Source organism: Platalea leucorodia, assembly GCF_965183815.1.
Source record: "Platalea leucorodia genome assembly, chromosome: 5".
NCBI classification, from domain to species: Eukaryota; Metazoa; Chordata; class Aves; order Pelecaniformes; family Threskiornithidae; genus Platalea; species Platalea leucorodia.
The window spans coordinates 77,916,765-78,037,714 of record NC_138827.1 but is presented as its reverse complement, the minus strand read 5'-3'; the positions used below and the strand labels follow the sequence as shown (position 1 = coordinate 78,037,714).

The following is a 120,950-nucleotide window of genomic DNA, read 5'->3' as shown; positions in this document are numbered from 1 at the left end:
CAACAACATGTACTAATTAATACATTAATTATAGCAGCAAGTCACTTTTAGTGCTACAGAAGATTTAAAAAAAAAAAAAACAAACAAAAAAACATAGAAGAAAAGGATGATACTTTAGATTCTCTCAAAACTTCCCCCTGCTCTGCCTCTCCAGCAGCCCCCAGCAGCCTCCCAGGCCACAGCAGTGCTCCCCACATGCTTACCAGCACGGACCCCTGGCTTCACCCTTTCCTTCCTGGGATCCTTCATTCCCCACTTCCAGGGGAGCTGTAGGAGAGAGCTGCCCCCGCCCCTCCTCTCCTGGCTGGGCACATAGAGGAAGGAGTGGGACGCAGGGAGGCACCTTATTGCTGACAGGGAGGGAGCACAGCTGGTTGCAATTGCTCAGGGATTATTCCTCCTCCTCCTCCGGATGGTGTTGGCTGCCTGAGAGGGGGGAAAGGGTGAAGCCTCCAAGCTGCCCAAGCAGCCTCACCTGGCTGCTCTCCTTTGGGGCTGGCATTAGGGAAGGTGCCCAACCAAAGCATCTCATTAAGTCTTTCTTCCCTGCAGGTCCCACACTCACTCACTCCTTTCTCCTTTTTCCCTTCTTTTATTGCCAGCCCTTCAAACTGGGTGTTTTGCCAGGCCTTGCCTCCCCAAGAGCAGCTACGGCACTTTTCTGGGACCTGCTGTTTCATTCTCACACCTCTTTTCTATCCTTGTTTACCCTAGTTCCTCCACTTTGTCTTGTGCCACGGGGTTCTGCTTTCCTTGATAATTAGACATTTCCACTGTTTGTCAAAATAATTAGGCTCCAAAGCATTCCTTGGAAGTTTTGAATTGAGTCAACGTGCCATTTGCCATTGATCTTCTCTGATGTTAGTATTTTCCCATGCACAGGGCAATGAAGAACGAGAGCCAGGTGGGTGACATGGAGACACCGTTCGGTCACAAGCAATGCCGCTGCCTCGGCTGCTGCTCCCGGCTGCGGCAGTGCCGCCAGAAACCCTAACAGGAGAGGCAGTGTTGAGAGTTCAGAGGATCACAGCACAGAGAATTCTCATAATGCCAAACCAAACTCGCTGGGAATACCAATTTTTTTTTTTGGTCAGAAATTGTAGAAATGGAGAAAATAACACTTGTAAGGACTGCAAACCATCCCAGTGTGAAACTCGATGTGCACCTGCCCAGGGGTAGCTACGCCACTGGGGCGGAGGTTTCTGCCACGCCAGGAACCATCAATGGATGGAGTGTCTCCATCAGAGGGGCCGTGGCAAGGCCGATGACAAGCGATTTTTTACGTGTTGCTTTATCAGAGCTAACAGAGAAATTGTTTGTAAGTTTTGGTCGTTTGCCTTTCACACGGCGTCATGGTCGAACCCCAGTAGGCAGCTGAGATGTTTGCAGGGCAGGCCAAAGCGCTTGCACCAGCGCTCAACACTTCAAGCGCAAAGCGAGTGTTCTGTCATGTGTTTGCATTTGGAATTCAGGGGTGTAGCCACCTCCTCTGGGCAGCTGCAACTGTGTTATGGTAAACTGCAATTCCAGTTCGTATATAGGTAATTATAACTATATATATATATAAAAAATCCGAAGTAGCAGATGGCTTGACAATACTTTTTTGGTTTGTTTAAGAGTTCTGAAGCATTCTTGAGAGGCATCTTGGACAATGAAGAAAGAACTTTTCAAACTAAAGAGGAATTTGTGGGAACCTTAGCAAAGTGTCAGGCTCCAAAGTATTTAGATCAGAATGGTCTTGTCAAAACCCGTAAAGCTCTAACTCACTTCTTTTAAGTCAGAGGTTGTTCAGGGTTAAAGTGCCAATGTAAAACATGAAAAAAACAGTATTTTTGAAACATGTTTGTTAAGTAAAAATAAATACCTTAATGTTAGAGTTCTAAAAGCAAAATTTAATAAATTAATATATGCATGCCAGATAAAAATACAAAATTACAATTGAAATAGCAATAATAATAAAGGAACACTGCTCAGCATTGCAGATTTCACTGCAACCACCATAAACATCATGGAGAATTACTTAAAGTAACATTTAAAGTACACATTTTGTTTCTGTTAAAAACAAATTACTATATGATGAAAAAACTGAAAGAAACCCAAGAAAAAATCAGCCCCAAAAGTGGCAGAGAATGATATGAAATGTCAATAAACTGCCAGAGGCTCCATTTCACATCAGTTGGCCGCCTTTTTAGTATCAGAAACCAATTACATAGAACATAAAAGCAAATTCACAACAGGTTTACACGGAGAAACATGCTGAATTACAATCACAAACTATCCAGAACAGAGATGCTGCACCAGTTCAGTTGTTTTCTTCATGGAATGAGTCTCACCAGAACAGGGAGAATAGGGAGCAAATCATGCAATAGCTTTAGGCTTTTTGTTTTTTATTTTAACATGATAAACACCCAGGATTACTAGTACTGGAAAGTATGTGTTAACCTTTTTTCAACATCAGCTGAATGGCACTACAGAAACGACAAAGAGTTCCTTCATTTTTATCCTGAATACATCAAAAGCTCTAGCAAATATGGAATTCAGCGACAAGAGCCATTAAATTACTTTAAAATATTCCTTCATCCATAGAACACTGTTGCTTCCTTTTTTATTACAAAACCCCCAAAATATTCAAAATAAAATGTCTTCATTTTTTATAAGCATCTCCACCACAAGTCTCTGATAACGGATGTCATTCAATGCAGCCATCGCATCCAGTTCTGGCGCTCTCATAAGAGTTGGTCCAAAAACTATGCCCAGATTCTCTGCACTCATCAGATTTTCCTTTTCATGGAGCGTTACTCTGTAAAAAAAAGGACAGTGTTTTTCACATTCCTGCGGTGCCAAACGATGCCTGCATACGCTTGAAAACCCAGGAAACTGGACAGAAGTGTGTGCCTCTCCCCAAAACCTAGGAGATGCCGCCGTTTCCAGCAGGATATATTTGGAGGCGTCGGGTGAAACACTCAGAAGTTAGCGAGTGCAAACGCTGTGCGGGTTTACAGTGAGTGAGATGTCTCTGTCCTCCTACCGCGCACACAGACCATGCTCACTTGCAGGAGGGGTTGGTACCCCGTGGCGCGGGAGGGGGCTGAGGGGTGAATTCAGACAAATCGGAACAATTTTGCTTTCGCTCTTTACAACGGCACCATTCGGAGGCCGTTCCTATGGGGAGCAGACCGTGTTTGCTATTACGATAGCAGTTTTATGCTCACTAGAGACGTGCTACTGTGCCCGCCCAGGTGGGATGCTGCCCAGGTTGCCCCGGTGGCATGGCTCCACATGGTCACACTGCTCCTCTCTTGTGCATACGATGGCAACGGGGGTGAAGCACATCACACGTGAATTCCCTGCCTTTAGGCACTACAGGCTAACCGTGCTAAGCTGGACGCCTGCTTCCTCTTCAAGACAAATTATGTCCTGTGGCGTGTACTAAAAAAAAAGTGAATCATCACTTTGGGATGGCTTCGAAACCGCCAGGGTCTCGCTGTAACCTCATTTGCACGGCAAACTGAGCAGGTCATTAAACCTGTGCTCCCACAGGCCCACCTCCACCCTTCCCTCTTCTGGGGTCCTTAGCAGCTGTCAAACAGCCAAGCCCCCAGCTCAGGGAAGCCTCCCGCCGCCTGGTTCCCATCTGCAGAGGAGGAGGCGGCGGGAAGGCCACGTTTTGCTGTTCTACAGGAATCTGACCTGTTCAAAGCTGTGGGCTGAGGCCCTGCTGCGGGGCAGGCTTGCAGGCCACCTCCAGAAATGTAATTTGCCCAAGAATTACACCTACAGGAGAGGCATCCTCTGCCGGGGCTATTGCAGAAACATGTCTGCTCAGCAAACGCCAGAAGGGTCCCTGCCGCCCAGCCACGATGGTCTCTGGGGTCATGGGATGGTATTTCTTAATGCGGGCTCAGAGGCAGCTTGTGCTCTCCCAGGCGGCGGGGGCGGGAGGAGGACAGCCCGCCCGGGGTATCCTGACACCGACTGCGCCCATCGCTGCTGCCCGCTGCAGCGCATGCAGTACACACAAACGTGCCTCGAAGCCTAAGCTTCTACCTTGGCTTATCCTGGTGAATTGCCTCGCTCATGGAAACACATTTAGATTATGCAAATGTTTTAATTCACGCTACGGTTTAAAGAATCCATAAGGATTCTCAGAAACAACTAAGAATCCAGGGACAGTAACTGAAAGAGTCCGGCTAAATTATTTCTCTTTTCGCCACTGTGGTATCTTGCATTGCACGAAGAAATCATTTGGTATATAAAATAAATTCAAGATTTTTCTTCCTTTTTTTCCCCTTCTGCCTTAATTTTTATTTTGAAACAAGTCAGACTGATGTTTCCAAGCTGCTATGTCTTCAATTTGTAATTATTCCAGACAAAGGAGCTGTGTCTGATTACCTGAATTCAGCAGCAAGACAACAGCCTGTCAAGCACCACAGATCTTTTTAGCAAATGTATTGAAGGGAAGTTTAAAAATGAGTGAATTTTGTCACCCTTCTACCTTATCATTCACCTATACCAGAAATACAACGTGCAAAAGTGCTAACTAGAGCAGCAACAGCTACTCTTGAACAGGGTAAGGAAAAATTAACTTCATGCTTCACAAGCAGTAAGGTGGGTTTTTTTGTTCACAAGTCTCTCATCCCTGTATCTGTTCTAAAACATCCACTAGAAATGCCACTGAAATAAATGGACAAATCAGGCAGAAACCCTGTAGCTGAATTTTGCCTGAGGCACTTAGCAGAGTCGACATATTCCTACTTGTAGAACTATAAAAGGAAAATAAAAATAAAAGAGCTTAAAATAAAGTCTTTTTCTAAGGAAAGGGAATGATTCTTATATATTGACAGTAAGTTCATGTTACTTGAGAAACTAAAATGGATACCCTAACATGCCACATTGATTTTTTCCCTACTTTCCTGAAAGAAATAGAACCTGTGCTGTTGTACTGGATATTCGTCCATCAGTGTCTCTCTAACAATTTTTCAGCCTACTGACCAACTTCAGTCATATCTGGGGGAGAAGGAAAAACCTCAGACAGAATTTGTGCTCCTACGTTTTTGAGAAGGTGGCGGGTGGAACAAGGGGCTGCATGCTAATGAGGAATGACTGGCAGCCCTCACCAGACGTGTGGCTGGAGGGCTAATTAACACCACGCCTAATTGGCCTCAGCTCAAGCCTAGTGTGTGTCCTCTTTTTTAGGGTGTCAGGGATAACCAGGTTAGACAAGACTTGGCAGGAAAAGACACCAATCTGTAGCCATTAAGCCGTATTAGTTCCTTGACCAGGGAGTGACTTATTACTCCTAGGGGTACTAAAGGCTTTTTCTGCCATAAATATTCACTGTAACTTAAATGTAGTGCAAATTTATTAAGCAGGTGACTTCTGTGCTTCAAAACTGTGTTTTTTTGACTTATGTCCTTCAAGTACTTTGTGGGTGCTTTAAGCGGGATAAAAAACAGTGTTTGGGTATTCGCTGTTGTGCAGAGTGTCATTCCCGGCTGCAGCCCGTCCCCAGAATTTGGTGGGCCAGATTTTTCTGCAGGCCCTAACATGGTCTTTGCTAAAAATGAGTTTGGCTTCGAGTTCTCTCCAGCTAGTCCACCTACCTCTTCAGATGTGCCATGAGATACCGTAATGTTTCACAGTGTGCAGGCGGCAGCAGTTTCAGCGCCTCATGGAGAATTTCCAGCTGTTCATCTGGATCGGTGGTTTCTGAAACACAGAAGTTCAACTGTCACCGCATGTACAGCCAGAATTCATGCACAGAAGGACAAGAACGGTGGCCTACAGGGGAGAGAGGGTCTCACAGCTCTGCTAGATTACTGATTTACTGATTTCCAGAACCTATCCAAGCCTCATAGTGGAAAGTTTGCCTGTCCAAAGAGGTGCTCAGAGCACAGTCAGGTTGTGATTAGTTTTGGACAAAGAAACCCCCCAAAGCAAACTGCAAACCACCGAAAGATTCCCTGCAGCCTACTAAACAAAATTCCCCTGGCAATCCTTGCTGACTGGACTAGTTTTGCACAAATGATCTACAGGTGCAACTCTGGGACAGCAAAAGGTACTGGGAACTTTGCCATCAGCGTCTTTGGCTGTGTCCATACTACTTGGAAAGAGCCTTCTCCAGAGGAGCGGTAAGCCCAGCATCCAGCCCTTGTTGTCTACCCACAGCTACCTCACACCTTTCCAGGTGCGGCTGGTGTGACTGCTACATTGCAGAGATGCTTCAGGCAGCCAGGGTGCTTGGGAGAGATGTTCCAGCTGGGCTTAGTGCTGCGCTTGCAGACTCACTGTCTGCAAGGCCAGCCTTGAAGGTGGCCTTAGGATGAGCGCTTATCAGCTTGTAAAAACACTCAAAATGGACACCTCTAGAAACAAATGACTTCTTATCTTATTTCTAAACATTTTCATAAATCACCATCTTTCCAGCAACACAAACCCAACAGACTTTAAATGTCACTGTCAAGTACTAGGGGTTCATGCAAGACGCAAAAAGAGATGTAATCCATAATGTGTGATGAAAAGGAAGCATTCCTGGCGACAAAGGCAAAGAAAAATGTAACCATGATCACATAGCACCACGTGGTCATGTCGTAATGTGCAGTGCATGTTTACTCCTGCAATCCTTACTAAATAGGGCATGCAGGGTAAGAGCTGATGGGACAGCTATTAAATCAATAGGCAAGTACTGCACAAAAAGGAGAAGAAAAGGATGACAATGAAAACTAGGGGGAAAATGCGTTATACTTACTTGCAGACTCTATAAACTTTGGGTAGGCATCATACGTGATGAGTGGAATTGGCAAATCCCTGAAGTACAGTTTAAGTGCACCAGTGATAATATTGATATCTTCATACATATTCACAGAAATATCAGCTTTTTCCCCATCTGTGTGGAGAAGGCACTGACATTAAAGCCTTGGAAATGTAAACAGATGTAAAACAGCATTCAAAAGAAAAATAATAACTTGCTTAAGCAACATATTATCAAAAGGGACACAACTACAGATTTTGGGTTTTATAAGCAAAACGGAGTTACGGGGCTGTGAAGTTCATCATTCCAGGGTGAAAACCTCAAGCACTTTACAAAGAAACCTATCCTTTCTTCATTTCAAATGATTACAAAAAATGCAAGTTTTCTGGGGGGAAAAAACCTGCCTGCCTGATCTAGCAGTATCCATCTTGTAGAAATGTGTGGAAGTTTAGCTATTTCTGAACACATTGCGTTGCCAAACAACACATTTGTCAGCACTGAATGAGAAATCAGGGGAGTCTGAGAAAAAAAGTAAAAGAACGAAAACCAACTTAGTCCACAGCCTCCTCATTTTATAGGAAAAACATGTGTTCACCATTTAGCTACAGCATACTACCTACTCCTGACCGCAGTGGACACAGATCCAGAACTTGGCTTCTCCAGTGTATCCCCACCCTGTTAACACTGCAGAGGAAGCAGATGTTGTCTGAATAGGTCCAGTCCTCCAGAAAAACAGGAGTTTCCAGCATGGATTTTGGCCTTCATTTCTACTGGGATACGGAGACTGCAGCTGGAAAGCCTTTAATTTTCCCACTGCCTTTTCTCAGGGAGAAGAGTCTGTTCTCACTGACCTTCTTTTAGACTGTAATAATTCAAACTTTGTTTGCACTATTGTATTCATCTTATTATTTTGGAGCTTTCATCCAGAAAGATGGATTTAAGTTGCACAGTCCTCTTAAGGCACTTCACCACTTGCCCTCTATCCCTCCCCCACCCCCCTGAGCGTAGTTTTACTTGCAAACTAGGGCAGTAGTTCAGAAAGCTTTGTCCTTTCCTATGCACATCATTACTGAAGCACAGATACTGATGGAAGGAGAAAAGTAGATTTTGATAATAAAGGCCAAAGTGAAGACGATAACGCTTTTCTGATGGGGAGACCCCCCTTCTACTAGCACAGCTGCCGGACTCCTGCAGCCCACTGATGCACTCGAGCATGAGACAGACAGGGGCTGCGCAGAAAAACTGTGTATATTTAATATATCAGCACAAAGTTCCAGCATGCAGGAAAGACTGTACCTCTGTCAAATGCCATTTTGACATCTTCGATAAGATCACTGAATCCTGAGACTCTGTACAGTCCTTCGGAATTAAGACCTGCAATGAACATTTTAACAAGGTCAAAATTAGTCTTAATTTTACAGTTTCCTTCCACCCAGTTCTTCCCTTGCCAGGTTCTTCATTTAAGACAGAAAAAGCAGGCACGTTTTAAAAGCCTTATCAGGCTTTTCTTTCAGAATGAAATCTTATCCTGGCCTTTTAACCCTGACCCTCGCATTAGCTGCCTTCTTATATCAGCACTAAATTATGTTTATACAAACGATTTCAGAGCTGAAGAAACGTATTAAACCAATTACAACCGATTTAAAAGTAACCGAGATTAGCATACTTGATGTTCAGTCATTATTTCAGAATAAAAACAAACGCTCTAATTCTAGAAAAAGATACTCAGTGTGGGCTAGGGGCACTAGCAAGAGGAAACTCATCGATACTAACTGCCTTATTTTAGCACATTCACTTAATTTTTTTAATAAAAATATTACTGGAAAGATAGGTGCCAATATATGACTATAAAGCAGTAATTGTCCATTAAGCAATTTCTAGCAGAATCTATAAAAATTATAAATGGGTATGAACCATGAAATAATGCAAAGTATAATATTAGCTGTGCAGGGTAATTGGCAGTCATAAAACGTCTTGTGCAAATCTGTTTTGAGCAATCATACATTCAGCAGAAACCCAGATGACCCAGATCAATCTAAACGGATTATCAGTAAAGCAACAGAAGTCCATTAACTATGCCTTACCTCTCGATTCAATTTCCCTAATGCACATGTCTACTACCATTGGTCTCTTAGTGAAGTGTGCTTTTACTAGCGTTGTAAGGTCACAGCTGTACACTTTTTTGACATGCTTCAGGTCTGGCTTGCAGTCATTTGGGACCATCTTGGAACATTGCTTGTGCACATTTAAACCACAATCTGAGAGAAAAATGAAAAGACGATTAGGCTGGTGTTTGGTGAAAATGTGTATCCCGAGGTCAGTACTGCAGAGTATGTATGGCTCCTGCAAGATCTGACCTGATCTCGCAACTACTACTTCTGTCGAGACCTCTTAACCACCAAGTGCACAAGGTAGGGACAGACCTGAAGTAAGACAGATTTTCTACTCAAGACATTTCTTCTATCCCTAGGAGATTTAACACAAAGTGGCAAATTTTCCATATGTTTTTTCCAATCAGGATCTAAGGGTCAATTACGTTCCCCACCACTATTACATATGTTGCTATCACGACCTAAACTTTCTTCCCAAGTTGCTGAGGATTTCCTAAGACATACAGTTTTAATGTAGTGCTGGACTGTGGCACTTAGACATCTCCTGGGGGAGATGAAGGTAGGGACTGGCTCTCAGAAGGCTACAAGCCCTCTGCAGCGTGTGTCGGCAAGGCAGCCCCACGATCTGAACCACTTCGGGGACCTCTACGCTCTTGCCAGGCATGGCAGCCCATGCCTAGCGTTGCCGGTGCCAGGGCCCATTCCCCAGCTCGCAGGGGAGCTGAAAAGCAGACGCAGGGGTCACCGAGCCGGTTGGTGGCTTCTTGCTACCGAGCAGTTTACAAAGGACTTTGCGAAGTCACAGCGGCTGCAATTCTGATGCCATTTCACAGCGCGTTTCTGAAACAAAGTGTTGGCAGGCACCAAAACAATTCTGTTTACTTTAAAAATGACTTAGGGAAAATTTGTTGTGTTTGTTTTAAAAACATAAGCAAGCAGCTCCACAGCTTTATTGTAAACATATTGAGAACGAGATTTAGTTTAAGTGAAACTTAACTGAAATCAGGTTACAGGAAAATGTATGTTCTGCCCAAAACCATTCAAAAATATAATACTCAGGGTTTGGGAAAAAAAATCTTGGAAAACACCACCAATTATACAGTGAAAATGTGAAGAGCGATACAGTCCCCTTTAAGCTAAGCACACACTGCAGTCGACACTATCAGGCAGCCTCCCCCACTGCCCTGGGCCCAGGGCAGCCCCCAGAGACACGGTTTCCATGGCTGTTCCTCCTGTTTTGCAATGGAGGCTCACAGGGGCTTGCGAAGAAATAGCAACTGGCAAGAAAGGTGGCACTTTGCCGTCAGGGCGTTTGCCATGCTCTGACGTGCACTCGGTATACACCGAGACTCCAGTTCTGCAAGCATTTCTCTACATCACTGCATTGCCATACCGAGTCCCCTGGATTTCTGCAGAATTAAGGGATGTAGGAGCTTGAAGGATCAATGTCTTGATGAAAATTTGTACTTTCCTCCCCCGCTGCAGTACTGAGTATCTGTCTATATAGATTCCCTTCACATTTCATTCCTGCTGATTTTACCAATACTTGTATTTTCATTAATGCTCCAAAGATTATTTGACTTTGTTCTTTCCAAAACAGTAAACCCCAGAATTCATTGCTAAGTTTAATTTCCACTAAGTCAGCTGCAGCCTGCTGCTAAAAGCACTTTGTTTACTTAACAGGACTGTAAAGCAACCAGCTTTGTCACTTAGGATCCTCTGTAAAACATCCAATCTCTGGTTGCAATTAAAGTTCAGCATGTCACCTTCAATCAGTCAAAACTCGCACAGATCCTCATCCAGATGAAATGGCTGATTACAATTCTCTTTAGCTATTTCTGTGCAGGAGCGACTCCCTTCCTTGCGAGGAGTGGTTAATGCGCAAGACAGGGAGCTGCGAATGCTGAACTTCCCACCTGGTTGTGATTTTGTGTTGTGAACCCCACTTTGGGCAAAGCCACGCAATGCGACACCCAGCCCCCTGCAAACAAGCAGTACTGCGGGGGTACCACAGGGCCCACCCTGGTCAGCCTCGGTGGCTTGCTTTGACCCATGGCCCTCTCCTGGGCTCGCCCCAGAAGCTGCTCGTCACAGCTGGCTGTCCCGGAGCCCCAGGCGGTGGCAGGCTCAACTGCTGTCCCTCCAGGCGTGGAGAAGTTCAGTTTGGTCACTCGGGTTCCTTCAGTGTCTGCTCAGTTGCCTCATTCATGGCAGAGAGGAAACAGTAACAGCCAAAGCACTTGCCTTCCCCTCACCATTTATTTAAATCCCGCATTTAATCAAGTGCTTCAAGACCCACAGTTGGAAGGTGCATGACCACACAACCTCTTCATGCACAGCACCTACCCTATCTGCGGCTCCGGGGTGTGGAACCAAGAAACTCTGAGCGTGCCAGTCAGTGCAGGCAAGGGGAGCTCCACCTACGCTTTAAATATCTGTCACCAGTGCTACATTTTGTCTGAACTTTGAGAAATCAGGTGCCTCTGTGCTTTAAATAGGGAACCCAAATTCATTGGAAACATGTGACCTGAATCCCTCCGTGTCTCAGTGTAACATGGGAAGGAGAAGCTGTTCTTGCCTCCTCTGGGTCTTGTAGAAACAAATTCATTAAAAGTTTGTGGAAACACAGAGGAGAAATCACTCATCTTTGGTGTAAGGTTTGTAACCGTGCCATTAATAAGAGCAATGGCTACACTTTTAACAACAAGACGACAAAATACTGAATAGGTGCTCTTAAGCAAGTACCATCCATTCTGCTTTCAGAATAAGGATGAAGTTGTGGAGAAAAATAATAAGTAGTCAAATAATTAGAGGCAACATCTTAACACCCACACAGAAGGGAAGCAAATTAAGACTACATAGGAAATCTTAATTCTTGATTTCCTTTATTTTGAAACCCTAACTTTGCAATAGTAGTATTTAGAAATGCAGCTATAATTATTATACATAGAATTCCTACAATTGCTGCAAGAAGCACCTATTCCAACATGTGTGAAACGGTCTAGTATGTCTGTCAAAAATTATGTCTACAAGGCTGGAATGGCAGCGTCTCGCTCATGAGGACTCACTAGTGATTTTGTGAGTGCAAATTAGCTGCTTCACACAGACAGCAATATAGCTTAGACTTATGTTTCTGGGAGTCTAAGAATAATTAAGACTAAAATATATAAAAAAAGGAAAAACATGCTTCCAAGTATCTTATACTTTGATTTAAAACAATTATAGCATTCACTGAGATCATTCTAATTATATTTATATGCAAGAAGCTTTCATTTCATTAAAATATCTAACTTACAGACATGTTTTCAAGGTGCAAACATTGCTCCTGAAAATAATCGTGTTATTGCTAATCCCATAGATTCAAATGGGCTTTGGATCTGACCTCATTAATACCAGAATAATAATTACAAATGCAAAAGTCAATTTTCTTCCTCTCTCGTTTGTTCTTCCTTTGCATTTGATTAGACTTTATGCACCAGCCCACTGCTTAAGGGCTTACAAACACTCCTGAGAAACATTTAAAACCTAGAAATATTTCAGATATTTAAGGCTTAGAAAATGCATGAGCACTAGGTTCAATATTATTGGGTTGTGTGGTAACCACCTAACAATCAAGGCTCCTTATCTCTTAAGTAAGCATAGGAGAGCACCTCATTTAGCAATTCTGCATCACTATATACTTCTAGAAGATTTCAGTGAATTTGCACCAGAAAAATCGTATTTTTTCCAATAAAGAAGCTGAAACTCACCAGCGCCATGCTTCCTACTAGGTGGGCCCCTCTCCTGAGCTAACGATACTTCGTGAAGGGCAGCACAGCCATGTCTCAGTCACTAGTCTCTGGTTCCGCTGACAGCCAGAGCCACGCATGGATGAAGGATGACCATCTGTCTTGCTGACTCCAACAAGGTAAAAGGCACTCGGGCAGGAGGTCAGCCCTCCTCTCCACTGAGCACTGGGAACGTGCCAACCTTCTACTCTATACTCAGCTTACTTGTTAGTACTAAAAGACAGGAATTATGCTGCAAATTGCATATTATTAAATAAAAATGCCCTCTGTTCTCATTGCAGATGCTTCATGAAAGCTTCGAAACCCATTATTTTAGAATCAGCTAGGAAGGAACAAGAAAGCCGAGTCCTGAATCTCTCTGCGTGCTGCCACGTGGTGAAGCTTTACTCCTAAAGCTTGTCTTGTTCACACATGAGCTTCATGATTTGGCTGGGTTCATTAAGACCAAGAGGATGCATTTGATTTCAAATTTAGGGTCTATTTACTTTTAGTTATATCAAAATAAATCCAGAATAGCTAAGTTGGCATTAGCAGCTTTACTCCAGATCTAAAGTAACCAGGAGCCTTATCCATCTCTTACAGAAGTTCATCAGAGCTTATCTGCTGGCTGGCTATACAAATTGCAGAAGAGCTAAAGAAAAATCCCCCTAAAGCATCGTATCTGCTGATAAATCCTCTAATAATACAGGACAGATTTAGAAGACGCAGTCATGAACCCTTGCAGGTCAATAGGAAAACTTCTGCTGACTTCAGTTAATCAGAATTTCACCTTATACAGAGATGATTTGTCAAGACTAGAATTGTAAGTCACGCATACTATTCTTTTTTACAGTGCTATCAAACTGTGGCCACCTTTCAAATATACCAAATGTGATCAAAAAAATGCAGTCATAAATTCAAGAGTTTATAGGAAGTTTGGAAATTTAGGAAAAAAAATAGGACTAATTTTAGACGACATGTTTAAAAATCTGTGATAAGCTGCCCTGACTTTAATAGCATATTGATCTAGGAGTTCAGGTGGGCTGTGACATTACTTCTATGAGAGGTATTAAATTTAAGACCAGCTTGACAATACTTTCCTATGATACCTAGAAAAAGGTTCGGTAATGTTTTAGAAACAGCTAATACTGATGTTAGTCCACTGGGCTGAAAGAACAAATAATGTGTTCCTATTAATGCATGAGCAGAGCCAAAAGATGTATGTACGTTAATACCACCCCATGAGCACACATTATAAATATTTGCAGAGACTAAAGTATACTTAGCTGCCGCTTTTTGTTATACTGCTGATTTGATTTTAGTCAGTTTTAGATTTCCTTTGGTTTATGATTTACTGGCTAACATGGCTGCTGATCACGCTCCATCGGAATGATACCATATGCTACATACATCACTCTAATTATATTTTTGAATTATCCCAAAGAAAATTTATGCATTTTGTCACTCTGAAAAGCAGCTTTAAGAGCTAGAAGGTAGATTTACATTATCTGCAAAAAGTTCTGAAAGACTCTTCAGAGGTTTATGGTAAGCGTGGGAGGGTGGGAAGCACGGAGCTGGGGCGCTGGCACCGTGCATTGCCTTGGGCAGGTCCACTGCGGTACCTGCCAGATGGGATAACACCGCTGCCTTTGGTAAGCTGACATACGAAGATGACGGGTTCTACACAAGCACAAAGTATTGGCATCGTTACTTTTGCAAGGGTGAAAAGGTTAGAAAGGAATTTGCTCTCATAAATCAATTATGATCTAGCAGCTTTCCTTTAATAATTTAATGCTCTTTTCTGTAGCAGAGGAAGCAATGTTTTCTATTCCCTCAGATGCGGCGTGTGCAAGCAAGCACATGAACGTAGCAACCCCATTGGCTCCACGTGCTGCACTTTGTGCTTCCAAGCACAAGGCGGGGGGGGCCACGAAGGTCTGCCCTCTTCCTCCTCCTCAGCAGAGCTGTTCCAGCCTGGGTGGCAACGCTGGAGCTGCTACACTGCCTTACGTACACGCCATTTGTTAATGGGCAATGCACATCTGGAAGCAACCTTGGTCCCACCAGAGTCTTAAGCCACTTCATTAAGCAGCGCCATGGCAAAAATTGCTTCCAAACATATATGCATGCTTCCCCCAAACCTGCTATCATCCATACTACTGTATCATGCACTATAGGGTACATTATTCTTTAGAAAGGAATTTCTAGAAGGCAGCTAGTTACTTGGCAACAAAATTACCTAATAATACAGAAAAATCAGGACTTATGAAATAAAAAGAAAAAAAGCCCATCCAACAAGCCAGTCCCCCCTTATCCCAAATCAAAAGAATACATAGGTCTGTACCTCCAAAAGCTGGTTGGAAAACACAGGTGAAATGTTCTTTCAGCAGAACACGCCTGGTGGCGATAGTTTGATTTTATGGAAGTTTTGAAAGATCACAGTTTGTTCAAAAACTTCCCTGGCTTCCTGCCACGACACCTGCCTACCTCCTCCACAGCTCCCCTCATGGGCTGCTGGCTTGCTCAAGGCTTCCAGGTCTGTGTGGGCTTGGAGATAAAGCTGCTTTTAGGACTTACAGTTTCAAGAATATATAGCTCCAGAATAGCTTCCCCATGGGAACAGCTCTGAAGCAAGGCTCCGCTGCCTGATTAGCATTTCAAAATTTTGGAGCTCATTCCCCGCAGGAACACCACCAGATCCTGAGCTGGTGGAACAGCCTGTCAGGCAGCGTGCATCTCCTCCAACAGCTTCACCACCTGCCTGCGGTGGGCAGGGACTGTTCTCCAAACAGTGCCCTTCCCACAGCCCTGCCCTCTGTGGCTTTGCTTTGCTCTTGTTCCCTTTTGGGGCTGACTGTCCATGCCCTACATGGTCAGGGAAACCAGCAGAATCTGGGTACACATCTCAGAAGAAACTTGGATGTGTTTTTAAGGCAGGGGTGTGGGCAGAATGGGAGATTAGCATGATCAAGGCATGCAAAATACCTTGAGAGTGGGCACCATGATGAGCACACCTTGCCTTCCTCTTGCTGAGTTACTGTCACAAGAGCATCAATTGTTCTTCCAGGCACTAAAAGCACGAGCATTGTGCCTGCACAACTAATGCCTGAGGATGGGCAGGCTCCTTTGTGGTCTCCTCCATCCTTACACACCAGTGGAGCAACATAGGGCTGTCCAACACACGGGATTTAATAGCAAGGCAAAATAAAACAGCAAAGAAAGTGGGGCAGTTGTACGTTTTCCAATTGCTGTGGAAGGAAATGGATGAAATGGGGAAATTTAACACTTAGGCAGTAATTCACAAAATAATCCTGCTTTGAGACTGTACTTTAATTTTTCTGAAAATGAACTCCTGGGGCTTACTGCGGTCACGGCTGGCAGCAACATTGCTTGGGCTTAGCCAGTGGCAGCTGGTTGCCCCCACAACTGATAGTTCAGCAGCAAGTTTATTTCTATCAGTTCTTCAGACAGAAGTTACCTGCTCCAAGGGAAACAAAAGACAGGCAACTGCTACATGAGTGGCAGGCTGAGATAGTTCAGAGCAAATCTATCAAGGCAGCAGAAATGGTGCTTCATGTACGCCCTCAGAGGGTGGTGCTGCCTGGTGTTAAAAGGAGCAGCCCAAAACACTATCAAAAGCATATAGTGAAATAGAGTCAAAAAATTATCTTTCCTTTAAGATAAACCCCGAAAAGATCTTCTGATTATATCACTTATTCATGAAGAACAACAAGCAAAAGGGTAGAGAGGAAGAAGCAGATTATACAGGAACCTAAACAGTTCTGATGGGCTGGGGAAGGGGACAGGACACACGCAGCAGCTTGACAAGTCTACTAGTCTGCTTGTCTACAAGTCTACTCAGATAGCGCACTAACAGCATCATTAATGCCATGCTCTAGTCTCTAGTAACACACACTATTCTCCATTAATGCTACCGGGTGGTACGTGTTTGTATCATTCATAAAATGAACTCCCTGGTGCTTATCTGCAAATTTTCTTTGGATATTGTTATAGTTTCTCTCCTGAACACATTCTGGGCAATGGGATGAGCCCCGTGAGCACAGAGGAGCCTTACATAGGAGGAATGTAATTACAAATACATTTTTTTAAGTTCATGCATTGGATTTTGAGCTGGGGTAAACTCTTATGTCTTCATTAGCTTCTGCTGAGCTTCAATGTTTACACAAGCTGGTGGCATTATAATTTCAAACACTTCTTCAGTCATTTCTACTTATGGCAAAAGCCTGCAGGAAAGCACACTGGAGATGGAGCGTGCCATCAGAAAAAGCAAATTCCTTGTATATAGATGAGTCTTCACCTCACAAAAATTTTAAGGGCCTGTGGCAAGGATGCAAAAATTGGAAGAACGACCCTCCGAGGCAGTAGGGCAGATGTCTATTATAAGGATTCACTCTAAGGAAGCAAATCTGTCTTTAAAGAAGTTGATGAAATAAAGATCAAATTTCAGAGAATAAAATCTAAGGAAAAATAAATCATTCCTGTTTTGCTCTGGACATACCACCAGCAGAAGTCAGACTAAGTCCACCAATTAATTTCTTACAGGATCCAAATCCTGGACATCACCCTAGGTCTTAATTTTGAAAGACAATAAAGTCTTTTCATGTTTGGTGGCTTGCATTAACCCCAAAACCTTTGTAGTCAAGATGACAGCCAACATCTATCTTCAACCAATAACCACCCTTCAGGTGGCAAATATGGTGCCTACATTTACCTCTTGTCTTTATGGAAGGGAAAAGACATACTCCTCCTTCTTTGTCTGCCATAAAACCTGAACAAGGATAAGCTAGGGAGAACCCATCTTCCAGGAGTTAGTCATACATGAGTGTACCTGACAAGATACTCAAGGCTGTATTTTGGTGGAGAGGGACACATTCAGTCATGCCGGACTGCACCAAAGCATGAGTCAAGGCAGTTCAAGCTGCTAAGGCACCCTCGCTGGTTGTTCTGGCACGTGCACTGAATGTTTGGTTCTGGTTTATTATTTTTTCAAAGCATTGGCTTGTTTGTGTAACAAAAACTAATCTATCAGCCATTAGAAATAAGCTCCACTTTTTCCTCCTGCTCCTCCTCCTCTTTTCTGAAATGGATTACATTTATCTTTGTTGTCCAGTCTTGGACTGTCCCACACTTCTCTTCTTGCCTGTTTTTGTGCTTCTGCACAGTAGAGGATTTAAAATGGTTGAGAGCAGCCCATGCAGTAATCCATTTGTATTTGTTAAACTTATCACTTCTGTACAGGAAATAGAGTCCTCTTGAGATGTGCAACTGTTTGCTATAAAAAGCAAATGCTTTAAAAAGTATAAAATTACATATGAACAGTGCAGTTTTGCTCATAGGTATTTTCAATAAAATGATTATACAGACCACAAAACAGATTTTGTGGATTTCCCTGGAGTGGCACTGAACCCCATTTGAATGCAAGTGGGCTGCCTCCTGCTAAAAGCTGCAATTTTTTTGAAGTACGAACCTACTCTGAAAAGCAATGGCCTCATGTGGCTCCTTGTTTACTGTGCCTCATTGTTTCCATATTAAAATGGCTCAGCTCAGAAGCAAAATGATCGCTTTAAAAAAAAACAAAACACAACCAAAAAACAGCAAGACCCCCCCCACTGTATCTGATAGAGATATGCCTAGATCTGTACAGCTTCTGGCTCTGATGGCTTGTACAGCCTCAGCTGACAGAAGCAGGTAGACACTGCTGCAGATGAGGCACAGAAAGAAACCAAGAAGCTCAACTGTTTGGATGAAACTACACAGGACTAAAACAAATTAAAAAATCCAGCCAAATGAACCCTCACCAAACAAACAACATTCAGACCCCACAATGCAGGCTAAGGCAGGCCGATGAGCCAGCCCTCCTCTGCTGATTTGCAAAACGACAAAACAAAACCCAAAGCAAAAAATTCTACTGTGAATAGCTGTTCCTTACCTAGTTCCCATTTTTATTCTTGCTGATGTCCTATACATCCTTCCACCACAGCAGCTCCAGCTCCCCCGCTGCCTGAGGACATGAACCTTAGTTTAAGCCAGCACAAGGCAGACTGGGGAACTGCTGAGCCTGTCCTGCCACGTCCACCTCCGTGGGGCTCTGCCTGGAGTCCCTCTCCTCTACCCAGCCACTGATTTCTATGAAATTTATGAGAATAAAATCATCTGTGAAGCCCCTAGTTCTCTGTCAGCTATTGCTGGGGTTGGCTGGTGGCTAAATGCTAGCCTTGCAGTGAGGGGAGAACGAGCGAGGTGGGTTGGCTTTAACCCGTGCCCTTGGGAATGCCCATCTCTCCTGCTCCTCAACCCCAAGCAAGCCATGCAGGACACACTGCGGCGACCAGACCTGCCAGGCTGAGGAAGCGCTGCTCGGCAGCCTCGCCACCACATGGCTCCTCACCTGCTCCTCCGTGCACCCCAGCTGACGATGCTGCACGTCAGCATCTCTCCTGGTCATGCCCAACAACCCTGAGCACGGCCCGAGAAACCTCAGCCTTCCCCTGCCCCAACCCCTCGCTGATGCTTCAGCAAGCAAGTGTGGTCGTACAACATGGCATTTTAAAATATAAATGAGATCATCGAAATTACTGGAAGCTATCGACACTGATATGAAACCTTACACAAGACAGAAAGCCCTAATTATAGTTTCTGAACCTATGAAGTCATCTAATACACATATGTTCCTCTATACTGCAAGGAAGAAAAAAAGAAGATGTGCAGTACTTATTACCATCCCCATAAGGAGGAAAGAAAACCAGACTTTGGAAGTTTTGGGAAACTCATAATTTAGAAAAATCTGCATAAAACCAGAAAATCAGCTCTAAGTTAGTTACCAAAAAAAAAAAAAAAAAAAAAAGCTGTACAAAATCATAAGCACTTTTTAGGTTTAATTTGAAAAGCAATATTATCTGTTCATTCCACCATGCCATGTAGCATTGCGAGCCTTCATACTGTTCGTTTTTATTGGTTTTCTGGATCAAACCTACTTAACAGAAATCTGAAAATATTTGGCATTTCTCCTAAATGCCAAAACTGAGGAATCAACTTCAGCAAGGAAGGAAGATGGCACACTTACTGGCTCACATGCCATCAAAAAATGAATGCTGTAATCAGAAAACAATTCAAGAACAAAATCAGGCTTCCTCTTTCTTTTCTAGCACTCTACACCCTGTGCAAAATCAACAGCAGTAAAAAGTACTAACAGTCTTCATTCATGAGCGAAGGACATGGCTGCAACCCTAAATACGTGGTAGGGGGAAAATACTGAGAAAGAAAACGCCATTTTACATAATCATTACTTAAAACAGAGCTGCACTCTGTAATACATCCTGGACAGTACAGAGTCTATTGATAACGACAGAATATTGCATTCAAATAATTATGGGGGAGGGATTTTAAAATATTTCAATCACATTTGGCTATAAATTAAGTTTTACATCATTTTGCAGTTCTGTGATAAAAAGCCCTCTTATTTGCTTGAGACTAGATTTCAGAAAGCTTTAGACGGAGCAGATTTTCTTAAATTAGCTTGAAAATTCAGTTTCCAGGGCAACATACGCAGGTCTTCATACATCAACATTTCTTTGCACCATTTTTATAAATGTGGTTGCCTGCTAGAATGTCATAAAATACTTTTTAAATACAGTAAACTATTTTGATCACTTTGATCCTCTTTGCCTTTGAAAAAAGCTGACTGTCCTTTCTTTTCAGAAGAATCATATAAATAAAACTGTCAAATTGTTTTACTTCAGAGAGGCTTTATCCCAGAAACGCCTGCAGTGACACTCATGTGTGTAATACATTTCTACCAGCACCTGAATGTTTATGTAACATTTCAGTATGCATCCCTTATTCATCATCCCTTCTCTTACTTTCTTTTAAGTTTGCAAGTAGGATACATGACTTAGGGTCTATGGCACACTGGGAGTCTGCTGGCTTATGCGTAAAATTAACCTGAATGCCTGTTTCACAGCAGCACTGTGAAATTTGCTGATTGCCCACCTTGAACATCAAGACCCTCAGTGAGCTTCTCACACCTCTCACATACATACAAGTGTTATAAGAGAAACAAAGCTAACAACACATCTATCTATTTTCTCCTCCATTCTGAAAGGGGGAAAAAAAATAAAAAAATCCCTTAGTTATTATTTCCCCTCAGTGAGCGCTTTAGAGGTGCTCACTGCAGGGATGTTAGTGAAACAGGTACCTGAAACCATCAGCAGCGGAGTAGATACGTTTCCTTCTTCGATTTTAACAGGGGTCCGATCAGACCTTTGCCACGCGGCGTGACGGTGGAGCAGGCAGCACATTAAACAGTTACAACATTAGGACTGTCTTAGGAAAAGAAGGCTGAATGACTGTTACCTGCACATTTTACTCCCTGAGCAATGAGGCCCCACATAAAGTTGGCACAGTATTCACACCAGTGCGGGCCCCTGAACGTGTGCACCTGGAAGACAGTAGCAGAAAGGAAAATTACAGAAAATGACCCAACTATTTCACAGACATCAATATCAATGTGTCTAAACAAGGCAGAATTCCTCTTCTTCGAAGGCACCACATGCAGTTGCTGGAAGCTTCCCTTTATCACCGCGGGAAAGGAAGAAAGAAACATAAGAAAGATTTAACTGCCAAGACTCTTGCAGACCTATGGGAAACAGGAGCTCTCCATCCCGAGCCGTCCGGAGCAGCAGAACCGGGTCTGGGGGGCTCTGCTCCCAAACCCTCTGGGGCAGAGGAGGAATGGCAGGTCACAGCCCTTCTCCTGCCTCTCGGCATCGCTCCATCTGGGCAGGATTTTAGCCGCAAGGCAAGGCTTTTGCAGTGACCATGCAAGAATTCACCTCTCAGTTCAAAATGTCTTCTGCTTTGCCCTCCCCTCCATAAGGTACTGCGTGAAACGCGTAGGGGGCTGCAAGATTTCGCCTCAGGCAGAGGGAGTCCTGCCAGGCAAAAATACCAGTGCCACACAGAAATACTGCAAACGCACTTAGGGGTTTTCCAGTTTAGAACTCTAAAAGGAAATTATTCTCCTCAGACTAATGCTACATATTGAAAATCCAAATGAATCTAGTAAATGGAAACAAGAATCCACTGAACCAGGAAAAAAATTCAAAGCTAAGGAAGAAAAAAAACCAATGCTGCTTTCAATCCTGGCTCACATGCTTGTTACAAATCCTGCAGCCACCATTAGCTGCTTCTGATTTTATTCTGATAAAGTTCCTGCTGTAGGAAACCACAGGATTCTTTGCAGAGAAAGTCATTACTTCCTTAGCCAGTGTAAAAGGCTTCGAGTCTCTACACAGAATAGACAGGCTGACAAAAAAAATCAGTAACTGGTGATCATAAAGAAATGAAATTTGTAGTGAAATGTAATAGAAATGCTTTAGGCTTAAGTCACTCGGTTCTCCAGAGTTACTCAGCGGGTATCAGAGCAGGCAGTAACCTCGTGCATGTGCACTGCCCGGTCGGATCAGCGCGGAGCAGAAGAGAGGAGCTGGCTGAAACGCGCGCCTGACATCCACACAGGGCTCTGGTTATAAATACCAAAACGTGGAGTGGCCTGAGCGAGGTGGTGAGCATCCCCTGCGTTGCTGATTTAACTAGCAGCTGGATCCCAGGCGACACTTACCTCAACCAAGTGACAACCCAGAGCAGCACCCAGCAATTCAGACCATGTTTCAGTTTTGGCTATGGGAAGGTCTGCAGCCTCCTGGGCTCTTGCTGCCCACGAAGCAGCAGTAAGGTAGATTGCTGTATTAGGCTGGAAAGTTACTCTTGAATTCACCAAGTAATTCACATGCACGTCAGTGCTAAGCTAGGCTTATAATCGCCTCTAGCCCTACGCTGCTGAGCCTCTCTGGAGGAAGCGTAATGGTGCGAAGCGTCATGTTCTCCCAGCGCTGGCACAGCCACGCTAGGTGCCGTCCGCACCCACTCCCACACACCTTTTGAAGGTGCGATATGCTTCACGAGCCCACTTCTCCCTACAGCTCCAGCTGACTTCTACAAAGCCAATGATGACAAGACTGTCGGCAGCTGTAACCTCCATTTTCTTTTTTCCTCTCACCACAAAGAGATTTTTCACACCTTCCTCTCCATTACCCACCTGCACTACCCATATCCTCTTGGCTTCCCTCCTCAGCCTTGTGTTTTTTCCCAGGTCTCTGGCAGCTTTCCCTTCCCAGAGTAAGCACATTCTAATATCCTCAAGCAAAACGCTGTGCTTTAATGCCTGCAGGACTAACAGAACTTTCTCGGGGTGGGGAGGAAGCTTCCTTTCAGTCACCATCTTTTTTTTTTTTTTGGTCAAAGGCACATTCCCCCCAAAACACTTATTTAAAATATTTTTCAAAATTTCTGTTGGGGGGGTAGGGGGGGAAAAAGACAGTTCAAAAGTTTGAGCAAAACATAATCTTTTTTCAGAATCCTTTTCAGTTTTATAAGAGAATTTTTTTTCTTTTTAGTATTTCTGATTGCAAAGGAATGGGAATTTTGTCTTGTTCCTTGAAATGCTGACATTTTGACTTCTTTCTTTAGGCAGAACAAGAACAAACTCCGACACATTAATATTTCTTGCTAAATAAAAAGAATGATACTATCCTGTGCTTCTCCACTTGCTGATTTCAATTCATCATATTCGCTGAACGTGCCATTTGCTGAAGCATTTCTACTGCTTTCCCCAGATTGTGAGGACCCATCATGGCCTCTCCAGAGCCGTCTCCAGTGCTGATACTCACCAAACCTCAGGTGCCCAATCTCTAACTGGCTGTTGTTTTAGCGGTGAACATCCCTCCTTCTTGGCACCTTGCTCCCCACCGTGGTCTGCACGTTTCCACCTCCTCCTGACTCTCCCCAGGAACTCTTCTGCAGTCTACCACATCCCCAATCTGCCACTCCGACCTTTTTTGTCTCCCTTCATTTTAATTTTTATTTTATTATTATGATGATTTTTTTATAAGCTCCATTTCTTTTATGTTTCTAATACCAATTATCCACCAAGATACAAAAAAATTACCTTTCCACTACAGCCAGTTCCTCTGACAGTATCCTGGCTCTCAGCTCACCCCTCAGAGAAGTTAACATGACTCATCAACTTAAAAATGACAAGGACAAAACAGACTTTCCTCTTCCCTACCAACACTGCATGTATCGGTCACCCTTCAGAAGATCAAGATTGATTTTGCCCTTCGGGATCATTGGCTCAGCATCATTAGCACTGTTCTCTCATCCCATGCATGCAGGCTTCATCCAAATACTGAAATGCCTTTCCATATCATCAGTTAAGAAATTAACTTCTCTGTTAGAAGATTTATCCAGAGCCTGCTCAGCTTTACACTGCCCCAGCCAAATTACTCTTTCTTATCCATTATTCTGATTGCAAACTCAAAACAAATTAAAAGCTGCAGGTAGGTTTTTCTATGTTCCACAACGCTCTACCTTGCTTCATCCTTTATCTGACATGCAACAGGGAGGCTCTCTGGCAATATTAATTAGGAGGCCCAAAGGCCATCGTGTCCTTCCGTCCCCGGTGCACACAACCTCGCAGAATCAGCTCTGAAGCCTCTTTTGGGGTTTCTAAGCGGTGCTGTCCTTTCTCAGAGCTTAGCGGTGCCGGAGTGTTAATCTTCCCACTACCATGGAGCGGAACTGGACGTCTAACCCTGCACTGGTCTGAATACACACCACCTCTGGAAATGAAATCAAACACAGTAAGTAATGCCAGAAAACAGCGAAAAATTGGTCTTCTGAGGTCAGAACAGCCTCTAATCCTGTTTCATCCTGCAGAGTGGGACCTGGCAGCATCCTAAAAAGAAACATGTTTGCATCCCTTTGCGAGTTCAAGAGCCAGCACCTGCAAACAATACTGTATTTATTAGATGACACTGTTTAATATAACATTCTGATTTTTATATTTAATTCCCCATTCTAAAAATCTGCCAAACGACTTGCTTGTTTTCAAAACTAAAACATGCTTTCCAGAAAAATTTCTGAAAACACACCCAGCAGAATCCCAGAGATCATGACTTAAATTACAAGGGGTTTCTTTCCCCTTATAAAAAGAGCATCTGCCATATGCAGATTTTACTGTCTTATAAAATGTGAGAGAGCAGGATTGCCAACTGTGGCTTTATATCTCCCAACCCTTCCATTCTCACTCCCGCCCCAAAAATCTTTTTCTCTCTCTTTCCATAAGGCTTCAACTGTGAGTGATTTTTTTAAGAATACGGAAAATGGGTGAGCAGGAGAGCAAGATAAACTGGTTTTAATCTTAATTTGTAAAATTCCAGGGGAACTATTCAATTTAAAAGAAAACTCTAGACAATTTTAAAGGAAAATACCTGCTTCAAGAACTAGATAAAATCCTAATACTAAGCTGTCCTGCAAGTCTGAGTTAGAGGAGAGCCTCACCTAGGCATTTCTATTTTGAACTCTCCCGCAACATCAGCAAGGTATAATAAACATTTAACTACTGTGATCTTACGTAGGAGGACAGTTTTTTGCTTAGGCTTGAAACACATTTTCTTATACACAGGGAAAAACAGCTTAACTCCTGTGATTAATAATTATAAGCCTTACAGAATTTAATTTATTTTTGTTTTGCGTTTAATTAAAATATTTCTTAGAAAAACAGACAAAGTTTGAAGAGAACCAAATAAAAAAATGATCCGGTGGCTCTGACAACAGATTATACCACACGCTGTGAACTCCTCAAGCAGATCTCCCACCATTATTTCTCAGGCTCTATAAAGGTCGCTGTTGAAGTTAGTTACCCATGTATCTCGTACCTCCACTTATTTTTTACGCTTTTGGTTTTTACTAGGCAGTTGTTCAGCTAGCCTTGATTGCTATCTGAAAAGCAAGAATGAGCCAGCACATAATTAGCATTCGTAACTGGGAGACTTACATTATATCACTTGTCAAGGCAGAGAGGAAGAGAATGAGGAAATATCAGCAAAGTGCTGTGCAAACATGATGTGAAAGAACACGGTGGATCAGCAGAGCTTTAGCAAAGCCACTCCTGGGAAGAAAGCAAGGCTGGATCTGACAAACTGTGGATATGCAAAATCAACACCAAACACAGAAAACAAAAGTGTTTGTGACAGTGTACAAAAAAGCCTTCCCCGTTGAGAGGCTGCTGCCATGGTGTCCCTGAACGCCTGCTCCATCAGGACCCCTGCTCCATACAGAGCAGTGTAGCTTCTTCCATGGCCCTCCATGATGAACTCCTGGTGAGAATAACGGGGTTTGGAAAATCCAGGCACTACCGTCTGTGTTGGGATGAAATACACCAACTTGAGAAAGGATGAAAAACACATTGCTGACCTACCCTCTTGGACTATCAGAGTCCTATGCTCTGGGTAGAAGCCTTGTTGGAGCTCGGGAAGGAGACCAAGCCGACCAGGGACTGAAAAAATGGCACACAACCAGCACTTGTGCCGCATGGTGCTCCAAAGGTACAGTTCTGCTGGCTATACTGTCTTTCAAACACATTCCCAAGGATGACGGGATACTGCTGATGAAGGCTGTCAGCTCAGTGGTCCTAGCTGATTTGTAATTTCATCAACTGAATTCTGCCTGTTGGGACTCTACCAAGCTTTTAATTGGATATGGAAGACATCGTAAGTCTCAATTAAAACGATGAACTCAGCCTGTATTATTAATGTCTGTCTGCCCTGTCACAATTGATTTTGTCAGGCACTGAGCGTACCCATGCTGGCACCCAACAGGCATGCCCTCTTCATCCATCCCTGGTCCAGGCAGAGATTGCCTGGATGTGAAGGGTACAGAAAAGATATCAGTCAATCGACTCAACTATCAGTTTAGGCAATGCTTCAATTTAATCATTACATATATTACAATGATTAGATAGTGCCTCTAAAACAAGGGTCTCAAGCACTCCCAATATTCCAGTACATGATATTTCTCCAGTGAGGCAAATATTGCTGCTGCTGAGTAATATGAGAAGCTAAAAAACTGCCATAACAACCCACACGGCAGAGCCGTATCTGCAAGATAATTGCTTTCATGCAAAGGTGTAACAGAAATGACAGTAACTGAGACCATTGGAACATACCTTCTCCAAAACGAGAGCCGACTTTGCCTAGACTAGCTGGGGTGTTAATGTGGGGAGTCAGTCTGGGACCACTCCGACGACTTTGTCCAGCAGCTCTCGAGAGGAGAGATGCTGGCTGAACACTGCGTGGTTCAGATCACGGAGTATAAATAGCATCGTTATCGCCAGTGGGTACACTGACACGAATGCTGAGCAGGCAAACCTTCCTCCAGGTCCTCACCCACTTGGAGCCAGAAGCGCTGTCATGTCTTGTTTACTTTCTGGTTTGCGCTGGTCATGTCAGCAGAGATGGGAACAACTGGAAATTGCAGTTAGGTCGTGCTCTATGAGAGCCAAAGCAAAAAAATGGAAAGTAGCAGGTTGTTGGCTTTTTTTGCTGGTAAATTCAATGAAAATGGCCACCTTTATTTCAGGATGGAATAGCAGACTTTCTTTAAATTGATATCCAGAAACTGGAACATTGTCCAGTTTATTCCAGGCCCAAGTTACTTGATACCTGTGTCCATGCAAAAAATTCTGAAACTAGAGGTGATAACTGAATAAAATCCTTAAAATTAAATTTTTGTGTATATATATATACACACACACACACACACACATACTATATACACTATATGTAATGATGTAAATAGACTATAAAACCCTAAGAGATTCCTAAAGAAACGCTTTTGCAATGATGCTTAGGCTAATTTGGAGGAAAAGCTGTTGATGATGAGAGAGCACGACACGCGCTACGTGCTCCTTGAGGCAAACTCCCAGTCCTCCCCAGCAGAGCATTTCTAAGCCTCACCACAGATGTGAGCTGGTCTGTCCTTGCGGCTGCCCACACGGAAGACTCACTAATAAAACTACTGGTGAGGCGGGAAGGAATTCCAGCTTCAATAAATTAAGGATTTAGAAAAAAGGCCTTTTTTTTTTTTTTAAATAAACAGAGGCAAAGCTTGAATTCAGGGACTAGCACTAAGAAACCAGAAAGGGTTAAATAATACTGTGCTATTTGGAATCTGCTTTGGAAAAACTCTGGCTTTTCCAAAAAAGTAAAAAAGTAAAAGTAACATTAAATAAATAGGAGACTAAAATCCATCAATGCCTAAAAGCTTTTCTGGCTTGAACTGTCTTATAATACACTGTGAGTTTCAGAAGCAACAACATAGAGCTGATGAGATCTTCTCAGGAGTTTTGTGGAAGTTTTTCTCCAGATATTTTCCCTGCCTTTGAACATTTTTTTCCCCTCAAGTACTAGGAGTCTAAAAGAAACATCAAATTTCCTGAGGTTTCCTTATCTGTGAGAACGTACAGAGACTCTCCCTGGGGACTGTGCGAGAGGCACCCAGTTCTTTCTGAATATTCATTTGAGTGCAGTGACTCACTTAAAGATGTTTTGAAAATACGTTCAGTGCCAGGTTCGTACCTAATAAAAAATCAGCATCCTCTTTTCAGTGGAGCTAGACCAATTTACCCCAAATCGGCATCTGCCCCAGTTTTCAGAAGATCAGAAATAGAAATGAGTTCATGTTAGAAGTCACAGAAAAATGGCTCTGCTTAACATAGTAAGAGTTTGTTATAGTTTCTGGTCTTTTCGCAGCATTTGTTCTGCACTTTCCATCTCCCCATTTCCCAGTGTTTAGGCACGGCTTTGCTGAGCAGCTCTTGTTAGAAAAATAAGATTTGGCACGGAAGCGGTTTGCTATGACTTTTTACACTAGCAAAGCACCTAGCACAGATGCAATTACACCGGTAAAATCTGGGCCAGGCCCAGGTTAGCTTATTTGTTTCAAAGAAGCAGTACAAATGTAACTGGCAGAGTAACTCTTGTTAAAATCATCAGTCTCTCTATTAAAGTGATGCTTGAGTGTCTCAGGCAAAGCCTTTCTAGTAGAGACTGGTCCTCACCGGACCCTTCACTTTTTGTGCACGTTTAAGGCTATATTCTACCCCCAGTTATTTCTGGAAAAGCACGTTGTCTCTGTTCTGGAGCATCCCGTTCGGCCTTTCAAATGGGTCACCCTCAAAGAGAAAGCCAGGATGTTGCTTCAGTCGAGGAGGGAGATGAGGAATCTCAACAAACAAGACTCATCAGCAGCTCTGCTGACTTGGCTTAAGCAACCGCAGAAAAACATCTCTCCTCTCTGGAAGAAGTGTTGGCTTGAAAGGGAATTATGTCTTGAATGTTCACCAGTCTACCAAGCAGCTTTGCAACTGTTATTTATTACAATTAATTGACTGTGCCATCTCAGGCATTAGTAAGATAATGACTAAGAAACAGCATGACAGTACCAAATACTGCACAGAAAGATAGCAAAAAAAAATAGTCTTCTGGAGACGTATCTATTTTGTGATGAGCAAGAGAGAAATGAGACAATATACCATGGAAAGCGATGCATGAAACACAGATTTCAGTCCAGCTCTGACAGGCATGGACACCTTCTTGCTTCAGTGAAACACCCCAGCACTAATCCAGGCAGAAGAGTGGTTTTATGCCTTGGACTATTGGTAGTTACGAAACACCTGCAGAGTGCTCTGCTGGCTCAAGTCATCAGGAGCCAGAGGTGTCTGAAAGAATACCCATAACCAGCCAAGGGACCTAAAAATTCCCCAGGGCCCATGAGTCACACAAGCTGGAGGGGAGTAAAGACCTTTAAGGTGTTTTGTCCAGGCTCATTTTAAATTTGCCAAGTGAAGGGGAGGTTATTGCACTGACTAACAAGTTTTACTACCCAGGAGATTTCTTGCTGTTAATTTCATATTTTCCCTTTCCTCTTCCGTTTAAGCTATCATCCCATAACTCCCAGCTAATGTTCCTCTTCCATGACTGCCCAGCTTGCCATTAACACTTTTCAAACATAGTTTTACTGTTTTCTCCAACCCCAAACAGCAGGCAAAGGAGCAAGGCCAGTGCCCAAGCCCAAAGCATGGCATCAGCTGGGGAGGAGGTGCAGAACACGTTCCACGTCAGGTAGGGATGGACTCCGGGCAGAAGGTACCTCATTAGGTGTATCTTTTTTTTTTTTAAACAGCAAAAAACTATGGGATGTAGGGGGGAGAGGGAGTGATGAGGAGACGCAAAGAGGGAAAGTCCGAAGGACTGAGCAAGGAGAATCCTGTGTGTTTAGCACCCTAACAAAAACTGCCTCACCGGAGAGAGAAAAGATGCGGTAACCTTAAACCCAACTCAGATTCCCCTGCTGTGTATGTCCTTTGGCCTAGAGCCCACCTCACACATCCCAACCCAGAGCTCCCCCCGGTCCTCCTCTCAATAACCACCCCGGAACGTTTCAATCCACATGGCACCTTGCCACAGGCCCCTTTTCTCCTCAAATTTGAGGTTCCTGCTGTTGCCTGAAGCTCCTCCTTCACCTGCCTGCCCAGGAGGTGCCCAGCTGCTTCCTCCCCTTAAAATTATTGAATTGATCAGATATCAGCTAGGTAAGAAATTGCTTTTTAATTTACAAGCTGTCAGAGTTGCTGCATTTTGGGGACAAGATAAGCAAATATGAGATTTATAAGGGGCAGAAAAAAGCATTCCTATTGGTAGAGTCCAGCTGTAGAATAAATTTATGGGAACAATTAGGTATAAATCTACTCTCTCCGCTTCTGTGAAACGTTACAGAACTTTCCCCTATGATAAAGATCCTTTTTGTAAGAAAATAGCACCACTGGCTTCAGCTATGCTCCTTGTCAGCACTTCAAAGAGCACCCCATAAATCTCTCAGAGCTTCCAAGTAGAAGATGCTATTGCACATCTACACTGGGTAGAAGAACGAACTTGTTATCCACCACACCCACACATGTCCATATAGATACGTGTGTGCCAGAGGGTGTGGGGAGATTTCTTCCCCGTAGTGGGTAAGAAACTGAAAGAGAGGAAAAGCCTTTCTGTGAAAGAAGGTAAGGCTGAAATTTTGGAGGATGGTGAAGTGACTGTCCTGATTTGGTGTGATGATTCATTTTACAAGGGATCTCATTCAGAGTGCTGGATTTCAGAAAAGCAGACTACAGGGAGGGAAAGCAAAAGAAATCAAATATGCAAATAGACAGACCCAATCAAGTCACACTCACAGTCCTAGCTCACCTTCAAATCCCATTATTCAATTAAATAAAATGCTGTGTCAAAGAATGTAAATCTCTCTTTGCTGATATATTTGAACTAATAGAAAATGAATCTTTTATATTAGATTTATAGAGAACAACACAGAAATATGAATTGAAAATTTTTTATAAATTAGAAAAAGCCTAAATACGCTTAAAAAAATAAAATATTTTTAATACCTAGCTCTCATCCTGAGGAATAAGCATTAAAAACTCAGTCAGATCTGACATTTATAAATCATCATCCCTTTCTTTACTTATGGAGATTAATTTAAGAGAATTCAGCCAGTCTGTATTTGCATTTGCGATGTGATCATGAGAGACCAGACCTCCCCAGTCAGGAGAATATTATGGAGCTGGAGGAGATCATTACCGGCCAGCTCGGCCCACAGAGCTTCCCGTCACCCCAGCTAGCCACCCTGCTCACTTCGGGCAGGAGACAACTCACATTCCAGCAGATTTAAATAAGATTAAAACCTTCCAAAAACCTAGCCGTGTCAGCACTCTGAGCAGAACTGTCTTGACATTCTTCTTTCAAACAACGCTCGGAGCAAAACATAGATTAACAGATTTATTCGGGAGACCTCTTGACAATTTAAGGGTTAAAAGCAGCTTTTGTGTTCACCCCTTCCCTAGGCATCTGCACTCCTGTCAGGACCATCACTACACTGCTTCTCTGCCGCTGTGTTCCTCTACCTGAGCTTTGCTGGGGGCAAGAGAGTCTGAGGGTCCAAGCTCCACCTGTGTTCCCACCCACCCACCCCACAGGGACAGGAGGTGCAGGGGAGGAGGGAGAATCGAGGTCTCCTAACCTGTGGCCAAGCCTCTCAGGCATTTGCTAACCCCAGCCCGCCTCCGGAGCGGCTGCTGCTGTCTTCTTCCCTTCTCCAAGACAACAGCACTAATTGTTGTGCAGTAATGATTCTCCACTTCTCCTCCCTCTGCTGGGATGTTACAGCATTTCCAGTATAAAAGGATTTCTGAGACCCCTTCATTTCTGTGACTAGCGATGTGACTGATCAAAGTAGCTGCCGGGAAAGGGTTGGGGGTCCCTACCTGTTGCCTCGCGCCTATATAACGAAGAGATTAGCTGCAGAAGTACAAAGCAGCGTGCGTCCTCCTTTTTGCTAGTGGAGCCTCTGGGGACAGCAGTCACTGTTGGTTAGCTGAACTATATATATTTATTTCATTTCTGGGTTGTTTTTTCTTGTTTTTTTTTCAAAAGTCTAGGTTCAAGACTCTGGGACTGACATCTCCTTCCTTCCCACGTGGGTGGCACATCTGCTGCTTGGCAGGCAACCTAGGAGACTTCTGCAGACATTTTAAATGATGATGTCTACACATGCGAGGAGAAAAATTTGACAGATGCAAGGAATGATAAAAGAGAGGAGCACATGAGCTAATGATGGCCGTTCATTTCAGACCCATAACGCAATAATTATGAAGGGTTTATGGTTATTTTTTTTAAAAATGGGACAGTGGCCACATTTAGAGCTCGTGAACTACCAGCGGGTAGGTTGGTTGCTGCTCACCCTTTAAGGGGTAAGGGGCTTGTTCCCTTCTATTTTTTTGTAGCAAAAGTTATCTGTGTAAGGTGACTGCATTCCACTAACTTGAGAAAAGAGTTACTTCTTGAGGTATATTCTTCTGGCAACTGTACATACAAAAGAACTACAGTACAACCATGATAAAGAAAATCTGTGTGGAAAGTTTGTGCTGTAGCTATGACCTTGGATCAGACACAGTTTGTTTTTGAAAAAAGACTGGAAAACTCACAGCTTCCAAACTTTCCAGAAACAGTTTCTGGAAGAAAAACAAATAAACAAACCCAAACGAATGAAAATCAGGTTATCTATTTTCAAAACAGATGTGTTTCAGGCTGTTAAAGGTAAGCAACTACGGAACACAGATGTGCACAAAATTAAATACGTATTATCCTACATACACTGTAGCACATGAAAAATCCCTGTCTGCTGCAATCTGCAAGAATCATCTTCAAACTCTAAGGAACAAATATAAGTTGCAAGACATTTCAGATCTCCAGGACACCTCAGGAGCCTGTGAAAAAATGCTCTGCATTTAACTGACAGCCAGCGGGATTATTTTATGCCAAGCGTTCATATTAAATACTTCTTTATACAACATTTTGTACACGGTTTTCAAATTCGTGCTTTATTGAAGAACTCAAGTCAAACAAAACATCCTGATCATACAAAGTTTCCAATTTTAGTCATTACCTGAACTCAAAAGCCAGAAGGTGGTTTAAATAAAATCAGATGGACGATAGGTAAATAGACATGTGCCCGCATGTGTACATTCACACATGCATATGCGTGTGATGGAAATCAAAACTGGAAATAAGAGACAATTAACAGATGCTTATATCATCAGATGCCTGTACTACATTAATGACTTCCCTTTCTCCTAAAATAAATAAAAGCAAAAGCTACACAGGGGAAAAAAACACACATTAAAGATAAAATCTGGGCTTCAGGTACTATATATGAAGTTTGTACAGTCGTCTACTGGAATTCAGTGTAACATCAGTTGACTTAGTCTTACAAATAAAGACTCTCTATTATGCAATGCATTTGACCACCAAAAGGTTAAATTACTAAATCCTTGCTGGACACTTATTACAGATACAGACACAAAACGCGCATATGTTGTATTGACATGTGTCTCTCTTACCAAAGAGCATCGTTTATTTAGAATAATTAAAGCAATAATTAGAAGCTACATAGAAGACTAAGTAAATTTTATTGAAACACAAGGTAGTTGCTAATGCCAGCAGCTCCAATAGCCCCACGGTATAAGCCATGCTGCTTTCAACACACTTAATTCATTAACGCAGGAGAAAAGCCAGAAACTACGGGAAATGCAGACCATCTGCTCAATCCAGATGCAGCAGAACATGCTTCTTACCTCCAAAGCTATTTACCAGCGACAAACTGAGGTAAGATCAGTTTAATCCTCTAATCACAGATCTAAAAGATTTTTCGGCATCATATCATCATAAGTAAAACTGAACAATATTCATTTGAATTGAAAGGAAACTTTGCCACTTTTTCTCACCTTTAGCATCTCTCTCGGTAGAGAGATAACCTAGATACGGCAAATATTATTGAAACAAGTACATGCATGCAAGCAGTCAACAAGAAAATCCTCGTTCTTCTGCTGGTATGTTCTAAAGATGTCTGATTGATTTGACCGGCAATGAGATTTAATTGAAGCATTTAAGTTCGCAGAATGTCATAGCTGCATATATCTTATTTCCTTGCAATACCGGACCCATTTTAAAATACAAACTATAGCTCCTGTGGCTTAAAAACAAATAAGTAGCATAATTTCTTACCTTGAAGTTATGAACCTTCTCGTATTTTGGAACATGTTCATTTTCTTTCAGAGTTGCTCTTCTGACAAGCGATGTCAACTGCGAATAAGCAAAGAGTTTAAGAGGTTGCCAGATTGTCACAGATGACTTCTGAGTACCCAGTTTCATCCCCAAGGCTGCTATCAGTAAATCTTGTTGACGGCTCTCCTGCTTCGAGTTGTGCACGGCAGACCTATTCGCTTTGTGCCCTGACCAGGACTCTTTGGATGGCATTTTGGAGCTGACGGGAAGGAGGCACAGCCCCCCCGGACCGATCTGCGCCCTGCGTGGATCAGGCTCGATTTGAAAAACCGAACGGGACCATCTCGGGAACCTAAACTGCTGGGAAGGGCGGCGCGGCCATGGCGGGGCTCCCGTTCACCGCGCGGCTAAGGCAGCGAGGCGGGCGCCCCGTCGCTCCGGGCGCGGGGGCTGCGGCCTGCGGCGGGGCGGCCGGCGGCCAGCGGCGGGGGGGCGCAGCCCGCGGCCTCTCCCCCCATCGGCGGCCGGCGGCGGGGACGCACGCCCGGGCGCCCGCCTCCCTCCCCGGCGCCCCGCTGCCCGTTCCGGGGGGCGACGCCGCACCGCGCCGAGCGAGGCGGCGCCCGGCGGCAGCGGCACCGCCCCCGGGGCGGGGGCCGGGCGGGGGCGGCCCCGCGGGCCCCCGGCCGCCGCCAGCGGAGCCCCGGCGAGGCGGCAGCGCCGCGCCCGCGCCCCGGCCGGTGCCGGAGAGGCGCCGGCGGGCCGGCTGTCAGCGAGGGACCAGGCGCGCACGGCTACAGACTGGCATCGCCTGGCCCTCTGGGGTGCGGGGGGCGTCGGGGCACCCCCAGGTGCCCCAGGGGACGGGAGGGAAAGCGGCTCCCCCCGGCCCCCCCGTCTGACGCGGGCCGGGCACCGGGAGGTGAGGCTGGGAGCAGTTAATGCAACCGTTGGTGCTCATCACTCTTCCTTTCAAATCACATTTTTCAATGCCTTTCATATAAAAAGAGGATCCTCAAACTCACGTCACGGATCGGCCTCTCCTAGGTAGTGATGTGAACACACATGCTACCAAAAGTTCACCACACCACCCCTTCCACCAAAGACCTAAACCCTGAATGCTGTGGTGCCTCTCATTAGGGATTTATGAACATTAACAGAAGGTGAATGATACATAGCCTTAAATCAGACTGAAACCTGCTGTTCGGACCGATGCGACTGATGATGAAACATGCACAGGACGATCGGGTGCTCGCTACCCCTCACACAAGCCAAAGGAAACAGAGTTTCACACCAGCATCGTTAGAGCGTTTCCACAGGACGCAGCAAAGTGCAAGGGGCTCACACAGGACTAGGGCAGACCCTGCCATAACCCCCCCGCAGCGGCTCCCCAGGGCAGCCCAGCTCAGGGAGGCTCTCTTCAGCTGCACGCTGACAGCCGGGGGGGGACACCACGACAGCCACTCGACTCCTGCCCTTTTTCTTCCAGCACTCTCCAAGCATTTGTGAACAGTCTTTGTCAGAGACTGCAAAAATGGACCTTTGGTCTGACTTACTACGGCAGTGATTTACACCGCGGGGCTGACCACCATCCCAGCATTTAGGGCGCAAGAGGACCTTTCCCTGCGCACAGCCTGCCTGTGCAGCCAGCCAGAGCGCAGCCCTCCCCTTGCCACAGCCTGCAGCACCACAACCGCTCTCCCTTCTGCAGCAAAGGTATTTTTATCTCTCATGACTCAGTAACAACCAAAGACAGGCACAGTTTGTCGCAGTCTTCTGGGTGGAACTGGTGTGTGTTTTGCAGCTGGATGACAGCGTTACCATTTAGCTCAATCCTGCCAATACAGCTGAGAGTAATGCTCACCGTGAGCCCCTCCTCTGTTCCCCTGCGTGGCCACCAGTACCTTCCCTACAGGTTTTAAATATCTGCTGGGTTTCAGCATAGGGTCAGGTTGCAGAGATTAAGGATCAACATATGTGCTTCACCAACCACTAATCTGCAGTGCAAGTTAATAGCTAATAATCAAAACATTGGCTATAGATTATACAGGATGAAGCTGTCCGGCATTAGTGGCTCATACAGGGGCCTTAGGAGTATCTGGCTCAGTTCCCAGCTTCAATACAGACAGGAGGCTGGTTGATCCATCCTATTGAGAAATACTTTTCCAACGGCTACCTCAATCTGCCTGTCTTGCTTTTTACCGCTCCTTTCTGCTGCAGATGAAGAAATCCCCCTCTCGCGCGTTTTTCTGCACTTCCTTCTAAGTGTAACACTCCACGGCAGTCGGAGATCGAGAAAAAGGAGGTGAGGAGCAAGAGACAGCAATAACTGACCACCTCATCTATGTGAAGTGTGGGAGTAGTAGGGACTCAGGGGAGGAGGAAGCAGACAGGCTTTTGAGCTCATTCCCTCCTTTCTTTCTAGCTAAAGCCACTTCACAGTTTCATTCCCAAGGACTACATCAGGTAGAAGTCCTCACAGAACCAGGTGGACCTAAACCTGCCCCAGAGGAGTCATCCTCTCCAAACAGCTTGGAGTGACACCAGGCTCAGGAAGCAAATTGTGGAGTTCTGGAAATGTAGTTTTGTTACATGCTTCCCTGGAAACCAAAATTCCTCTTTTTTTTTTAAAGGGAAAAAAAAGAATCACTAAAACTTCATATTAGGAAATAAACTCTTTGAAAATTGAATTTGTTGGAAATAAATAACGCAGCCATTTTCAAGGGTACATTTACTGTCAGAATCAGCCCTTATTAGTTTTTGTATAATTCCACTTAAGAAGCGAGATAAAGCATTCTGAATTTTCCTTTCAGTTGTCGGTACAGCGCATATTTGGTTTTTGACATACTTATTCCTTAATTACCAGCTTCCTTTTTTCTACTTCTGAAGAACTGATTTATTTTCAATTGCACTTTAGAGTCACGTTAGTAGAAACCGATCTCTGGATCCCGGAAAATTAAATCTTAAGAATGCCAATAAAAAGGTAAGCAAAACTACCCAACAGGGAAAGGTCCTATCACATGGCTGTAATTATGAAAACGCGTTATAATCTGGAAAGTAGTTATAAGATTATGAATTTTAATTCTAACATTACTTTGTGTTACAGTAATCTAACTCAGACCGCTTATTGGTTTTACATAAATCAGCTTCCCATTTTTCCGTGCAAAGCATTTTCTGCTGTTTACAGATACAGGGATACTGGGCTCACCTACACGTACAGCCCTTCACGTGTGCTATATGCAGTTGTGCACACCAGAAACCTAGATTGAAAGAAAGTTAAAGCCATAAAGCTAGCAACTGAAAAATTATGAAAAATATATATTTGTTATCTATTTCTTACATATATTTCCCCAACATAGTGTTTTAATTAAAATTCATACAACTGCTTTCAGATAGCATAATCCTATAATGCATACGCTCATTCTTCTGCCATTGCCTAACTTTGGGAGCTTGGCATTGCAAGCTAGTGCTCTTCTTAACACCGCCCTCCTCCTTTCTTTTGAAAACCAAAATGAAGAATGAAGCTTCTGTTGTACGCACCTTCCTGACCACAGTTTGGGTCATCGGGCGGGTCCAGATCTTTAGCTTACCAGTACGTGAGATAATAAAGTAAGAGAGAGCAAGCCACTGTCCTCGGGTAGCCCTCATCACTGCAGAGACGAGTCGCCATCCCTCAGAGCAAACGAATGAAGTCACGGCCCTGGGGGTTCAGCTCAAATCCTGCAGGAAGCTGTTCTCTCCCGAGGTGCTCTCGGGCTCCAGGCGCTCTATGCTGTCTCTATTGCCAGCCTGCAGGTCCTGCTCTTCTTACCCCCTTGGCTGGTTCTTGATTCAATGCCTGCTCTCCACCAGTGGCTCCTGCACTCCCACCCGCCAGCAAAGTCTCCTCTCCAGAGCCCTTTCATTTTCCAACAGCTATCTTTATAACTTGCTCTGTCTGAAGTCTACCTTAATGGGGACAATTATTAGATACTGGATGAAAAAGAGGTAGAAATCTGAGGAGGAAAGTCTTCTCCCTTCCGCTTTTCTAAGTGAAGTCTTGATTTTATTTTTTATTAATTGTTTGTGACTGACGTTTGCAATCATTGCATGCGTAGGGAGCAATATGCCATGCAGACTCCAGGAGGAAGGAAACTGCAGGGCTGTAATTTTTAAATTCCATTTAAGGACACGATTTCACAGGATTGAGGTGAACTGAAAATGGAACAACTGGAAGTAATAGTCAAGCAACCTCTCAGTAGAGAACGCAACCAGAGCAGCCTCTCAGTCCTATACATTTTAGTGACTTAAACGAGCACTAAAAAAACCAAACCCAGCAACACGACAACCTTTAAACCAAGACATCTGTTTAGGGGGTCTACATTGCACATATGGACTAAAGGAAAAAAGAAGAAAAAAAACAAAACACAACAGAAAAGGACTGTAACCTGCTATTTCAAATGTTCTCATTTGTTCTAAAACCTCAACCATAAAAGTGGTTCAGCCTAGGTCCTACTGGGATTCTGCTTTCCTTACTTCCCCCTGGAATAGTCCTTCAGGGTGCGGGAGAAACAGCTGTTTTCTTGAGCACTATTTGCTCTCGGTGTTAGCTGGATAATGTATGCGTGTTTTCTGGTACTAATCTCACAATCAGTAAGTCTTATTATGAAGACTCCACGGAATTGATTTTAAAGTCATCCATGGCTTGCAGTAAATTCCAATTAGTCACTCTCTGAAGGACACATTATGTAAGTTTAATCCAGTCACACAATTCAGTCAACATCGGACAAATTATCATTCTAAAAGGGCAAATTGATGCATTTCCCATTTGTTGAGTAATAAACCAAAATCACTTCAGAAAAAAGACCCAACAAACCAGAAAATTCAAGAGTCAGGTTAAGCGCAACAAGTCCTAAATTCCCAGATTAGACTTGATCAGACCTCCTGAAGCCCACGTGCATTTTCAATACGATGTAGTGTTTAGTTTCATGACCACCTGGCTCCTTTCTCAAACACAGTATCGTGTTTTCTTCAGTCTCAGGAATGCACTGCAGGCTTTTCATTCTCATATGGTATTTTCATGTTGTTATGACTAAGTACGCCTTTATTGTTGCAGACTTAATATATAATATGATCCCTTCCCTCTAAGGAATGTATTTTAATAATAATAACCAGCAGTTATATTGCACTCTTTTTTTTAAAAATCAAAGATGATGCCCTATCGTACATATCTCAAGAAACAAGATATTTGGGTTGCAATGCGGTTAACCATTGTATATTTTGTCGTGTTCTGTTTCACTGTATAGCTAAAGTTAGCCAAATGTATATGCTCAGAAAATCCTTCCTTGCCTGAACACTTTATGAGCATATTTTATGGGCTCAGTACACGATTTTCAAAAGCTAATCAGTCAGATTGTGAAACTGAGCCCAATTTCCTCTGTGCAGTTCTCGGTGGTGGCTTGTTCCATGCTAAATATAATTTTCCCAGTCATATCTTTCACAGAATTGTTCCAAGGGGGGAAGGGGGCCCAAAATTTTACTTTTTTATTTAAAATTGGTGATAAGCTGTTCTCATTTCATCTTCTTCACTTGTAGACATGCTGATGCCAGGCATAGCCTCTGCCCACAGACAGACAGTGTGAGCGGAGGGTAGGAATGCTATTCAAAGAAAAGTTGAACCTGAAAGTTGACATCTCAGGAGCTGGATGGGAAGGACCATCACGCAGTCTCAGCCACCAGGGTAAGACTTCTCTCGCTGCCATTCCAACACAGCCACATTTACCTGGCACGTGGACAGCACCAGGCTCACACAACGCTCAGAGTATACTGGGATCCTCAGGCAACACACAACCCTGCTTTGAGTCCACAGTTACCCACAGGGGAGTTGGGGTTTAAGACATGGTTGAATGATGAATTACTGCTGAGAAAAGTTCTATTTTTTATAACAAAATTTTCCAAATGGACTGGCTTCTAATTAAATCAGACTTTCCTACCTACACCCCCCCAGTGAAATACATATTGCAAAAATCTAAAGAAATGGCTATTTATATTTTTGAATTTTTATTTCTGATAAAAGTGTATGTGATTTCCACAGCAGGTAATGAACATTTTTATACCTAGAATTTAAAAAGAAGTTTTCAAAAAAATGTTTTAATTAAAACCTTAATTAAACAAATTCAGCCAAAGTGTTGGCTTGGTTTAAGGTATGATTGTTAAATTAAAGGAAATAGATAATCTAAACCAAAGTTTAAATTATGGAAAAAATGTTGCGCAATATTGCTGCTAGAAATTACTGCATAGAAAGTGAGTTCATTTGCTAATGTATTGTACAATACAATCAGAGTGTATTAGCATTATTTGGGAAGATTTTATGTTCGCACTGATGTGCTTACCAGAAATACCCTGAAGTACCCTCGTTTTCATAACAAGGGAGCATACTCGTAAAAAACCAGAGAGATCTTAGGGGAAGCCAACAGAAAAGTTGTTTTTCTGTAGCTTTAGTCCTGTAACCTACCGGTCACTGCAGCTGATTCGGATCTAGGTCAGCTGGCTTATTCTGTTCCTAGTGGCATGACGGGTTGTAGATTTGCTCCCGGCAGTTACCAGCATGGGCCTTTGGAAATGGTAAGTTGGAACTGCGCGCTGGCAAAAAGCATCCACTGTGACTATTCCTCTCTTTCAATAACTGACAAGACAAAACCAATTAACATTTGCTCTTCTGGACAGTGGCGCAGAAGCAAGGCAAACAACACATTTCTGAGGGAGGGGGCTATTTTGGTATATAATCATGGACCTAGCCATGGCAAAATAAAATAAAAATCTCACCGTACCTGCAGTAAGAAGTTCTGCTTTTGTTCTGGTTCTGGAGGACTTTGCTAACATCAAGCAACTTAGCCTTTAGCGAGGTCAGCAACTGGCCCACTGTGTCCACTGAAGGAGGGGAGGTGATTCTGGGGATTTCCTTCACACTCCATAGGTACAAATACCACTACGGGCTGTATGTGGGCACGTGAAAACACGCACAGGCAGGGACCTGGATGTTGCAATCAATAATGGTGCTAAGCTGGGTTTTACAAGCAATAGCTATGACTTCGTTTATGCTGTATAAATAATAATATGCTTCCTCACAGGGTCGTGTTCTGGGCGAGATGGTGCAGTCCTACCCCCCACCTGGGGCTCCTGCCTTGTCCTGGTTTGGTCCTGAGCCAGCCGAAGACACAGGGCTCTTCCCTACAGACACAGGACATCCCATGGCCCCGGCTGCCTCTGTTAAAATAACCAATGGCTCTGGCCCTTCTCTTAAAGACAGAGACTACCAGCCTGCTCACAAGGGGCAAGATACGACTGCTCGACAAAAGCAGAGCTGCTACCAAGCTGTGTGACACTGAGGCAGGATATGCCAATCAAACACCATGATAAATGCTACCCAGAAAGCTAAGAAATGAGCTCTTTTCACTCCTAACTCTGACTGTGGCAAGGAAAGCAGCTCCCCATAACCATGAGTTCAAGCTGAGGTATCAACCTCAGCAATTCTCTCCTTGCTTTGCAGCAGCTTGTTACCACAACCCCGTTCTTTCCTCTGGAAAATAAGCTGCATTAAAAGAGGGCCAACCCCAGCCAAACTTGCTAAGCACAGAAGGGGACCAAGAGCTGGTAGAGCACAGAAGATACCACCGTCCCTGCCTCAGGGGGCTGGCAGCATCACTGTTCCCCAGGCAAAGCGTGCAAGACAGTTCATGAGCAAGGAGAGAAATGTCACGAAACACTAGAATTTGTCTCCAGTAAATCCTTTAGGCAAAGCCTGTCCTTTACAGCTTTGCTTTCAGTCCTTTCCATCCACCCTTCCATCCTTCATAGCTCTGGTTTTGGTCCATCCTATCTTCCTCTCTTCCTGCCAGGAGCCTGGGCCATGGAGGTGGTAAGCTAAACAGTGAGTTAAAGCAGCTGCCTGTGCCAGGTACTCCTCTCCCTGGGAAAGCCAGAAGCAGAGAGACTGGGAAGACTACTCACATAGTTTAACTATTACACTGTTACAGATATTGCTAAATCGGGGCTAGAGAGGTCTGTCTTGCTATGAGACCTATGGGAAGAGGAGTTGATGGAGCAAGGAGCTCTGCCTAAGGGAGCAACCCTCACACTGGCCAGCAACATGCAGAGGCTGCTCCGCAGCAGCTTCTCCATCTCGCTCCCATTTAGTCAGCATTTTCTATTTCAGCTAACGGCATCACATTTTCTTCCCTTCCCTGGCCTGGCCTGTGGCGTGTCTCCTCGCTGGGCTGCAGGGAGCTGTGCTGTTGTGACCGAGGCACGACTGACGTTCATTGCAGCGAGGGGTCACTCCAGCAAAGGCCGCTTGACTTGTGACACGTCAAGGCAGACTGTATTCCAAAAAGACCTTAGAAGTCATTTATAAATGCCACAGGACAATGTGCTCTATAGGAGTGATAACAGTCAAAATGTAATGCAAACCAACAGCTGCATGAATGCTACTCTTTTGGCAAAGGCTCTTTGTTACTAATATACTACATTTAAGTATCATAAGAGAAAACAGGTTGTTAGGCTAAACTTCTGAAACGACAAGGGACTGGTGATAGTTTATTGCTCATCTGACCCACACTGTTATAAGGATTTCCTCAAATAAGAAGAAAAAAAAAAAAAAAAAAAGAGTGAACATCAAAAAGCTTAACCATACCCACTGATGAGGAACCTTACTGTCTCCTAGCAAGGAAATGTTGATGGTGGGCAATCTTTATGAAAGAAATAATTTGCAACACTTCCTTTATGATATCCATTTAAGAATCATATTGATAAAAGCAGTTCTTACAATAAACCTCTATATCTTTTTGTAACTGAAAATGTATACACTTAGGGATAATGACAATCATGTAATCCACAAGGTCTTCCTATTATTATACTGATTAGGGTTTTTTTCATTTATTCCTCATGGAATAGGAGTTTTGGCTACTGGTATAACATGGGCAAGTGGTATAGAAATTTCTTTTTATGTCTCATTAATATTTTCTTACCTGATTTATAATATTCATTTCACATTAGTCTTGTCTGGCAGTCTAATGCATCTAATATTAGCCTTTTTTGTTCTACACAGTGATTCAATTTAGAGTAATTCAATGTATGTTATAATTGAAAACTGCAGCTCATTAATTTCTAAACACTCTTTGTATTTCAGACTACACCTGCTCCTTTGGCACATCCTCTATGTTAAATCCATCCACTTCTTCCTGAATAAGCTATGTTGCTATGATACATGTGCTGTCACAGTTTCTTTCTTCAACATACTTTCAGTCCATAATCATACTTATTTGGCATAAATAAGATTAAGAGTGCAAAGTTTCCTAATCCTTCCTTAATTATCACTTGATTTAACCCAATGAATCAAGGTGAAAACAATTTTTAACCCGAAGGAATACTAGAGTTGTGACATGGACATGCAACCTTCTTGCAAAATTTATAATGGTGAAAACCTGCTTATGGACCACCTTGCTGCAGAAAAATTAGAAAATGGGGTAACCCCAGTGCCCATCAGCACTCCTTACAGACCCTGATTACCAGTCTTCTAGGTGCATGTGTGGCCACGGGCATAGCTGCACCAGTGCTGTGGGTCAAGGTCTACATTCATTTTATACAATGCAATTAGGCAGGCTCAGACAACGAGGTAGGCTGATCATCCTTCAAATGAGTCTCTCATGTAGGCTCCCACTATCCTTGCATAAATCTCTATTTAAATCAGGACTGATTTGAAACCTGCAATGAATGAAACCAGAGTGGAATTGGCAGTGGAATTATACTCTGCTCCCAAAGTCAAATTACCAGTTATTATCAAATTATCAGTTTATTGCCACCCATAAATTCTTCTAATCCCTGATCACATTCTCAAAAAAGGCTCATTTTACATTCTGTTGACCAGCATTCCAATTTTCTCATTTCTCCTTTTCCACATATGGTTCATCTTTCCTATTTATTCCCTCTTAGTTTCCTAATTAGCATTTTAAAATGCCTCTGTCATGAAAATTTTCATATAAGGGCAGGAAGCATCCCATCACCCTAGAGGATGCTATAACTGTTAAAAATTCTTACTTGAGACAGGCACTCAAGAAACCATCTTCTCAAATGGTCAAAGCCAGCACCTTTGACACAAATTTAAATCATGTCTTGATTTGAAAACTGAATCATTTTGAATGATTCAAAATGGGGCTGGCAATGCAACTCCCCATCATAAATTTGGGCTACGCAGATTATTTACCTTCTGGGGGAGAAGCAGGCGTTGGCATGTGGACAGGTTATACAACTTCTGTTACACAGGAGGGACTTCGGGTTTTGGGTTTGGTTTTTTTTTTCCCCCCGCCTTCCCCCCAGCAAGTCTGTGGTTTCTTGCAACATAATGTTTAGTTGATGTCTATTTTCAGTTGAAATACACTAGTCCTAGGTCCCAAGCAGTAACTCAAAGATCTGACATTTGGGATTTCAGAGGCATATGATCTTTGGACAGAAGCTCTTATTTTGAGTATAGGGCACACTGAAGATAAAAGACTAAGTTTGGGGTATAGTTCCATTTCTTAAATTCATTGGCAATGAACAAAATTATAGGCAACGAACAAAATGTTTATCCAGCACAACTGCTTTCTTCTTACCTAGTCACGTTTTTCATCTCATCTTACAGGGCGATTTTTTATTTGTACTGCCACCATCAACTAGCACTTTAAGTGACCCTGCTCATAAGATTTCTAACACTGAGGTGGTTTGACTTTTCAACAATAAAAATAGCCCAAGAGAATTAACCCATAAGGCCCATAAAAAAATTATCCAGTAAGCCCTCAGCATCAGGAACTTGCTGAGCAGTGAGTCTGCCTTGCGAGCTCCAGCGTGTGACAGAGGTGATTGGCAGCTTCCAGGCACCAGACTGCAGCGCTGTGACAAATGCTAGCAAGGATTTGGACGCTGGAGTGAATGAGAAGCTGCCACTTAAGAGACTGAGCACTTCACATTCTGTGAAAGATAACAACACGCGATGCTTTTTGCAATTTTTGTGCATTTGTATTAAACACATCGTTACTCTAATCATCAGCCAATTCACAGAAATGCCTGAATGCAAATGTAATTCACTATAATGCAAAATGGAAATTGGGAATACAGCCTTTCATGTTTTCACAGTATTCCTCTACTCTTCTCTCAAGAAGGGGAAAAGCTGCTTGCTTCTAAGTGCTACTAATCTAATTCACAAATTGGAAATCATAAAGAAATTAACTAAATCACATACACATATGACTAAGGTTTAATAGAGGACATTATACTTTGTAATACTAGTTCTAATGTTCCTTAGGCAAACTATTTCAAACTGCTTTAGCTCTAACCAAATGCAAAAATTATCCCCACTAAAAAGCAATATAGTCTAAGTGCATTATAATATGAGCTTCACTATTAGAAACACATCATCCTGTAGTTATCTTGGAAGTTGTATGGATGTGAGGAATATCAATACTAAGATGATGAGGATTAGAGCAACAACTGTTCATCAGCTGAGAATCAGATTTTTCCATGTGATGACTCGTACCTTGCTTAAACATTAGGACTGTAGGAACAGCGAATGCCAGAAGCAACACTGTTTCTAACTGCTGATGCCGTGCAGAAAAAAGGTTAAATATGGAAAAGTTTAATGTTCTAAAAGTTAATGATCAAAGGAAGACTTTGCAAAACTGTCAAGAGTTGCTGTCTTTGCTGGTGACAAGTGTGACAGGTTTGAAGTAATAAGAGCAAGCAGTTTATTGAGCTTAGTAACAAAACTGCTCTCCGTACTTTGTTCAAATTCAGAAAAGAAAAACATTCGGCTAGAGACTAAAACTAAGCATGAGAAGCCTCTGAAAATATGAAAATATCTTTTTTCTTGTGAAAGATTAAAAGGAAAGAAACAAGGGTGAGAACCGATCAGCCTCTGCAGCATTAACCACAGGATAAATGGTTGTTCTTTTTTTCTTTCACATTCTAATACTTCATTTAGGCACCTCGAACTACTTCTCTTTCTGCTACCACTTCAAAAACAAGCATTTCGCTCTTCATGGGTCTTAAAGGTTTGGTAACCACTCATGAATGGGCAATTATTAGCGGAGCAGATGTGCCTGCCTATCAGGGGATTCTCTAACCGAACTGGGGGCAACACACCAGACCGCCACAGCTCCACGTCCTTTCCACCTTTGTACAGAAGGCAAATGACACATATTTGTACTTGTGAGCATGTAAACGGTAACCAGTGTAAAATGCTTTCCCCCCCACCCATTTAAATAAAAAACACCCCCCCACACTGCAAACAGTAAGGAGAAAAAGGAGCTTATCTGAATAACTATAGAGGTAAGTGAAGGAAATCCCTGGTAGTCAGACTCTTAGCACAGATTTACGCGAGGCTACGCAGAGTTGCAGTATATATGCAGTATAAAACACAAGACACGTCGGATATTAGTTCACAGCCAAAGGTGCTACCAACCCCACTTCCCACAGCCCTAGCTTTTCCTTGGGCCTCAGGTTCAACTAGTGACCAGGCCTGACCCTGCCTAGTTTATGAGATTAGACACAATCGTAGCCCAAGGTGATTATCACCAGCTATACAGTGTCACGTTATAAAGTCTAAGTGAGGTAAGAAACTTGTAAATAACAAAATTATCCTTTTATAGGGCTCTTAATTCAACAGTCCAGTCTGTTTCCTGTAGAAGTGATTAGTAATAGAAAATAATTAGGAGATGCCAGATGGGAGGAGGAGTTAAAAAAAAAAAGACCCAAAACTCACACAGCTAAGGAAAGAGAACAACAAACGAGGGAGCTGCCAGCTAGCAACCCACCACAGTCCCTCACCGTCCGGGAAGCTCTTTGCCTAAGCAATAAATGGCAACCACATGCCTGCTTTAGGGACTGCTCCGAAAGAGACCTACCTTCTTTCTGTGGCCACTGCATGGATTATTCAGTTGTGAGAAAGCATAAAAAGTCAAGGAAAACCACAGTTTAAAAGAAAAAAAAAACATAATTTCCTTATATATGGCTATGAGGCTTCCCCACTATACATCTAGGCAGCCTTTTTGGAAACCTCAGGTATAAGGCCCCTAGGGAAGGTAAGCAGCAGACTCCTATGACGCGTCAGGACTGAAGCCATGACAGCTCTCCATTGCTCAGCAGGAGTTGAGCTGGACCAGTTCTGTGTCCCATCTACTAAGGTCCACTGGGATGGGGAAAATCTCTCTCCCCCTGCAGAGTGCCCAAAGAAAGCTATCCCCTTCGGCTCTTCCAGAGCTAAGGGAGATCCCTTCCTCCCTCCCTGCGATCCTTCTTGCACTAGCCCATCCCAGTTAAAAAGGAAGGAAACTTCTGCCAGTACACATAAGAGAAGCTAAGGCTATATGGTACTTTTTGAAGGGCATTAAAAATGTAACCAGATCCAAAACACCAAGCATTAGAAACCGTGGAAAGAACTCCTGGTGAGGGCCTCACACTGACTTACACTGAGAAACACAGGAAAAGAACAAGAGCTTAGTCGTTGCTAACGGTTTCATTTTATCAGTAACAACACAACCAGTATTCTTCAGATTTAATTGCACAGCAACTGTACTGCTTTACAGCCTTTTTAACAGTTACGTACACTATTCATTTTACAAAGGCTCCATCAGGCACACGGCATACACTGAGGGTAATTACTCCCCACACTTTTGCTGAGGGTCTGGTCTGTGAGTCTGAGAGACCAGACCCCCCCCAGTTTCACATGGCAGCTGACCGTCTCAGTATAATTAGACACTGGACTTTCTGAAGACTATATCTGCGTGTACACATCTCACATGCCAGATCATAACAGAGCCACACTTACATGAAAAACCAGAAAGTAACATGATAAGTCATGTCAGCAAGCAGTCAAGTGACTTGTATCCATGACAAAAGGCTGAAGCAGGATGCTGATCCTCAACTGTGCTTACCTACAAAACGGAGGAAACCTCCCTACAGGAGTAGCATCGTGAAGGGAGGCACGCTGTGCGTTTGAAATGCAACCTGACCTAAGCCACTCGTCACTGCCTGAAGTTTGTGGAGCCTTATTTGTTTTGAACCTTGTAATACTAGACCAGCAATATGCAATCAGGCTACCAACACAAGCATGTGACTTTCATTTCACATTAATCCCACACGTTATTGTGAGAGCATTAATTTAATGTGCTTTGGAGGCACAGGCACGCACACAGAGGCAGGCAGGTAAGGTCCTCCAAGGCTAACTGGAATCAGCTGGGATGCTGTTTGTAACCTGCAGGAACTAATAGAGCACAGCTGAGCACCGACCAGAGCTGGCAAGTAGAGAAGAAAGAATTTGGCCTGGGAAAAACAGGAGAGTTATGGGACCATGTTTAGCACTGGAGCTGAGCTACAGGGCCAGTGAGAAACTCTTAAAAAACAAGTCTGGCTTGCTAATTTATCCTTTATAAGCACAAGATACTGACAAGAGGAAAACTAGATATTCTGTGACCTGGGGATTAAATTAGCAAAGTTTATGCTTCATTTGGAAGCTCTGAATCTCAAAACAAGATCAGTTTATATAATCTTTTTAGTGTATCAATTTTACTGCCACACTGAATATAAATAAGGGCTTAGGTTACTCTTGGTGATTATGAGTAGAAAAAGCACCCTGCAGTTTGGAGAAAAGAATTTTCTTTGTGCTGATGTCTGCACACTGGACAGCGCATGGGATTAGCTCTCCTTTCTCTGGTCGTAATAAACATACGGCTAAGTTAAAAACATATGTGCTTATAAAAAGGCATCATGAACATTCGCAGTCTTAGTTTGAACTGTATGTGCCATATATAATGACATATATGGCACTAGATCCTTACTGCCATAAATGCTAATGCGCAGAAAGGGAAGATGAAGAAGACTGAGGCTGGGGCAATCTCTGCAGAGTATGATGTTGCCCGATGCACTGGAGCAGCTACCTAAAAAGTAGGCATGTCTTTCATCCTGCTAGGAACTTTCTTGGTATTGACAAAATTGTCTGTGCTTTGAAGTCTCTGCTGAAAGATGGGCTAAACCCAGAAGAAATAAATAGAAGTTTTTGCCTTCCACAGAGTTATGTTTTATTTATAAATTACATTAAACTTACAGAGTGATTGTCATGGACACCCGCGCAGGGACTGGAAAGGAACATTTGTGAGAAAAGAGTTGACAATCTCCTCAAGTTAACCCATGGGATTCTTCAATGCTCAGTCTCTTGTGTCTTTAAATGTACTTTAAGGTAAACATTTATTAGTTGTACTTTTAAAAACATCATTGCTTTGTTGCTACCCTTGTTATAGCTACGGCTTGTCTAGAGCTTTATACATTACACACCCATCTTTTCTAATAAAATTAATTCGAGTAAATGGAAATACACAACTTCCAGCATCAAGACTTCTTCACTCTCAAAGTACACTTTCCTCCATTATTATTAAGACCATGTCTTCTTTTTAGTTCCTATCAATCCCAGTATTGGCATTACTAGGCACCAGTGTTGTTCAAAGCTGTCTTCCTCCATCACAGACCTTGCTAAGGGGGCTTATGCCTCCACGACAGACTACTGTAACTTCCTCGGCTGCATTTTCTGATGTCCTTTCACTGAAGATAAAATATTAGCTTTGGTGAAGGAAGGCTTAAAGCAGATCTTACTAACAGATTTGACTGAGAGCAGAAGTAGAAAAGTAGTAGTGTCATTAATGAAAATACCAGTGTCAGTTCAAGGTTGGAAAGTGAGACTGGTCCCTCTGCAAACACCCGTAAGTATGACCCTTGATTTTGTATGTGGAGGCTGTTATGAATCCATTAGAAATGTACACAGAGATTGCAATTAACTTTGTGATCTGGATTATCTTCGGAGGCAGGCTTAAAAGCATGTTTCCTACTAAAATGACACAGATTTACATTTCCAGATCTCCTTGCACGGGGTTGCCGACAATCAGCCTTCATCACTATGGAGGAAACAATAGTATCACCACTAAGGTCATGAAAAATAGAACAAAAGAATGCTTTTGTTGGGTGACTGCTGCCACAAACCTTCTCTCAGTTCTTTCTGTCTTTAGGAATTGAACTGAATGTAGTACAGTCTAGAAGGGGTCTTTAATAGATTCACAGCCACTGAAGTTTCTTGAAGAAATAGCACTTATCACCAAAGTAAACATGAATAGATGTGATTCAGTTGCTATCCTAACATTAACCTCAGCATTTCATTCTGAAAGATGGGATAACTCATAACTGATTATTTCATTTTCTCATAACAAATATTAAATCTTGAATAAATCACTCATATGACTTCTTACATTAATATCTCAAAAGCATGTCAAAATGAAAAAAAAAATCATGTTTTGTAGGGCTTTCAAGAAAGACTTTGATATATGTATCTAGGTATTTATTAATTTCTGAGAGCTACCATTTTTATAAGGTATTTAACTGAATCAAGTCATCTGCTCCAAGGCCATAATTACTTTTGAGAGTGGAGAATGTTCAGAGATCCATCAGTATTCAAGGCATGTGAGGAACAGTAAATCTTGTAATACTGGGTATTATTTCCACTTCCACACTAGGCCATACAGACTGAATCCACATGGGAAGCCCTCTTTCAAATGAATCTTAGCCCTCTCTTAACACACAGACCACTATGGCTGCACAATTGAGTTCTGAACAATCTACAGACTGTTTTGGGAACCACCATTACCTTTTTAGCACGGCAGCTAAGATATCTATTCAGGGCATTCAAGCATGACAAGCACTCTCCTGTTTTCTCCTCCAGTAATCTCTGACTATTTATTAATTCTTTCATAGGTTATGAAAATCATAAATTATTAACCAGGAATTTTAATTTTAATTTTAAAAATATATTTCTATATGGTAAGCAAATTCCTTCTCATAATCAGAGAAGCACATGCTGCGCAGTGGATTATATTCTCATGCTTTTCCTATTAAAAACTGCATCTTACATCACAATATGGTCTCTTGCAGGACTCAGTACTTAGGAGTATTGTGATTTGTGTCCTACAATCCTCATCTAAAAATTGCATAATTTTTGTCTTTTCATCTTTTATGGTCTTTAAATCCTTCCCTTTTACCAAGGCTCATTTTTAATGTATTGCATATGACAAGTCACCCAACACACGGTGAAGTCTTCTACTATAAATTAATTGCTGAAAAGAGTGGGGAACAAATAAAGTATTATTAGTGCATGCTGGGAGGCATCTAACACAAATCTGTGGCGTTCCCTGCTACTGCCCCACACCAGATTCAAGGCTAGGTGAAGTGCTGTTTAATGTTTAATTCTCAAGTTTGAAGTGTGTTCTCTGGCTGCCCAATTTCCTCCACTGGATTTTATGGCAGAAAGCGAAACTACGTTCCCACCAGCTGTTCCCCAGTCAGAGCCTGCCTGTCTCTCCTTGCCTTCTTCTGAAGGGTTTATCTTTCGTACACCACCCACACAGGACTGGGCAACAGTCACAGGCACAAGTTTAGATTCGGATCTGAACAGCCTCAGAGTCTGCAAATCTGGGAACGTATTTTGTCTCAGGATGATCAGTGTTCAAGACCCAGACTTCTTCCTCTCTTTACAGAGAAGGAAGCGTGCAGTGTGGGGAGAAGCTGTGTGGCTACACTATAAAACTGATAAAGATGTATTAATTGCCAAACACTGAATCCTGCAGAAATTTTCATCCTCACCATGGGGCTAATGGGCTAATGTTGTAGCACACAGATTTTGCTGTTTGGATTGTAAGACAATGGTTTTTTTCATGTTGGATTTTGGACAATTTTCTTTGCGTTCTTTGTTACAATTGTCAATATCAATTCAGTGATATTCTCTTTATATTGTACAACAGGAATCACTCTGCCATCCCTCCCACCAAAGAGAAAGAAAAAATACTTGACCTATTTATAAATGTCCTGTAAGAAAGCTTCCTTATATCATGGCTAAATGATTCATAATAAAGTAAATACTATGTTATTATTGATTGAAGTTTTCAAGCAAATATCAATAAGAAGTAGGAGACTGCACAAAAAGGGCAAAATGACCTTCTGAGTAATTTAGTAGAGGATATGTATATTTTTCTTATTGCATTATTATTATTTTACCAAAGAAAACTTATAAACTAGCAGAGAGATTGGATCTTCTGTTTAAGTGGAGATGCAATCTCTCCGTTGTTCCTTGTGCCAGCATGTTAACTTTTTATAGTAGGTAGGCTTTTAAAAAAGCCAGAGAAATATTTCCTGTCATCCAGTACTCATGCTTTAAATGCAAATTATTTGTCAAACAAGTATATATCTCATTATTTCCATGTTTTTTTTTATAAAATTAACCAGCAGATGTGATTCAGTCACCTGCCTGTACAGTCCTCCAGTCAGTCAGTTATGTTCACCCCACTGAACCTGAAACAGTTCTGCCAGGCTGTCAAGGTGACAGCTTTAGTGGGTGTGCAAGTAGTCGAGTCCCCCAGACAGTGACAGGAGACACGTGGGAAAGCCCTCCGAGGTCTCCTCTCCCCACCACTCCTACGTTGCACATCGCCACCACCCCGCCATGAGACATTCAGCGAGGCCACCACCATATCTCTCCCCCTTCCCATGCTCCCCACATCCTGTGACTCACAGAGGAGGGAGAAAGGATTTGGCAAGCCTTCGCTGAACACCGGGGCTTGTTCCAAATGCTGAGGTTGCTACTGGGATCGGGTGTTGGTCATGGGGTTGAATGCCTTATTCCCCTTGGAGATTTGCTGGGCGAAGCGACACTCGGAACTCTGTGTCGTCTTCCAGCAAAGACCCTGAGAGGTGTAAAAGCAGCAAAGATGTCACCTCTGCGCCACTCCACAGCAAAAAGGATCACACTGCGCCTTCCCTGCACAGCCATGGGTAGTAATCCCAACTGGATAACGCCTTGAAAACGAAACTGAAATCTCCACATTTAATTGTATTGTGATGTCTGTGTGTCTCATTGTGTTCATGTCAGCATGGTTCCACGACAAATAAAGAGAAAAGGCTCAAAAGCTGGACTTCAGGCCAGTAAACACCATTGCTGTTGAACTATGTTGCAGATGAAGCATCTTTAATCGCTTATAACTTCTAGACAAATGGGGTGGGATGTTGCAATTACATGACTAACCTCTCTAAAGGTTTTTCACCTAAAATTTCAATCTGTGACAAATATTTAATAGTTCTTGAGCTATTTCATGAAAAATGTTTCAAAACAATAGGCATACCTTGTCAATGAGTGTGACATAACACCATGTAATCTATGGAAAAAACAGCATTCTTCAATAATAATCATTGAAATCCCTTTACTATGAAAACTTTTCCATCAGTCTAAAAGATGTTGTGACAGAACAGAGTTCTGTTGTCACTTGAAAGTTGCTCAATGCAGGAAGAGTTAATTTTATGAAAGAAACCCAAAGCGGTGACTTCCAGAACTCTTACAGAAGATTTTTACCCAGGCTTTGCATTATAATGAACTCTTTATGATAACATGCAAAAAAATCCTTTTGAAACAGCACGCTGCAAGTCAGTGGCTGTCAGGAACTGTAACTGATAACTCACCCCTCTACAGCTGGTACCTAACAGGCAAGAAATTGGATATTTAATGTGGTCAGCTAGCATCAATATCCCCACCAGTATTTCTTTTGTCAAAACGATCTGATAACAGTGAAAATTCATACTTTAAGCTAAGTTGGGTGCTTCATCTCTCAGCAAATTCAGTGCAGGATGACAGACTCTGATGTAGAAGGATTTGAAGGACCAAAGCTAGGAGCCTCCTCTCTCTGTGGACTCTCTATGGAGCTTAGTTTCACTAAAATAGCCATGTCAGTGAGTCCTTTCCTCCACCTCAAGAAAAACTGAAATCACAGGCATATTTCTGATTGGAAAGACAAACAGATGATCCCAACCAAGATTAGCATTCTTCTAAGCACTATAAGCATTTTAGATACTCCTAAAGTCATTCTGAAGTTTGTGAAATAGGGGAGTGTATCAGACTATTACACATGCATTAACACCTACACATATGTAAAAATATACTTTAAAAAGACTTTCATATGTCAGCTTTTCAATAAACAAAGTATTTAATTTAACATGATGGAATTTACATTATGTTTTCTTTTTCAAATTTAGTCTCTGTCACACAAATGAAGTTTCAGGCAGCTGCTTTGTCTGCCTGATACATTCCCAACCTCCTTTAATATTTCTGTTTTCACCGGTTCTAAGATTTCTTTGTTGTTCGTTTTTCTTATATAATCCAGGACACAGTTAGTTCTCAGCTGATACTGCAACTCTCTGAAGAGAGCAATCCTTCTTCATAAGTCTGGCTGAGGCCAAAAATAGCTCTGTCAGCTTCTGACAGGCTGAACTTAGCTAAGTGAAATGTTTTAACATTTTATCATCTTAATGAACAGGCTTATTTATAATGTGGACAACTTTACTGTCATTGTATGCAGACTGCTGAATAGATTATGGAATGCATTTGTTTGGGGAATGTTGAATAATTTAAGAAATATAATTTTTGACCAAAGGGCAGTTGTCTTAGACACTGTAAACAATTTTAAGATGAAATATTCTTAGCCCGTTTGAAATAAAGGAGTGGCTTAATGGTAACATCTATAACTGTGAAAACACCTGAAGAAAGGAACCTCACAATGATAAATAACTAACCTCCAAATCATAGAAATTTGCAATATGCAAAAATTACCATTAAACCCCCCTATAACCAGTTTAAATATTACTATTAATGCAATACTGGAAATAAATATGTAGACTAAATATCTACAGATACCTTTAGCACTTTATAGTAGAGGGGGAGGGTTAAAAGTACAAAATAAAAAGTCTAACAGAAAAAAGAGTGTGGGTTAACAATTGCTTACCCTCTTTTCTGCTACCTCATCCTCTCCTGTAGACTCTTTGCCATCATGTTCATCTCTCAGGGTTGGCATATGTTTTTTGTGTGCTGGCTCTCTGTTTAAAGTTGTATATCCTATGTGTTCATAAATTGGATTTATTGTCATCTTGGCAATGTATTCAGCTGCCTTCGTTTCAATATAAAGAGTAATCAATCCATCTGTCACCAGGTCATGGATGGACTCAAAACGTTTCTCCCCAACAAAGTGCTTTCCATCGTAGTAGAGTCTGAAGTTTCTGGTTTGACTTCCAAATCTGCCTCAATGAAATGGGAAAGTTTTTTTTTTAAAGAACAGTAAGCAGAATAAAGAAGAGTAAGCAAGCCTTTGCAAACAATACGAAATACTTTATCACTTAAAGCTGTGACTATGCTCTGTGTCTGGTCCAGACGAGAATGAAAAACTCAACTACTACTTAGCACAGATAGGAAGGAGAGATCAACAACAAATGCAGATAGAGAGCCAAAACAGTGACTGTCCCAGAAGGAGCTGTTTGTTCGCTTATTCTTTTAGCCCCTCCATTATCCCATGGAAAAACTGAAAATTACTTCACACTCTTTATAGCTTTTTTTAGCACTTTACTACTGCATCGCTGTAGTCAATTTGCTTGGCTCTGATATGAAGAGTTCTCATAATAGAGTCCTCTATTACAGTTGATCAATACAGAGTTTTGATGCCGTCTCGGACCTCTGCGCCCCTGCTTGCTTGCAGGAAGAGGCCATTCAGGGTTCAGCTGAGCTTCAGTGCCAACAATTACACTGAAGCAGAACCGCTGCCAGAACTGGAGCAGCACAGGACAAAATGGCACAAGGGCAAGCATTCTTTATTCCTGGCCAAAGGCCAAGGACTAACTCTTCAAGCTTTGTACAAAAGTCCTTCTGTGTTATGCTTGTTAAGTCCTGAGCTTCAAGCAAATCTTTGTAATATACAGGATATATAACACATAAGCTATCTGACACTAGCAATTCTGCAGTCAGGGTGGAATAGGATTTCGATACAGCCTCTTAGCAACCATAAGAATGCCAATTTTACCTGAATATTAGCGTGTTTTAAAAAACTGTACTTTGAATCTGCAACAATTTCCTGCCTGAAAGCAATCTAAACATGTGAAAACACACCAGTGTTTGCACTTGGCAACAACCAGTGCATTTCCTGCGGAGAAGATGGAGGCAAGAAGCTGCTTTCACAGCTCGCTCCAGTGTTATTCCTTGGTCAGACAGCAGCAAGGGTGGCTGCTCAGGGTATTGGGCCCCCTTGTGAGGTCAGATCTGCCAAATAAAAACGAAATTTGAAAGGATGGATTGCTTCCATTTTACAATCAAATGCTTCATAGGAGATGTTAAGGAACAAAGTAAACACTGGTGCTTTGCCGAAGTGGCTCCTTTTCAATGGGGCCTTGCCAAACAGGAGAAAGCATAATTTTAGACCTCGCCTCAGGTGAAATATTGCACTCTTCTTGCAAATATGGGCAAAACCACTTGTTCTGTGATGTATATTTTTTTTCTTGTGTTCTGAATCAAAATACCAAACCTTCCCATCCCCCTATCAATAATCCAACAGTGACTGTAACTTCAGGAGCTGCTGTTTTTACACAACGCTCAAACTGAGGGGGCCCTCAGGAATCTGCGTCCTGCTCAGTAAGAAAAGAGGACATGATGTGTAGGAGCTACCTGGTCATTTTACTGGAATTGAACTGGTACTTCTATGCACATTTTTATGCCACACAAACTAAAAGTTCACTGAATCAAACTGAAAAGCAAGAAATTACAAAATGACAGAAAGAAATACATTTTTACCCAATGCTAATTTCATCACAAGATGCAACTCTGAGTGAATACAAGTAATTCAGAAAGTAGAAAGATAATGTCCTAAGCTACAGCAGAAGGGGTAGGAACACGTTCAGGCTCATTCTTCACAGCATCTTCCTACTCAGCATAGTGTGTGGCAAACAAGCTTTGACCATGAGACGTACTCCGTGCATACCCTCCACTGTCAGAGCAGTCAACACCAGCCAAGAGTGCTCAGCACTTTGCAGTGCCAGAGCGAGCAACCTTCACTGTCTTCTGCTCAAGTCAGTGGGAATAATGCACATGGAGCACATACAAGCACTACAATGTTAAAATTTGATAGGAGAGCCGAATAAGTTTGAAAGTGAAGAATAATGGGCCTTATGACAATATGCAATAGAATTATTTTTATTAAGAGATGTAGCAGGTGAACTGCTGCTCTAATCAGTAACATATGCTCTGACAGTACTTAGAGCAGAGTTTTAAACAAGCTGAAGGTCACTTACTGCTCTTACCTTTCTAGAAGAGAAAGTATTACACTAATCTTATAATGAGAAGATAAGGCACATAAAAACTTCTCAGGGCCTACTACTAAGTACACATGGTGTCTTGATTTTAGTAACACCCTTCAGAGTCTAAAACAAAGTTCTGAAGAACAAGATGACGAAATGCAGAGAACAAACAAAAGTTCTTAAAGCATTAATCCTCTTCCCATCAGGGTCAGTAGGTGCATGGTTCTACCCCAGCTATGTTTTACTGAGCAGCCCCTACGCTGTACATCTGCTCAGACTGCTACACGTAAAGCGTGTCCTTGAGAGATACTACAACGAATAGGATTCCCAAAAGTATATAATCTTTATCCCACTGCTCCTGACCCACATTTCAGCACACAAATATCTCATAGACAATGTTCCACAGTTTTAATTCTTTAACAGCATCCCATGCCTAAACTCATCTCTCCCATAAACCTCACAAACAGACTGAAACTTCCTCCTGTATGGATCTGGGGAACTGCACATCAATTTCTTTTGGCATGTGTGGCCTTCCAAAGGCACACTCAACTTTCTCAGTTTAAAATACATTAGGATAATTTAACAATTACCACTTAGAGAAAGGCATTTAGACAAACAAATTACTCTGCATCAGTGTCATAACCACTTGGAAAAGGTGCTAGTGTATCAGCTGCAAGAGGTGAACACTGAATGGTTTGCCTTTATCTGGTTTCCCATTTGTTCCAAATCAAACTTTTTTTTCCCTATTCATTTCTTATTGGATATGTTGTGGGGAAATGTATTGTTTTTCAAATAGAATCCTATTAGCAACAAGGAGGAGAAAAACCACCCAAATCCCCACAAATCAATGAAACACCAACCTCTTACAATGACTGTACCATCAATAATGGGTCTCAGAATCCTATTTTATTTCTTTCAAAGTAATTTAAATTTCTTCCTGAGCATACAATGATACTATTTTGATCAAATTACAATATAAGTGCAAACATACATGTCCAATTGCAAATGATCAATTAAAATTTAACCTTCAGTCCCTTCAGTCTTACTTAAAACTATGGTTTAAATTTTTCCATTAGCAAGAATATTTCCTTATGTTTGCTTTCTATAACATTACTGCAGCCTGGTTAATTATACATCACCGTGGCAACTACGTAGAGCCAAGATTTGATATTTCAACTTCCTGATGGTCTCTTTCTAACAGCAAGCACTAGTACCAGCTGTTTTTTGTTTAAGAAATAGAAAGCAGGACACAGATAATGTATGTTCTCTTTTGGTTTAAACAGGGGAACATTAGATGTTTTTCCAAGAAAAAGAAATAGACCTCTGACATGTCAAACAGTCTCATTGTGTCCACTGTGCATTTGTTTGCAAGCAGCAGGACTACAGATAAAAGACTTTTTTATTCCAAGTTGTCTGAAAAGCAATCACTCTGTCTAGTCCCTTTGGTTGGCAGTGGGGCAGAGTGGATAACAACGTGGGAAAACGGATTAAATGGCAGAGCAAATGCGGCTAGTAATAAAGGACTGAGGAGCTGAATTAGGTATCATAGCATGAGCGAGACAGGCTTCAGACTCAGCCACTTACTCTGTATGCAGCATTCACTGATGAAACAAAAGGAAGAAGTAAAGGACCGAAAGCCCATCCGCACTTTCTTACCATCTAAGAAGATGGATTTTACAGTCCACATACAGAATTGTACAGTAGCTATTCACCTCTTTCACAGGCTATTTTATGATGAGAAGAGTATCTAGACAAAGGCATTATTGAAAATGTGTAGCTGCAACCAGACCACAAAGTTAACACCCCTCAGGGCTACTCGTGTCCTCATTAGTTTAAAGCAACTTCATACACTGAGCTGGGAAATCTTAAGGTCTGTACATGTGCCTGAAGGTCACTCGGACTTAATCTTCCCTTGGAGAAAAAGTGTCTTAACGTGCTTGGCGGCCAGACAGCAGAAGTCTCACTTAAAATTAGGCGCCAGAATTTCAGCTCTAACTTCTGAAAACTCTCAACCAACACTTAAGACTAGAGTCTTGATGCTCCATAAAAAGCCACAGAAATATAAGCAAACTTACAATCAGGAACGGCTCCTAAGAATACTGTGTTCATGTGAAAGAAAACAAGTTATTCCACAGATGCTCTTTTGGCCCATTTCCCTATCAAAGAAACACAAGTCTTGCATGCAGCCAAAACGTCTTCTACACAGTTATCCATGAAGGTCTCCAGCTCTTGAAAGCAACTCATTTTTGTTTTTGTTTTTGTTTTTTTATTATTTATTGGCAACGATATTTCTGAGGATGGCCAGGGAATTGTGGAACTTGCCATTTTCCCAGAGTACCTGCCTGACAAATAGCATAATCTCCAAAACCTTAGCAGTAGTTCACAAGAGCACAACACACATAAATGAAATCAAATGCATTAGGGATTGAAAGTAAAGGTGCATTTTATGTAAGTGGAGTCAAAAAAACCTCATTGTCTGATATGGCTGAGAAAGGTGGCAGAGTACAGTCACTATAGAGAGTTTTCCTGTGCCATTTGGAAGGGCAGCATTGGCTGGCTGTTGCTTGATGAACATTAATTAGGTATAAAGTTATCCCTAAAACCTGATCAGACCCATGCGCTGGCTGAATGCATGATAGTTTAGTTTAGCATGAAAAAAGTGTGGCATCCTTCAGAACAGAAAACAAATCCCAGAGCTGGAACTGCAATGTGTCTACCCCACGTCAATGCAGGCAAAACCTTCAACTCTGTCTAATCGAGATCAAGTAAAAAATTCAGAGCTGGTGCTGTATCATTGACAATAGCCTCCCAGCAGTCTCTCTCAATTGAGACAGAAGACTCTTTACCTGCATCACTGCCCAGACTTCCTTGTCCAAGACGGAAACAATATTGTGCAAGCAGCACGCTGCAAACAGCAGGCAGCGAGGACCAGAGCAATGGCACTTTCCTGTGGATCATGAGCACTGTCAAGTGAGAGAGAAACCACTGCCGCAGGGCGTCAGCAGTAGGTAACAGCAGCTGAAAACAACGAAGACTGAAAGTGTTATCAGCCCTTGGTACCTGTAATGGTGTGTTTCACAAATAAATCTGACAAAATAATAGGAAAAGTCTTCTTTTGTCTCAATGTCTTATTTTATATGAACAGCTGATTTTCACCATCTCAAACTCTGAACAAATGTCAGCTGATCAAGGACCATGTATGCTATTAATATGCAGTAAGATCACTTAACACGTAAGATCACTCATGTTCTTGATCAGTGATAGATCATTTGAAAATAATGTTTGGTTCTGAAAATAAGTTCTTGTGCAGATGTATTACCTCTTCTTAGTACCGTGCTTGCATGCCCTCTTCCATTTAAACTTGATATAAGTCCCTGGAATTGATCTGATGATTGAATCAGTGTCAATACCAATGTTTCGGGCAATGTTTTACTGCTTTTTCTACCTGATGAAACCTTCATGCTTCCTGGGAAAAGATTCACTGTGGTTAGTGACTGAAACACATTTGAAGTCTATAGACACATGGGAAAGTAGTAAAAGCCTGATACCTTCTCTTTAAATGAAAGTAGTATTTGGAAACCTATGTCAACATGCCTGGAATAAACACCTTCTGGAAATGTTTCTAGCAGGAATGTTAGTAACTTTCACTGTTTCAGAGTAAGCAAATAGTTATGTTTCTTTACCAAAAACTTTGAAGAAATGTTCCCCAAGAGTTAATTTTACAGTGTGACTTCATCTTACTGAGAGCTTTCATATTACTTTAAAGCAGAACTGTGTTTGAATTCTTCTAAGCTAAGGTATCAACCCTCACCACTGTCTGCTCAGCAAACTTCAAGATGTTCGTGCAAATTTTACTCTGCCTATGTATAACATTTTCATTTTAGGTCATATATGATACTGTTTTTCTGGTAAATTTAGAAGTAGAACAACATCAGATCTGTAACAGAAATTCCACTGCGATTATGCGTACTAAGGATAGAGAACTGCCATAGCATAGTACTCAAACATGTTCATTTTTGTTTCACTTACAGCAGCTTTTCCTACAAGGGTTTAAGTTACTCATGACTGTCACGTTTCTTTTTTGCTTCTACAGGTTTTCTAAAAGCAACTTGCTCTTCATTTATCTTACTAAGACAATATGCGTATTTTAATTCAGTATATCAAGGAAATCTGAGTGGAAGATATCAAATGAAAACTCAAAGAAATGTCCTTATCATAAAATAGCTTTGCAAGTGCAAAAAGGGTTTTGGAGAGTAGAGTGGAGAAACATTGTTTTTGTTGTTGTTCCTGTTTTGGTTTTGTTTTTTAATGTACACTTTACAGGCTGTTGTTCAAGGTCTCAAAGTTTATATTAAAAAAAATTTTAAATTTCCCTTAGATTAAAAATAACTACAGTAAGATTTCTGTTCCAGAGAGATTTTGTCAAATCTGATTTGCCTTAAGCCACTGTTAATCCCAACCTTACAATGCAAGTTTACTTAACTTACTTAAAGCTATTACACAATCTGCTACTTACTTAAGTTGTTTTCTCAATGTATTCGACCTCTGATTTCTAGTAATCACTCACCAGTTTTTCGCAAACAGTGAGATTCACCAATGTACTCATCCTGCTCTCTAAAATGTTATTTCCTCACAGCTGCATTCCTTAACAATAAACAAGTGTAATAATGTAAAATGAAATGGTTCCTCCATATGCAATATGCACTGTTAGAATTTTTGGGGCTACTAACAGCTTATCAATAAAGACCGATAGCTTTTCTTTTATTTTATTCTGTTTTTCTAGAATACAATTTATTCCTTTGTGCAAGTGCAGCAGGAGGTGGGGCAGATCTCGATTTATTACTGAAACCGTTAGAGTTAATTAACTCATCTCAAGTTATAAAAGAAAAAAAAATTAGCTTGATTCTCTTCCTAGCACCTATCAAATCAGGGGGAACTAAACTTAGCGGAGCTACATCAAGTATAAAAGAGGGAAGAGGAAAACTGGGCCAGGTAACATCTACTGCTGTTAGTTGTTTTAGTGTTTGAATAATTCATAAATGTTTTGATGAAAACAATTATAAGATTAAACAACAATATAAGGCTATCGTGTGTTATTTTGAAAACATATCTATAAAGCATCCATAGTATCTACAGCTGAAGGACTTCTTTGCTTATTGATGAAGCACAGGAAAAAAGTTGTTTCTCCAAACATGAAAATTTATAAATACGTATTTCAAAAGCACACAAAAGAAGAGGCCAAACAAAAGGACAAACTTGAAGATATATTTCTACTTAGCATTTTCTAAAAGCAATAAGAGCAAAAAGGCACTCCAGTAGAACCTGCAGAAGACAGAAAAGATATGTATCCTTTTGACAGGGGAGGGAACAGGGGAGGAGAGTGCAATGTGTGCTATGTCCACATATACACAATTTAATTATCAACTTATTGCATTATAATTTGACTTTTTACCACTAACTAACTCCAACAGTGCCCACAAGCTTCAAAACAGGCAGACATTATACACCATAGAAACAGCACAGTACAACACAGATTCCTGCTTAGGAGCTCTGACTGGGGGTAGTCTGTGAGATGGGGTACAACTTTCAGTTTGTCTGGGCCATTTTTAAGAGATCCTAGACTTTTGTACTGAACAGGCACATGAGACAATAAGGAAAAGAAAGTATCCTCTGTCATGGAGAAATGGAGCATGGAAAACTTAAAGGCCTCAAGCCAAGTCATATGTGAAGCCAAGAAGCAAGCCCAGATCTTCTGAGCTCCACCATAGTGCCTCACCACAAGCCCAATGCCTCTACCGTGCACCAGATTAGATTTTGTGGTGCAGCAGGAGCTACAGGCAGAGGTGAAGGACACGGCATAAAATGAACATGAGCTATATGCATTGAGCACAGACAGTTCTTGGACAAGTTACCAAAAAGTTCACAACACCACCAAAGCAGAGAATATTCCTCTGAGAAGTGCTGAACTTACATGAGCAGGAGAAAGACTGCAGCAAACTGAATTGCCAAAGATAAATGAGACACTCTAGCCAAAAGAAAACAGAGCTGACAACAACAACAGATGGGAAGAGGAGGGATGGAGAACAGGAACACAGCAAGAAGACATGAACCATAAGGAAAAAAGCATTCTAGTCTGTGGGAGGGCCTAGGTAGCCAGTTAATTACTCATTAAGGTTAGCAGCTATTTATTATTATTATAAATGCTTAAGCGAAGCCACCTCAGTAGTGCCCAGGTGCGCTTACATAAGGCAGATGACATGCAGGACAGCTATGCTGTTTACTGGTAGCTGAATCTTCCGCGTTATTGACAGAGTATATTATTTAGTATGAAATTTTATATAGGAAAAGAAACTTCTTTTATATGGAAGATCATTTAAATAGAGGTCCAATTGTTTTACTTTAGAGCAGGAAAGCAAGCTCCAAAATTTATCAGCACACTTTCCCCTGGGGCTAGCACTAGCTCATGTGATGTACCTAGCCAACAGAATAACAGCTTTAGTTTCAGCAGAATTTAAGCCTTCATAAAAGAAATATTTGGCTCTTCACAAGGAGAAAAAAAAAAAAAGCCCAGCATATTAGCTGACATACCTGTTGTGTTAGCCTATTAAAATAGCTTTAAGCATGTACTGTTTCTTACATCTAAAAGAAGTTGCAGATACCTGAGTGGCCAATTTTTGAAACTTGCCTGAATTCTGCGCCTATGGAAGTGTGACGGGCTAAGCCTAGGGGAGAAGGAAGAGTCCCTCCCCGAGAGCTTCAGCCGGCCACAGAGGAAGGAGCACTCTTTTGCCATCTCCTGCAGAATAAAGAAAACTGATCAAAGTGGGTCAGGCTGAAACATATTTATGCCACAGATAGGCTTGATCGCATTTCAGAGCAATTCTATTTAACCCAGCTAAGCTTTATAGTTGGTGTGTGTATACACATACATATAGATAGTTTCCCAGGTTTTTCAGCTAGCGACCAAGGAATATTGTGTAAATATTTTAGAAAGGTTCCTAGAAACTGAATTCAGCCCTCGCTACTCATTGCAATCAAATGCAATCACTGCATTTGCAAATCAGGTAAAATAATACACAGATAGAAAGATACGCAAAGTTTAGTCTTTAGCATTTTTTCCTACCAACTAGCATGATGTCAGAACACTGTTACCATGGTAAAGTGAAGGGATGCAGTCAGCTACTGTTCTGCTGGGCTCCTTCTGACTACTTATAGATCAGCTGTAGATTCAGGATAAACTATGACCACATTTTGATACATTCCTAATTAAAAAAAAAACACACGTAATTCAGCTATTATCACATAAAAAGTTGTTTCAAACAATTCTTCTTTCCCCAATTCCTCTCCAGTGTCCCAGCCTGTACAATGAGGCTTTCCAGGAGAATGCAGATGCACAGTTTTAACCTCTGAATTCAAGAAGCTTTTGCAGATGTTGAATTTTACATGCGGAAGTAATCTGACGGCAATCAACGCATGTTCTGGAAGAGCACTACACGTGTGTCCCAAAAGAGCCCACTGAAAATGAACAGCATTCGGCTACCAAAGCAGTTGTCCTCTGCAATTAAAAAGGTTGATTTGCAGCATTATGCTCTAACAGCCTACCAATTATGTCTCCTTTTAAAATATCAGTGGCTAGTTTCTTAACACAATTTCATAATTTAGGGAGAGAGAACACATGTATCAATTTCTTGCACAATACATGTAGTTGGTCGACTAAACTAAGGATTACTAATTTTTGATATTTATTTCGCCTCAAGAATTCTCTCCTGATGCCACATATGTTGAATGTGCCCTAACCCCCAAACACAAAGACGACATGACTCATAATCATGGCTAACATTATTACCTTTTTTTTTAATCATGCTGCAGAACCTTATTTCGATTCATTCTCAGTATCACAACAATAGAATTTGCAGGAAGGGAAACCATGGTAACCAACTAAACGTGCTACAGCAGATAGCTGCTCAAAAGAACACGCAGTACCATCACACTTCAACGCCTACCACTGTACAATCTCTATCCATTTCCTCTTTATCCTCATCCTAATTATTAAACAAGCTCTCAACCACAAAAGGCTACACTGCGAACCTTGTCTTATCGTTACTGTCATTTGCTATAGGTCCTAGCATTAAGCCCTGTACTACTCTTTTGCCAAATTTAAAAGCAGATCTAATACCTCCAGGAGTTAATTAGGAATTTTCAGTTCTTTTCATCCATTTGGAACATCTAATTAACATTACAATGTATTTTATATATTTTTATTGTCACATAGACTTGCTGATATGTATGGACACACATATATACCTACAATAATTTTCTCTTGTTAGTAATTTTTTTTAAACCTCAGGGTTGCAAAAAATTTACAGTGGCATTCTCTGATTAATTAATTAGTAAATATTGGTGAATTCTGCTGTGCTTATTTTTTTTTTTTAAATAAGCTGTGAGAAACCACATCCATGATTAAGTACAGGCATTAAATATAGTAGGGTGCTGATTTGCTGCTCTTATTAGTGTTTATGCATCATTCTCTTTTATCCAGTGTCTGAACTGATACAATTTCACAGGCCTTCTTAGGCTCTGAACATCAATTTTATTTGAAGGACAGCTCTGAATATTTAGCCAAACTGACACACTTAAAACAACATTTAAATTATCATTTTCTTTTTCCTTAAGAACATACTTCTACCTCTGTTACAGATTCTGAGGAATTTGTTTTCTGAAAACAAAACTTGTTTTGTTTAAAATTTAGATTTAAAAGGTAGTCTATCTTAAAAAAAGTCATGATGCAAATTAATTACACAATAATGGACGAAAGTAGACAAAAATAGCTCATCAGAAGATAATCAAAATGCAGCTTATTATATGAGTGGAAAGCAGATTTTACAGTAACTCATGGGCAACCTTAATAACTGAAAAGTTTTTTTGGGTAAGAATCATTTTTTCTGCCTTATTAAAGAAGAAGAAATATTCAACATCCTCACTTTGAACTCAGTTAACTATTCCATAGCATTGCACTAAGAATATTTGACCGCCTCAGTTAAGCCTGCAAAAGCTATTATTTGTCCTGTCCTATATTTGGTCATTTAATCAGTGCTAGACTATGTCTGTAGCTATTGCAGCTCAGGAACAAGATCCTTAGATTTACTAAAGCTAGTTCTATAAAAGCCTCAGAGCCTAATGCTCCACAGTGGTCGAGAATTCATTTAGAAAGGCTTAGAAATGAAGAAAGAAAACTCCATAGCCCACTTCATCCTGAACAGGATGTGCAGTCCTGGTCCCCTCATCCCCAAAAGATCACCACACAGTAAGAGAAAGGCGCGGAGAAAGATGACAGAGATGATGAGGGGTATGGAACAGCTTCACTACAAGACCTGAAAGCGTAGCCTAGGACTCATCTACCTGTAAAGAGAACAATAAGGGGGACATGAGTGGCATGGAAAAGTTAAATGGAGATCAATTGTTCACTGTTTCTCATAATACAAAAACTGGGGAGCATCCAATAAAATTGTGAGATGGAATCTTCAAAAAAGGGATGTGGCTTCCCATAAAACCTAGTTAAGGCATGGAACTCATGCTACAGTTGCAGACAGCAAAGTCTATGAGGGCTCAAAAATGTGCTCAGAAAGCCACTAGACAAAAATCAAAAATCTCCCCATCAAAAGCCTGTAAAAATAGCAAAGATAACAATTCTGCTCAGAAGTCCCTGAACAGCAAATTTTCAGAGGCTCGGAGAGCACTCCAGAGAACTCCTCCTATATGTTCATCTTGTTCTTACACTTCTCTTTCAATGTCTTCTATTAATAGCTACCGAAGAGTGGATACTGGACTGGATGACGAGCTGGTCCTTTGATCTGACCCAGTGTGTTCATAGTCAGAAAACTTGCTAATACAATAACAGAGACATATAACTGGGGAGAAACCCTTTGCCAACAATTACCCAGATCTCTCCCCAGATCTGTCCATTTTATGACGACTTAAGGCATCCCTTAGAGTAACTTAAAAAGAAGTGAGATGCAGAAGAGCAACATTAGGAGTAGAACAGTCCATAAAAGAACCTTCATGCACCAACTGCATTTGCATTCTGTGCATTTTGGCTGTAGTTGAAGGCTGTAGCTCAGTGTGATTGTCCAATCTGTTCCAGATTTTACAAAAACATGTTTTTATAACTGTGAATTCTGTCTGCCTACAAAGGAGTTATGATTTGTAGTGTTAACAGTTTATTCTTTATCTTCTAGGAAGATTAAGTTGTTTAACAAGTGGAAATCTTCAGTGCAGAGCAAAGACAATCTGAGAATCTCTGGAAGATGCCCAATATAAGTAAAGTCTAGAAGGGAATCAGCAATGAGGACAGAGACAGAACAAGAGAGAATGTGGTTGTTTTTCCCCTATAATATATCCCTCGGTGAGGTGATCTTCTTTAATAATTCCAGAAGAAGATAAATACTCACTTTACAAAGTTGAGCTAGGGTTCATTAATCTCTATCAGATTTGCAGCATAGAGGATGATGTATTCACAAATACAATGTTTGGGCAGTCATAGTAAGGATTCTGTGTTCTACCTTTATCTCTCAACCAGCTTGCTTTGTAGCCAAGGGTTTTCTTAGTGTTTTTTTCTAACTTCCAATTTAACTATGTTAGAAACTTTACCGACACAGCAGATACCTGATGTTGAAGTTGATTAAATAAACTGTAATATAAAATAAATAAATCAAACAGCAAACACCAGGATATCTTCCTTTTTGAATTCTGAGGACGCAGAGGATGCAGTGCCTTCACTTAATTTAGTAACACCAAACCAAAACATTAGACAAAAAACTACAACTGGAACTAAATTCAAAACAACTTCACCAATGGCTGGTATGAACACACCATCGAGATTTTAGACATCAGCTACAATAGCTGGTGGAATCAAATGTAGCATTCAGATTGTTCCATGATGATTTGAGGAGTTGGCTGGTTTGAGCCCTCAGGACAAAAGACGAAAAGCTTGTTTTTTCTATTGCAGATGTAAGACTCGAAATATTTCATTACAGAGACATCATACCTTGCCACAGAAAGGGTTATGATCCTGTTTCACTAAACTGCTCTTCACGACTGGATGCACTGGGTTTTTCAGGATTCCCAGGCACACCAACACAAACGCAGGAAGAAGACATCTGGCAGAGCTGGGCGTGCTGAGCCCTATGTGTTACTGAATTGCCTGCCCCCCAGCAGAAGAACCGGTAAGTACAAGCCAGGATACAACCCTGTCTCAATCTCAACAGCAGCTGATCCTACCCAATGTTTCCACGAGACATTTAGGTCTCAATGAACTGGGATTTTATGATGCAATCACACTTCATAGGTAGTTTCCATGTTGTCCTAATCACAAATGACAGACTGTCAAAGACAGACAAGTCAGGCAACAAACATACACAGTGAGAGATAGATTGAGCAGATACACAGAAATACAGAGGGAACCAAGTATTTATGTCAGGAGTCAATGGGTACCCCCAAGCATCTAAATTTTACTCAACACGTTCCATTCGTTTTCCAAAGCATGTCTGAAAAACAATCAGAAAACATGGATACTCCATGTTGTGTTTTGTCATTATGTTACTTATTGCAGGATTAGAGCACCTCTTCAGCATTGCTGGGTTAGCTTTGTAAAATGCTGTGAAACCTGTTCTGTGTCTGTTTCTTTATATAAAACTAACAGCTGACCAAGTTTTCTTTCCTCCTATACCTTCTAAAGGGTAAAACAAAGGTAAAGAAGGAAAAGCAAAAATCATACAGAAGTGATCTTAAAATTAACATGACTGCTTGAATGACAGAGTGGCACTTAAGCCTAGTGCGAAAAGATCAAATTGATTCACACAGCTAGAAAAGAAAGGGTGAAATCAGAGACCCTGAAGTCAATCAAAGTCTTCCATTGAACTTGGAAAGGTTTTGCCCATACATACCACCTACCGACAAGCTCCATTTCTAGCCATGGAGATGACATTCTGAAATTCCTACTGCAATTATCTAAGCTGCAGACAGAGCTACCTTTGCCGTCTGGCAGTGTAGTGACACAAGCACAAATGATGGTCTCAAAAGATGCTATAACAGGTAAAATTACATTAACTCATCATGGCAATCACAGCAAACTTCTCACAGTCAGGATGAACAGACAGACCACAGAAATTACCTAGTCTTTACGAGATGCTACAATGTCAGCAACACACTCAGTGGGAATATTGGCTAATGGGTATATTCTGCATATATAATTCCAGGGAGAGGAAAAATGGAAACTGAGCAAAACTCTGCCTCCAGTCAATGGGAACACAGACTGCTGCTACACTTCCTAGTAGAGAGAAAAAGAAATCCTAGTGGTAAAATTCCCATGTGTGGAAGACACAGTGCTGCAGTTCACAGAGAACTTTCACCTAAGGTATGAGAGCAAAGACTCTCATTTGTATACTTTAAAGTATAGCAGTAGTAAAGTAAAAAGTACAGCAAGACAACAGAGCATTACTTCCTGTGGGATGGAAAGCAGCCACCTAGACCACTGCCCTTAATATAAAAGTCATTCAGCTAGTGCTTAAACATAATGAAATGGCTGCAACACGCTGCCGTTTCAGATTCTGAGGTGTATTGCCAAATGCTAAATTTCCTCAAAATAAATCCACGATAACAGCTTTGCTATCATTTGAAACTGTTTCCCAAATTGATCACCAACAGCTATCCATTCTCTTTTCTATTGGGTACAAAAATAGATTTTATTGCTTTCAGAGAGGTTTTCCAGTTTGAAAGAGATACCATCAAACCTAGAAAAGATCTATCTTTTGACTTGTTGGACTGGAGGAGCATTTGTAAAACAAGCTATATCAATACATCCTGCAAGATGCACAGCAGCTTCATCTTTCACAGTCTATAGACCCTGTGCCTTCTGCACCATCAGAAGCAAGGAGCAAGAGATCTTTGTCTTCAAGCCAGGTGTTGACAACTGTTTTCTTTTTAGCTTTAAATGAACATTGCAAGAGCAGAAGTAGATGAAATGGAGTATTAGACTCTAATAAGCAACACCAATTTATTTACACTATTAATGCAAAACACTGTAAATGTCAATGTTTCTATTTGGAATCTTATTACTACAGAAAGAAATATCTCAGTAAAATTTACTTTTTTTTTTCCCCCCGAAAAAAGAAGACTTATTCATCACAACATATTATTTTGAGATATTCTTATTTTAATCATAACCTTATTTTACCCATATAAAACTTTCAGTAACTGCATCCTCTCCTTCAATGTTTTTCTGTCCCACTTAGATTTAAAACGTAATAATCACCATCATCACCAACATAACAATCACCATTTAAAACAAAATAATCACCATCTCCCATGTGAGTACTTAGGTGTACAGCTGAGGCCAAAATAACCTCTATTACCTTAAAAGTAATTAAACTATTTGAAACTTACAACTAGTTAAGTTATTTTTTATTTCAGTTTTTTATTTCTATCTGATCCACTTGCCAGAGGAGACAGATCTGCAAACATTGTTAGCTAACAGGTGATCAGACAAAAAAACCCTCCTGATTTATTGGCCATCCACAGAGGGACTAGAGAGAACTAACTGCTCCTCAGCTAGCTAGTAAGTAACCCACACAGTAGACTAGTCAGATGAACTCATAAGAGGACTTCTATTGCTTGACTGCCTGCTCTCCCAACGTCTACATGGGGTCACATCTGTAATGTAGTGGGAGAAGGGCAAAATGAAGCACCACCAGCAAAAACACAATTGCTGTTATCCTGATGGTGCAAATAATAAGGAATGTTAGCACTTCAGAAAGGGCTAGGGAAGGTTAAAGATACGAAGTCTGTAACTAGGGTAAAAAAGTACCAGTTCATTAAATGGTGACCATGACTTAAAAAAAATAAAATTAACCACAAGGAAGTTTAAGCACTAAGGTCAACAACATTGTACGATCTTTTGAATATTTTATAAATTTAAAAATGAAATATTAATTACCAACCTTAATGCCAAAGTGTAGGTTCCAGGTTGCCGTTGGCTTTCACGAATGAGATAGCTTCCCTCTGCAACACTTAATAATTGGTCAGCTTCCTCCCTTGAGATCATCCCATGGAATCTGAGGAACAAAGATTTTTCGAAACGCATGCTTTTTCACCTTTAAATCACCTTTGCCTCTTTTTTTAAAAACCACCAACCACAGTAATCAAAAGAGAAACAAATGTAAAAATCACTGATTTACAGGAATCTACACCATAAATTAATATCCCTTTCTGCCTGCATTTGAAGTCACTTTAAATGGTTTAGAAAGGCTTCTATGAAACAATATCTATGAAACAAGCACATTGCCTTTTAAATCTGCATCTATCAATTTAATATGCAGAAATAAATCCATTTTCTCCTGCTGGCTTCACATGTTTTGTGCCAGTGGCATGCGATCCAACATTTTGCAGCATTCGGGGATATTATGGCAACTTGCGAAAATCTTGGGGATTGCATATAATCTCTGTAATTACTGGTGTAATAACCTAGCAACACTACACATCTTTCACCAAAATAAACACAAATAAGATCTGCTTTGTTTCCCCACGCTAAATCTAACCATCTCTGCCTTAGCAGTCTGAAATAGAAGACACATATATACTGTACACTTATACTGCATTTGTGATCTACATCTTTTTTTTTCCTGCACACCTTTTGCAAAAGCCAGCTGGAGGGGGAGGCAGATAGAGACAACCCTTTGAAAGTACAGAAACATGTTTTTCTTGCTTAAGGTAGCGCTCAATGATATCGATATCCATCAGAAAACGCAGCTGTAATTTTAGGCAGACAAAAGTGGTGGTACTGCAATAATAATCTGATGGTGAGCAAGACACACTGCTGTAAAACACAGAGAAGAAACAAAGGGCCCAGAGCAAATGCTTGCAACCTTTTCTGTAACTATTATCAACCAACATGTCCGGATAAACCACTTTCAGAGATGTATGTTACTTACTCTCTTCCATAATATTTGGGTCTGTTCTCTACCTAGAAGAAAAAACAGAAACTGTAATGTTTCATAACAAGTGAACCCATGCAGTGAGCATGGTGTCTGTAAGATAGTATTAAAAATAGAAAGGGATATAATGTGAAAGTACAGATGAAAATCATCTACCATCCCAGGATTTTCCCTGTGGGTGGAATGCAGGGAAACCAAAGGTAGACCTTTGGGAAACACTGCACTTCTGAATGGCTTAAAACGGAGTGAGAAAGAATGAGCTGCTTGGATCACATCATCCTGCTAATACAAACTGATGGCATTAAGTATTGCTTGCACAAACTGCCAAAAAGGGGAAACAAAAGATTCATTTCACAGGTGTAAGTGTACTATATTGTTAAGTGCAATAATACAGTGAAAGATCTATAAAACGCTTAAATTTACAAGTTATCTTCCATCATAAAGCTGTTGGTGCCACTGCTGCGAGAAATTAAGCGACTACCATATCGCCTCCGAGTGAGAGCAAGTGATAGATTAAACGATCATTAGCAAATGCCTAAGTCCTGCACTCCTTGACTTCACTGTGTGATCTGTAGTATCACCTAAAAGACCTCAACAACACGTACGCATGTGTTATGCTGTGTAACACAAGCCCACCCGTGCTCTAGAGACCATACAGTGTAAATGCACGCAACATGCAAGGGTGTCAGAACACAATTTACCTGCTAAGTATTTCAGATGAAGTAAATCACCTGCAATTGCCCAGGAACTTTAGAGACAAGTGAGGAACTGCAGACCTCCCCGAAATCAACTCAAAATCTAAACCACCAGATTATCCCTCCTTGCTAAATTTAAAGGAGGAAACTCTCTGGGGAGTAAAATTCAACAATTATACAACCTGAACTACGAGAGTATGAAATGATCCAGCTACAATAAACAACAAAATACTCATAGTAAACTGCCACTTCAGTTTCTTTTTTCCATCTTCTCAGAAAAAAAAAACCAAACAAACTATTAAAATTAGCACTTGTCTGCAGTTATCTCAGTGGAATATAAATAGAGATTTCAGATGTCCACAAAACCAAATAATACATCCTGATGTGCAGTCTAATAACAACCCTTCCACATTCCCAGCAAATAAAAAGCTATTGTGATGGTTCATCACTTTTGAAAAATCATTCCATCATTGGAAAGATTTATAATGTTCTAAAAGATTTCCTTTTCCTACATAACAGCAAACAAGAGTTGACCAGTGTGGTAACTGCTTTCAAAGGGCCTGAAGAGACTGGATCACTTCAAAAAAGAAAAAAAGTCTTACATATTTTTTGTTAAATGTAGGCTATTTCTTCAGTAGGAAGATAACAACACGAATGGAGAAAAAGTGAAAACATTTTATTGTTATTAATAGAAACTTGCAGCAATTCCTAACTAAAATCCTCAAGACAAGACACTACTCTCAGGCAGTTGTTAAAAAAAGAATCCTGTCGTGAATAAGATTTTGTTGTCTGTCTACTGAGATTTTATATTTGTCTCAGTGAATACAGTGAATTTATATGACAGAACTGGAAAATTTATATAGGCAAAAAGCATTCCATTTCAGAAATGGATTAGTAATGTGAGAGGACACCTTCAGAGTACTTGCAAATCCTAAGACAAATTATAATATTATACTCTGTGCGCAAACATTCGAAAATGTGAACTGGTGGATGATGAGTTAAAGAGGAAAATAACCACTTTTGTTAACATTGAGTCTCGACTGATCAATTTTGCCAACTCGCAAAAACTTCAGTATAAGTGTTGATGTGTAACACTGTTGGCCTGTATATGACTCAGTGCAACCGGAACCCCACTTCATTGAGTTTTATTGCCTGGTTTTTGGTGTTTTGTTTTATTTCATAACTTTTAAAATTTATGATAATATTAGGTTTTTTTGACATCTAGATTGAATGCATACATTTAGACTCTAAGGTAACTCCATCAGAACGCAGCAGGGGCCTTCTAATTCACTCGAAATTAGCTGAGCTACATACATCGTGCGGTCCATGTGAACTTACTAAAACACACAGATTACCCGTGAGCCAAATTTACCATGTAAGACAGTAAACACTGTTCTCCAGCTTTCTATAATGCTTCCTACAAGTATCGTGATACCAACCTTACTCATAGCAACTTAGGCATAAAGGGTGGTGTAGCATTTGTTCTTACTTTACGTATCCTTAGCTGCACCAGAACTAGAAGCGATATGCAGTGCTCTTGGCCTTTTGTGTCTGTCTGGACTTCAGAAAGTTCCTGCCAGACTGTATTTCTACAAATTACAGTTGCAGGCACCCACGTATCCTCCAGTTGCATGTGAGCACTGAAAGCCAAAACAGTTCAGTTCAGAAGCTTCATTAGCCTAACTTTCACAGTCAGTCAGCCTTAAGTTAAGGAGACAAAACCAAAACATTTATCTGGACTGGAACTAAAATCCACCTAAGAAAGGAAATAAGTTTTTAAATAAAATCAAAGCAGTAGCAAGAAAACAGTCATTTTAACTGAAGCTGGTAGCTGGAAATACAGTGTAATTATCCTCTGCAGAGTTTCTTTCCAATTTGGCAGTATTTTTGGACCAAAGTATCATTAAGCATGAGTAAAGGTAGCCTTAGCTACTTCATTTTCTCTGTATCCAGCAAAGATCAGCTGAATGCTAATTCTTTTGATTTCTCAGGACTTTTTATTTATGGAGAAAATTTCCTATTGCTGTTTGTTTAGCCTGTGTTTGGCACAGTTTTAAAAATTGCTTCTAGCTTAGAAAAAAAAAAAGAAAAAAATAATTGTGAGAGATTTGTTTTCAACGTGCTAATTTGTATAGCACCGATGCAGAGGCCACAGGAAAGATTCAGGTGTCACTATGATACCTACAAGAAACACAAAGGTCAGTGAGATATCCACCATTGCTTTGTTCCTGATTTTTTTCAAACTGAGGTGTGAAACCAAGGTTATGAACAGCTAAATGGGGCAGCCTTGGCAAGTGCCTTACAGTAGCCATTCCTTTGGAATAGAGCTTAGTTGCCATTAAAGTTGGGAAGTCATTCTGGGTGAATATCCTACAGATAAAGCCGTTTTCGAGAACAGCTCTAACAAGGATATGCATTATATATACCCAGTCTATGCTATGTTTCTTGACTACTCACAGAGGCCATTTACATAGAGATGCTGTTTAACAGGCTTTGAATTAGGATGAAGCCTTTTAATAGGATGGAAAAGGCCAGTGATTTTAATTATCTCCATCATTTGTCTGTCTGATATTTCTTCATACTTAGTTATTTAAAATTTATTGTGGAGTGCCTTCATATAGCAGTCAAGGATGCACTAAATATGCCTGCACGCGCACACGTGTGTATATAAAAGATTATATGCACAACAAACACAAATTCCAGGGAGGTAATACAATATTAATTGCACAAACAACATTACAATTGGGATGTTAAACCTCATGCAGAAGTCAAACATCCTTAGAATGTTATGGAATCATCAACTTTACAAGTGAAGATCATACAGCGTTAAAAGCCTTGGCTCTGCTGCACCTTCACAATAAAAAATCCCAAATGAATGCAATGCTCTTTTTACCTCAGTGTAAGGCCACTGTGTGTTGCTCTGATATGAAACTGGTGTAACAGAGCGGAAACTCAAATTCTCTGTACTTGAGAAGCATTTCATATTAAGTAGGTCATTCTTTTGAATACACCTCTCAGTATCAGCACTTATACAACACGTGCCTTTGCACCTTAAATCAAAGGTTGGGTTTTTTACGGTGTGATTTCCAATTATTCTTTAACAAGTGCTTTTTCCCCTAATCATCACTCTTGCTTATGTCAACAAGTGGAATACAATAAGGCAAGAGGAGCAATTTACATGCTAATACCTTGCCAAATTACATGTTGCTCCTTCCCACTGACCTCTCTGATGTTCTCTGGACCAAAATCCTCTTCCTAATATTTATGAATTTGTTTATACAGCTGAATAATTCAACCACTTAGGAAAAGATTCTGCTCCCCACTGACTTACACATGGCTAATAGAAACCCAGCTGAGAAAGAGCAGATCACAAAGCTCAACACTAGCAGAAGAGGCTGAGACCAGAGAGAAAGGTTAAACACGTTTCTGCTCGCTATATATAGTTTCACTTCAAATCTGGCTCAGCTGCATAAATTGTTCAATACTTATAATGAAAAACACTTATCTGCATTATAATGAATTAATGCAGAAGTAGAAAAATGCACACTGATAATGTATGCTTTCAATTTTACCTTTATTAGGTAAAAATAAGCATCAAAGAGCTTTTTTTTGGCAAATAGATTCTTTAATGAGAAAATGTGTATTTAATATGTTCTGTTCTGCAGCTAAATACCTGTAGCTGACTGATTCTTTCACAGCTCTATTTTATTTAGTTCAATTCTCACTAGTTTCTAAAAACTGCAGATTTTATTTCTCAGTTTCGACAACAATGTTCATGGTGCAGACACAGGTTTACTTTGCATTTTAGGGGCTGGGATGAAGCTATTTTAAAACACAGAATGTCTCTTCTTTTTTTGTTCCCTCTGGCACAAGGGAAATTTTACACTTACTTAAAGTTTGTCATATGTTATAATCTTGTTTTGGAGTAAATTCATGGAAATACGATATTATAGGCACTGATGTGTTGCATTTCTTTCTTCAGTGATGACGACTTTGCAGAGTGTTTCGATTGCTTGTGGTACTTTTGCCAGTCCCCCGTTGACTCTAACAGACTACCTGTTCATAGAATTAGACCAGGAGGACCTCTCCGTGTAGGGACGCAGTACGCTCAGATACCCTCCAAAGTGCTTGGCTGATTAGTTCATGCAGGACACACTCACCCACAGCAAATTTTCCTCCCTAAAAGTCCAACTTTTCAATTTGCCACCTGCATAATAGCCCATAAAATTTTATAATTAACAGTATTAAAATTCAGTGATAATGAGGATGAGAAACTTACAGTGGTCAGTGTGATGCGTATTTGAAGAAGCTTTACACAGATGCTTTTATATTTGGCTGGCAAGAGTAGGTCTCTCATTCTAAAAAGAAGGCAATCTAGATCTGATCAAAAGCTGAAGGATTTCCAGCACTCCAGAGGCAGGAGATATTTTTAATTTTCAGATACTGTATACATGTTTATATCTCTGCTTATTTGACTGGATAGGCCAATAGTATTCTAAGAAATACTATGAAGGAGAACTTAGTATAAAATTTGCTTGTGACTTCTAGGGCAAAAAGAGCCCAAAGCACTTCTCTGCAGTCAAACTAACATAGGAGATAATGCCAACAGATCTTATTGAATATGCTGGTGCCCTTTATCAGTTTACAGCTTCTCCCTGACTACAGGGTACGCATGCCTTGTTCAGTCAACATGCAAACCAGTTACAATCGTTATGTTACCTGCTGTGAGATTTCCTTAACTGTGCTGGTACTTTCCCACTCCTTACATTTCTATTATGGGGGAGGGAGTCTGTTTGTTTGTTTGCCTTTTTTTGTTTGTTTGTTTGTTTGGTTTTTTTTGTTTTTTTTTTAAAGAAACAAAATGGTATATAGAAAAATGAAGTTTCTAATCCTGTAAGAATTAGAACATTCACAGCTGAGGGTCTCAAAGCATCTAATTGAAGAAACTGAAGAATTGTCACTCATCACCACAAGAGCAAGGCAACTTTATAAGCATACACTATGAGAAAGTCTGTCATTACATGAGTAAACCATAGCAGGGCTCGGAGGTAAGACTCAGCAAACAGAGCAAATAAAAGGCTACAGTGAGTGTACAGGCATAGTGTCAGCACCTCAATGAACAGTATCAGAAGGCTACCAAAAATCCCTCATACATTTTACAATACGCATATATACATATACCTACACACATACTAGCACTTCTTCCACCAGTGAAATACTTTTGAGGAGAGAAAGGAAAAAGGAACTATTCAACAGCATTTAACAACAATAAATACAATCCATTGGAGGTAGGCAGTAAAATACTTCATCCTATCCAGGTGAGCACTCTGTACAATCACAAACCTGTATTATAAGAGTAAGTTCTTACAAGACTTCAGATATTTTGTATATTAATGTAATGAAAAATCCTATCATAGAGAACACACAAAGTAGAAGAGAACCTTCCTAATAATGTTGCAATAGGAATAAAAAACCTGGAAAACCTCCCATTTTTTCACAGCTCAGATCTTATCTTCTTTCTATAGATCTCTCCTTCAAATCTCCATCCCACCTTATTTGATGTACATAAGATACCTGCACAACAACCTTAACAAGAATACCCCTGCTTGGACCCTCATTACCAGTAGAAACACTGCTTAAAACAAAATTTTTTGCTACAATGCTTCTTGTAAAATTCATGTATTGTTCTTTCCTACAGCTAGGTCTTGCTTATGTGCAATCAGCTATAGCTATACTTTCTATAAAAATACAAATCTATCAAATTAACAACGGAAAACAAGAGTGCTTCCACTAAATACAATATTTCACTTCTGTTAAATCTCTACTTTTTATCTTAAAAATTGACAGACTACTTCATAGAATCACAATTGGGCATTTGAAAAGACGACAGAGAAATGCATCTTTCATTCTGCATAGTAATCCTCCTTGTGATCTAGACTGTAAGCTGTTAATGTTCCTGACAGTGCTATGTCCCTCTGTATTTAATACTACGTCAAAGTGACTAACATATTTCAAAGATTAATTTCCTTTCTCTTGGCACACGATAAAAATGCTTAAGTTTTATTGCAGCAATGTAATAACTTTCAGTGGTTATTTGGTAAGAGCTGTGTTTTGTAATACTGCTTAACAAGTCAAGCTTAACATTTCAGCATTTTTGAAATTGAAATTAATGTTTCCCAGGTTCGTAACTGAAGCTGCAAGAGAGATGCAGTTACGAGTAAAATCTTGCTGGCACAGGTGTTTGGTATCAGTTAAACCCTCCAGCACCACAGCTCTGGAGAGGTGCTGTTCTGCTGGACAGCAGCTCAGGGTACACTAGAAAACTGGGGTCTGCCTCAACAACTGAGCCCATGAGCAGGTGCTTCTGTATCACTGTATATCAACAGGATCCCGTTGTTGCTTTTTGGATCCTTAAAATCTGTGGCTCTGCATAGCTTAGCTACTAGTATTAATGAGTTTTAAGTACTATGACTCAAATAGCAGCACCAGGGGAGGTTTCAGTCTTCCCTCTGTTGATTTATTGCACTCATTTAGCAACGATGTGTGTACAAACAGGTGCGTAGTTCCCCCGTAGACCTCTGCTCTTGCTTCCATGAATTTCTGACCCAAAAAAGGATGAGAAAAGGCATGTTTCCATGTATCTAAGAATCAAAAGCCAGTAAATAATTCTGAGGTATACATGTCATACTCAAAATACTTTTTAATTTAATTTTTAGATCAAATGGATTTCCAGGTGCCAGTGCCCCCAAAGCTACTTACTCTAATCACAGCACCAAGTGGCCCAAGGAACCGCTGTTTGGGTTGGACACCATGAAGTATAGACTTGGAATTACTGGACTCTATAAAACTGAACCTTTATAATACCCACCTCACGAGTGCAGGTTATCCTTCTAGGATGGGGAGCTTCCTGTTGCAACTGATACACTGGGAGAAGGCAGAAATTAAATTCTGATTAATACAGAATCATTGTATAAGTTAGGCGTTTTAACATTAAATATTGCTGTTTAAATAAACAAGACTTTCTGCAAGATTTAATACAAGGATACATATACCAAGGTCTCAAAAATTACTTACAAGTGGTCAGAAAAAAGAATGTTGCTAGCCAAAATGGGATTATTGGTTATCTTTACAATTAATTGATCAAGTACTAGGGAGTAACTAGGTGAGACCAGTCAAGTTTCCATCAAGCAGATCAGAAAAGGAATCATGATAAAGGCAAATTAAATTTTATTATATGTCAAATCAGGCTGCTGTCAGACTTTCTTCAGTAAGCAGATGGAGTCCCATCCTACTACACACACGCTCAGTCACCTGAAATACATCAAGACTTTACAAGAATCATTCAGAACTTTACAGAATCAAACCCTCCTCTTTTGCCGCTGCTCAGTGATGACCTTTCTGAACAAAGACAAAAAAGGCCTTTGCATTTGCAGATCTAAAGACATCAGGAGTAGCAGAGCAAAACAGTTAAGGCCCAAACTGTGACATACACCTACAAGTATCTTCCCTCCCCTTTTTTTTCTTTTTCTTAAATAAGCCTCATCAAACCAGAATAAATCTTAGGAGCCAGTTGTAAATTTAATGGTACTAACGTGCAGACTTTCTAATGTAATACCAAAGGAGTGACTTGCAGCTTCTATCCCAAAAAGAGTTTGGTTTGGCAAGTCACCTTCAAAATGAGGCTGTCGACACTAATTTAAGTATTTGAATAGTACTCTAGAACCGATAAAATGGACATTTGGAATTGTAATCTTTTAAAATTAAATTATGTTTCAATCATTAGTACTAACACCAAGGTCTAACAGCATGTGCCGTCACCTTCCTCAGGTAATAAGACCATACATTGATTTAACCAATAAGATTTTACTTCATTACACTTCTCATTTAATCACGAGTCTTTTCCACTGACAAATGCTGTATTTATAGGCTAAGTTATGTGGGAATGGAGAAAATGGCAAGATGCCCGATGATATGGCAATCATAAGATAAACTGGAAAAATTCACTCCCTTTGTTCCAAACAAAAAACCTAATGGCTTTTCCTGACGTTACTAAAATCAATCCTTACCATTCTGTATTGGTATTACAAAAATTATTTTTGGAAATGATGAAGAACAGCACACTAGTATATAAAAGAGTAATTTTCATTTCAAGCATAGCATGACCATTTATTTTGCCAGCACACGGATTCCCTAGCTTCTGTTGTAAAAGTCGTATTTGATGGCACTGGGCCTTGTCCATATCAAATTCTGAGAACTGTAGAGTCATGTTCAAAGAAAAAAAAAAAATTACAGAGCAAATATGGATTTCTCTGAATTTCACAGAAGAGCAGTGAAGACTCACAATCAGCGAGCTCCGCAGAAACTGGCTAAAAACTGAGAACTGTTTCCCACCTTACTTCAAGCCAGGCTGAAAAGATTTTCTGGGAGGAAATTCCTCTTCTCCAAAGGCAGTACCTTTCTCCTCTTCCAGTCAGAAGCACAGCAGGTAGACTAGTTAAATTACAAAACAGGATGCCTATTCCTCCTCCTCTAATTGATGTATGCAATTCACACTGTTCAACACCAGTTTCCTTGCTGTAATTATTGCTGAGGAAGTCAAACAAGACATTCCTCTTCATCCATCATGAGACAGAAATATAATCAAACCACATGACTCTGCGCTTAATTCTAAACCATGGGAAGGGTCCACCACGGCAAACCATGATGGTGTAGTGGGTGCACATACATTTGCACGCACCCAAGCCTTCAGCTCCTGGCAGGCTGCCAGTAAAGATCTGGTATTAGAGACGTTGGACCCCCCTGTTACAGGTTACGGCATGGAATAAACCGAACAAAGGGGCAGCGTTCCCTGACTTCACAGAAGGTAGAGAGCTGTGATTCACTGTTATTGCTTACAACTGGGAGCAAAATACACAGATCTCAGTAACAAGTATTGCAATCATGACTAATGATGTTTAATACCAAGGAGCGAAGTGTCTCAGTTTTATCTTTTAGCCCTGCGCTGCAAGCAAAAAGCTTGTTCAAATCATTCTGTGTGCAAATTATTTAATATTAAGTGGCTGACTTGGCATATGACAAGCTAATGGCATAATAAATGATGATTCAAAAGGCACAGACAGGCTTTGCCACCAGATTCACAAACAGACCAAGGTCCCAGCCGTCCCAATTACATGACAGCAATTGCATATGTTGGCAATTATTAAAAACCGTTCAAAGTCATCCACCTAACGAAAAGACTGAAGATAGACAAATTAAGAGTCTTCAGCCTTTTTTTTAGATTTGTTGCCTTTCTTTTTTCTTCAATTAATATAACTGTATTTTAAGAGACCCTGACATCCCTAGACTGTTAATGCGTATGCAGTTTTGCCATAATTTTTACTACAGATTTCTCAGTATCTGACTATCTACTTACAGCCTAAGCTGTTTGAAATTTCTGAGACATGTTCTCATTTACAGAAGTAATCTAATGCTCATGTTGCATAGAAGATCTTGACTATGTAACTCATGATCACTTTAACAACTCAAAAATTGGAAAACTAACCCAAACAACAAGGCTGATTTATGAGTTTTAAGGCCTAACTGATTTTTGAATGCGTCAGGTTGGCAATGGCAGGGACAGAACAGAAACAACTGACCGCTGTGAGCCATTAACTGAATACTGGTCTAGGTGACAGAAAAGCTGTTTTTCTAGTGCTTGTTTAATTCTACTATATATACTTTAGCTGACAAAAATACTTTAATCTGCTCTCTTACACTTACTCTCTTTCTAACCCTGGTTTTCACCAAACCTTTAAGACCAACAAAATCTCTGATCGTAAAGAATCTCCCACTGCAGGATGGAAACCTTTTTAAAATAACTACATTTTCTCAGGTGCTAAATCTCCCCAACCTTCAGAGAGCAACATTTTCATCATGTCAAATGTTGCTTGAGCAAATCCCTTTAGCCAGCCTGAAGACACCAAGCCTTGGGAATATATACAAAAGAAAATGCAAATGTAGGTTTGACATCCCTAAACTGTTAAGTGTGTTAAACACACAAACATTCTGCTTTCAAAATCTGCTTTTAGCAGAATATTCTTCTTTCTTGCTGTCATTCCTCAAGTCTCAAAATGTCTCACACCTTAGCTTTTCTATCTACAAAGAACTAGAATTTAAGAGGTGAGACACTGTGCAAAGCTATGATGCTTTGCTACGGTGCCATTTGTCTCATGTTCTCTTCAATCTCCCTGAACCTTGATCAGCACTTCCAAACAACAGGTTATTCCTTTAAATGGAATTTTGTTGTATTTAAAAATTTAAGGTTTTTTGGTTGGTTGGTTTGGTTTCATTTTTGGGTTTTTTGGGTTTTTTTTTCAGGGGGTGTATGTCATTGTTTTTTGGTGGGTTTTTGTTTGTTTGTTTGTTTGTTTTTTTAAATTAGGAATGAAAACCAGCAAGTTGTGAAATTCCCAAGGGAGCGGTGCTCTGATCTCAGGGCAACGCGCTCAGACTACTGCCCTGCACACCTGACTAAGGCAGCCTGCAAGGCCAGCTTCTTCTGAGCTAGGGCACGTACACCAAAGAGCTGCAGAGCCCAGGCAGGCAGACTGGTAGGAAACCAGGCCCTTCTAGTCAGGGTTTCAAAAAATCTGCTTGTGATTTGTCACGCCAGGCCAAACAAATGCTCTCATTTTACTACATCAGCAAATTCTGGGGGAAAACTATTTATAGTTTTTCTAACCAGCTCAAGTCTCAACTCTACTGATGCAAGGTACTAGAGCACAGGAGCCCTAAAAGTTTGCAAGTAGTACAAACTTTAAGGCATGAATAGAGTTTACGGAAGCCCCAGTCTCGGCAGCCAAACCAATATAAGCCAGACCCACACAGGAGTGGGACCACTTATGTTCATAAGGTGCAGAGAATCTACTCCTCCAAATAATATGCATTCACTTCTCCTTGAGGATAAACAACTGCACCTATCTCTAAATAGGAATGAACCCCTTGACGCTTCTTAAACTCACATTCTCATGAAGGGAAAAATGAGTCTTTTAAAGCATCCAAATGAAACTTTTTCAGCTCTGACTTGGGGGGTGGGGACCAAAAAAAAAAAAACAAACCCAAAAAACCGTTGAAATACTTACAGTAAGATTTCCAAACAGGTGGTCTGTATTCATCAGTATCTGAAAGAAAAACGACGAATCTTAATGTTGTGTTGGAAACGTTTTAATACGGGAATAACCCTGCAGAAGCACTTGCAGATTTATTAAGATAAATATTGCACCTAGGTTCTAAAATGATTTTTTACTATCAGAGTATAGAGCAACCTGTTAAAAGTTCCCCCTCTTTACTTAAACTGAGAGTATTTTCTTTAGCCAGCTAGAATAAAAACTGTAGAAATACATTTGCGAAATGGCAAACGTGCAGATCAGAAGCCAAAATGCTGTGGGGGAGAAGGGGAATGCATATTAGTTTGCTATGTATATACATGTAAGTTCCCTTTTAAATTACACCAGAAGGATTTTTTAATCTCAATTTATACTCCGATAAATCAGTTTTCATCCAACTTATTAAGGCCATTATCTTTTGCTTCTTCTGGATAGCAATTAACAGCTCCTAAAATAAAAGCAGAGTATGTAAGTACTAAGATGTGTTTTGCAAAAAAGGAGGATTTTTTTCATAGAGTACAAGCTCTGCTTGGAAGCAGTCAGTATGTATTAAAAGTACCAGCATATTTCTAATGCAAATTTTAATTATCAATCAATCAATAAATAAATAAATCCCAGTGTATTCTGTCTCCCTTATGACCTGCTGACAACTGATCTGACATTTTGAGCTCAGGGTTCTGTTGCAAACTTTGTTTCTGATCCACTGTTTTACCACTCTGACCGGCTTCAGTTCTGATGCTACAAGGTACCGAGGCTTTCTGCAAGATGCTGTGCTTATCTGCCTCGGAGCTGGTGGGAGTTACTCAGTACTCATTACACCACAGGGTCACAAGTCGAGACAACCACGCAGCCAGCCTTGCTGTTTGAAGCCTCTTCTCACTGCAGCATATAAATACAATTCATTATGACCTTATTATTAAGGCAGCACTTAGTCAAACTGCCATCCCCCAGAATATGATGGCTTTTGATCTTTGGGCGGGCCTGCAGATGCACTACTGCGTCCTGGGGATCGGCCAGAGCACCTCGCAACTGCACAGAGACCTTCAGTGGCCTGCGCTGTACTACGGCAGTGAACAAAAACCACCAGCAACAGATGCAGCCACGGTTATTCATTCCTACTTTGATACCTTTAATTAAGGCAGTGCAAGCCGATTCATTCCAGAAGCATTGTAACGTGATCCCTTAGCACTGCAATGTCACATGGAAAAAGGGCAAAACTTGTAAGTAAAAATAATGGGTTCAGTCCCAGAAGACAATTCTCACTCCACTAGCTGAATTTTCTTTTGCTATAGTCTTATTTTGGCAATATGTGCACCAGTTGGATTTACAAATAAATAATTTAAGTAAAGGAAAACACGCACTGTATTTGTAAAATATGAGCTGACTGTTATGAAAATACAAATATCTTGGCAGTCTAACCTATACTTGCTCGCACTCAAGCCGTATAATTGTTACAACTGAGGGCAGCATGATTATAAAACTGAAAAGCAACAATGGTTGTGCCAAACAAAAAACCCCAAACCTTGTTAAAGTCAGGCAAGAACAGCAGTAACTTTCATACAACAAACATTTAACATTCAGAAATTGGAAGGAATGATTTATGTTATGCAGCTGTGCACAAGGATTTTGCTAGAAAATCTGTCGGTGAGCTTTACTGCCTTTACAGTGTGAGAATACCCTCCGGCCATCCCACATGAGGTAATGAAAAAACAAAAGGTCATTTCTATTGTGATTTAAAAAAAAAAAAGAAAAGTTCTCTAATATAAAATACCGTAAGAGCAAGTACAGCACAATAACAACGGTGAAGCAGAGGGTCTGTAGTGTTTGTTTCTGTGCAAGAATGTTTCTATTACTAAAACCACCCCACTACACAAAGATAAAATAGAGTAAGCATAAACATCAGACCCATCTGTTAGTGACCCGTTTTTAAAGATGAATCAATGTAGTCCCATTTAACACATCATCAGTATTTTGAGATGCGTTATTAGGAAAAGGGCTTGATTTTCAGATAGTCCAGGCTTGCACTTACAGCATCTCCTATTAGGCATCCAAACTACCCAAAAAGCACTTTAAGGCATGATAAAATACCCACAGAAAATGCTGAACCCAAAATACATTTTCTCACTAACGCTGCACCACTTTCTAATTAACGCAATAAACTCTATGCTGTCAGTTCTCAGATTTTTCTACAGCTCCCATCAGCACAGTATCTCAGCTCTGCTAAATGTTTCCGTGATAAAATAAAATCATTTTCTACAAGCTGTGCATCATGTTTTATCTTAACTGTATTTTCTGCCTTAAGTGAGATGCAATTCAGCTTAAAGCTGTTCCTCTCCAAAGGTCTAGAGCACTACAGAAAACATAAATGCATAAACTGATGCTACCAGCTCTGTCCAGATGTGATCCTAACAGCATTGGCGAGACTTTTGCCAGCACAAGGGCACCCTCATCAGCCAGGACATTTTAGATCAGGCACACCGTCCATGTACATAAATTGCAATTTCAAACCGAGACCAGTTTCAAGATGACAGATGCTGGTGCTGAATAGTCTTCCTAACCTTTAAAAGTGAAAATATTTGATCATTTCCCATTATCCCAAGCAATGAAAGTTTTTTTAATTCTTCAGAATTTTTCTCTGATTAGAAGGGTATATGTATAAGGTTTTATTTTTACATAATATAATGGGACTTCTTCAAATTCTCTACCCTGAATCCATACCGATATCTAATAATTTTCCAGCCTGAAATAGATCAGAAAAGAAACAGCTGTCTGCCCAAAATCTGTACTTTCAAGCTCCTAAATAGACTTGTCATAGTATAAATATGTATGTGCACATAAAGAAAAGAGTAAGAGTATCTTAAACTGATGCATCACTTGAAATCCCACTGAGACCCAAAGCTATAGGCAAGGTTAAGGCGTGGGGGGGGGAAACAATGCTGCAGGACACATGAAAATACATTTACACTCCTTTACCCTGTAGAATCAATTTTTGCTCTTGAACCCATAACAAAATCAAACTCATCTTTGAAGCAAGCATCTTATCACAGACCCATAACAGCCAGTGCCTGTAATTCAGGCAGGGACCTACATTTCTTACGTACCCTACGTGACAGGTTATGTGTCTCTCCGCTTCTCCAAGGGCAAGGGTGTGCCAGCCCATCTCTCTCTCTCCAATGGACAAGGACAGGAGTGTTCCCTAACTATTTCTTAAACAATTCTCAGTGCTTTCTTGCCATCGTCTTCTTTCCTCCCAAACACACTCTCCTCCTCGCTTTTCCAGGAATTTGCCTTCCTCCAGCCTTCCCAATCTTCATCTGCACACAAGACCTCTCCCCTCCTCCTTGAGCAATGCTTTGGTTTGCTCCCCACTGCTGTCCTGCTAGGACTCACCTACCCAGCCCACTCTATCTGCTCAGCATCTCATTCTCAAGCCATACCATCTCTACTCAAGGCTTCCTTGAAATTTGCCTAAATGCAGAGGAAACAGAGGCAGAAAAGCCCAGAACAGCACAGCAGGCAGGTTCTAGCAACAGCCCCTTTACAGGCAGAAATGTCACTGTGGGGCAGGAGCGTTGCTTTCCAGGCCCAGCGCGCCCTCCTTTAAGCGCACAAATTAATGAAAGAAAAAGGAAACTATGCATCTTGGGCATGAACCATCTGCAATTAAGGAGTGAAAAGCACAGAGCTATCATCAGAAATACACGCTTGCACAGAAAAGGGCTTCTGCCAACAGAAAATCATACAGCCATTTAGGAGAAGTTCATATACAGACACAAACGCTGTGAGAGCATCTCAGATTTTTCCATAAACACAAATGTGACTAATTGTGACATTACAATGTAGCATTTCCCTTCCCTTATTTTCCTTCTTTCTTACCAATTTCCATTTTAACCCTTATATAAATTGCAGAGTGTACATTTTAACTGCAGATGTGAAAACTGTTACTATTGCCTCAAACTGTTTAGACTGCTTGTCTCTGTGTATTCCTTTTATAGAAAGAATAAAAATGTTTACCTCTGCTTGAAATGGTTCTTTCTCTCTCCCCACTGAAGATCAGCCAGCTCTAGGGTAGAGCAGCAGCAGCTTAACTATGCACGGTAACCCCATAAAGCAATTTAGGACTTACTGTGAGGTTTCCTGTAGAGAACTCAGTTTTATTTTTCTTTTACTGTATGTCATTCCCTGCAGCATGGTGATCTGTAACATCATGCTGGAGATTAGTTTAACGCTGTCTGGGAAGAAATAATCAGCTATCTGCTGATACAGCAGCTCTTGCCCCAAACTTTGATTTTATTTGGCAATAGCCCTATTGAACACAGGTGAGGCCTCAGGTGGTGAACCTTCTGGAAGAGGCCAGTTCTTAGCCATGTGGACCAAACATCAACATGATCAGGAGAAGAAAAAATAATTTCATGTTTTCTGAACCAATCTATGACCAAGGAATGGTGTAAGTCATAAATATGAAAAGATGAAAGAAAGTATAAAACATTCTTCTGTGAGCTATGGCCTAGGCACTAACCAGTAAGCATTAACATGTGTTTTAAGATGCTAATCTTGCTTTGTTTGGCAGCAGCATGTGCCAAAATTTAACTCCTGGAGAGATGCGTGACCAGCAGACATGGCCATTTGCTGACCCATACAAGAGACTCCTTTTTGTGCCCAAAAAAACAACTTCTAGAAAATTCCTCCTCAGCCTCAAAATCTTGCGTGTTAGCACCTTCTCTATGCCCAAAGGATGCACATAAAATCACTCGACTTACAGAAATAAAGCCATAATTTATTTGCTGGTGAGATTCTCAAGCCACAAAAACAGTGCAGCTGAACAGAAAATGTCATTTCATCTCTGTTTTTCAGAGCACAAGTGCCAACAGCATTTCAGAAACTAAGCTCAAGCCATCATGAAACATTTTAAGCAGCAGCCAAGCAGACCCTAGCAGTTAGGGCTTTTATGCACTGCAACCAAAATAAAACTCAAACAGCATTAAGGTAATTAAAAGATGAATACAGCCACCGCCCTAGGCAGCAGTAGTAAAACAGATGGGCTACAATACTATGGTTTCAGGGTAAATACGAGGTGCTGATCTCTGGCTATGGCAGCACCCAGCAGCGCTGGAAGCGTTTTGCAGAAGTCCCCGTGCTCCCGGCAGCAGGAGGAGGGGAAGGCGATGGCAGGCGGCTCCTGGAGAGGGGGCAGCAGGGCGGAGGGTGCAGAGAAGGGCCAAAATATTCCTGTCTATTGCATGTATACTGAAGAAGGAAGGGCACACACCAAAGGTCCTTTGTCACTCCTAGACAAGACCTTGGGATCCACATTTTTTTCCACAAAGCCTCTCTCCACTCCTCTGCTACACCTCCGCTATCAGCAGCCGGCGAGTTAAATGACGCTCTGTAATGGGGTGGCAGGCAGAGGCAGAGTCTTGATGCAAAGAGCAAGAAGCGCCGTGGGTGGCTACCTGCCCGTCACACAAAGTCCTGCAGAAACCAACCCATCCCTGCCCTGGCAGGCAGGGTGCCACACATACTGCTGCCAAAGGCTGCAGAGAAGTTCATTTCAGCCAGTGTTCAGTAAGCAAGAGAGAAAGCCGTGGTCAGCCTTTCTTGCCTTTCATGAAATGTTTTCTTAGGAACAAACACTTCTTCAGCATTCGGTTCCTCCACATGAATATAAAAAGGGAAATGATCCTCTGGCTCATTCTTGTCCTGTCTTCACCTTTCCATAGCACAGGGGTAACAAATTATTTCTGACCAAAATACCTCACACAGGCTTACGCCACACTTTTAAAGAGATCTCAGGCAACTTTTTGGCATATTCCCTTTCTCTTAAATAAGAACTATTATACTGTTATTTTACAAAAAAATGTTGGAGTTTAAAAGTGACTGAATAAGTAATGTTAATCCAAAAGTAACGTTGCTCTATTAGTCTCTAAAAACAAAGACATTAGTGACAAGAACCTGACGGCACACATGGCCTGATCTGATCTGAATTCTCTCAGTGCCAGGAGGCACACAAGGCGCGAACATCGTTCTTCCACTTCGATCGGTCTGCGGCTGCGTGCTCTGGAGTCCCAAGGGCCACAGCGCAGTCTTCTGTTGGTTTTTTCCTCAAGACATGACCGATCCAGTTCCACCTCCTCCTCCTCACTTCATTACTGATTTTCTCCATCTCCGAGTTGATGCTCGTCGTTTCTGCAATGTTTTATTTTTTTTTCCGGGAGGAGGTAGTTGGCCTCCTGCCCAACCCCCATGACTTGGAGGGCCAGTGGTTTTTCTGTCAGGGTGGCCTTCCCTTAGGCTGCGTTGGTTCGCGGCACCTTCTTCAATTTTATCCGGTGCACCCTCCAGAGAGGGATCCCCTATCCACCACCCAGGGGACGCGCCTTCTAGCCGTGCAGCCCCAGCCGAAGGACACATGGCCTGGCCCATGTGGAAAACATGCAGAGTTTTACAACCAGGGCGTCACAGATTTCCTTTCTTTATGGGAAGGTCCCCGCAGGGCTGAGAACACCCCGGGCAGTGAGCACCACGCTTTCTCCCAATTCCGGAATATACAATATACTGTGTGACACTCAGCAACAATGACTGATACTTCTAGACTGTTAGTGAGTCTTCGATGCTACTTTAATGTTATCCTTGACACACAATTTCCTTTGAATTAAGAAAAAGAAAAAAGCTTTGAAAACTTTCAGGCATATTAAGGCTGCTCCTCAGGCAGGCAGACACCATTATGGTAAGGAGCTTCAGTGCAAAAGCTCCCAAATAAACCACAACCCATTTTCTCCACCTTCTCCACGTGGAGAAAAGATGCCATCCAGGCATCCACTTTAACGTGCAGGCAGATGTGACAGCTCGGCACGCGTCCTGGCTGCGTGTGGACAGCTAACACTCCCAGCGGAGGATCCCCTTCTCCGAGCCCGCTGTGCTGCCAACACAACCCACTCTGGTGGGGAGCTGGAGTGGGGCAGCTGTTAAGCGTTAGACTCAAGCCCAGTCTGATCACAGAGACAAATGGCCTCTAGGTCGAAAGAGGAGCTATCGCCAGGCTATGCGGTTCACCTCCTGCCAGGGAACAGCCACTGGCAGGCAGAGGTCACAGGTACTCAGCTCAGCCGCACCCAGCTGTTTCCAGGCCAGCCCTGGAGAAGCTGGCACGCAAGTGAAGTCACTCCACCACTAAAACCATCCATCTACAGGGGCTTGCCCAAGCCTGTGGACAGAAGGCACAGTCACCAGCAACAACTCTCCTTACGCAAAGTTTTACTCCTTGGCCTTGACCTTTGGCGCAGCTTGCAACACTCCCTAATTCCCATAAAAACCCATGAACCTAGGCAGCTTTGGACTTTTAAAATTAAACTGTATTTGAATTATTTAAGCAAGAAAACAAAAACAGATGAATGTATTTTCTTCACATTTTCCAAAGGTATTCCCATCTGGGAGGAGAACAAGAACACAATACAATCTGAGGGAAAGATACAAACCGGTGATAAGGGGCACTGACAACAAAAGCATCCCTTTGGCTGCAGGATGGGACTACATCACACACTGTGCCTCAGGAGTTTTTTAATGGGACAAAACTTACTTTTCTCTGCTCCTTCATCCTCACATGGTTTTGCTTATACCACTCCAAACAAGTAGAATTAGGTTTCCAATTATTAGTGGAGTAAAAATGATTAAGAGAAAGCTAATGTGAACGATGCCCCAGAAAGCTACAAGGGCTACTGCCATTTCTCTGATGTGACCAAGTGGGAGACAAGAAAGCACTCTCAGCAAAAGTGAAGGGGCTTAAAGACATGCATGGTTTGAATAATTGCATCAGTCCTGAGAGGGAGAGAAAAAAAGATCACACTGCCATCCTGGTTTCTACAAACATCTGATCTGGCAACAATAAATTCTGTGGGAATGCTTCTAATGGGGTTGAATGAGAGACCCACCGAAAACAGCTAGAGTTCAATGCCTTTTATTAGCAGGTCTACTATTACTGCCTCTTTATGAATGATGGGAAAATTTTAATGAGTAATGTTTTGCCTATCGCGGGCACTGCTGCCGTTAAATGAACTCATCTTCTAAGTGATTAGACCAGGTTACAAATGATCTGTTTCTAGATTTTCATTTAACTGAAGCAAGGGACACAAGCACTAATTTTTCCTCCTCTTTGCCAGATAATAGTGGCATCTGACTACATGAATGATGACAAATAAAAATTTTAAAAATCCTTTATAACAAAAAAATTAATTTTTAATTTTAAGCTGGAATTTTCACATGTGCAACAATAACAAGAAAACCACAGCTGTTGTCCTCTTAGTTTAATGGAGGGGTGGGAAACACCCCTCCCATGAAAGCACAGTTGGCTTACTGTTTAAGAAAACTTTCAAAACCTCTAAAATTATTTCCTAGTGTTGCTGCAAGTATAAAAATTTAGACCTCAGAGAGGTAAAAAGATGACAAGTGCCACCTTGTGGACATTTAACAAAGACAGAATTTAGTGTTGCTTTCCATTTCCAGCAGGGTATCTCAGCCTCCAGACAACAGGCTGCAGCCAATTTTCAGCATTCCTGGGAACACCATCTTCACTTCCCGAGAAAAAAAACAGACACGATGGGAACCGCTACCTGACACGGCTCTGTGGGTTAGCTGTAGGTACAACAACAGAGTCAGGCTGCCAGCTGTCTGTAACCCTCTGATTTATCTCACTATAGGAGTTACGATAGCTCTACAGACTCAAAGGTATCCTGAAATGGCTGGTTTACACAGTAAACAACTTCCAGCTGAAAATGTCAAAATCAAATATGCCTCTTTAATATATCTATTTCAAAGAAAAACAGACTGTCTTTTTTTTTTTTTTTTTTAACTGACTGGGGCTGGCTGCAGCCCCAGTGCTGGATCAATGAGTTAGGCAGTTTCCCATCCTCCCTAAGGGTTATTTAAAAGGTCTTTTGCAAACTAATTTCCAAAGTTCAAAATTCACAGAAATATGCCTTTATTGGATGAATCGCATCTTTTAGATCTGACAGATAATTTGTCCAAGTATCTTCTATATCAGTACAGTAAAGTCTTAGAGCAATTCAGAGTAATATCGGGTAACACAAGTTTGAACACTGTAATCAGACTTCCCTGGTTTAAATCCAGACTGGTTTTCATTGGAGACACTGTTTTCATCATGGTCAGTGAAGTTTGCTTGGAAGCCAGGAGAAATACCTGTCGAGGCTATTGCTTTTACACTGCTCTCATTCCAACCATCGCAAGGGATAATGTAGGAGAAAATATTTACCCTTTGACATTTCCTTTCCTATTTTTTGTTTCCACAAATCCTTCTTTGTCTCCTATTTTAAAAGTCTGCTTGCACAGAGACCGAGCTCATTTCCCATCAGTTGTTTGACTTCTTCCAAACATCAGTAATACCAACAAGGGCGCATCAGTTTTACTGTAACTTCAAGCCAGTGACAACTGTTACAGCCACAGCCTCAAGGCATTCACAAAAATATATTTTTGTCTTGATTTCTCTAACATACAGGGAATATTGATTGGAGCTTGATTACACAAACATTCTGAGCAGTCACCCTAATAATGAAAAAGAACAATATCATATGGTATAAAAGTGTCTTCTAGCTGTAAATTAATACCCTCCCCTGAATAAGAAGTCTGTCCAGTCAAGGTTGAGCAGAAAAGACCGTCAATAAAGGATGAGGTTTCAGGCACTTCTGAAATACAACCCTTCCATCCATCGTATAATGCCTTAGTTTGCTGAATAGGAAGGCATATTTTATTACTGTTCGCCTGGTTGCTTTGAATTTTTTTTTCCACACACAGCACTGAGATAACGAACATACATTCACTTTCTAAAATCCACTTTTAAATAGAGCGTTGTGGTTTTACCAAAAGCTGAACCACAACAAAAGAGCACAACACTGACCCTGCCTCCCTATCCATTGGCAAAAATCTGCTGAGAACTTGTCCTCCCTTGCATTTTAGACTGAGATAGCTGCTGTGCATTCATTAGCCTCCTGGGGGAAAAACAAAACAAAACAAAGCCACCCATTAGCAGCCCAGGCAAAAATCAGAGTCACCCGGAGAAAATTAAGAGCAGATCTGATTTCTGACTGCTGTTACAACTGGCCTCAAGATGGACTCGTGTTCCAAAGCACGTCTCTCTCTTTAACTGCGTCAGATGGTCTAATAGATGCTGTTGCCTCTCCTTCCCCAAACTTGACCCATTTAAATTCTTAGACCATCAGAGTTATAACAAACCCATTATGATTCTTATTAGAAACAGATTTTTCATTTTCTAAAACAGTCGTCAATAACACACACCATTGCTCATGCAAAAATATGGCTTGTATTTACATCCTTATTTCCAGAACAGATGCAATACATCAACACTCATGGTTGGGAGGAGGACAGACTACCAAGTAAAGTACCCTTGCCTGGAACCATGATCATTTTTTATAGTGTCATGAGGGAAACTCCTAAAACACACTATTGGCAGGGTCAGAGAAAGGGAAAAGCACACAATGTGGTGGGTTGCCTTTTCTTGAATTGGAATTAAGTTTTTACTCCAAAAGTCATTCTCCAGTTGCTGTGAGCTTTTCCCCAATCTGAAAGCTGCAAGTGTAATTCCTTACCTCTTCCTGTTCTCTTAGAAAACATCCAAGAGGCCTCCAGTGGCACAAAGTAGGATGCTCCAGGTAGAAAAACTTGGCATTCCTTTTCGGCAATTCCATGGCTCACTACTATAACTGCAGTCAAAGAACTACACCAAAAGATACTTACCCACCAGCCTCTCCCTGTTTATAGCATTAAATCCATCTTTTTCATAACCCTTTTCCTCCTCGGCAGGTTCATCTGCGGCACTAGGCAGGAACCAGAGAAAGGAGAGAGAGCAGGTGCGAGGTCCAGTCTGCGGAGAAGCTGTGCTCCAGGTCCACTCCTGATCACCCAGTGCGTTGTGGGGCTAGAGCAACAGCCAAATGATCATTTCGAAGGTCGTTTAGCAGCTCTGCAAGCACTGAGGGGTTTTCTGCATGGGCCCCTCATTTGTCCTCAGTTCCCTCTGCATTTGGGAGGATGAAAGCAGAGCAGAAGAGCTAGGAACAGGCTGCTGGAAGGAGAGCTGAAGACAAACGTTTGTCACTGCCCAGCGGGAACAGGAGAGCTGGCCGGAAAGCTCGATATAATCAATGCTCAGAGATAACCTCCAAGTCCTTTTCTGGGTAAATCCATACATTTTTTTGTCCCCTCCAGGAAATTAATTCAGATGGTTTTCTTGCCTCTGTTCTGAAGTTCTTTCTCCTTTTTTCCATTAATTAGAAGAAAGACAAATTGGTCCACAAATAATGGAAACTTGGGTTTATTACCTCTGACTTTATCATGGCACTGTGTTAAACAGGAGATTTTCAACTATTATTAGCTGCATTTCTGGGATATTGATGCATCCTTACTGGAACTGAGATCCCACAGGAATGTCCACAAGTGAAAAGCAGACCTTGTCCTACAGAACAAGATGTCTAAACAGAAAATAGGAACAGCTGCTGGAGAGAGAAGCAGAGGCCTACACAGATGAGATCATCCTACAGATCAAAGATCAGTATCTCTATTACCAAGTCCTGTCAACCCAATAATCCCCCAGCCAGCATTGCCTCGCTGGGTAACAGCTCTTTTGGTGTCTTTAGCTTCACTTTGACTTTATAAAAAGAACCCTATTGTGGCAACTGGCAGCACAGGAAAACATGTAGAGAGACAGACAGACACGCGGAGAGCTATAGATGTGACAGATCAAAAATCCAGTTTATAGTTTAAAAACGGTCCTGGCCTACCTCCGTGGCTAGATGGGAACTGCCGGGAGGCAGAATGCTGCAAGCGATTGTCAAGAGATTGTGATACATGGATTTCCATGCAGAAATAAGGGCAAATGCTAATACAGCTCTGAGACACGGCAAGCCCTGCCTGTGTCTTTCACAGCTGCTCTTGCACAGCAATGGGAGAAGGAAGATGCCTTCAAAAAAAAAAAGGCAGAGTTTCTACATTTCAGGGTCGTGACTACCAACAGGGTGACCCTATCAACAAAGCATTTAATAAGCAGAAAAAAAGCTCTTCCTGCCTCTCCCAGACCTTCCTACTACATGGAAAAAAAATGCCAACAAGCCTAGCAGCTGAGTTAGCCAGCGTGAGCTGTCCCTCAGACAGAGCAGTCTGCAAGTCTCTCACCTCAGAGGCTGCTTGGAGGCATCCCCCTGAGTTACCACCCCAGGAGTACGGCGTACTCTGTCCTGCCCCAGGGAGGCATCCTCTGTCCTACCCATGCTTCAGGGTGGCAGTGACACTGGGGCTACATTTCACCTCCTGCAAATTCTGAACCTGTAGAAGAGCAAGTTAGGACAAAACAATCATCTTGCTTTGGTCTGATGCAGTTGGAGCTGGATTGGGGTGGTGGGTATCTTCTTATACAGCACGGTTTCAATAAAAGCTAAGGAATAAGAGATGCTGCACAGTGTTACTGATGAGCTTGCTGCTCTGCCACCAGGAAAGGGCAGGCAAGGGTGCTGGAAGGGGGCTGCGACCACGGCTTCCTTTGATACCACGTGGAAGTGGGCAGATACGCAGTGCAGCCAGGAGCTCCCCGAGAACCAAAATAAAGCAACAGCACAGCTATAGGCATGTGAGCTCACCATTGGAAATGCCATGATAAGTTTCCTCTCCTTCTCTTGTTTTTCTGGGTTGGTAATTTTCCTTTACATACTTGCAAATATTTACCTTGTTATACTACAAATATTATTTCTCAATAAAATGTACCGGACATAATACCTTTACCATGTAAATTTTGGCATTGAAATAATATGCAACACAAAGTTTCTGAATGTTTTCTCACCAGGAAGAAGAATCACTATTTTATTTTGAAATACTTCTCTGCTTCTGTTAAACCAGTGAAGATTTTTTCAACACTTTCAAGTCCCATTTATAAATATACTCTTTCAAAAGCCTGAAAAGGAAATCAGTAAAATTAATTGCTGTGTCAAAATCATGCTTCCTTTATTGGAAGGATATACCCATGTGTGCATGTTCAGCCTGTAAGGCAGAGGTGAGGAAGAGCTACATCCTGTTTGGGTTTTTTTGATGAGTCTTTTTTTTTTTTTTCCTTAATGAAAAATGACCTGAGATTGCACTGAAGCATTGTGTCCAGATTCATATGGAAACCATAAAGTGCAGATGAAAAAGTACGGAAGACTAGCCCTACTGAATAATTATCAGCAACTTTTACAGTCTGCTCTGGATTGTATATGTATCAGACACTAATTCAGCATTGAGGAGACTGACTTGTACCCTGCCAGTGCGAGAGCAAGGAACGGTTAGGTACTGCACTAAAGCACTAGGGTTGTTTTTCAGAACTGTACCACTACTCCATTTTTCAGAGTCCCCCATTTTACTCTGCACAAGGAATAATTCCATACCTCCTTCTCCATTGCTGCAGCAGTACTCAAACCCTTTGCTATATGATGCTCTATTGTACTTGCTATATAATTTGCATGGTTGCAGTTGTGGCCCTGCTGGCCACTGGAGCACACTACCGTGCAGTGGGCAACAAAACAATTCCAGTATTTAGGAAACAGTGTTTTACCTTTACTTTTGGAGTAGGAATTTCCCATAAGCAAGCTGTCCCAGGATATTCAGTTTCTGATCAAGGTCAGAAACTATGTTTTTATTTCAGCTTCTTAAATGGCAAGGCTATCTATAAGCAGCTGCTCTGGCAACAAAGGAAGGGGGAAGGAGATGGAGATGGGGAGCAGGAGTGCAGCGGAGAGGGAACCGCCACCTCCCATCAGCACCAGGAACATCCATCACCAGCCACGTGATGCATTCAACGGAGTCAGATCCTGCCACCTGCACCAAAGAAAGGTGTGACGGTGGGCTTCCTCACCGAGATGACCGAGACCAAAAGTACAGTTACCTGCTCACTGTGAGCAGCAAGGTCTAGCTTGCAACTTTGACAGCGGACCACAACCAGAGGATGCAGTTTTTCTAATGCATTCTCCTAGGGGACTAAGATCTGGTCATGTGAAAAAACAGACCACATTATCACATTCTATCAGTATTAAACAAAATTTTAACCAAAAGCTAACCAGCCCTGACAGACTCTTCACGATGCTTATCATGGAACTGCTCATAAAGTCACAAAAATAAATTTGGGGACGAATGTATCAAACCATATCATGGAAGTTAGACTCCCACAGGAATAGATAGGATTTTGCAAGCACATTTTCCAGTAACTATGAAATCGCTTCAGAAATGTCACCTTTTTCATTCAGATAGAGGATGAACAAATATTTTGAGTGCTGGAAATGTCAAATGTCAATCGGCTCTTTCACAGAGGCTGTTGCAGACACAGTGAATACTCCTGGCTTCCCAGCTGGGTGCGATCAACCCTCCTCCCCCTGACTAGAACCAGGACATTGACCCACCACTCCACTGCACAGCTAAACCCTCAGGAACAGCGTGGAGGACTGCAGAAACTCTTCCCAGCATCTTCTTGGGTCTGGCCCATGAGGGTGCTTGAGGGTCAGATGCCATGCAATTATAAAGTGCTAGCTGTATTGTTAAATGCTTTAGAAGACCAAATATTTCAGTGACTTTAAATGACACTTTTCCTTGTTTCAAAACAGACTCAAAAAAAGCAAAATCTAGAGGGTTTTTAATTTTCTGCCATCATTTATAAAGACGTACAAGGCAGATACAATCCACCCCACTGAAATGACAACCAAGCCAGTTTATGATTTTACAAGGGAGCAGGAAGCATCTCATATTCTGTTCATCACTACAAAAGTGCCCTTGGGCCAGGTCTTGGGTCTGTTTTGTTTTGTTTCATCTGAAGACACGTTTCTGCAGAACTGTACGATCTCTGTCCACAAGGTGGAGCAGCTAAATAGCCTGAGACGCAGAGGCTAAGCCACAAGTTCAGAAAAAGGAAAAAGAATCATCTAACAACGCACAGTTGACTGTTAGACTGCACAGAGCGGTTACCTATGCCTGCACCCTTGGTGCATCCTGATTAATGTGCTTTTATTTGGCAGAAATAACATAGCCTTCTAAAAGGCTTGTATTACGTTTATGCTTCGAGTTTATTTATTAAGGTAGTATTTAAGTCATAACTATGGTACTGCCATTGTATGTAAACACATTCTTTTCTTGACACTGAGACATGCTTTCTATCACATGGAAATCTTTCAGTATGTCTAAAAAACCAGCCAAGAACTCTTGGAGAGAGTTAGTAAGAGAATAAAGTCCTCAAAGCCAACAAGGCAGAAAGGATCAGCTGAGTCCAAAACAAACAGAAGAAAACCCAGATTTACAGTGAAACATCAGTCCTTGGCTGACGTGAAGTGTGCATCAGCAAAGCTTGGGAATTCTTTCTGGATCCTTGGATCCAGAGTATATTTCACTTCAACACCATCAGATGAGATTCTGTGCTACTCAGACTGTCTCCACTTCCTAGCAGGTCACTTGATGCCAAGGAGGAAAGGGATGCATTTGTTCAATGGTGTGCCTGAGCTGATGATATCGCAAGAGAATCTCTTTGGAGAAAATTCCAAAACCTCATCTTAATTCATTACTTGTGCACACAATTGGACTTGACCTTTCCAGCTTCAGCAACAGTCCTCAAACCTCTGATTTCTTAAGATTCTTATACAATATTTGCAATTAATAGAAAACAATTTTATACCAGCCACTGCGTGAACCACACTTCTAAGCGCTAAGCTGAGAAGCCCTGACTGAAATGTTTTCATCCTTGTTTATAAGTGTTACCATCACTTCTCTGATATTTTGATCAATTGATACCAATTTACTAGTTAATAGATCCATCCTCTTTTCCCAGTTCCTACGCAGGTTTCCCTTTCGATTTTTTCCTGAGATTGCATTGCCAGCAAAACCTTTTCAAGGTTGCTCTCCTTATTTGCCTCATTAGGTTCTATAGATTAGGTAAGGTTAGCACAGCACCTAGGAGAAAATAATCTTATGATTCTCAGCAGTTGGACGCTTTCCCTCCCAGATACATGAATGGGAGTCAGAAGATTGAGTTTCTCTCTAACATGCTTCCCATTTTTAACAAATCACCTTCATTTTTAAATCTTGTTAAAAAAACCCAAACATTGTACTAATGTCCCTAAACTGTTTTGTCTAATTAAGCTATTTGAAGTTCCTATTGTGACTAGATGTTGAATTGCTTAAGTCTCCTTTAAAATTAGCCTGTGTCAGCCGGTACTGAATGAAGCTCAAGTATTTTAAGCAAGGGCTAAACACTTCAAGAGCATCTACTGTGACCAGGTTAAAAAGATCACTTTGAATTCATTGCTTTACTGGTGAAGAAGATCTAGCATAGGCAGTGCAACATGGGTATGTATTCACTCTGAAAACCACTTCAAGAGCGTAAGATAAGCAATGACATTCTTTACGCATTTCTTTTTGGCCTAGAAGCACCAGTGATGGGTACCATTCCTATGGCACGCCACATTTATGTTCCCTGGAGAGACAAAAGCCCTACTATAAATGCCCCAATTCCATGAACAAACTTCCATTACCTCCTTCAATTAAGGAACAGATTCAAAGAACACTTCTCTGGCACAAACTGACTCTTTAGCTAAGGGGCTCTGCCAACTTATACCATCACAGCTAGCCACAAGTTTTAAGTGTAGTTCAGGGCCACATACAAAAATTCAGAGGAGAACAACTTGAAGTGTAGGTGATCTATTCACCTCCTGTTCTTAGAAGGCTCTGCACATAAGACAAGAAATAAGCAGATTAATTTTTGAGTCTTTCCTATCCTGTAGAGAATCCGCAGGCATTACCTGTTGTGAGACATTTTCTAGAGGAACATTTGCTTCCTATGTTCCTGCGACTAAGCTAACCAAGCACTGTAAAATTTAAAAGCCTTCCCTAAGCAAGCAAAACATTTATTTAGGGAACAATGAATTGATTTAATTTCTCTACAGTATCTTTAAGATTGTCACATTGGAAAATAAGCACTTGTACCAACATAAGCATACCCTACTTTTTGAAGCAGCCGCAAGACAGTAAGTATGCATGGAGAACAGTAATCACAGATGCATAGAATTTAAACCAGTAATCTATTAATTAGCGTTTCAAGTATAGAAGAACTTATTTCAAAAGGTTTGCCTCATATGCATAGTAGTAGTTAGATTAATAGAAAATGACTTCTGTGCATTACAACACCAGAGCTCGCAGCTGTGGAAAGGAATTCTGTTAAATGGGCAAATTAATATTTGCATGCTCCTTCAACAATGTATGGACACCTGAAATGGAGGTATAATTGGTTTCTTTGTCCTGACTGTAGCAATGTATTGCTCTTTTCTTTTCATCTGATATTTTCCCTATAAATTTCTCTAAAAACTGCCCTTGTTCATCATCTCCTTAAATAACCATATCTGTCATGCTGACTACAGCTCTGTCTCTAATCCCATTCATCTGCAGCCACTCATCAGAGTGCAAGCACTTCAAAGATTAAAAAAGAATTGCCTCACTTCTCATTTCTTAACCACCAACATTCAGGAGGGTGAGTTTTCATCCATTGGCAGGCTCTGAGCGAGAAGGCAAGAGCATGAATAACTAATGACAAATATGTCCATGAAGATCTCTCCTGGCCGTTTTGAAATGTCTTCCTTTGTTCACACAAGGGAGTTGATGAGCAAACAAATGAACAGAAAGGGAATTCATAAAATATAAGGACAACTCATAGGCACTAAAACATAATATAAAACTATTTTTCTTTCAAAGTACAACGCTGACTTTCTCTAAACACTTCTCAGGACATTCAAAGACACAAGCAAACAGTGGTAGCAATGGGATAACATAACACTTCCCCTCCTTTTTCCTCTACATTGTTTGTTATCTTTCCCATACTTGAGTCATCCAAGTGGAATGACAGCACACACCTCAGCCGTGTCACTGCAAGATCTCACAGCTTAGGGTATTAACAGATGGGCTCTAGGAAGTCCAGACATAGAAACATAACTGATTGCTCTTCCTGTCTCTGCGAAGCTGCTACCCCTTGCAGGAATTCAGCAGAGCAGAAGCGGTGGGTATCCTTTAGCTGCTTCCCTGCTAAACCAGGCAAGTGGCTTCAGCCCAGCTCCACGAAGGCTGGGCATGAAGCCACTGGGCTTTGTGCTGAAACAGCAGAGGAGGACACCGGCTTACACGCCATTCCAGCTGCTGCAGCAGGCAGAAAGAAATGGTTAGAGAGAAAAAAAGAGGCTACACCTGCAATCACCACAACCTTTTGTAAGGGAACATGAATCTGCTATAGGATGAAAACCAGCACTAGAATTGGACATCTGCTCAAGTTCCAGAGATTTATATGCACTGGGTGTGAAAGCCTGCACTGTTTCGTGGAGGAAGACTTTTTTAAAATCCCTGTCAACTCTTGGTAGGCAATGCATGAATATAGATACCAAATTCATCGCATCTATTATTTGCAACAAACAACAGGATCAGGCAGCATTTTTTTTTTTTTCCACTTCTCAAATATATTGACTGTCTTCCAGTCTTCTGCTGGTGCGGTCCTAGTACAGGATCTGCTTTCCTCTGTTAGATCAAACCTGTGCTCTAAGTGCTTGGCCTCTAGAACACAAACTCAATGTACTTGTGAAACTCTACTTCTACTGGTATCACAAAAAGCCATGTCACATATGGGTGATCGCCTGTGGTCACAACAGGCCATTTCTGCCACCATAACTTTGTGTAACTACGAAACCTGTTGGGATGACGCTTTTGCCTGAAGTAGCCAACATGGTTGATAGGTAACAGAAGTCTGTTTTCAGCCACCAACTTCCATGCTCTCCCATCTCTGATTGCTTCCAACAGGGGCTGCTCTTCCTCTCCATCTCCATGGAGCAGTTGACCTCCTCTCTCTCATAACCCACACCACACATGGCCTCATCAGCTGTACCACTGCGCTGTGGAAACATGGGCAGCTCCCTACCACCTGCCATACAGCCAACAGTCAGCACAGGATACCTTGGAAGGTCATGACTGGGAGAATACGACAGGATGAAGAAAAGAATTTTAAAATAACTAAGACTGAGAAAGTGAAGAGTCTTAACATTTCTCCTCCTTTATGCCTTAATGTTGCATCATAATCTGGACAATAAGCTGTAACTGAAAAGGAATAAGAAGTCAGGAGACACACATAGTCCAAGGGTGACAGACTTTTTCTGTCAGAGAAAAATGCTGTTGATACACCAGAAGCTCTTTTCTCCAACCAACTTTCCAAAGAGTCTCAAGGTGCCGCCTCAAAGGTGCAAACTGCAGTTAGTGCTCTAGCAGCTACATGGTGCTGCTCTGAGGACAGCGGCAAAGGGCAACCTCCAACAGGAACAGGAAACTCCCAACCACTCTGCCAAATAGAAAATATAAGGCATACCTGACCTTTCAACTGCCGGATAACTGCATGTCCGTTTTAGTCCAGAATCCACAACAACGTCACCCTGCTCCCTAGTCCTGTGCCCTTTTAGTACAGTCTTTGGACTATGCACCGAAATAGCCATAAAACAGTATCAAGAGCATGGAGAAAGCACATTATGACATTTCCCATCCCTCTCTTCTCTCTTGCTGTGCTCGCACACATACACGCATTAATCGAAAGGGACCCAGCAAACCTGGTGGATTTTCCCCCCCAAGCTGACATGGCAATTTATCTCAAGTTTCACACGCTTTGTAGCACATCCTATTAGAAGCAGTCCCAGAATGTGTGAAATTTGGTTCAGTGTGATATACCATTATGGGTTAGGGAAAAAAAAATGAAATATTGAGCATAGAATTTATGTGAACGAGCAGAACCAAAGCAAACACCTCCCTCAGGACCTGTTTGCTCAGGACAGTTTTACTGGTATAAGATAGGTATGAATTTAAAATAGTACAATTATAGCTGCTTAATCCCTCAAAACAGATACATTTATTCCGGCACATTTGTTCTGCCTTTCGCCAGATGTGCTGATGTTGCTTTGGTTAGGGGCTTACATTGAAATGAACGAAAAAAACCATTCTTTCAGGAGTTATATTTTTAATGAGTTACTATGGGTCAGCTATGGCACAGTAGCTGAAAATGCAACTACCCACAGGTAGCCAAAATTCAAGATAAAGGCTGAACGCTGTTCTTGAAGTTCAAAGCAAGCATGTTGCGGTCCATCTTTGTAATATGCTAAGAGACAAAACATAGCAAGCTACCTCAGCTCAGAGGACACACAGCAACGCAGTAAGCTGTGCTAACTCAACCGTAAGTAAATCACCACCTCATCTGCAAACATATTGCACATTTTCTGCATTTACACGACTCCCACTCACACTCTTGCATTCATAGTTTAAGATGTACTCTAAATTTATGAAAGGCACCACATTCATCTGTTGACACGCATTAGCCTTATTTGTTGCATTGTTTTATTGTCACTTTGTGTTTTCTTAAAAGGGTGAAATCTTGAGGTTTTACCCTTAGCAAGATATTGTTTAAAACCTACACACAGCAAGGTACCCCACTCTATCTTCTCTTTGCTCATTATCTTTTACATGTATCAATGTCATTTACTCTAACAACAGACACGGCAGCACACAAAAACATCTAATTCAATTTACTTTGTAATGCAAATTTATATTATATAAAAATGTCATTAAGTAGATAAAATACATGTGAATTAAAAAAAGAATCACGTAAGCTTAAAAAAACAGGCACCTGACTTAGGAATGCCACTTTATTTAAAAGCTGAAATTAAAATATTCTTAATTTTTGCAGCCAAAGATTGTAATGACATATTAACTACTCACCACAGAAAAAGTGCATTTTCAATGGCCTAAAAATTTGATTTTTGGTTAAGGACAACAACAGTATTTACCTCGAGCCCCTGCGTTACAACCTACCCCTTTTCTTAACAAGCTGAAGTTACAATGATACGATGTAATATGCACAGTAGGCTATTTTACAAAAGCCAATCTGCCATTTGAGCACTCTCCATGTTGACTTGCGCTTGTAAGCTAAAGAGCTCGATGCCGACCCTGCAACTGACAACGCGCAGGGTCCCCATACGTGCACCGGCTCCTCCAGAAGTCCGGGCGCTCACGTGAACCCAGTGACAAGATCAGGCCTATAACGATGGAGACGGTTTACTCCACTGTGAACTATGATTTACCGCCTTTTGCATCCTGAAAAACTCAGGCAGGAAATATAAATACAAGTGACAGCACTGTAGCTAAATCCAATACCGCATAGATTTTATCTACGGAGAACTACCTTGCAACACATGCTAAACTTGCTTTTAGATGGGGCTTAATATGCCATGATAACATAATAGGTGTCAAATTTTAAGAAAACCCATGAAACCATTTTTATTCTTTTAAGAAATTGTATCAGCCCAAGAATCACGAGATGAATGAACGCAAGTCATTTGTTTACACAGGAAGTAAAATCCACAGTCTAAACACTACAAATAGACGTCACAACATCACTTAAACCTATTCAGTAGGAATCACTTCTGGCGCATGAGCTTCTTACAAGAAAGAGCATCCCGATTATCCTGTTAATTCTGTACTGATGTTAGGCATGCTAATTTCCGCTTTCCTTTGCATTGTTGCATTTACCTAAGGTTGCTGGAAGCAGTTTGTAGCTTTTCTGCTCCCCACTGCACAACTCAGCATACTAAGCATAAGGGAGCTTAACAACCTTACTTAAGAGAACCCACATGTTCAACAGTTAAAACTACAGTTTCCACACGCCGGTTCCCACCACGCCGTCTCAGGCTGCGAAGCCAGCCGCCGCAACGCTCGCAGCCTCCCGAAACCATCCTTTCATGAATCCCTGCTATTAAACGCAATTACAGAAACGCGTCTGATCGTTACGGGCAATTAAGCCCCGCACCCCGGCGCTCCCGGGAGAGCGCGGGTCCCTCGTTAGCCGGCCCACGGCTCCGCCGCGCAGCTCCTCGGGCGACCGGCGGCCCGCGCAGGCACCGTAACTTTTATTTGCCCTCCGCGCCCCGCAGCCGGCGGGCAGCCCGAGCCCACGCCGCGGCCGGCACCGGGGGCTGCCCCCGGGCCGCGCTACTCCCACAGCCACCCCCGGGCGCGGGGCGGCGCAGCGGCCCCGGCCTCCGGCGGCCCCCGGGCCGGCGCCCACGCCCAGGCGCTGCCGTGCGGCAGACAATGGGGGCCGGCGGCCCCGCGCCCGCCGGGCTGAGGCGGCGGGTACTCACCGAACAAGGTCAGAGCCATCGCGGCGGCGGCGGGGCGGGCCCGGCGGGCGGCGGGGGCTGGCCGGGCGGCGCGGGGCTGGCATTGGCGCGGCAGCTCTCGCATCAGCGGCGGGGCGCACCTGCAACACAAGTTGGGCGCGGGGCTGTCAGGGCGCCCCGCGGCACCGGCGGCCGCTGCCACTTGCTGCCGCGGGGCTGGGGCGGGGCGGCGCGGAGCGGGGCGGCCGCAGCCCGCGGCGGAGGGGAGGGCAGGGCCCGGGGCGGAGGGGGGGGGGGGACACACGACGGCCGGGGACGCGCGGCAGCGGCGGGGAGCTCCCCGCTCCCGCCCCTCCCGCCCCCGCTCACGCTGCGGCCCGCCGCCTCGGGGAGCCATCTTGCGCCGCCACACGACCCGCCTTCCTCCCGCCGCAGCCGGCGGGACGGTTCCCATGGCAACGCGGCCGGCCCGCCGCCCGCCGGGGCACAAAGGGAAGCGCCGTCCCCTCAGGCGGGGCGGGCGGCGGGGCTCCCCCGGCCGCGGCGGGGGGCGGCGGCCCTGGCCCCCATCCCCCCGCACCTACGTGGCACCGGCCGCGCCCGGTTCGTCCCTCGGGCACCCGCCGGGGCCGCCCCGGGCGACTCCTCTCCGCTAAGGAGATTCCCTGTGGCAACCAGCCGCGGGGGAGCGGCCCGCCCCGGCCCGGAGCGGGCTGCCCCCCGGGGGGCTCGGCCTGCGCCTCTTCAGCCTCGGCAGGGCTGCGCCTACCTGGTACGGGAGAGGAGCCAAGGGTCTTGTGAGAAACGTGAATTTTTTAAAGCGAGATGAAAATTTCCACTTACAAGCATGAAGAGAGCAAAACTGTGGAATTCCCTTCAAAATGTTTTGGTGTGAGAAATTTCAGCCAGCCCAGCTGCCATCATTGTTTGCTGTCCAGGACTGTAAATTTCAGAGCTAAAAGCATTTAATTGAAAAGACAGCATTGCGCCCGGTGTAACTCATTTATACAGTTTGCATTTTTAACCTGAAAGCAGATACTTAAAACAGAGGTTAGGTAGCACTCAGCAGGTCTTCCCCAGCGAGCGGGGGACAATCAGACCCGCCTCCTCTAGCGCTACAGTAGTTTCTCAATTGCAACTGTTACTTCACCTCTCAGATGCAAGCTGTGTGTGCCCAGAATTCAAATCCAGCCCGAGCACGATCGACACACGTTGTTTACTCAAATTTAATCTGTTACAGCTGTGCAAACCCCCAACCTTCAGCGGAGGCTCCGGAGACATCAGCCAGGGCAAGCAGATTGTGCAGGTGTTTTTATGAGCGTCATACAGCCTGGGCCGCTGCGGTGGCTACCGCAGTGGGAAGCACGCGTGCAAGACAAGGTTTTTGCCATAGCACGGTCTGAAGGAGGAAGAGTGTGTATGGAGGCTGCATCCACAGCTGCTGCAATTAATGGTTCCAGTTGTGTGAATGCAGCTCGGGGTCAGCAAGCACATAAAATACATTTTTTTTCCAACAAGGCAGCTAAAACATAAAGGTCTGTATGGGTGGGTATGTGTGTAATGGGTGTTCTGTGTAGTTAGCTTCACACGGGTTTTCATACTCTGAATTCTACCTAATCTTTTTGTAGAGAACAAAAGGGAAAGATTGTGTGGGAAAGTGTTCAATATCTTTAAATCTTGTTTAATACAACAAGAAAAACATGGGGTTTTGTTATGTCTGTCAAATATTTCAAAACATAGGTTTTTATCTTGATATATTTTGCTTAGTGTGCAAAGTTAAAAAAAATAAACATTTTATCCCAGAGTGATCGTTTCCTTCATTTTATTCCTTCCCAAATGAATTCTAGCACAACGGACCTGATTTCACGAAACATTTTCATTTTGCGTGTATAAAGTGCAGAAGTTTATTGAGCAGCTGGACTACTGAGAAATAATATTTTAACTGCAGAGCTGAAAGAAGGTTAAAAATAGATGAAAAATGGTTTGGAAAAAAGCAACACAAAAAAATCTTTGCCGTTCTGCCTACATGATTTGACGTTTGTGTACACGGAGTGTTTTGCTTTGCTTTTCGGAAATCAGTTGGATCTTCGTACAGATTTTTTTTTTTCTCTTATATTTCCTGGAATTAAATCCCAAGCTTTCACTCCAACTTCCTTCAATTAAATAGCCAGCTTTTACTCTTCCACTGCTCCAAAATCTTTATTGCTATCTACTGAACTGCATGTTTACATTAGAAATGTTTTCCTGTCTAGAGAGAGTAACACTGTTTATTTTTCATAATAGGCATTATCACTACTAGAGTTGTTAAGATCAGTCTGGGTAATTTGATTAGTCATTTCAATTGTCTAGTAATGCCTTCGCTATTAACGCAGCTATGGCTAAAACCGAGGGAAGCGCGTTGGTCGTTTCACAGTCAGTTACTAGAGTCATATTGTACTGTGCCAGGAAGAGTTCTGCAGCTGATCTGGGTTTTCAGACCAAATTGAGCTCAATCATTATTTCCGATTGGATTATTTGCTTGGTTTGGGAGGATGTTTTGGCCTGCAGAGAACAGCAGCAGCTTTGGGAAGGGCTTCACGGGCAGGCTCGTACCCAGAGCCCTCGACCGGCCCTCGCAGGTGTTGGCAGAGGAAAGGTGCTGGGGGTGGCCGGGAGAGTGGCCGTTCACGGTGTGCACCGTCTTACCCGGCAGCAACTCTGGCTTTTACAAAGGCTGATAGCCTTGACACAGCAGGAAGAAATCAAAGGTGCAGATCAGAAAAAAAATTAGCCCGAAGTTGACGAGGTGAAGGTCCCTTCCCCCGCACCCTGCTTTTTGAATGGACCTGAAATCCTCAGGGCGATTTCTGTTTAATGACGATGTTATCTTGAAATTACATAACGCCTTATCAGGCCAGCACATCTTAGCGTACCAGCAATAACAATGATTTAACTACAACTCTGGGAATTTCGTTAGAAGGGAGCCGGAGCCTCTGGAGCGCTCACCCTCCCTTGCCTTGCGCAGGGGCGCGGGGAGGAAAGGCGGACGCTCCCGAGCAGCTGGCCCAAAGCCCCAGCCCGGCCCTGTGCCGCCAGAGCAGCTGTTCCTTCCGAGAGACCCCAGCTCTTTTGCAGGGGAGAGCACAAAAGAGGACCCCCTTTTGCACAAGCTTGATTTAAAAGGCAGCAAGGATGAGCTTGGTGTCTTGCTCCTTGAAAAGCCCTCCTTTTCAAAATCAGTTTGTTAGCATCACATTCGGTAGAAAAAGCACTATATACTTGCCACCTGGTAGGAATATTTGGGGGTGTATTTACAAAGCATACCTCAAGAATAAAGTCTCCAGAAGATTAATATATACGTAACACGCTATTTTCTGGCCTGCTCATTGTCCTTCGGTAGGTTTCTTGCCTCGTCTCCCAAGCCTCAAGCCTCTTTAAATACTGCAGTCAGTTACTACTGCTTCATTCTTCACGTAAAACTTCATTACTGGGATTTGGGGTTGGTTTCCAGTGTTTAGGTTTTTTTTTATTTTGGCCTTTCTCCTTTTGCCCCCTCGCTCTTGGTGCTGAGCACTGCAGGAGCAATGACCCATTTTCCACACTGGCCTTTCTTTGATCCATCACCTTGTCTGAGGGCCTGGTACAAAAATTGCTTCTAATTACCAGACATTTATTCTTCAAGCCTTAACTAATTCACTAATCATATAGTGATAAATGAGATTTTAAAATTAATCACTGACATTTTTGAAGATTTGTACACAACTGCAAAGAAAGGTTCCCAGCTAGTAAATATAATGTGGTGTGAAGAAAAAAAACCCCATAAATTAAAGCTGTCCTGTATTAATGGGAAGCAGTAAAAGTGAAGACACGGTGAGATGTTACCTGATGAATAGGGATATCACAGTTAGTGTCTTCCTGCAACAGACCCCCTTGACAGCAGGAAAACAGCACCGTAGAAGCCTTGTCACGTGCAGAATTTAATTTAGCTTCTAATGTGTAATTGCTGGGAGTTTGTGGGGCAGGCGGGAAGGCGGCCCAGGGCTGCCTTACTGAGCAGACTCAGAGTTCACAGTATCTGCAACGGAACATTTAATCCTTGGAAAATGGCAAGGCAGATTTCTACCACTTGTTCAGTAAGATAAATTCAAGTGTTCTATCTAATTTAAAAGTCATCAATAAAAAGTTTGAAGACTGACTACTAAGCTTGCTACTTAAAATTAATGTTTATATAGATGACAGTTATTTGAACATAACATCAAGCCTATCACCAAACCCAGAATTGTCATTGCACATTGCCAGCATTTTGGACAATCTTTCTCCCTTTGATGAGAGAACTGGCATTTGAGCTTATCTTTTGGACGCTGTTGTTGTTCATTATTAATGGAAAAGTCATTTAAGCACAATATTACCCAGCACTGTACAGGCACAGAGGGAGACAGAATCCCTGCATCAAGTACCGCAGCTATGAGCAACCTTTGCAAACCAGACATCACCAATGTTTTACTGGGATCTATGTTAGTCTGTAGATTTTTGCAGTAATTAATTTTTTTTTCTTTTATCTGCAGGGTACAGACTAGCAAAGTAACAGTTACTAGGGGGAACTTGTGTGTTGAATTTATGATCATTGCCAAAGAAAGCGAGATATGTGTAACATATCCACCATACCTTCTGTTTTAAATCACAACTACCCCATTATAAACGCCCATTTGGCATCCTATCCTGATCAATAGGAATTGCCCTATATCCCATAACAACTTAGAGCAGTTTAGTATGCAGTAGGTGATGTACATCAATGAAATGAAAAACGGGCTTAACCTGCCTGCTTTTGGCTCTCTGGGTCATGCAAAAATGTTTAACAGGCATAGGTGACAACAACGACCTTTAGAGCTACATTTTTTTTCTGGTTACGCTAGAAGTGAATGCCACAAGATCTAAGGGGAAGCAGCACAGGAGCTCAATCTTAATTTTAAAACTAAACTAAAGCTGTTTGCTTAATGTCTAAACAATTTGCTGTGTTTAGACTGATGTTATGAGACATTATGCCATTTCTGAATGAAACTGCATTAAAAGAAAAAAGCTCACTTTTGCCCATGCTTCCTGAGCAAAGTCCTTTCCAAAATAATTCTTAAGGACTTTTACATTATGATTCCCGCTTATTTGGGTTTCCAAGACTTGTGCATGAATGTGATGAGAATTACATCATGAACAAGTATTATGGATAGGATATAGTAGATGCTATCTATGTATCTTGGCAAAATCATACGATCTTAATCTTTGATGTAATTTCCAGTAAAAAGAAAATCAGCACCTGAATTACTCTTCACAGCCAGCTTTTCCCAAGCAATAGATAAAATCAGCTGCACTTTCCAAGAACATCCACTTTTGCCCCCCTAAGAAACATCTCTGCTCTAACATTGCTGACGTAAGTAGGCTGGAGAACAGAAAATACTGAGCTAGGTACATCTGAAGTACATCTTTTTTTCTTCTGAATTAGGTGGCTACTTTCAAGTTCTCTGACAGGTATCCTGCCCTGTCTTTCATGTCAAGAACTCCCTTATTCCTATTTTCTTCCAAGCTTTCACCTTTACCTTATTATTTATTTAATCAACATCGACCAATTCCTCTAATACTTCAAACACAAATTTACAGGTACTTATAATCATAGAATGCTTTGGGATGGAAGGGACCTTTAAAGGTCATCTAGTCCAACCCCCCTGCAATGAGCAGGGACATCTTCAACTGGATCAGGTTGCTCAGAGCCCCAGCCAGCCTGGCCTTGAATGTTTCCAAGGACAGGGTGTCTAGAACTTCTCTGGGCAACCCGTTCCAGTGTTTCACCACTCTCATCGTGAAAAATTTCTTCCTTATATCCAGTCTGAATCTACTGTCTTTTAGTTTAAAACCATTTTTAGTTTAAAACCATTACCCTTTGTCCTGTTGCAGCAGACCTTGCTAAAAAGACTATCCCCATCTTTCTTGTAGGCCCCCTTTAAGTATTGAAAGGCTGCAATAAGGTCTCCTCGCAACCTTCTCTTCTCCAGGCTGAACAACCCCAGCTCTTTCAGCCTTTCCCCATAGGAGAGGTGTTCCATCCCTCTGGTCATTTTTGTGGCCAGCACTACAGTTGTGCCAAGGAAGGACTGGTCTTCCTGCCTCCTGCATGTCTAAGGACAGAGGCTGGAAAAGGATTAGAAAATGAAGTGTGCTATACAGAAAAGGAAAATCTGGAGCTAAAATTTCTTTTATAATCACTATCACATAAATTGCTAGGTTTGACCAAAACTAAATGAGACCTTCCATTAGGGTGTGAGCTTCCTGAGAGTGCAAGCACACAAGCAAGTTGCTGGTCACCCTAATGCTCTCTGTGGCTCGTGGTCGCTCAGTGCGTTGGGGTTTATGCTGACACTCGGAGCTTTCCTCTCGCAACACGTTCCAGGGGATGTTTAGAGCAAGCAATATCAAAATAGGCGAGTGACTAAACTATTTATAACTGCAAAAGGGTGTTTTTATTTGCAGCTGCTCTGAATATACTTTAACACCAGGCTTTTTATGAGCTTTCTTATTGCTTGTGTGCACACTACTAGCATATCCTATCACCACAGACCTCTAAAGCAAGTTATTAATAAAATTATTAAAATATTAGGAAACTTCAAAATCGCTTGCACTTTTGGCCAGATATAAGAGCTATGTAGTCTAAGTTATATTTTTAAGAGTCCTGCATATGAAACACAATATGTTTTCGATTGCTTGTTTTATTAAGTGAAACGAACAGGCTAATTAAAGAAATTCCAGGAAGTTTCTGCTTTCTGTCTCCTAGGGACAAGCCTCAAGTGTCAAAGGAGATAATACTGATGGCTATAAAACACCCAACTGTGTTTATACTGGCTGTAAAATGCAGCTTATAGCTTCTATTTAACTTTCATAATATTTCCTTTTTATACCATGCTTAGAAATACATATAAAGGCATTAGTTGAAGTAGTGCTTGTATATATTTGAAAAAAAATTGGAAATTGCAAGTAAAAAAACAGAAGGCAAGCCATTGGCAAAATAGTTTTAGGAATAAACTGTTATGAGTATAATTTCATCTATAAACACTAAAAACTAAGAACAAGCTAGCCAGCAAAAAAAAATCTGCAAGATACTTCTAGTCCTGACTTTCAAGATGTCTTTAACCCTGAGCAGATGATCTCCTGCTTGAAGATGTACGCTATGCCACAGAATTGGTGGTGGGTCTTCATGCAATCAGTTGACTTCTAGATCCACTGGATGGCTTTGAGGAACTGCTAAAGAAATTAAACCTTCTCATAAGCAACCCACACCTGCAATTCTGAAGTGCTATATAGAACCTACATGCTCTTAGTGCAATTATTTGATTTTCTAATACCAGAGCCCTCAAAGTAATTTCTACTTTCTTAGAGAAGCCAATGTATGTTACTGAAGCCATTCAAACAGAATGTTTGTAGTGATGGTATTAGTTATCCCATGCAACTTGCTTCTCTGACAGAGTTGCATCTTCTAGGATACTTAGGGTTCTTTGAAAGAATGTCTAAGTTTTAGAGCACATGAAACATTTGAGGGTATTTTAAAGCTCAATAATGCGCTTTACATGAAGAAGGGTGTATGGGCCCTGGTAAGGCAAACTGCATCAAATTTGAAGTTGAATTTTATGTGATATAGTTTAGAAAATTGACTATATGAATAAGAAGTGAACTTTGGAGATGTTCTGAGAATTTCCTGCTGTGTAGACATGGGTAATCTAGTTATCAAGTGCCTTTGTAGAATGAACTTCAATGGCCTGAATATGCTTCTAAGTCCAAGTCTCAAAGTGCTGAGATAGCAGAAGTACTGGATAACTAATTTGCTGTTCAACGAATCTCTACGAGAGGTGTGTTTTCTTCCACCAGGGAGACTTTTAAAGGAGAATATAAAACTGTTCAAACCGAGCAAGCGAGCACATGCACTAGTGGTACCTTTCGGCTTTACTGCACTTGCCACAGCTAACTCTGCACGCCGGCAGGTAACGGCGGCAGGGCACAAAAAGCAGCATAGAATAACATTGGAAATATCTTGCAAGACCAGCATTAGCTCTTCAGGATCGCAGAGAGAGATGACATTAACCAAAGCAGCTTCAAAGAGCTGAGGGAGATTAAAGTTTTTCCTCTTAATGATTCTAAAGTGTTATTGAAGGGATCAATAGCTTTTCCTGTTAAACAAGCTGTTTAAATCAAGTATTCCTGGAGAGGAGAGAAGCCAATCCTGGAAGTAATAGTGGGATTTAATTAGGATTTGAGATTTACACTATTCATTAATTGATCTGCCAGTCTTACAATAGCTTTAGTGAACTGTAAGTTTCTAACAATAAGATTCCTTATGAAAGGACAAAATTATCTGGTCCCTTCTGAGCCCTTTTATCTGTGCCAAAAAGCATAATCTATTATGCGGTCCCCACAGAGAGAAATTTCTCCTTTCTGTACCTGATGTCACTGTTTTTTCTGGGGGAGGAGAGGATGGGGAAGGAAGAAAAAGGTGTTATTTCCCCTTCCCGTAATAATAAAATAATTACATCCCATGCTTGTGCACATTTTGCTTATTGTTAACTAAGACACATGGAAAGCCCCTCAACAAAGAAAAAACTAGAAAGGCAGATATCCAGGTCCTAAATTGGCAATGCCAGAGACAATTACTAAGACTTGGTGACTTCTCTGCATGCAGCAGTTTTATTTTAAACAAAACCAGAGATCACACAACTGATCTTGCAATCTGACTTGCACATCACTGCACTAACCTCAGATCTGGAATTCAACTTCACATGTTCAATTGTAAACTCATGCGATCCCCAATCAAACAGATATATAGGAAACTAATTCATGGTTTAGTCCTTCCAAAATTCAGTTCCTAGTGGTTTTCTACACACAGTAGAGATATGATACCAACACTTTCAGCCTGTGGAAATACAATGACTTCAGACTTCAGAGTTTATTATCTACAGCAACAAGTGACTGATAAGAGGAGCCGTTTCCAAAGAGCTTTTTTTAAAAATTTTTTCTAAAACCCCAGTAAGTCAAGGAAATATGTGTTGAAAAGAGGCAACCAAGCAAAGCTCTTGGGCAAACACTGTACAGCAGTGCATGAGCAGGGGGACCCAGGCCCTCACCATTCCAGTGCTGGTCGCAGCAAAGTCTCAACTGCCAATTTGCTGCTTGGTCTTAGAAAAGAGCTTCTTTCGTCCACCAAGGGAAAACTACTCTTCTTTCTGGTCTCAGATGGACATATTTTTAAGAAGAATGTGTCTTAAGCTGTTTTAAGGGAACATGGGACAAAGAAATCCAATTAGTTTATTCTCCGAGTGTGTCAAAATCAAAAGCATTAATCCAGATTATCATATTATGCAGCATTAAAATTAATTTCCTCTCTATAGCAGATAGTCATTATCCATATAAAGACAAAAAAAACATTAAAAGTAACATTGCCTATGCTCTGTCCAGTTCTTTGAAGGAATGAAAAACATTGTGTAGGCACTATATACTGGTTCACTTACATTTGTCTTTAGCTTGACAGCTTCAGAAAACATAGATGCAAAGTTCAGGTGGATGGTTACTAATCAGATTGCTTTCACTATTCTTTCCCCTTTATTTCAAGGTTTGATCGCATGGCCATTTGCTCTTAAGATTTCTTTTCTTCCCTGTGCGCACAACCGAACGCCTTCCTTCTGCCTGTGTACCCTCTTCAAAGCAGCCTGCTGCTCTGAAAACTTGAGAGTGAAGGGCAGATGCAGCCTCAACACCTGCAAGACTACGGTTGTTACTCAGAGAAAGCCACTATTCTAGCTTTAAGAAATTGTCCCCGATCTAGGGATTTCCTCATGTATTTTTAGCTAGGACAAACAAGACAGGTTTCTTGATGCTTTTCAGGCTACATTTGTAAACGTTACCCAAACTCTTCCCATTCTGCCTACCGAAACGTGCTTCCATGACAATTTACTCCCACCTAAACCAGTGCTGCCCTAGTCCCGTTTCTGCTCCCTCCTCTTTCTTTGCAGCTGCACTGGCCGTTGCTGACGCCACGGCCCGGGGAGGCAGCCGGCAGCTTCCTAGAGGGCCAGGTGAGCGCAGGAGGGCCAGTGCTGGCGTCGCAGCAAGGGCAGCGAGCCCACAGCAGCGTGAACTCTCACATGAGCCTCCTGGTGAGCTGTGCTGTCAGTGCCCTTGTTAATCGGACACTTCAGTCTGCTTCAGTTTACTTCAAATATCATACAAAACAAGAACCAAAATGAAGGATTTCTTTATCCATCCACAGGCTCCCTGACAGCCCATCAAACCTATGCCATGCCATCTTCATTGACTTCTACGATAATGTCAGCAGGGCAGGTGAGATTTCTGCACCAGCCTGCAGAATACCTGTCTGAGACCCTCTGTCTAATTACAGCCCTGGCGACCGCTGCTGCGAGCATCTTGCAATGGAACAGGGTAACACGGACCACTAGATGGAGAAATTCAAATAGTGCATGGAAAAAGCAGACCCATCACCACCAACAGCAGCTCCTTCTTATGGAGTGCAAAACCATAGGAAGGTGAAGCACTGCAGAGCTCTCTTCACTCAGCTCTGTCTAGGAGGTGGGAGTATCTCCATCAGTGGGCTCAAGTCACATGCAGGGTGTGATCGCTGTCCCCTGTCCCCAGTTTACATTGGTGAATGCATTTAAATATAATTACAAGGGGGTTTATTATTTGTTCTTGCTGTACAAGCAAAGTCTGTTATGCTACTCTAGAAGTCAGTTCATGGCAGTTACTTTTCAGGAGTCTATTCTAGAGGCCAAATTTTAGTGTTGTCTTTTTTTTTTTTTTTTTTTTTTAAGAGTTTATAGTCTTCCCTAAGGAGTTGAGCAGGCAAACTGTGAACTGTGCTATGAAGAGACTGGTACCATTGCCTGGTAGTTCATCAGAAGAGCAAAGGGAATGGTTTCCCCTTATCTCCTTGGAGAACGATGAACCAGAGGGAAAAGCCTCCTGCCAGAAGAGAAACAGGTGAACAGTCAGTGAAGCAGAGGTGGCTTTCAACTTCTCTTCGTACAGCACTGGCCAAATAAACATTTTTGTATTTTATTATCGAGTAACAGTAAGGTGAAGCCTGCCAACTCTGTCTGAAAGTTTATTCAACCCTTAGCAGGGGAAACCTCCACTGCCTGCCCGAGGCTGGCAGCAGGCGAAGGGAGGGAGCTCACAGGCAGCGGGGCAGCCCGGCTGCTACGGGTGTAGACCGGGGGAAGCTGTACCATTCCCCAGCCTCTCTATCTTCCTCTCTCAAGAGCTTAATGTGCTGTAAAATGTAGAATATCAGGAAGAAAAAAAAAACCAAACAACTTTATAGCAATATGAAGAATGTATTTGCTCAAAATATTTAGCAGTTACCACTAGATGGCATTTTGTTCCTGAGAAATTAGAAACTCCCAGGTTTTGAATTACTTATTACAGACAGCAGGAAAGAGTATGAAATGGAATTACTTACCTCATTCGGTTAATAATTTATTATCCATTGTCTTGTATAAGCAAGACATCACTAGCACAAGACCCTTTTTCTTGCAAATTTCTAAATCCCTTTATTTAACTATAGCTTGTGACTCTTCTCTTCAGCCCCTTGCTCAGTAGGTAGAGGTTTAAGCTGTAGTCAACACTTACCAAATATCTTTTCCACATTTTTAAATGAAAGACAAATGTAGGCCAGTTCACAGACTTTGAGCATGCCATGGAAATCTGCCAGAAATGTCTTGCTCCAGTAACTGTACACAGTATTTCCTGTGTTATTTTTGGATAAACCCTTCATACAGATTGCAGTACAAAAAAGAATTCCCATTCAGGAATAGAGCGGTTATAATTTGATTATTATGAAAAAAATAACTTCATAATATCCACTTATTAATGTTATACTTTGTGCCAGTTCATTTTAATTTCAGGTTGTACAAGCTGTGACGTACAAGACGAATTTCCATGCTTAGTCTTTGCAGGGTACAATGTATCGTACCCAGAGGTACAATGGAATTCTGCAGGGCACATCCTGGGGTGAGATGTAGGTAGTTCCTTTAATGTCCATAAGCCTCTCAATATCTGATTAAAACCAAGCAAGAGAATTTCCCTTACTCTGCAGCAAAACAGGAGACTAGGTGAACTATTAACTTTTTCCTTAAAAGAGACTAGAGTACAGTTAAATCTTACTTACAGAAAGTCAAAACAACTTCAATAAATGTACTTAATTTAATTTTGCATGTATGCAAAGATACACAATATTATGAGGATGTTTTTTTCGTTAGATCATCATACGTACTGCTGCTCTGAGCATACGGCAGCCTGTTTAACAGTTCATCACAGCAAAATTCAGCAATGAGAATATTGACATAACTTCATTTCCCACTGAAATTCTGAAAGAAAAAACAATCAAAAAACCCAGAACAGAACCCAAAAGATATTCCAAGTATGCTCTTTGAAAAACAATTAAGTTTTTTCTGTAGTATAAAACTGCATACCAACATACTTCAGAAATACTTCACTTTCAAGTGTTTTTTAATAATATACTCAATGTATCTAAAGTGTAGGTCTCACACCAAGGTCTCTTGCTATTAACAGGTCTTCAGCTCCAGTGGCAATGGCAGTGGTAATTGCTGCTAGCCACAGACAAGGGGCTGAATGACTGTTGGTAGATTAGACAAATTATCCAAATCTTTCAGGGTGGAGGCTTATGGCAGCTTTCAAATAACCCATAAACACTAATATCATAGATTTCTGAGCACTTGAAGACTAAAATTGAGAAAATGTTCAGGAAAAAATCTTCCCTGCTTAGACTAAGCAGCTGTAAGGCTCTAGGTATGACAGTGACTTCTGAGGAGTGACTCTGGGCCTTAGAAAGAAACGCAATATTGAGTTAAAAGTAAAAAAGAGAGATAATCGCTGGATCATGATGCACAGAAAATCTGTGCATCATTCAAATTTTCTTTGACTAAATTATGTTTACTGACTGAAGCACTGCTGGTGATCAGCAGCTGGCTAAATCGGATCCTGCTCCCATACCTGCTTGGGAAAGCTTCATTATAGAAGGAACTTAACTTCCCTAGGGTAAAATTAATCTTTACCTCTTCATAGAACAGGCACAAGTTTCTTTGAAATTGTCATTGTAGGAAAGCTCATTTGATTTAAGTCAAATATTTCAAGAACTGGTGTACTGCAGAATTTTATGTGGCTTTGTATTCGTTTAGTAAGTATACACGTGCACCTTTTTTTTTTTTTAAATTTAGCTTAATACTATTCTCCAGCAACATGAGACGGACTGAAACAAATCAATGGGCATGTCAAAACAAAACTTTACACTCTCTAAAAGTTTGTGTTTATAACAATCTAACTCTGCTGAAGTGGTGACATTTTCTTAGGTAGACAAGACCCACAGGATTTTATGCACCCTAATGAACATGTCTGGGTGCCTGGGGTATTATAAAGGGCAGTTAGGTTAAGTGGGGGTGTGTGCCCTTATCCCATAGGTAAGAACAAAATTTAAACTAGATGTGAAATTACAAGAGCAGGTAAAGATCATGCATTTCTTTCCCAAAACAAAATGACTTTGCCAGACCTTTGCAACAAGGAAAAGGCCAGAATTTATAACAAACTGGTACTTACAATTTAAAGAGACCATAGAAGGGAAGCATCCGAGTCAGTATAACGTGTTTCCACCCCAAGGAAGCCAATGCTGTGCCACATGATCGGCAGAAGTGACAAATACAGCTATGCTGACAACTCAGAAACGGCATTCCCGTTGTGTGGTGACTGGAAACAGCTCAGCTATCTATGGCCAGCAACCTTCTCACACAGCACTCAAGAGAGCGCTGCATAATTTATAGAAGAAAAAAGAGTTATGTCCTATTAGAATCAGAGCTCTAAAAGGTTTGGGTAAAGTGTTAAAGACAGCATAAAAAAGTCTTTCATATATTCACACATATGTGAAAGTCATAAATTGTAAACTTACTAGCTGGCGATTCATTAAATATTCAACAAAATGATCAAGCGTTCAAAACGTTCCTCTCATCCAGTGAAATATACAGCATCTGGTCACCATTTACAAGGATTATCTATTTTCTCAGCGAAAATCATTAGCCCTTTAAAGCAATTCTGCTGAAAGGGAGGACAGAAAACAAGAAAACTGAAAGAAGCCTTTTGCTTCTTTTGAAATCATAACCGTGCTGACTATAAAATTTGCTGGCATTTTACGGACAGCCAGAATGACTGTACTATATGTTATATCGCCTTTAAGAGCATCTTCCTCAACACGGGGTCATGAATAACAGGATGTTTATACTACTTACCTCAAGTGAGATCAAAACATTCCAAGCATCACTGTAAACATTTTGAAGAAATAGATGATCGCGGAAGGCGTCTTCGTGTCAGCGAGCGTGTCAGAGAACGGGGCTGGCATAACTGAGCAGTGAAACACAGCACCTTGTTCAGGGGGAATAGTTGGCGAACGGTGTGGACTATTTTTTCTTCCATTTCATTTTCTTAATTTATTCAGAAAGGCAATTTATTTTGCT

The 120,950-nt window shown here is 41.6% G+C and overlaps 1 protein-coding gene across 1 annotated transcript; it reads right to left on the bottom strand.

Annotated features, from left to right (window-relative positions):
* Nucleotides 1–1,925: 1,925 nt before the first annotated feature.
* Nucleotides 1,926–106,543, bottom strand: CHN1 (chimerin 1). Its single transcript, XM_082314525.1, has 13 exons — nt 106,426–106,543; nt 84,164–84,202; nt 79,912–79,967; nt 72,346–72,377; nt 71,356–71,469; nt 55,030–55,318; nt 34,160–34,237; nt 21,003–21,087; nt 8,836–9,009; nt 8,048–8,125; nt 6,749–6,886; nt 5,604–5,709; nt 1,926–2,800 (listed from the first exon to the last, which is right to left on the bottom strand). Exons 1-13 carry the CDS (start codon nt 106,526–106,528, stop codon nt 2,629–2,631), a joined length of 1,464 nt encoding a protein of 487 aa, XP_082170651.1. The 5' UTR covers nt 106,529–106,543; the 3' UTR covers nt 1,926–2,628.
* Between the last annotated feature and the right edge of the window lie 14,407 nt (nt 106,544–120,950).

Coding starts and splice junctions, on each gene's coding strand:
- CHN1 (XM_082314525.1), bottom strand. CDS start 106,528: ATGCGAGAGCTGCCGCGCCAATGCCAGCCCCGCGCCGCCCGGCCAGCC. Junction 84,203..106,425: donor GATGGCTCTGACCTTGTTCG/GTGAGTACCCGC, acceptor TTTTTCTTTCAG/ATACTGATGAATACAGACCA. Junction 71,470..72,345: donor CCCAAATATTATGGAAGAGA/GTAAGTAACATA, acceptor TTTGTTCCTCAG/ATTCCATGGGATGATCTCAA.